Here is a 144,179-nt window from a genome sequence, read left to right on the forward strand (position 1 = left end):
GGCTGAGAACAACAGGGCCAAGGTTCTGTGGGACTTCAGCTTCCAGACTGACAAACAGATCCTGGCTAACCAACCGGACATAGTGGTGGTGGACAAAGAGCAGAAGAGGGTGGTGGTGATAGATGTGGCGATCCCAGCTGACGCCAACATCAGGAAGAAGGAACATGAGAAACTTGAGAAGTATCAAGGGTTGAAAGAGCAGCTGGAACGGATGTGGAAGGTCAAGGGTTGCGTGGTCCCTGTGGTAGTGGGGGCACTTGGGGCAGTAACCCCCAAACTGGGAGAGTGGCTCCAACAAATCCCAGGAACAACATCTGAAGCCTCAGTCCAGAAGAGCGCAGTCCTAGGAACATCGAAGATACTGCGCAGAACCCTCAAACTCCCAGGCCTCTGGTAGAGGACCCGAGCTTGAGGATGACATGGATACCACCCCCGCCGGGGGTGAGAAGGAGATTTTTATATATATATATCTATATATATATATATATATATATATATATATATATATATATATATATCATTAGACAGTAATGCATATATCACACAATTACAGGGAATTATGTGGTTATGATCACCCGAGCTTCATATTCAAAGAGTCTTTCAATCCCATTTTGGTCAGTCATTTCTGTACATAATTGAATGACACAATTTTCTAGAGCTAAAATCAGTTCTGTGCAGAAAACTTAAAGAGGGTTGCTTATTCCAAAATATGAAGCCCTAGTAAACTAAGAATAATTTATTGAAATAGCACAAAATAAAAGTGCAGGCTGGACTTAATGATAAAAGCAATCTTAATATTTATTTATACTCAACAGGAAAATAGAAAATGCTTCATAAAAGTTTTAAAACAGCTATACAAAAAGGATCAAAAATGAAAGAAATGGTCGTATTAAAACACAGCGAAATTGTTAAGTCTTGTTCTGTATTTTCCTTTGCTCCAGTTTTTGACAAATGTTGCATTTTGCACCAATGGTTTTCTTAATCATCTTTTCTTCACTCCCTGGATGAAGTCTCTTAACAAAGTCTAAAAACAGATAAAAGACAAATAGCTTTATAAGCAAGTGTCATACGTTCCTGTTTGTTATTTATTTATTTGTTTGTTTGTTTGTTTGTTTGTTTGTTTGTTTGTTTGTTTGGCCAATTAAATTTTATGATCTAGGCAATTTCTGGGCATACTTTAAATAAATAAGAAAATCTGATTTGTTTACTTATCAGATGTTGTTCAAAAATATTACCTGAACATGCTTTTGAAGCCTGGTTCTTGCTTCTTCCTCCACCACTCTCCTGCTCTGTTTCTTCTTCTTGTTCTAGTAACAGAAAACATTTAGAAAGAATTAGAAATGAATAAAAGCCATGTGTGTCTATAATTGTCATGTATATACATGCATATACTAAACTAATTTTATATTATATATGACACACAGGGCGGCACGGTGGTGTAATGGTTAGCGCTGTCGCCTCACAGCAAGAAGGTCCTGGGTTTGAGCCCCGGGGCCAGCGAGGGCCTTTCTGTGTGGAGTTTGCATGTTCTCCCCGTGTCCGTGTGGGTTTCCTCCGGGTGCTCCGGTTTCCCCCACAGTCCAAAGACATGCAGGTTAGGTTAACTGGTGACTCTAAATTGACCGTAGGTGTGAATGTGAGTGTGAATGGTTGTCTGTGTCTATGTGTCAGCCCTGTGATGACCTGGCGACTTGTCCAGGGTGTACCCCGCCTTTCGCCCGTAGTCAGCTGGGATAGGCTCCAACTTGCCTGCGACCCTGTAGAAGGATAAAGCGGCTAGAGATAATGAGATGAGATGAGAGACACACACACATACATACCATGTGCAGAATAGGTAATCCTGACTGCTAAAGTTTTATATAAGACAATATCAGCGTTTCTCACCTGCTTTGTGTAATAAAGACATAATATCTCTATTTACAAATCTTGGTTTAATTCTTAATCACGCAGCGATGGTATTGCGTTTTCTGAGGACCTTCATCCATGGTTTTCTGACCACAGTAATGCAAGCATTGACGTTATATATAATAAATGAAATAATCTTAAGTATGGTGTAATTAAAACACCAAGCAAGAAAACATAATAAACATTACTCCACCGGTACACTTCACACAAATGTGGGAAACTAAGAAACTGTTAATTGAACAGACCTGTTCACGATTATTTATCTGATCATCTGATGACTCTTCACTGCTACTACTAGACCAAATTCTTTTTGGTTCTCGTGTTCGCTTTCCCCTCCCATATTCGAGATTGCCAGACAAATGAATGTCCTTCCCCTTTTCAGCTGCCTTCAAGAAAGGCAAAAGATTGCCTTCATAATCTGGTAAAAATAAATAAATAAAACAAACAATGTCATATAGTAACATAAAATATTATTAATAAGATTGAACTATAGGTATAGATAGTGCAATTAAAATATACAATTTATTAACTGGTCACATAGGCCTATATATTATCATCCTTAAATGATTTTTTTACCCAGCGCGATCTGGACTTGTTGTTTTTAACGGAGACATGGATCGGTGCTGGCGCTGGTGAGACATCCATCTTTGGTGAGCTTTGCCTCGCAAACTGTTCGAGAAGTTCGACTAGAGGAGGTGGAGTAGCTTTGGTTTTTAAAAACCGATTCAAGGTACAGACAATCTCTGTTGAGGGTTTTTCCTCATTTGAAGTACAGTGTGTAAAAGTGGACTCTGCTACAACTCCATTGGTGTGTGCACTTGTATACAGGCCGCCAAAATCAGATAAAAACTTCATAAATGAGTTCTCAAATTTCCTGTCTCATTATGTCACATTCTATGACCGTCTGTTGGTTTTAGGTGATTTTAATATTCATGTCTGCTGCCTGGGTAAACCCATGGTTAGTGAGTTCTGTTCTTTATTGGATTCTTTTGGCCTTATCCAACACATCAATCAGCCAACCCATGTTCATGGCCACACTTTGGATCTCATTTTATCCTATGGGTTTTCCATTGATTCCATATGCATCGAGGATGCATCTATCTCCGATCATATGCCTACTGTGTTCAGCGTAAAATTATTTCACCACCTGTTTACAACCAGATCTTCTGGTCACTACTCCCGTCATATTCACTGCAAAGAAGTTCTCTCAATGTTATTTAATAAATGACATTACCACCTCTATTTCCACTGTACATCAGCACCTCTCCAGTCCAGAGGAGTTAATGCTCCTTTTCAATACCTCCTGTGTTGCCATCTGTGGCTCCTCTTAAATTCAGACGTCCCAATTTTAAATCCTAACAGCAGCTTGATGAGTCTACCCACCTCCTCAGGCGTAGACCTGAGGACCTCCTCTGTTGTAGAGCCAAGCGGAAATGGGAGAAGGGCCACCTCATGGTGTCCCTAGAAATGTTCCGAACTTCTCTGTCAAATTTCCAGGCTGCTGCTAAGAAAGCTAGAGCTAAGCATTACTCTGACATCATAGAAAAACATTCCCATCGGCCAAAAATTTTATTTAGTTGCATCAACTCAATTATTAACCCCCAAGTGTCCCCAGAGGTCAAGGCATCCACCGACCGCTGTGAGAAATTCCTGAAGTTTTTCATTGAGAAAATTTACCACATTAGGGCACAGTTTTCTCCTGTTGTATCTGACCCCCCCCCATACCTCCTCAGTGCCACAGCTACCTTTGACCACTTTCAGGCAGTTTCATACACTGAGCTGTGGGACACTGTAAAACACATGAAAACTTCAACAGCCCCTCATGACCCTATCCCTTCCCTGATTATTAAAGATGTATTTGATGTTATTGGTCCAAGCATTCAAATCATTCTAAATTCCTGCCTTGCCACCGGTAGTGTTCCCACCTGTTTTAAGCACTCTGCTTAAAAAGCATAACCTTGATCCAAAATGTTTAAAAAATTTCAGGCCCATCTCTAAACTCCCATTCATTTCAAAAATTATGGAAAAGGTTCTCTTGCATGTTCTCCCCGTGTCCACGTGGGTTTCCTCTGGGTGCTCCGGTTTCCCCCACAGTCCAAAGACATGCAGATTAGGCTAACTGGTGAATCTAAATTGACCGTAGGTGTAAATGTGAGTGTGAATGGTTGTCTGTGTCTATTGCCGCTTTTCCACTACCAACGCGGCTGAGTTGGGCTGATCTGTGCCGTGCTGAGTTGAGCTGAGTGGGGTTGTTGGAGTTGCATTTCGACTACAACCGCGCTGAACCATGCTGGCTGGAAGTGGGTGGACACATTGGGTGGAGTTAGCGAAAGTGGGTGGACGTCACGTGATGTCGTTAGGCAGTGCAAACAGTGACATCAGTGACCTTTTAAGCGGTAGTCTCACGACCCGGATAGTAAACAATAAACATGGAGTCGTTAGTGTTGCTGGTCTTGGTGCTGTGGCTTGTTGTCACCAACAATGCCAGCAGATACTGGCAAGAGCGTATAGATGAGGCGAGGCGCATAAGGCTTCAGAAATTCTCGTAATTCGTAATTCTTCTTCTTCCGGGTTTACGGTGTTTACAGATCCCAGCGTGCTCGCGGGGCATGTGTGGGCGTGTGAGGACACTCCTCCTCACCAATCAGTGCACAGGGGAGTGTCTCCTCACGCCCCTAGCCTCACTCGGCTCGGTTTGGCTCGCTTCAGCCCCACTCCAAAACCGTGCGAGTTTTGGGGGCTGAGCAGGGCTGAAGCGAGCTGAGTCGTGCTGCTCTAAGGTAGTCGAAACGAGAGCCGTGTCGGGCTGAAGTGAGCTGACGCGAGCTGAAGTGAGCTGAAAAAGGGTAGTGGAAAAGGTATGTGTGTGTCAGCCCTGTGATGACCTGGTGACTTGTCCAGGGTGTACCCTGCCTTTCGCCCGTAGTCAGCTGGAATAGGCTCCAGCTTGCCTGCGACCCTGTAGAACAGGAAAAAGCGGCTAGAGATAATGAGATGGCACCCATCTGAATCTTTTGGAAGGAAATCTATACATATAGATTTGGAAGCTATCCAATTGTGAAGGGATTTCCATAAGTTCTGAACTGCATCACAAGCATAAAACAGGTGTTGTCGTTTCTATGTTTGTGGTACAAATATAACAATTTTCTACTTCGAATTGAAATCTTTTTTTTTATAAATTCATTGGAGGGATATATATTGTTAATTGTTTTAAAATGTATTTCTTTATATTTGGGGGGATTGGAAATTTTAAGAAATTTGTTCTGATAGTTGAAATTTTAGACACGTAGAAGTTATACGCATTGGAAAGATACAGTACTAAGCATGGCAGATGGAAGATCTTCAAATCAAGTTGGAAAAACTAAACGTCGATACTTAACTGATGCTAACCCGTGCATACCAAAGACATCTAGATGACAGTGGTTGGAGACTGAAGTACTGCCCTTTGATCATCCAGAAGGGTCTACCTCAAATAGTGATCAAAACATTGAAAACACAGCTGTTATAGAATTTTTTCAAACAGCAGCAACAACAATAGCGCTTCCTGCAAGGCCAGCTTGTGACCTAAGTGATGAGTAAGTTGATCAGAATTAATCTTCTCAGCAACAGACTGGACTTGAAGTAAGTAGATGAATTTAATGCTTTATTCTATAGTTGTCCCGTTTGAGTATTTCCATGTAATTGCTTTATTCTTACAATAGTGTGTTTTCACGTGACGTTATCAAACTGGAAGTCGGCCATATTGGAGGCACTGGACACATCAACAGCAAAACAATCTTCATGAATTTTTTTAAAACTAACCAAATAATGGTGAATTACTGCAGAGTTTTCTCATCTCATCTCATTATCTCTAGCCGCTTTATCCTGTTCTACAGGTTTGCAGGCAAGCTGGAGCCTATCCCAGCTGTTCAATTTCCCTCCCTCTGCAGAAACTGACTGGGGGTAGCCTATTTAACAATTTTGATATTTACATATAAGTTAACTAACAATATTCGAGTGATTATACTTAAACTGAATGTCTTTTAGATGTTTTTTTTAAAATACGCAAATTTCTCATTTCTGCCTATAAGACTAGTTCACGTTGCAGCTGCTCAAAACAAAGGAGGGCTGTTCAGTTTCCCTCCCTCTACAGAAACTGACTGGGGGTAACTTAACATGGGCATAAATGGGATAAATTCAGTTTTTTGAGGTTTTCATTGCTATCGCCTATTTAACAATTTTAATATTTACATATAAATTAGCTGACAATATTCGGCTGATTAGACTTAAAAACTGAGAGAATGTGTCTTTTAGATATGTTTTAATAAGCAAATTTCTCATTTCTGCCTGCCTGTGTTCCCCCAGTGCTGAAGGAGTAAGGTTATTGGAACAGCCAGGTTTGCCTTCCTCTATCCAATGCAAGCATTATTGTGGGAGGTGTAAAGCCCTTTATTTGCTGTATGCCATACAGAAGATTATATCGCATATTATATGATGGCAGATCCAGTATTATTTTGGGAAGAAATCTACATGCGGAGCACGGGTGGCAAACCTGTGACCTTTCACATTTTGCAAGATGACGGTCACCGTGTTCAGATTATTAGTAAAATATAAATTAATATGTTGCTGAAAGAAGCATTAATATGCTGCTGAAAGAATAGATCATTAGTTACAACTTTTTTTTTTATTTCAGCTCTCAGTGGAGTCTTATGATGAGAATTACTTTCTGATGAATGATGAAAATGCTGATCAAGATTATCAATCTGCAGACCCTCAGGTACATATCCACATGAAGCATTGACATCTAATGATATTTTAGTAGTTTAGCTTATTAATATCCCATATAAAGTTATTTTAATTAGCATACATGTGTAATTTAATTAGCATACATGTGTATGCTAATTAAAATAACTTTATATGGGATATTAATGTTTATTCACTCATAAAATGTATGATGAGAATTTTTTTCTGTTTGAAACAGTTATCAATCGTCAACAGATCTACAGAATACATCACCACTAATACTTTGTGTATTGTTTTTTTACAGGATGATTCCTCAAGTGGATCTTTGTATAATGAATCTCCTGATTTCACGGATCGTAATTGTTGGGAACCGGACATTCCAGATGCTGACAACTCCCATTTATCAGGGTTCCAGTGTAACCAGAGGACAGGCTATTACAACATTAATAGCATTCATCCTACAGCATCATCTGACCTGATGTTCTCAGTGTGTGTGATTGTATACTGTCCTATTGGAAAGTTCTCAGATTGTGAAAACTTAACCGAGTTAAGTTTATATTTCATGTGCTGAAAGCATAAACCGTGAAAATTGTCTGAAGGATGGCAATTTTTTCTTCTACATCTCAATTGAAAATCAGTTGAAAGACTTACTGAAGCATTTCATCCTTGCTAAAAAAATCAGATGTAATAGGAGAAAATGATCTCACAGTTATATTCAGTGGAAGAATTATGAAAGAACATATCAGTAGACACCACATTACTGATGATATCACACTCATGTGATGGAGCACCAGTTTTCCACTCTTCAAAAAGATCTGTGTGGTCACTTCAAGCATGTGTTAACGAATGTCCAGCTAATTGTAAAGAAAATTGCCTTTTGATTGGCTTGTGGTTTGCTAAGCAAAAACCCTGGTCACAATGTTACTTCAGGCCCTTTGTAGATGAACTTAATAATCTTGGTACTGTATGGATGACCTGGGTTAACAAAAATAATGAATCAACTCACAGTAGAGTGTTTAGTGTGTGTACAAGTTATGATTCTTGTGCTCGGCCAATGTTTAAGAACACCACACAATTCAATGGACGGTATGGCTGCGATTGTTGTTTAGAAGGGGAGGTAATTGAGCGAGGTGATGGCTCCTCACATGTGTATGAATCCAATAACAGATTAACTAAGAGAGATCATGCTAGCTTTATAGACCATGCCATGCATGCTACTGAGAATATCCCAGTTTATGGTGTAAAGGGTTTAGTCCTTTATTGTTTTTGCCAATATTTTATATTGTTAGAGGATTTGTTCCAGATTATTTACATTGTGCGTTACTGGGTATTGTAAGAATATTTACTGGTCTTTGGTTTGATTCAAAATATCACCAGAAGCCTTGGTATCTAGGCCAAAGTTATGCTAATCTCAGTCAAAAAATTTGTTCCATGAGACCACCTCGTGTAGTTTCTAGACTGCCTTGCAGCTTCACTGAAAGAAAATATTGGAAAGGCTCAGAATGCAAATAATTTTTATTGTACTACTCTTTGATTGTCCTCCATGGAACTTTACCCACACAATATTTAAGTCACTGGTTTTTATTGGTATTTTCTGTGAACATACTACTACAGGAAAGGGTTAAAATATCTGAAGTGGAATTAGTTGAAGGAGCTTTGCAAAAATTTGTAAGTAACATTCCATATTTATACAGCAAGGAATTTTGTACTTTTAATGTTCACCAGTTATTACATCTCCCTGATGCTGTCAAGGACTGGGGACCTCTTTGGGCTTTCTCTTGTTTTCGATTTGAAAGTAATATGGGGCAGATTCTGTCTTTGGTGAGAGGTACTAAACGTGTGCCAAAACAAATCTGCAAGACATTTTTGTTACAGTCTATGATTCCAAAATTATATGTCAAGTACCGTAAAATACCAAATAATAGCCGAGTTCCAATTAACCGCCGAGTTCCCTTTAACGGCCGGGTGTACGCGTGTGTTGTGACAAATAAAGGCCGGTTCCGAATACTCGCCGGGGTCTAAAAAAAAAAAAAAAAAAAAGCGTCCGAACGTTCTATCTAGAATCTTGAGGCCCAGCACTTTTCTGGTTTTCTGGTGTTTAAACGATTTTGCATTGCATAGTTTTCTACCGAAACAATATGAATGAATGAAATTATTTCTATAATACTGTTTACAACATTTTGTTACGTGATAATAAACATGCCATTTCAATGTTATAATGTTGGTCTACCGTAATATTTCTTGAGGAATGCAACTCCGTAACTTTTGACAATTGTCTTAGCCACCCCTTTGGGTATACCCAACGAAAGCCAGTGTGTGTGGTGACATTGAGGACTGCGGGTTTCCAAGGTTGGACTGCTGCTTCTGTTAAACGACCTAAATTGCCGAATGCATGCGTCAAAGCACACACTGAGTTTTATTAAAGACCTTATACCATTTCACTTGCCCTTACCCATTCGGATCTGGAAGACGCTTTACAAAAAAGGTGAGAGCGTTCTAACATGCATTTCAGTCTGCTCGCGGCCAATCTAATCCAAGGGGCCTTTTCAACAAGTAATCTGTCGTGCAAGTTGGGCAGAAGCACGCGTCAGGCAGGCAACATGTAGGCCTACAAGTCAGTAACCTATTCAACTAACTTTCATCCGAACTTTAAGTTTTCTACGGGGTCGAGCCACCGTACCAACTCACTCGGGGAATAGGCTCATATCGGCCAAATAGGGAGACGTCTTGGAGAGAAACGTGATGCAAGATGACAGTATGTAGCCACTGCAGGTCACTTATTTTTCAGCATAAGAAAAAACCCTTTGGTTTGACACTTCGCACCCTAATTATGTTGCTTCAACGTCGCGCCCTCCATGCAATTTCAGATTGACAGACATCGCGAAGCGCAAAGGGTGGAGGCTGCATGGGTGAGGGTGATAGCAAGTGACCATAACTTTGCAGAGTAATTAAATCACAGTGCTGCGCACAGACAATGGTGTGGTTTCTTGATTATTTTGTAAAGCATGCGCTTAACTAGTCATTAACAGGAAAAGGTGTGTGATTTATCCTTTATCCACCCCGACTGTGCCATGCGAAGATGCATTCTGCGTCTTCAAAATTCCCCGAAGTCGGCACCGTGCTATCTGTAATCTAACTCTAAACAAACTGTAAGTTATACTGGTTAAAAGTAGGCCTATCTGAGAATGATTTTTTTCCCCGTTTTGAGGTAGATTTTGGGGAAGGTGTTTGTGAAGAAGGAATTAATCGCCTGTTCCAAATAGCCGCCTAGTCTCTAATACGCGCCGGGTCTCTTACGTGATTGAGACAAATAATCGCCCGGGCTATTATTTGGTATTTTACGGTATTTTTCTTTCTGTGATATACAGTTAAGCACTTTATTTGATAGGCTAATGTGTTCAAATGTTTGTCAGACGCAAATCTATTGTTGTAAATAACGTACATCTTTATGGTTCAGCCATTTGTTGAGATCTAGACCTTGCAGAATCACTAGCATTTAGTAGGTTGTACGGTGAAGATCCTAAGAATTTGAAATGTCAGGTTTATGATAGAGTATCACATAACTCCATGTATCTATGTTCATTCAGTTGTAAAACATCAAATCGACACTGCGATGATACTATCCAACTATGAGATAAATCTGTTTGTTATCAAGATGCATTGTTGGAAAATTTATGTGCAACTGTGGTTCTGAATGTAGCAATACCTGTGAAAATGTTTTCTTTCTGGTTAATACTTTGGAGAAATCAGCTGAGAGACCGATAGTATCAGATCAGCAACTTTGTCTGTCCTGCAATACATTTTTAATTCACACAATTCAAAATCCTGCGACTGTTTGTATTAATGTGGAATTTTTTTTGATATCAAAAGAATAACAGTTACTTTGTAATACCTACACCAACAACACAGGAGATGGATAAATGATTAGCTTGTCAATTTTATTAGTTACACTGTTTCTACACTCAGTGACTTTAATTTGAACTCATTGACTAGATATAAAAGTTATTATTATGCCCTGGGATGATAGCCTGGGGCGGCACGGTGGTGTAGTGGTTAGCACTGTTGCCTCACAGCAAGAAGGTCCGGGTTCAAGCCCTGTGGCCGGCGAGGGCCTTTCTGTGCGGAGTTTGCATGTTCTCCCTGTGTCCGATGGGTTTCCTCCGGGTGCTCCGGTTTCCCCCACAATCCAAAGACATGCAGGTTAGGTTAGGCTACATCCACACGACAATGGCAACGAGATGTTATTTAAATTGACCATAGCTGTGAATTGTTGTCTGTGTCTATGTGTCAGCCCTGTGATGACCTGGCGACTTGTCCAGGGTGTACTCCGCCTTTTGCCCGTAGTCAGCTGGGATAGGCTCCAGCTTGCCTGCGACCCTGTAGAACAGGATAAAGCGGCTAGAGATAATGAGATGATAACCCCGGAGACATACTGCTTTCACTTAGTCTGTGTGTGTGTGTGTGTGTGTGTGTGTGTGTGTGTGTGTGTGTGTGTCCGATCTTGGTTAAAATTTGTTTGAACTTTTTCAGGGGTTTCCTTAAACATTTATCAACAAAAGTGACATCTTATGGAATAGGCCCTTAGCTGCAATTCTATGTAAAGTTCATGCAAGTTTTTGCAAATTATAGCTGTTTTGGACTTAGACATATTCAGGCTATTTGCTGATCCAGTAGATGCAGTGGTTTATTTCCACCAAAATGCAGTTACTGCAGGTGGTGTGAAGGTTCAACTAGTACGAAATGTATAAATTTAATAAATGACCATATTTTCCCAAAGAAAATAAACCTACAACTGTAACTAATTTTTAGTTGTGTTTGTTGTTTTGCTTATTTTATCATTTAATGATTTGTGCATCTCTTACATGTAAGCTCCTGTTTGTTAATAAAGCCATATTGTATTTAAAAATAATTCCTACTTCCTCCTCCAAATAATTCTGGTGATCAGGTGAATTAAGTTGAAAAAAGTTGGCTGAGGCACTGAAATTTCATGACATGGTCATGACATTTTAGCCATACTTACAACCTAAAGTTCAAAAAGACAAATCATAGTAAGCTGTATATGGTCTGGGGTCCTTTGGTCTCTCTCCAGTTCTTTTCGTATGGTTTACCCAACAGTGGTGCCACCACCGTCCTATAAAGGAAATATTCTTGAGTAGACACAAAAACACCAAGGCAATAAATAATGTTCAAGTATAGATTTCCTATAGAACTTGAGTTTTAATAGAAATTTTCTGTCCTAAAGAACACACTTGGCAAGTTCTATAAAACGCTGAGAAATGCTTATAGAATAGGGTGACCAGATTTGAGTTTGTGAAAAAGAGGACACCTCAGCGGGGGGGTGTATCACATGTTCAAATACAAATATGTCCACAGACATAGTGACTAGATATGAAAATGAGCTTTATTGGCCCTTAACAACACTAACGTAGAAAAAAAACATTGCCTCAAAATGTGCAAGCACTGTTTCAAATGTGCAAAAACAAAATTAAACATTTCTGTGCCATTCAGTGCTGTGATAATTTATCACAGCACTGAATGGCACAGAAATGTTTAATTTTAAAACCATTATTGTTTTATAGGGACAAACATTGAAAACCTTTACTTTATATTTTATATATTACTTTATCACTGATAAAGTAATATATAAAATATAAAGTAAAGGTTTTCAATGTTTGTCCCTATAACACAATAATGGTAACCTAAAAAAATACAAAATAAAACATAATTTGTTAACATAAACATAATTATTTGTATGGGCACAAAATAAAACATTTCAAAAAAAGTAATAGGCTACACTGGCCTGTGGCTTTTCAGTCCTCCTCACGTGGGGCATATGTCTCAGATGACTGAATCTTTCCCAACAGTTGTCTATTGCCGATTAAATAGGAATGGAAATCTTTGCAGGTCATGTTCTTGAAATTGTACTGTGTGCACAGAATCCCCTTCAGTGAATCAACAGACAAGCGATTCCTCTCCTTGGTCCATTGGGCTTGCATCAGTGAAAAGATTCGCTCAACATTTGCATTGTGAGCAGGTATGGCAAAAAAACCTGTGCCATCTTAAGCAGCTCTGAATGAAAATCGACACTTTTGGATCTTTCAAAGAATTTGGTTCACCTCTGGTGTACTAGTAGATCACTGAAGTCTGCATCACTGTTACTTCTCTCAATGAATTTCTTTAGATTGGTGACCTGATCAAAGCACTTTGAATCATCAATTTCCACCCCTTTCCCAGCTAAATCAAATCAAATCAAATCAAGTTTATTTGTACAGCGCTTTTAACAATAAACATTGTCGCAATGCAGCTTTACAGAATTTGAACGACTTAAAACATGAGCTAATTTTATCCCTAATCTATCCCCAATGAGCAAGCCTGTGGCGACGGTGGCAAGGAAAAACTCCCTCAGACGACATGAGGAAGAAACCTCGAGAGGAACCAGACTCAAAAGGGAACCCATCCTCATTTGGGCAACAACAGACAGCCTGACTATAATATTAACAGTTTTAACAGGTCTAACCCTCAACTGTCCTCATGGGGCCGTCCTTCACAGGAGTGGGGCGATAAAACTCCGACCAGACACAGGGCACCAGGATGGATCAAGCAGGTCCGAGGGGCAGAAGAGGCCAGCATCTCAATCCCAGGATCAACATGTAACTCAGAGGGACAGATGGGGGGGGGGGGGGGAAGAGAGAGAGAGAAAGAAAACACAGGTTGTTAGGTATGCCCTAAAAATGACAAGTATTAAATCTGTGTGGTAGGCTCGCAGAGACGAGAGTCTTTACATCAGGCATAACACACAATGGCATGTTAATATGGTAAAAAATATATCATGACCTGCTCTGGCTGGATGCTTGATTGGATGATGGGAGCACACTCCTCAGCAATGATGAGATGCAGATGGGACCCTTAGGCCTGGCCAAGACAATTCAGTTACATTTCACCAGGTCTGGGACATGCGACAGAATGTCTGACGGCCGATTCCCTGCAGGCTACGATAGCCAGTCGAGGTCCCCACCGTCTCCACCAAAAGATTTCCTGTTGACTCCATGTAACTCAGAGGGACAGATTTAGGGTGGGGGGGGGAGAGAAAGAAAACACAGGTGGTTAGGTATGCCCAATGTCACCTGAATAAGTAGGAACAGTATACATATTGCACAGAGTACAAGCAGGGACTCCGGCAACTAACTATGACAGCATAACTAAAAGGAGAGAGCCAGAAGGTAACACAGGCATGAGGGAGCCCCGGGACATAAAGCAGCCAGCCACTACACCGTCAACAAACTCGAGTGAGCAAGCGAGTGGGGACTGACAGCATCCATACATCGCAGTTTACCAAAACACTCTATGTCTGAGGACCCTCCAGATCTACTCCTTTACCTCATAAACACCATTAACAAAAGGCTTGACTAAACAGATATGTTTTCAGCCTAGACTTAAATGCTGAGACTGTGTCTGATTCCCGAACATTACTTGGAAGGCTGTTCCATAACAGTGGGGCTTTGTAAGAAAAGGCTCTGCCCCCTGATGTAGCCTTCACTATACGAGGTACCAGCAGATAGCCTGCACCTTTTGATCTAAGTAGGCGTGGCGGGTCATAGAGGAGCAGAAGTTCACTCAGGTACTGTGGTGCGAGACCATTTAGTGCTTTAAAGGTCAATAGTAGTATTTTATAATCAATACGAAATTTGATTGGGAGCCAATGCAGTGTGGATAAGACAGGCGTGATGTGGTCATATTTTCTAGTTCTAGTAAGGACTCTTGCTGCGGCATTTTGAACTAACTGGAGCTTGTTTATGCACTTATTGGAACATCCAGACAGTAAGGCATTACAATAATCCAACCTGGAAGTAACGAAAGCATGGACTAGTTTTTCTGCATCATGCAATGACATTAAATTTCTTATCTTTGCAATATTTCTGAGATGAAAGAAAGCTATCCGGGTGATGTTATCAATGTGAGTTTCGAATGAAAGACTGGGGTCAATAATCACTCCGAGGTCTTTTACTGCTGCACGTGAAGAAACAGAAAGGCCATCCAGAGTTACTGTGTAATCAGAAAACTTACTTCTAGCTGTATGTGGTCCTAGCACAAGTACTTCAGTCTTGTCAGAGTTAAGCAGAAGGAAATTTATAAGCATCCAGTGTCTAATGTCCTTAACACATTCCTCAATTTTATTAAGCTGGTGTCTCTCATCAGGTTTTGCAGAGACATACAACTGTGTGTCATCAGCATAACAGTGGAAACTAATACAATGTTTACAAATAATATCGCCCAGAGGTAACATATATAGAGAAAAAAGCAGTGGACCCAAGACAGAACCTTGTGGAACACCAAACTTTACCTCGGTACGTCTAGAAATATCACCATTTATATCAACATACTGATAACGATCAGTTAGATAAGACCTGAGCCAGGAGAGGGCCATTCCCTTAACTCCCACAACATTTTCTAGTCTATCCAGAAGAATGGAATGATCAATGGTATCAAATGCTGCACTAAGGTCAAGCAACACAAGTAGCGAGACACAGCCCTGATCAGACGCCAACAGTAGGTCGTTTACTACTTTAACCAGTGCTGTCTCTGTGCTATGATGAGGTCTAAATCCTGACTGATACATTTCATGGATGTTATTCCTATGTAAATATGAGCATAACTGCTGTGCCACAGCTTTTTCAAGGATCTTGGAGATAAAGGGGAGGTTTGATATTGGCCGATAATTGGACAGCTGACAGGGATCAAGGTCAGGTTTTTTAATCAGGGGTTTGATAACTGCTAGTTTAAAGGATTTGGGTACATAGCCAATCATAAGAGAAGAATTTATTATTTTTAGAAGCGGTTCAATTACTCCAGGCATTATCTGTTTGAATAGATGTGTCGGTAAGGGATCTAGTACGCAAGTTGAGGCTTTTGATGTAGAGATTAATGAAAGTAATTCAGTTTCTTTTAGGGGAGTAAAACATTCTAACTGATGATCTGATACAGTTATATTGTTAACTACAAGGTCACTTTCATTGTCTAACCTCAAATTAGTAGTTTGAATTTTTTGTCGGATATTCTCAATTTTGTCATTAAAAAAATTCATGAAGTCGTTGCTACTACATACTGCAGGTGTGCATGTGTTGATAGTGGACTTATTCCTGGTTAATTTTGCTACAGTATTAAATAGGAATCTAGGATTATTTTTGTTATCTTCTATTAGGGAGGAGAAATATGTTGATCTCGCAGCACTAAGAGCTTTTCTATACTTCAGGAAGCTCTCCTTCCAAGCTAATTTGAACACTACCAATTTTGTTTGACGCCATTTACGTTCCAATTTTCGAGTGGTCTGTTTTAATGTGCGAGTGTCATCATTATACCAGGGTGCTAATTTTTTTGTCTCTGACCATTTTCCTTTTTAGAGGAGCTACATTATCTAAAGTATTGCGGAATGTTGACTCTAAGCATTCAGTTGCCTGATCAAGTTCTGCAGGGGCTGACAGTGACCCAATCAAAGTTGACAGCTCTGGGAGATCATTTATAAAGCTCTGTGCAGTAGTTGACGTGAAAGTACGTTTAATACAGTAGCGTGGTGAGGTGCATATATTATTACTCAGACATATTTTGAATGAGATGAGACAATGATCTGAGATAACTTCAGACTGTGGAAGTATGACTATATTGTCTACATTTAATCTGAATGTTAGTATTAGATCAAGGGTGTGACCACCATTATGGGTCGGTCCTATGACATTCTGCTTAATCCCGACTGAATCTAAGATGGACACAAACGCTGTTTTTAAAGGGTCTTCTGGGTTATCGAAGTGAATATTAAAATCTCCGACAACTAAAGCTTTGTCTAAGGAAATAACCAAATCTGAGATAAAATCTGCAAATTCAGAAAGAAACTCAGAATATGGCCCCGGGGGCCTGTAAATAATAAGCAATGGAATTAACTGGGTAGACTTATTTTTCGAGGCTACATACATTATATGAGTATGAAGAACTTCAAATGTATTAAATTTATAACCAGGTTTGTGTGTTACACCTAGATAATCGCTATAAATAACCGCGACGCCTCCTCCTCTGCCAGTTAGACGAGGCTGGTGTATATAACTGTATCCAGGAGGACTCGCTTCATTTAATGCTATATATTCATTTGGCTTAATCCATGTTTCTGTTAAACACAGTACATTAAACTCCTGATCAGTAATGAGTTCATTAACCATTAGCGCTTTAGATGTAAGAGATCTAATATTTAATAGCCCCACCTTTAGATCAAAGGTGCTGGCAGCAGCTGTACAGTCAGTCTGATCTAATTTTATATTGATTAGGTTACTGGAACAAACTCTCTGAAAATTTCTACCTTTTTGTTGAGCTCGGGGAACAGACACAGTCTCGATGTAGTGGGCCCTGAGTGACGACTCTGTGCAGCTAGCAGACAGTCGGTTTAGCCTGTTCGTCTGCTCCCTGGCCTTGGCTCTGGATTGTCAGAAATTAACTAGGCCTGTTCTGAGACTATGACCTATGCTGCAGGAAATGAGAGCAGCACCTTCCCAAGTGGGATGGATACCGTCCCGCCCTAACAGGCCAGCAGTGCCCTCAAAATTAGCCCAATTATCTATAAAGCCCACACTGTTTTCAGAGCACCACCTGGACAGCCAGCAGTTCAGCGACCATAACCTGCTGTAAGCTAGGTGTAAGCTAACCACCAGCTAGGTGCCTGATGCAGCCCTCTACGTCATTCCAGTCAGGAATTTCACTCAGATCCATCCACATTAAAGTGGAAAATTCCTCCATGGGTGCCATCCATCTCTCTAGATAGTCAGAACATGAACTGTACAGGTCCTGTCCTTGAGCACTGAAATGGTCACACCTTTGTCCATATTCATCCTTCTGCTTTTGTGCCAGCATACTCTTGACTTTAAGAGGCATGAAGTTGTTCATCTTGTGTTCATGAAGCATGCTCTGGACCCTGTTCAGAATCCTCTTTACTTCCACAACTGAATTGCTCTCCCACTCCATCTCTTGGATATGCGACTGAAATACACACGAGTGAATGCATTTGCCAGAGGTAAATCTCACTGAACTCGTCTTCAAAAAACTTCCTGATCTGCATTGGTGGCTTTTCCTGTGACAAAAAGAATGCTTTCAAAGCTGGATACATCTGTAGCAATCTCTCAATCCCTGGGAATAATGACAGCCATCGTGTCTTGCTGTGAGATTGGAGAGTTCTAAATTCAACTTCAGCAAACTCACAGTACTCCTTCAGACTCTCTGTGCACACAGTACACTGTGGAAATGTGGAAATGTTGATACATTTTGAAAATGATGTGCTCAATGTCAACATCCAATGTGTCTGCTCCATGGTGAACACAATTGTTCAGAATATGTGCTGGACAGCCTACACCAATAAGAGCCATGTTCTGCAAGGACTTTTTTAAATTGGCAAACACATTCTTCCCATCCTCATTACGCTGGATTCCTCCAAACATTGTATTGCAGTTGTCACCAGTAAATGCAATGCACTTAGAAAATATCCCATTCTTTTCCAGTGTGTCTTTTATGTACTGTGCAATAGTGTCAGCTAGTTCATTTGGGGTGCTTTAAATTTCAAGTAATTTACTTTGCACACCACCGTTCTTTCAATCAAAATACTGAATGAGCAGAGGGAATATTTTCACTGCTCCGTGATTGCTGCCATCAGTAGACACGCCACAGTAGGGAATATCTTGAAGTGCTTCTAGAGCAAAGTCAACAGAATGTGGGGCTATCACGGCGTTTAAAATTGCTTCTGTCTTTGTTCGAGCACTTGAGAATTTTTTAGCTGTTGGGGAATCTGTGAAAACCTATTTTAACAAGCCAGATGTGCAGTCCATTGACCTGTAGCTTTCGTGGTGCTTAACAGTGTGAAAAGCATAGGCACCCTCTGCTGCAGTGACAGCTGCACTCTCAGATTGACTTACAAAACACTCCGTGAGTTTGGATGATGAGCTCGCCTCTCACCTCTCGCTGCTGTTGTATGCTTGGCTGAACTTATGTGTGCTTGTAAGTCGTTGGCACCTTTATTTGCCACTGACACGTAAGTGCCTGCTTTACACGTCAGACACTCAGCTTCGTATGGATCGTGACCAAGACAAAAGCACGGAAATTTCTTTTTTAGTTCATCCGTGAACTTACATTTACGTCTCGGCAATAGCTGCAGAGATGCCGGGTACATGTGCTCTCTTTGATAAACAAGGAAGCTCGCAGCGCGCTACTGAGGTGCACACTGACCAATTTGTCTGTGAAGATTCTCAGTCATCCAGGTCATGGTAAACTGTGGGTGGTAAAAGAGAGCAAACTGGACTTGCTTGAAGATTCTTGAAGACATTTCACCTCTCATCCGAAAGGCTTCTTCAGTTCTGTCTGACTGGTAGGGAGCATCAGGTATTTATCCTCTCATGGATGAAAAGCTCATCTAAGGTGTCAATCAGTGCGTTTACATGCACATCCAAATCGAGCTACTGTCGGTAATCGAGCTAAGGGTCCCAGCAGGGGTGCCAGAGAAATCCAATCCTACATGCACACAAGGAAATCGAGCTATTGTGTGAGGTACATTGTGTACCCGAGCCACAGGTGGCACTACACGCCCCATCGTGTTGGTACATTTCCGGTTGTTGTCATGAAGAAGAGCTATTCAAGAGTATAAACAAAGTTATCAGTTCCGTGTTCACAAGAAGAGTGTTTGTATGTATGAACAGAAGTGTTCCTAATAAAATGGCCACTAAGTTGAAGTTGATCTGTAATGGTGAACATATTAACTGTTAGCCTGCTAACATGCTAATAACTTACCAACTAATTGGAAATGGGTGAGTACATGCCCAGACACAAGTGTTCCTAATAAAGTGGTGGCTAAGGTGAAGTGTCATGCCGACCGAGGCTGTTGTGTTTCCCGCTTGTGGTCTCGTCACTCGTCACTTCTGGAAGGGGCAGTGCTGAAGTAAGTAGCTCGACTAGGTAGCTCGATAGGGTTTACATGCACTAAGTAGCTCGGCTACAATCGCATAATCTAGGTCGCGTAGCTCGATTACGAGAAATCCAGTTCGGTTCGATTTCAGCCGAGCTAAGGTGTTTCCATGGCATTTAGAACTTCGATTTCAGTCGAGCTACGGCAGAAATTCGATTTTCTCTATGTGCATGTAAACGCACTGACTGAGTCATCCTGTTGGTGTGGGTCACTGGGGGCTGGTTGTGAACGGCCTCGAGAGTCATTAGGATGATCATTGGATTGCCCGTTAGGGTGATCAATGGAATGCTGATTCTCTCTGTCCTCCTGTGAGTCACTGTAAAGATTGGCCAAAATAGGGGATTGACCTCTGCCTGACTACCACTTATTTCTAGTTTAATGAAAGTTTCTACAGACAGAAGCATGGATGCGCCATGGGCTCACCGGTATCCCCTATTGTGGCCAATCTTTACATGGAGGAAGTGGAACATAAAGCTTTGACCACTTTTTCAGGAGTTGCTCCCAGCCACTGGTTCAGATATGTGGATGACACCTGGGTTAAAATCAAAACCCATGAGGTGGAAGCCTTCTCTAAGCACATCAATGCAGTGGATATTAACATCAACTTCACTCGGGAAGACGTCAGTGGGAATAATCTAGCCGTCTTGGATTGTGATGTACACATTAGACAAGACAGAAGCCTGAGCATCGAGGTCTACTGGAAACCCACACACACAGACCAGTACCTACTCTTTGACTCTCACCACCCACTGGAACACAAATTGGGGGTCATTAGGACTTTGCAACACAGGGCTCAGAATATCCCTACAATGATAGAGAGAAAAGAGAAGGAGCAGAATCACATCAAGAAAGCACTTCAGAACTGCGGGTATCCCAACTGGTCTTTCCTCAAGAGCAGAAAAAGGAGCAGAACAGACAAGGAGGATAACAGGAACAAATGCAAGAACATTGTCATTCCCTACATTTCTGGTCTATCTGAGAAACTCAGGAAGATCTTCTACAAACAACATTCCGGTACATTTCAGACCCAGTAACACTCTGAAGCAGAAAATGGTCCACCCTAAGGACAGAATACCCAGACACAAACAGGACAACGTAGTGTATGCCATTCAGTGCAGTGAGGAATGCACGGACTCGTATATTGGGGAAACAAAACAACCGCTTCACAGGCGCATGGCTCAACACAGGAGAGCCAGTTCCTCAGGCCAGGACTCTGCTGTCTACCTTCATCTTAACAACAAAGGACACTCATTTCAGGATTGCAACGTATGCATTTTAGCCAGAGAGGATCATTGGTATGAGCGAGGAGTTAAAGAAGCCATTTTTGTCAACCTGGAACGGCCATCACTGAATAGAGGTGGGGGTCTAAGACATAATTTATCAGCCACCTACAATGCAGTCCTTGGTAGACTTCCCAGACAACTGAATGCACACCAAAACCCAGCTGTTTTCAGTGACTCACAGGAGGACAGAGAGAATCAGCATTCCATTGATCACCCTAATGAGCAATCCAATGATCATCCTAACAACTCTCGAGGCCGTTCATAACCAGCCCCCAGTGACCCACACCAACAGGATGACTCAGTCAGTGCGTTTACATGCACATAGAGAAAATCGAATTTCTGCCGTAGCTCGACTGAAATCAAAGTTCTAAATGGCATGGAAACACCTTAGCTAGGCTGAAATTGAACCGAACTGGATTTCTCGTAATTGAGCTACACGACCTAGATTATGCGATTTTTGCTGAGCTACTTAGTGCATGTATACCCTATCGAGCTACGTAGTCGAGCTACTTACTTCAGTACTGCCCCTTCCGGAAGTGACGAGTGACGAGACCACAAGCAGGAAACACAACAGCCTCGGTCGAAAAAAAAAAAAACAGCCTCAGTCGGCATGACACTTCACCTTAGCCTCCCACTTTATTAGGAACATTTCTGTTCGTACATACAAACTACAAACACTCTTCTTGTGAACACGGAACTGATAACTTTCTTGAATAGCTCTTCTTCATGACGACAGCCGGAAGTGTACCAACACGATGGGGCGTGTAGCACCACCTGTGGCTCGGGTGCACAATGTACCTCACACAATAGCTCGATTTCCTTGTGTGCATGTAGGATTGGATTTCTCTGGCACCCCTGCTGGGACCCTTTGCTCGATTACCGACAGCAGCTCGATTTGGATGTGCATGTAAATGTACTGAATGACACCTTAGATGAGCTTTTCATCGATGAGAGGATAAATACTCCCTACCAGTCAGACAGAACTGAAGAAGCCTTTCGGATGAGAGGTGAAATGTCTTCAAGAATCTTCAAGCAAGTCCAGTTTGCTCTCTTTTACCACCCACAGTTTACACTGACCAATTAAAGGATATGGGACATGAAACATAAATGCACGCTATATCAGTTTCTTTCCATTAAAAATATTAATTAATTGCATCAACAAATACAAAATTATCTATTAAATTCAGCAAAATCGTTATATTCGTGATGATTATATGGCATTTCTGCTCGACTTCCGATATGCATTTTTTGCAACCAGAAGAGCCGCTGTCACGTGATCATACGTCACAAAAACTTTCGGGCACAGCACAAGCGGGTAGATGAATGGAGAAGTGGATGACAAGAAAATTGTTTTTATAGTCTTTAAAGTACATTGGACATCATGGTGTATTGTGCTGCTTATGGTTGCAATAATTCCAATGGGAAATGCCCTGGAGTAAGTTTTTTTGCATTCCCCAAGGACCCGAAGCTGAGGAAAGTGTGGGCTCACCTGCGCATGCGCAGTAGGCTTGGTAGGACAAATCCAAGAGGTAGGATAACTTTACAGAACACCTGTTGAAAAAACTTTGCACCTACTGTTTCCCACAAACTGTGTTCGGACCATTTCACTGAGGATTCTTTCAACATTAATACTCAGGTACTGAGCGATATTAATTCATGAAACATGAAACAGGAAGTATAAGGATGAGAAAAAAAAACAGTTTAAATCGGGAAGCTGCGCACATTTGCGCCAGGCTGCACAAATGTGCGCAGCTTCCTGATTTAAACTGTTTTTTTCTCATCCTTATACTTCATGTTTCATGTTTCATTAATTAATATCGCTATATATATATTTTTTAATTGGATCTGCGCGATTCAGCCGTGAAAAAGGCGGCATCCGCCGAAAGGCGCGCTGTTTGCATCCCTGCACGGAGGCCAGGGGACAGGGCAGGAATATTTTTGTTGATATGAGTGATCCGGTGCGATTTCGCGACCCCCCTGTTGAAGACCTCTGCGCTAAGCGTCTGAAAGCCGAGGTAAGGACTAGTATTATAATTTGGGGTGTATCAATTATTGATTATCATAATTCTGACTCGTTTCGCCATTTTGAATGTTTTCATCTCAGACTCTGGAAGCATTGTATCTCAATCAATCTCCAAAAATATCAGCAAAAAAAAAAAAGCTTGCAACGGACTTTAGCTAGATCTATGATGAACTTTCAATGTATGATACAAAAATAATACTTCTTTCAACAGATCATTAGCCTTTGAGCAGAATTGTTTTTAACTTACCAGGAAGTGTTATCGAGCCGACCACTTTCAGTTTCATGAGGGCTGAATGAACTCTTACTCTCAGAATCATCTGACCTGTCAGAGTAAAGACAAGATCCATGTTCATGTGAATTTCCAGCTATCGGTTTGAATTGATAGGGTCTAACTTCACATCTCTGTGAAACATCGGGAATATCACTGTCGATGGTGTCCATTTCAGTAACCTGTTTACATTAGATACCCAAGCGCTGGCTCCTTGGAAAGTTTTTGTGATGTCACGGGTCACGTGACCACCTAGCTCATTAACGAATCCTTGTTTTACGCTGATGTATAAAAAAAACTTGAATAATGTGATGATTTTCACATTTTTGACGCCCTGCAGTGATTTAGATGGCATTTCTTATGTCCTTTATACATAATTATGCCCAGGTAAAAATCCATGTCCCATATCCTTTAAATGATTCGCCCACAGAAAAGGCTATCGACCAATGACGGTAGCTCTACAGTCAGACCGTACACCCCTCCCCCTACTCACTTCCACTCAAAGCAAAGCAAACAGAACTGAGTAGGGGGAGGGCGTGACTAGTTTGTGAGCGACACAGAGAAACGCAATGGAAATTCCCATGCTTGAGGGCTTTAGAACAAAATCCCGGACGATTTTGAAATTCTGCCCGGACATTTTTTTAGGTCTCAAAAAGAGTACATGTCCAGGCAAAAGAGGAAGTCTGGTCACGAAACTTCTTGTTCTATAGGACACAATTCACAGTCTCCTATAGAACCATGCTGAAATCCTATAGAACACCAGAGTTCTATAAAAAAGTCCTATAGAGTTCCACTGAGTTTCCTCGACAATGTCATGTTCACTGTACAAAGAGGAGAGAAATGACGACAAAACTACAGAGATTAGGACAAGAAGTGTCCAGAACTAAAGATGTGCTGCAGTATGGGGACACGATGGAGGGGAGAAGGTTTTTATTCATTTTACATCTCTGAAATATACAGTATTTATGTATGCATAAATATATTTCAGAGATGTAAAATCAGCTCCCCATTCCAATCCCGCAAGACACCTCATAACATTTATAACTTTCTTGCATTTATTAACAACATATCTGATATGTTCCCTCCATGTTAGTCTCTGATCAAAATAAACTCCCAAAAAACAAAAACTTTTAACTTTCTCCAATTCATTCCCATATAGTTTTAACTTATTTTCCGTGAGTTTCTTTCTTGTAAAGAACATAGTTTTTGTTTTTTTCCACTGAGAATTTAAATCCCCATGCTGTCCCCCATTTCTCAACTAGATTGATTCCATCTTGCATTTTCTAAACAACATGCTCAGTGTTTCTCCCTCTTCTCCACAGTGCGCCATCATCAGCAAACAGTGATCTCCCAATAGCTACTGGAACTCATGCGCCTTTCTTCTTCTTCTTCTTCTTCTTCTTCTTCACTTCTTATTTGGGTTTTTACGGTGGTTAACATCCATTACTCTGCATTACTGCCCCCTTCTGGTTTTATTCATCCATTACACTCTTGTGATTAGCCTGATTGATTTCAGAAACCTTCTCCCCTCCATCATGTCCCTGCACTGCAGCACATCTTTAGTTCTGGACACTTCTTATCCTAATCTCTGTAGTTTTGTAGTCATTTCTCTCCTTCTCTCCTCTTTGTACCTTGAACATGACATTGTCATGGAAGCTCTCAAAACTTAAACTCTCCCAAGCAAAAACAATTCAAAGTCAAAGAGGTTGCAGAAAAGTTTAGACCTTTATTAAATCAATTAACAAAGGCCAAGTTTGGTCTGCAGAGTGAACTGGTTCCAAATCTCAAATCATCCATTTTTATAGTATTCCACCAATGCCAGACTTACTGTACACTATATAAGGATACATTTCTGCCTCATCTCATCTCATTATCTGTAGCCGCTTTATCCTGTTCTACAGGGTCGCAGGCAAGCTGGAGCCTATCCCAGCTGACTACGGGCGAAAGGCGGGGTACACCCTGGACAAGTCACCAGGTCATCACAGGGCTGACACATAGACACAGACAACCATTCACACTCACATTCACACCTACGGTCAATTTAGAGTCACCAGTTAACCTAACCTGCATGTCTTTGGACTGTGGGGGAAACCGGAGCACCCGGAGGAAACCCACGCGGACACGGGGAGAACATGCAAACTCCACACAGAAAGGCCCTCGCCGGCCCCGGGGCTCGAACCCAGGACCTTCTTGCTGTGAGGTGACAGCCATTTCTGCCTCTCTCTTCCAATATCCCCAAAGTGAACTGAACTGCACTGTTTTCAATCCAAGGAGAGACTTCCCTGATTATTCTTAATATTAAAACAAACCACCTGTGCTAAGTGGCAAATATGTATCCAAACAAGGCTTTTAAGGTCATTCCAATATTATACATCTGAATAAGGCTTGGTTCTAGTTTGAGGTTATTTCTAGTTCAACTCATGCTTCAGAGTTCCGTTAACAGTATAAAGCTTTGACCAATCTATTTGTAATAACAACTTCATTAACTCTTTACTGAAAATCAACATGACTGGCTTTGAATCAAAATACAGTCATCATAAACCACATCATCTAGAAGAAGAAGAAGAAGAAGAAAAAAAGATTCACTATGACAACAAGTTCAAGACGACTTGGTCATTGGCTCATGCGTATGAAGACATCAAGGCATGTGTGTGGTTACATTAAGGATATAAAATCACCACAACATCAGGACATGATCCACTGACTCCATTGCTTGACAGCACGCAAGTTGACAGTGACAATTTAGATGTTTCCCCATAATGAAAAGTATGCTATTCCCCCATGATAAAAAGTTGCCGTGCCCAACTCTTAGTCTACTTATGACTAACTGCTCCCCCATACTTGCCAACTCAACCGATTCACGCGGTAGTCTACAGCTTTTGACAGGTGAATACTGCAGACCGCTTTAAGTTCTAAAAAATACCACATTACAAAATAATCAGTGAACACTGTTGGATTTGCTCTTCTGACCTCAGTTCAGCTATTTTCGGCACAGGGGATAGAAGTATATAATGTCAAATAGTCATATTAAGTGAAGCCAAGAGCCAATGGAATGGCATGATAATGATGTTGAATCCAAATTGTATCGCTCTATCGATTGGTTCTCATTATGCTTCTAGCCAATCAGTAATGAGCTCACATGTTACAAAAAATCATGCCAGTATTTGTAAAAACCAAACACACTCTGGTGATTGCGAACAATGAAAACCTAGAAGAAGAAGAAAAAAAGATTCACTATGACAACAAGTTCAAGACGACTTGGTCATTGGCTCATCCGTGCATCACAGCATCGCAGCAAGGTGAGAAGCATGCATTTTGTGATGTATGTCGGTCCAACTTCCCAATCAATTTTCTTCAAAGATGGCACTCAGAATGCAAGAGATTGTACCATTTTAAACCATTATCAAAATTTTCCAGGGGAGAATGCACCCAGATCCCCATAGAAGGGCGCAACTGTGTCAAGTTTATTTGTATAGTGTTTTTAACAATAGACATTGTTGCAAAGCAGCATTACAGAAAATTAAAGACTTTAAATATGAGTTAATTTATCCCCAACGAGTAAGCCTGCGACAACGGTGGCAAGGGAAAAACTCCTTCAGACAACATGAGGAAGAAATCTTGAAAGGAACCAGACTCAAAAGGAAACCTGTCCTCGTTTGGGTGATAACAGATAGCGTGATTATAAATAACTCGCTTCTATAACTGTGTCCTATATAGTCACAAAGTATAACTATGTAACCAGGAAAACAGGGATGAGAATGAAAAATATTTAAAAAGTCTGAAAAAACCAGGGCGGGGCCCATGGCCCATGGGGGCGGGGCCCATAGCCCAAGGGGGCTGGGCCCAGGGGTTCCAGGGGCTAATGATTTTTGACTATTTTTTATTTAATTTTTTTTACCCCAAAACCATTAATTTTATCAGCAAAAAGTTGCAATGTATTTGGAAATAAATTCCCCTTCTTGGTGGACTACCAGGTGAAAATTATTAATATGGTACAAGAGACTTGTTTTTAATCAATTCACATTTGATGATTTCAAAAAATCAATGCACCTTTTAATATAAACGAGCTCTACAGTATTACATTTCTGCATTTTTGCTATTCATGTCTTTGAATAATCCTTTACAATGAAGTGCAAACCAGAAAAAAGTTCTGTCATATAATTCTCTGAAGCTTTCTTCTGATGTTATCATGGTAGCAGGAGGTCCTGCATATTAAGCAGGCAACATTCAACATCACTCATCACTTCCCTTTCAACTGTTGTATGAACTAACTAGGTTTTATCTGGACAGGATGTTGTGTAATGTAATGCATATACCATACGGTCAATTTGAAGATCGAGATGGTGATTTTGAGTTAAAGAACAGGCATGTACAATGGGCATTACAAATTGGAAAAAAATTTTTAAATCAAAAACTATAAGTTCATCTCGGCCTAAAAAAATGTGGGCAGATGCTCCCGCGCGGCACATCCCAGCAATTCCCCCCCATGAAATGAGCAATAAGTAGGAGAGTTATACACGGTATCATACCTAAAATTTTATCAGAAATATAGATATGATACTATGATTCTCCCCAACATGCTACATTAGACAAGCTAACCTCATTTATAAAAAGATACACACTTATATATGACGTGTATTTGATATATATGATGTATATTCATACATTGTTACTTTACGGAAATCTTCAATAAGTTTGGTCTTTTCATGACAGCCTGTTGTAGACCTATAATGCACATGAAATGACACTCCTCACCCAAACATGTCCTTTACAATCATTTAAGCCTCCCGGAAGTTCTGGGAGACTTGGGATGTCTGCGTTATAAAGTAACCACAGATCGTTAATCATACCCCCCCCCCCGAAAATTTCTCAACGGATTTACATCGATCTCAAAAACGATCATTTTGGTCGGAAAAAGTCAGAAATCCGCAGATCGGCGGAAAATTCTCATCCCTGGGAAAATCATTATAGTTTTAACATGAAGTCTGTTTTGTTGAAGTTATGAACTGTTAATTGATGGAAACTTGAGTGCAAAACTGCAGTCCTAAAGTTATCATGTCAGTTGTGGTCCTCAGCCATAGATGCATGACTGTAAGTGTCCAGAGCTGTCTTCCAAGTATGACTTTCAACTGTTCATATGGGGCCGTCCTCCACAGGAGCAATGTGATGAGACTTCAGCCAAACGTAGGGCATCAAGATGGATCAGGCGGGTCCAAGGAGCAAAAGAAGTCAGCACCACTGGTGTCTCAGGATCGACATGTATCTCGACAGAGAAAGACAGACAGAGGGAAGAGACAGGGAGAGAGAGAGAACACAGGTTGTTAGGTATGCCCAGTGTCACCTTCATGAGTAAGAACAGCATACATTTTGCACTAGTGCAAGCAGGGACTCCAGCAAGACTAACTATGACAGCATAACTAAAAGGGAGAGCCAGAAGGTAACACAGACATGAGGCAGCCAGCCACTCCACCGTCAACAAAACCGAGTCAATGTGTGAGAGTGGGGAGGTGACAGCATCCATACATCCCAGTTTACCAAAACACTATGTCTGAGGACCCTCCAGCTCTGCTCATTTATATAATAAAAAGCTATTAATAAAAGGCTTGAGGCGGCACGGTGGTGTAGTGGTTAGCGCTGTCGCCTCACAGCAAGAAGGTCCGGGTTCGAGCCCCGTGGCCGGCGAGGGCCTTTCTGTGTGGAGTTTGCATGTTCTCCCCGTGTCTGCATGGGTTTCCTCCGGGTGCTCCGGTTTCCCCCACAGTCCAAAGACATGCAGGTTAGGTTAACTGGTGACTCTAAATTGACTGTAGGTGTGAATGTGAGTGTGAATGGTTGTCTGTGTCTATGTGTCAGCCCTGTGATGACCTGGCGACTTGTCCAGGGTGTACCCCGCCTTTCGCCCGTAGTCAGCTGGGATAGGCTCCAGCTTGCCTGCGACCCTGTAGAACAGGATAAAGCGGCTAGAGATAATGAGATGAGATAAAAGGCTTGACGAAAAAGATATATGTTTTCAGCCTAGACTTAAAACACTGAGACTATGTCTGAGTCCTGAATACTACTTGGAAGGCTGTTCCATAACTGTGGGGCTTTGTAAAAAAAAAAGGCTCTGCCCTTTCACTATATGAGGTACCAACAGATAGCCTGCATCTTTTGATCTATGTAGGCATGGCGGGTCATAAAGGACCAGATGTTCACTCAGGTACTGTGGTGCAAGACCATTCAGTGCTTTAATGGTCAATAGTAGTATTTTATGATTGTGATGTGCAATCTGATATACTGCTTTTCAGTCTCTGGGGGGTTGGTAAGTATGCCTTATACTGTTTGTCCAGTCCCCCCCCCACACACACACAGACACACACACACCCCACACACATGCACTTTATTCTGAAATTCTGTATAGGTGTCTTCCTTTAGTCCCACTGTCCCAGTATGACTGCCATTAATTATTTCCTTCCAAACAATGACAATAGTTTTGATTTTTAAGGCTAGTGACAGTGGCCTTTTTTTTATCTAGGTCTATGTTCTTACATGGAAGTTCTTACAGAAAGCTCTGTACACTAGTTCATAATAATAATAATAATAATAATAATAATAATAATAATTTTTATTTAAAAGTGCCTGACACCCAAGGTCACTTCACAAATAAAAACATGCAATTCAATTAATAAAGTATTAAATAAACAGTAACCTCGGTTTTACAAAGTAGTCACAGTGAATATGCCAGCTTAAAGAGATGAGTCTTTAGGTGGTGTTTAAAGTCTGCAACCTAAAAACTCATCACTTTAAGCTGGTGTATTCACTGTGACTTGTTCATTGTATTTGAAATGACATGAGCTGTTGGTGTTAAGGAGCCTAACACTTAAAAAAATGTTCCTCATATATTAGGTTAACCAATTCGAAATGAGTTTTGTAAGTAGGCTCATCATCCGTTGTTTTCATTTTCCAACCATAAAGCTAAAAACAAAAACTAGCATTCGCATTCTTCTTGACCACATTCAAACTGTTTTCCAAAGCAATAAAGAGTCTAATAAGGCAAAAACATTTGCTAATTTCTTCTTGTTCTTCTTTTTGTTCTTCTTTTTATTCATTTAAAAAAGCCATTTCAATCCCATACCAGTAGCTGAAGTCTCGAGCTGCTGCACTGTCTACCAGTAGTTGATGTTTTGCTCTTCTGGTGTTCCTACCAATTCCTTTCTGGACCTCGCTCATGTATTGAATTATGTGCCTACTCATCTTATCCACTATGATGCCTGACAGGATACCATGTTGTCCAGGTAGTTGGATGGGACTGCTCCCTTCTGTGGGTCCTTCAGGATCAGGACTGTCCGACCTTCAGTCAGCCATTCTGGGTGAGTCCCATCCACAAGCAGCTGGTTCATCTGTGCTGCCAAGTGCTTATGTAGTGAGGTTAGCCAGTAGGCATGAACCATATCTGGTGCTGTCCAGTTCTTCATTTTTGAGACTCTTACTTGGATGTCTGCCACAGTCTAGGTCTTGTTCAGGGAGATTGCTGTATTTGTCTCTCAGGTCTATTAGCCACTGAGCACTATTATTATGTGATTTTTCCTTCTCCCATATCCCTTTCCAGTATTCTTCAGTCTCCAGTCTCAGTGGATCTGGAACCATGTTGTTATTACCCTGCCACTGGGTGTACACATTTAATGCTTGAGTGGAGAACATCCTATTTATTCTCCTGGCTTCAGCTTTGCCTGTGTAGCCAGAGGCAGTCTCTAGGGCCTCTATGGACAGGTTGCTGTATTTCTTAGGTAGCCCTTTCCTTGTCGTACTTTTCGGGAGTTCTGATAGCTGACTAACTTCTTTCTGGGTCACCTTGATCTTAGCCTCCAACCTTCTCTTCAATGGTGGATATTGTACCTTATGGTTATTTTCCATCTCAGTGATGGTTGTAGTAGGGCTCATCATCAGCTTGCCTCAACAACCTGATGCGGACCTTGTTAGACCGGGCAATGTCCGAGCTTGTATGACTCTTGTTTTTCTGTCTCTCATTGATGAGGTAGGCAGGTAGCATTGAGTGCTTTGCCTACAGGGCCTCACTGGAGTTGCACTGCAAAAATGATATCTTAGCAAGTGAAAATATCTTGAAAATAGTTGAAACAATCTAGCATTTCCTGTTAGAAGAATACAAGACACCAATTCTGAGATTATTAAACCTAGTTCTAGATTGCAACCAACTTATTCTAAGATGTCTTATCAAGTAAAAATATCTGTCTATGCAGCAAGATAATTTTACTTGTAGTAAGTAATTTTCTCCTCAAATTCAGTTTTTTACAGTGTGCCTCAACCAGGGCACAAATCCATAACCCCCTGCACCAGAGTACACTAAGTCAGTGATGTTATCAACTGAGCTATCCAGCAACTTATTGCTTCCTCACTAACCTGGTGAGGCAGGGGGGGCAAGCCCCTGGGCAGGCTCTCGCTTCTGTCTTCCAAGCCCTCCCTGGTGCTTCCCCTGGCTAAACACCAGGGGCACTTCTGTTTGGGGCGGTGACCCATTCTGGGGACTAATTCAGTTACACAAGGTTCTTGTGGGCCTTGTGGAAAGTCGCATTGTCAGATTTGTAGTATTCTTCCTTCACAAACTTCAATCACTAGTACAACTAATTCAGCTACTTTTGCCCTTGTCAGTAGTGGGGCCAACTGCGCCTCTACCAACTATATCTACGTTATCACTTGTATCCTGTGTAAGGCCCAGTATATTGGCCGGACAAAAACATTTAGACTTGGTGTGAATAATCATAAAAGTGCTATTAGAAACACTAGGGTAAATTTGGGTAACGATTGTACACAGTTGTATGAACATTTTACTACGAATGGACATTCTCAATCTAATTTGTCCTTCACCATTGTACAGGTGTGTTCAAAAACTCAGGATCTACTGGAGGCAGAAAGAGATTGGATTTGGAAACTAAAAACAGTGCACCCTTCAGGTCTAAATGTTAATGACGGTTTCTGTAGTCAGTTTAGAGGCCCACGTGCCACTCGTTCTTAACCTTTTTCTGATTGGCCTTCGGCTCGCTGTTCTTTTTTGGTCAGTTTCGCATTGTAAATTTTTTTAGCTATTTTTGATTGGATGAACTTGACTTTCATAATTATTCGTTTAATTAAGGTCATTCGTGCCACTTCACTCATGTTTTGACACTAACGTGTCCGTTATGTGTATATATCCCCCTCATTTCCTGTCTTTTCTCATTCATTCCGTGTACAGTGCCCAAACCCGGTCAAAACCGGGTTCGGATCCCGGTCGGGGCAAAACATCATCCAGTAAGGGTCCTTAGGCAAGACCCCTCATAATATATCAGCCTACCTCAGGAATGAGTGAAGACATAACTGATAGAGTCATACCGGCTCAGACGTCACCCGGGTCAACAAGGTCTGCGTCAGTTGCTAGGGAACCAGGGCAAACTGATGAGAAATGGGCTACTGGAACAAGACCTCGATGGACGAGGACAGAAAATACGGATTTGCTGGAATGCTACTATACAAGCAATCCCAGAGATACATGCAGCGAATGTGGGACCATTGGATACTTCGAAACCCACAATCAAGGCTAACAAAGAAACAGCTATTAGCCCAGTGTTCCAACATCAGTAATCGAAATCTACTATCACAACTAGAGATTAATGAAATACAACAACGATGCTACGGCAAGGGGGAGCCAGGAAGACAGGTCAGCGGGGAGATGTCATCATCCCCACAACCAGAGATTGGGTACCAAGCCTCAACACAAGAGCTGCTGACCTGAGAAGGAAGATCGTGACCCAACTGGAAACCTGGAGCCCCCGACGAATACCGAAGCTGAGTTGCCAAGTACCTTCAGAAGATCTACTAGTAGATGTGAATGCTGCTCTGAAGACAATCTCCACAAGAACCATCACTGAGACCAACAAGCTGATACACAGTACAGCAACAGTAATCATGGAGATGCTTGGACACAAGGTGGGCTCGGGACATAACAAACAGTATCCACCATGGAAGAGACAATTAGAGGCCAAGATAAAGGCAGCATGGAGAGAAGTTAGCCAGCTAGAACTACAGAAAGGGAACATGGTGAATAAAGGGGCACCCAGGAAGTACAACTCACTCTCCATACCAGAGGCACTCGAAACTGCCAAACAGCGACTAACAGCTCTGTCCACCCGGTTGAAGAGATACACCAAGGAGGGAGAGGCCAGGAGAATAAACAAGCTGTTCTCCACTGAACCAGCCAAGGTGTACTCTCAGTGGCAGGGGAACAACAACCGGTCAGACCCACCAAGAGCTGAGGTGGAAAAATACTGGAAAGACATATGGGAAAGAAAGGCATCACACAACACCAATGCCCAATGGTTAGTGGACCTAAGAGCTGACCACAGCAACCTCCCAGAACAAGAACCAGTAACCATCTCAATGGCAGACGTCCAAGAAAGAGTGTCAAAGATGAAGAGCTGGACAGCACCAGGCCCTGATATGATCCATATGTACTGGCTGAAGAAGCTAACTGCACTCTATGAACGCCTAGCAGCACAGATGAACCAGCTGCTGAGGGATGGAACCCACCCAGAATGGCTAACCCAAGGCAGGACAGTCCTAATCATGAAGGACCCCCAGAAGGGACCTATCCCATCCAACTACCGGCCAATTACCTGTCTCTGCACAACCTGTACAACCTGTCAGGCATCACTGTGGCAAAAATGAGTAAGCTCAATACATGAGCGAGGCACAGAAAGGGATTGGCAGTAACACCAGAGGAGCCAAGCACCAGCTACTGGTCGATAGAACAGTTGCCCGAGACTGTAAGAAGAGACAGACCAACCTGTGCACTGCCTGGATTGACTACAAGAAAGCCTATGACTCAATGCCACACACATGGATACTGGAATGTCTGGAACTGTATAAGATCAACAGGAACCTAAGGACCTTCATCCAGAACTCAATGGAAATGTGGAAGACAACCCTAGAGGCCAACTCAAAACCCATTGCCCAAGTCAACATCAAGTGCGGCATATACCAAGGAGATGCGCTATCACCACTGCTGTTCTGCATAGGCCTGAACCCCCTCAGTTGGATCATCACGAAGAGCGGCTACGGGTACCGATTCCGTAGTGGGGCAACAATCAGCCACCTGCTGTACATGGATGACATCAAGCTGTATGCCAGGAACGAGCGAGAAATAGACTCACTGATCCACACCACCCGGATCTACAGCGATGACATAGGGATGTCATTCGGATTGGACAAGTGTGGCCGGATGGTCTCAAAGAGAGGCAAGATGATCCGCACTGAGGGGATTGACCTACCAGAGGGCAACATAGGTGATATCCAAGACAGCTACAAGTACCTTGGCATCCCACAGGCTAATGGAAACCATGAAGAAGCCACAAGGAAGTCAACCACAGCCAAATACCTCCAGAGAGTAAGGCAGGTCCTGAAAAGTCAGCTGAATGGTAAGAACAAGGTCCGAGCCATCAACATGTATGCACTACCAGTCATCAGATACCCCGCTGGTATCATAAACTGGCCAAAGGAGGAGATAGAAGCCACAGATATCAAGACTAGAAAGCTCCTCACAATGCATGGAGGGTTCCACCCCAAGTCCAGCACCCTGAGACTATACACTAAGTGGAAAGAGGGAGGCCAAGGGCTAGTGAGCATCAAGACCACGGTCCAGGATGAAACATCGAAAATCCGAGAATACATCAGAAAGATGGCCCCAAAGGATGAACTGCTAAGTGAATGTCTCAGGCAGCAGAACCCTGATGAGAGTGCAGAGGAGGAGGAGGAGGAGGAGGAACAGATAACCTGGAGAGACAAACCCCTACATGGCATGTACCACTGTCAGATAGAGGAAGTGGCTGATATCAAGAAATCCTACCAGTGGCTGGATAATGCAGGACTGACAGACAGCACAGAGGCACTAATCATGGCAGCACAAGAACAGGCCATAAGCACAAGAGCCATAGAGGCCAGGATCTACCAGAGTAGATCAGACCCAAGATGCAGACTGTGCAAAGAAGCCCCTGAAACAGTCTAGCACATAGTAGCAGGGTGTAAGATGCTAGCTGGATCAGCGTACATGGTGAGGCACAACCAAGTGGCTGGGATAGTATACAGGAACATCTGCAACCAGTATGGAATAGAAGTACCCAAGTCCCAATGGGCCATACCACAGAAGGTGGCTGAGAACAACAGGGCCAAGATTCTGTGGGACTTCAGCTTCCAGACTGACAAACAGATCCTGGCTAACCAACCGGACATAGTGGTGGTGGACAAAGAGCAGAAGAGGGTGGTGGTGATAGATGTGGCGATCCCAGCTGACGCCAACATCAGGAAGAAGGAACATGAGAAACTTGAGAAGTATCAAGGGTTGAAAGAGCAGCTGGAACGGATGTGGAAGGTCAAGGGTTGCGTGGTCCCTGTGGTAGTGGGGGCACTTGGGGCAGTAACCCCCAAACTGGGAGAGTGGCTCCAACAAATCCCAGGAACAACATCTGAAGCCTCAGTCCAGAAGAGCGCAGTCCTAGGAACATCGAAGATACTGCGCAGAACCCTCAAACTCCCAGGCCTCTGGTAGAGGACCCGAGCTTGAGGATGACATGGATACCACCCCCCCGCTCGGGGTGAGAAGGAGATTTTATATTATATGAGTGATTCCACGCTTATGGGTACTGAAATGGGGACATGAACTTATTCACCTAAAACCATTTATTTTTTTACCATCAGGTCACAAAACATGTAATCTTTAATGAATGATATGTTAAAAGATAACTTTAATTTTCTGAGATGTAATAAAAACATATTTATATGCCAAAGTCAAGCCTATGAGTTCCAAAATGATGTCTGTTACATTACTTCTGTTACGATTGTCCATCTCGCGTCTGTTACAAATTAATTACAATCTAGCTATATACCATGTTAAGCTTATTGAAAGAATGTGTATGTTTATTCTACTACACATGTTTATTAATTATATTTGCTAAAACATCACCTTCCTATGTTTCAAAAAGTAATTCTACATTGTTAAAATTGAGAATATATATGTCCACAACACTTCTGTTACGTTCTGACTTTGGCATATAAATATGTTTTTATTACATCTCAGAAAATTAAAGTTATCTTTTAACATATCATTCATTAAAGATTACATGTTTTGTGACCTGATGGTAAAAAAAAGAAATGGTTTTAGGTGAATTTTTAAAAATAAGTTCATGTCCCCATTTCAGTACCCATAAGCGTGGAATCACTCATTTTATATATATATCTTACTCTGCAAAAGTCTTAGGCACCTATTTTTTTCATACAACTTTATAGATATACTTTGTTCTATTTTATGAGTTCTCCATTATCAAGTCAAGTCAACTTTATTGTCAAATATGCTATACATGCTCGATATACAGCACAGATGAAATTTCAGTCCTCTCTGACCCACGGTGCAAACAGGCAATGCAATAAATAAAAATAAAAATAGAATAATTGAAAAAACAAACAATATAAACAGTATAAACACTCTAGATAAGAACTAGACATAGACTAAACACTCAGACAAAACAATATAAACAGTATAAATAAACAGTATAAACACTAGATAAGAACTAGACATAGACTAAACACTCAGACAATATAAAGAGTGTAAACACTAGATAAGAACTAGACAAAGACTAAACACTCAAACAGACAATATAAACAGTATAAAACACTCTAGATAAGAACTAGACATAGACTAAACACTCATATATACATACACACACACACACACACACACACACACACACACACACGTAAATTGGTGCAAATAAATAAACAGTCAAGGGCACTTGAGGTATAGCAGGTAAACATGAAATAAGCAGAGCATTTCCAGATTTGGTCTCCTAGTCAATGCCAAACCAGCTTCACTGGGAGACCAAATTTTAAACCAAGTTATGTTAGATTGATGCTGAAAGGTAAAACTGAAATGGGATTATGGGAGATGCTTGAATTGCTGGTCCAAATTCACAAGACTGTTTTCTTTGGATTGGAATGTTTAAGAAATATTGAAGTTGGGTTGTCAAGACTGTTCCAATTTCCAAATTATAGACTAGATATACAGTTATTTGATACTATGTTTCACATTGAGCAATAAAATTGAAGATTTTCTTATTTCTTATTTTTCACTGTTTCTTAAAATACATAATATTATGAAAGTTGATAAAACAATAACTTAAACTCATAGTGTAATTTTAGTATTTTACCATACTTATGATGAAGTTATGGTAACTTGGCACTGCATTAACTATGTTGATATTATGCTGGCTGAAACGAGGATTCATAATGTGGCAATTTGCATCACAGAATATGCCGCAGCGGTGCAGCTGCATGGACTCTGGGGCAACTGGTATTGCCCAGACCAGTTGGTCTCCTAGTGGAAAAGCCTTAAAAAACGCTCTGATAAGCAGTATAAACAAACTAGCAGCTGTTAAGGTGAGGTAGTGCGGAATAGTGCAAATGAGCGAGGTAAAGTGAGATGTGCGGTCCCTGAGTTCAGTGTGTTAATGAACGATGTATGTACCATATGTATCAAGTCAGTACAGAAACATTTTAGAGTTCCAAACATTTGTTTTCCAGCACAAAATTAAATGTTACAGAATTTTTTTTTTTTGGTATCTGAGCAGCATATTGCATAAGAGACCACTTTTCAGATGGAAAAAGAAAACATAATGATGACTACTAGGTTTTGCTGCAAAATTAAGAAGCAAGTGTGACAAAGTGTCCAGAAGAACTGTGGCTTCCATGCCGAGACGTCTCTGCAGTGGCGTGCACAGATAGACACGAGGTGGTGCTCATAGACATCCTATTATTACGTAGACGGAGCATCCAACGTAAATTCTAAAAGCACTGATGAGACGCGGGGCCGCCATCTTGGAGTGGTGATACGCTGCACTCAGTGTAATGCGCTGGCAGCGCTGGCTCGCATTTTTTTGTCATACATGTAGCTATGATAAAGGATAGTGGTGGGGTTATTATTCATAGTTGGCTTCACGTTAATAGAATATCCTGATATTAAGTGAACAGACGTTGGAGATTGTTGAAGTTGAGGAAACGGTGATTAATATCCTACAAAAAATGTGTGAATACTAAATACATTAGATATAAACAGCTTAACGTTTTTCTATCGGCTACAATCACCAATCTGTTGCAATGGATAGGGTAAATTCAGGTAAAGTGGGACACTTTTTTAAATAAAATGCGGTTTTAACAATCTAAATCCATTATAATGATTCAAATGTGTATGTTTTCTTTAAATAGATTGTTAAGAACATATCAAAGGGGAAATTAATCTAGTCAGTGAATTTATAAGAGATGGCGAAGTGTAATCTTGTAGCATTTCCTCTACTGTTATTTACAGGTTACTTTAACCGACAAACTTTTTTTTTTTGAAACCGAGAAAAATTTGACAGGTTAACGTAGGTTAACAGCCCTACCCCAACACAATCTAGACTGTACATTTATACCCGTTGGCGTTCACAATCATCATAATTTCTTCATCATTTATTTCGACTTTATCATATTTATTTCATTCATGTCTATTATTGTCATACTCTTATGTATTAGACTAGTGCTACCTGATGACGATTTAAGTCTCTTAGCTCCTTCTCAGCTCTGGTAATATACTATTTAAAAAAAACAACAAATAGTATGGTAATGTTAAATCTTACTTGTGAAAAGTAATCCCCCTGCTTCTGTTTGAAATGGTTCGCTCGTTTGAGCAGGAGTACGCTGAGCACCAGCCTGGCATCTTGTCTCTTGTCTTCTTCTTCAGTCGTGTAGTATGGTGCAGTAATAGACGTTACCTTGATATATATGAGTATCTCGCACTTATCTCACCACTCCAAGATGGCGACCGTATTTCTCGCGTCAGAACAGCCAACGCTCCGTCTACGTAATAATAGGATGTCTATGGTGGTGCTCAAGCACCTGCCCCTCTGCCCTCTGTCCAAAAAAGTGCCCTTTTGAATTTTTTTTTTTACAGTTTACTGAGGCCAATGTCGACATGATCTTTTAGAAAAGCAGCGGCATTAAAAGCATGTGTGAAAATAATGTCCCGATGTGTGCCCCCTCCGCACACACACCAGACCTCTGTCTCTCTTGCTCTGTCACGTGAACATGTTAGGGTTTTGCTGGGATTCGAACCTGGTTCGTTGGTGTGATGATCCAGCAAACCCCCACTAGGCCACCAGGGGAATGACTCAAATGCAGAGGCGTGAGGCGGAAGTAGAAAAAGTAACAAAAGGTTTATTTATACTATGTACACTATATACAATCCAAGGCAAAACAAAAAAAAAACAAAAACAAAGTATAATTCAAAAAGAAAAAGGCAAAAATGCAAAAGCTCAGAAGATCCACAAAACACAGTACAAAGGAAACTGGAGATAAACATAACAGCACAAAGACTCCGTGACAAGAGGACTGAACTCAGGGGTATAAATACACAAACTAATTAAGGACACAGGTGAAGATAATTAGGACTAACAGGCAATTAACAAAAAAAAACCCACAAAACACAGGAACAGTGGCGGCCTCTAGAGGCCAAAATAAATATGACACGAAAAGGAAATAACAGCGGCCTCTAGAGGCCAAAACAGTCCAAGTCCTAACAGGACCCCCCCCCTAGGAGCGTCTCCTGACGTTCCCAGGGCGATCCGGATGGGCCGAATGGAGGTCCCGACACAGTTCTTTATCCAGGACATCCCGAGCAGGAACCCAGCAGCGCTCCTCAGGACCATAGCCCTCCCAGTCCACCAGATATTGCAACCCGCCGCGGACCCGGCGGGAGTCAAGCAGGCGATGCACAGTGAACACAGTCTGCCCCTGGAAAATGCGGGGGGGTGGGGGGTTCCTAGGGGCAGGGGCATACGTAGACGTCAGTACAGGCCGCAACAGGGAAACATGGAAAGTGGGGTTGATCCTCAGAGTCCGGGGCAACTGGAGCCGGTAGGAGACAGGGTTCACCCTGCGCACCACCTTGAAGGGGCCAATGTAGCGAGGAGCCAGCTTGCGGTTCTCCACCCGCAGCGGAAGGTCCTTAGTGGACAGCCAAACCCGCTGCCCAGGGCGGAAAGTGTGTGCAGGTCTTCTATGGCGGTTGGCCTGAGTCTGGTTGGTTCTGGAGGTCTGTATGAGGGTCTTCCTGACCTTGCTCCAGGTCTTGCGACACCGTCTCACATATTGGTTGACCGAGGGCACCCCCGCGTCCTCCTCCTGGTCCGGGAACAGAGGTGGCTGGAACCCGAATTGGCACTGGAATGGTGACAGCTTGGTGGCCGATGACTGCAGGGTGTTGTGGGCGTACTCTGCCCATGGCAGCCAGGTGCTCCACGATGTCGGGTTATCCATAGCCAGGCCTCGCAGGGTGGTTTCCAGGTCCTGGTTGAGCCTCTCCGTCTGACCATTGGACTGTGGGTGAAACCCAGAGGAGAGGCTGGCAGTGGCTCCGATGACCTTGCAGAACCCGTGCCACACTCGGGAGGAGAACTGGGGCCCTCGGTCTGAGACGATGTCCTGTGGAAGACCAAAGACTCGGAAGACATGATTAAATATAAGTTTCGCTGTTTCAAGAGCAGAGGGGAGTTTGCACAGAGGTATGAAGCGGCAGGCCTTGGAGAATCTGTCAACAATGACCAAAATGACCATGTTACCTTGTGACTCAGGGAGACCCGTGATGAAGTCGACTGCCACGTGGGACCAGGGATGCCGGGGAATGGTCAGAGGATGCAGGAGACCCTGGGGACGCTGTCATGGGTTCTTGGTTCTGGTGCAAACCTCACAGGACAGGACAAATGACCTTACTTCCTGCTCCATGTTAGGCCACCAGAAGCGTCTTTTCAGGAAGTCCAGGGTCCTCCGAGCTCCCGGGTGGGCGGTGAGAGGGGAAGAGTGACCCCACTGGAGAACCTTGGCCCGGGCTTGATGTGGGACGTACAAGAGGCCCGGTGGCCCCGTCCCAGGACCAGGGTCCTGGCATTGGGCTCGTCGAACAGCCTCCTCAATACCCCAGCGGACAGGGGCCACAATCCGGGACACCGGGATAATAGGCCCGACTTCATTCTCCCTGTTAGTGGCAGAGAACAGCCTGGACAGTGCGTCAGGTTTGGTGTTTTTGGAGCCGGGACGGTACGAGAGGGTGAAGTCAAACCGACTGAAAAACAGGGCCCACCTAGCCTGTCGAGGGTTCAGTCTCTTGGCTTGCTGGAGGTACTCCAGGTTCTTGTGGTCAGTCCAAACCAGGAATGGATGTTGCGCTCCCTCCAGCCAGTGCCTCCACTCCTCAAGGGCCAGTTTGACCGCTAGCAGTTCTCGATCCCCCACATCGTACCGGGACTCTGCAGGACTCAGGCGGTGGGAGAAGTAAGCGCAGGGGTGCAGCTTTCCTTCCGAATGTTGAGAGAGTACCGCGCCGACACCACTGTCCGAGGCGTCCACCTCCACGATGAATGGTTGGGAGGTGTCCGGGAGGACCAGAATGGGTGCCGTGCAGAAGCGGGCCTTGAGGTCTTTGAACGCCTTTTCTGCCTGAGGAGACCAGCCATAAGATCCACCTGTCCCTTTGGTGAGGTCTGACATGGGTGCTGCCACAGAACTGAAGTTCCTGATGATCTTGCGGTAGAAGTTAGCGAATCCTAAGAACCGCTGAACCTCCTTAACGGACTTGGGAGTAGGCCAGTCCCGGACGGCCAGGGTCTTGGCAGGGTCCATTTGGAGTTGGCCTGTCCGTACAATAAATCCCAGAAAGGAGACCTCGGGAACATGAAATTCGCATTTCTGGGCCTTGGCGAACAGATTGTTCTGTAGCAGCCTCTGGAGAACCTGGCGGACATGGTGGCGGTGCTCCTGCATGGTCTTGGAAAAGATAAGGATGTCATCGAGGTAGACAAAGACGTACAGGTTAATCATGTCCCTTAAGACGTCGTTGATTAGGGCCTGAAAAACAGCTGGTGCGTTGGTGAGTCCGAAGGGCATCACCTGGTATTCGTAGTGCCCAGACGGGGTGTTAAAGGCAGTCTTCCACTCGTCTCCCTGTCGGATACGGATGAGGTGGTATGCGTTCCGTAGGTCCAACTTGGTGAAGACGGTGGCGCCTTGGAGCAGGTCGAAAGCAGTGGACATCAGCGGAAGGGGATATCGGTTGCGCACAGTGATCTTGTTCAGGCCCCTGTAGTCAATACATGGTCGAAGCCCCCCATCCTTCTTGCCGACAAAGAAGAAGCCGGCACCAGCAGGTGAGGTGGAGGGTCGAATGAACCCAGAGACCAGGGCGTCTTTGAGGTATTCCTCCATAGCCTTGCGTTCTGGCTGAGAGAGGGAAAACAGTCTGCCACGAGGAGGGGTAGTCCCAGGGAGCAAGTCGATGGCACAGTCGTAGGCCCGGTGCGGAGGAAGAACGGCGGCCCTGCTCTTGCTGAATACCTCCTTGAGATCCCAGTACTCTGTGGGAACTTGAGATAACTCGGTGAGATCAGGGGGCTCGGCAGGAGACACAGGAGAGCTAGAGAGCAGACAAGAGGCATGGCATGCAGGGCCCCATTCCACAACCTGGCTTGTTACCCAGTCTATGCGAGGGTTGTGGCGAGTAAGCCAAGGAAGGCCTAGAATAACTGGGAACTCAGGTGAAGGAATCAGGTGCAGGGATATTTCTTCCTTGTGACCTTGAGACTGGAAGAAGACTGGAGAAGTAACTTGGGTGACTCTTCCATCACCTAACGCTTGGCCATCGAGGGCAGACACAGACAGTGGGACTTCAAGAGGTGCAGTCGGAATATTGATGCTTTGGGCGAAGTGAATATCCATAAAGTTCCCAGCCGCCCCTGAGTCTAACAAAGCTTGACAAGAGTGGACAGACTCACCCCAGGAGATGGAGACCGGGATGTAGATTCCTTGGCCAGGGAGTCCGGGAGAGAGGGTAGGCCCCGTCACAACCCTCCCTCGGCTGGACGGGGCGGTCCTTTTCCCAAGAGTTCGGGACATGATGCTCGGAAGTGACCAGGCTTGCCACAGTAGATGCAGCACTTGTCCCTCCTTCTGCGCTCCCTCTCAGATGCGGAGAGGCGAGTACGACCCACTTGCATGGGTTCTGGACAGTCACTGAAGGAGGTAGACGGTCTCCAGGTAGAGGTAGGGAGGCTGGGGGGGCTCAAGGCTTGGTGGCGTTCTCTCATCCTGTTGTCCAGACGAATAGCATGTGAGATGAGGGTTTCGAGGTCACTTGGGCATCCAATAGAGGCCAGACCGTCCTTGATGGGGTCAGACAGACCATGGTGGAAGGCTGACACCAGGGCAGTCTCGTTCCATCCACTTACTGCTGCGAGTGTTCGGAACGAGATGGCGTAATCTGCGACGCTTCCTCCTTGCCGGATGGACATGAGCTTTCGGGCTGCGTCGGTACTGATGTCTGCCTGATCGAAGACCCGAAGCATCTCTTCAGAAAACAGCTGGAAATCAAAGCACTCAGGTCCCTGTCTTTGCCAGATAGCAGTAGCCCAGGCTCGCGCCTTACCAGCTAATAAGGTGATCACAAAGGCAATCTTGCGGCGATCCGTAGTGTAGGTGGTAGGCTGAAGCTCAAAGGTGAGTTGACACTGGGTAAGGAACTCTCGGCACTCACTGTGCTTGCCGTCATACCTCTGTGGTGCAGGAAGGCTGGGTTCGCGAGGTGAAGAAGGCAGCATGGCAGGAGGCACTGGGGCAGGAGTGGGAGCTGGATCAGGAGCAGGAACTGGATCAGGAGCAGGAGATGCAGGCAGAGATGTCAGCTGTGCCAGGGTTTTCCCAATTTGCTGAAGCAGTTCCTCGTGGCGAGCAAGGGCCTCACGTTGGCTGGTGAGCGTACGTCCATGGGCGTCCATGGTCGCTCCGAAGCGTGTCAAAGCTGCCATAGTTCCCTGAAGGTTGGCCGGGTAGACAGTTGAAGCAGCCTCTGCTGAGTCGGTCATGACGGAGTCTTTCTGTTAGGGTTTTGCTGGGATTCGAACCTGGTTCGTTGGTGTGATGATCCAGCAAACCCCCACTAGGCCACCAGGGGAATGACTCAAATGCAGAGGCGTGAGGCGGAAGTAGAAAAAGTAACAAAAGGTTTATTTATACTATGTACACTATATACAATCCAAGGCAAAACAAAAAAAAAACAAAAACAAAGAGTATAATTCAAAAAGAAAAAGGCAAAAATGCAAAAGCTCAGAAGATCCACAAAACACAGTACAAAGGAAACTGGAGATAAACATAAGGCTGCTGGGCCATAGAAGGTTCACGCTGCACGCTGCATGCTGCACGCTACACGCGTGTAAAGAAAAGTGGACAAACGTAGCATGACTTGCTCTGGGCCATAGAACGGCGTTCACGTTGCACGCTGCACGCTGCACACTTCACGCGTGAAGCATGAAATGAACATGCACACTTTTTTCTAGGCGTGAAGACGGAAATTCCAGTCAATGCATGCGGTCACCGCCGCGCCAGCCAATCAGAACGGGTCTAGGGAGATAACGCTATGCTTTCAGGGGAAAACTTCAGAAAAAATATAATTGAATGGTATAATTGAAAAATAGTTCTTCATCGGGATTGTCAAGCAGATTATAGAATGTTCGGTGAAATTCACCACGGGTTTCTCTCAGAAGGAAGTGTTCTCGGCTCCAAATTCTGTTCCTTTTTCTCTTCCTCTGTCTCAGTAAAAGCAGAATGAGGCAATCGTCGTCATCCGAAGAGTCCATATTGTTGGTTACTCGGTCAAAGTAGAACAGACGCAACACGTGAACATCCAAGCATGAAGTTTAATGGCCCAGGGTCCGGTTCTTCACGTGAACGTGTAGCGTGCAGCGTGCAACATGCAGCGTGCAGCGTGAACCTTCTATGGCCCAGCAGCCTAACAGCACAAAGACTCCGTGACAAGAGGACTGAACTCAGGGGTATAAATACACAAACTAATTAAGGACACAGGTGAAGATAATTAGGACTAACAGGCAATTAACAAAAAAAACCCACAAAACACAGGAACAGTGGCGGCCTCTAGAGGCCAAAATAAATATGACACGAAAAGGAAATAACAGCGGCCTCTAGAGGCCAAAACAGTCCAAGTCCTAACAGAACAAGCATGCAGTGCATTCAATGTGAGGTTGCAGCAGCATAGCGTCCTGGAAGCCACGGCCTTGTCGTAGCGCAGACAACACATCGGGCAGTCAGTCAGCTCTTCCCCTGCCCCACCAGCCAGGTAACACATGAATCAAGTAAAAATGTATTGTTTGCCCTCTAAGCCCAAGCTGTAATTATTTTGTCGTGAAGTAGCCCGTCGCATACAGAAACAACTGCACATAAGTATTATATTTTTTGCTAGACCATTTTCATATTTAGGAAAACAAAAATTTCTTTTTCTATTTTGTTCAACTAGAGATTCCTGGCAAAGTCAAAAAGCCTTGATGTAATAAATTAACATTAAGTGGTTGTTTTACACCTTTAAAAACTAAAACGGGTCAGTGGCGACCCGAACACAAGAGGAGGGTTAAATCTCAGACTTTTATAATAAGGTGTTCCACATGCGGAAAAAAGTGCCCTTTTCCCCCCCAGAGCACTTGCCCCCAAAATGTCTGTGCATGCCACTGCGTCTCTGTCTTGTCTGCAAGATGCTTCGTAAAACCTTATAAAAATTTTCCTTATAAAACTGCACTAATTGTACTTCATCTCAGCTCATCTCATTATCTCTAGCCGCTTTATCCTGTTCTACAGGGTCGCAGGCAAGCTGGAGCCTATCCCAGCTGACTATGGGCGAAAGGCGGGGTACACCCTGGACAAGTCGCCAGGTCATCACAGGGCTACTAATTGTACTTGAGACTACTAATTTTTTAAAAGCAAAGGGTCATCTCACACCAAATATTGACTTTGTTTCATTTATTATGGATTACTGCTGTTTAGAGGGTGTTTTCTTAATGGTGAAACATTTAATTTAATTATTTTTAAGACATTTTGGTTGACAGCATTTCTTTGCGTGTGCCTAAGACTTTTGCACAGAGTACTCTGTGTTATGGGTTGTTTTACAATCAGGGTACAAAGTTTGTGTCACAGGGGTCCAAAATTCAAATTGATTCAAACTGGTTCTTGTACCAGTTTTTAAGTGAAGGACAAGTTAAAGAACAGATAGGCATGTGTAATAGTTTGTATTATAACAAGATTAAGTGTAGCTTTAAGCAGGGCTGGGAGAAACAAATGAAGTGATTCTCGGAGAGGACTTTTTTTTTGACAATTCAGAATCCACTACTTCCATAGTGCTTTTAAATATAAGGCTGTAAGCTTCGTGTTAGTTGTCTCTAATATTTATGTCCCAATATCTTGACTACATTTTAGGATGAAAATAATCATTTTAGATATGTTATTTTATATTGAAAAATTAGCTGTCTCGGAGAGGACATTTTTTGACACAATTACATACTAATTTGATCAAAATAGTCTGAAAACTTACTGGCATTCAACATTAAAACTTAACTATGTTTCCAATGATATGGAACCAAATATTTGTTTTATGGTATAAAGAATGATTTAAGTGCATCCCTTTTTGGAGCTACCTGTGGTCAAAAAAGCACTTTTTCTAAATGACACGAGTAATTTTGCTAAATATGACATATATTGCCATACATTCACCAAAAATAACGTTATCACCATTTTTTTTTTTTTGCATGGTAAATAGAGCTATCACAGGTCTACAATAAACAACCAAGTTTATTTAGTCAAGCCTTTTGATATTGAACATAAGTGTTAAATGTGATTTTTAGCTTGCGTACCCTGATTGTAAAACAACCCTTATACACACAGTACTCAAAATTCATTTCCATACCGAGACGTCTCTGTCTTGCCTGCTCCACAGTCTCTCGTTGTGGTTTAAATCTCGCGGGATTTTGCGGGAAGAAATTACACTGACAGTCGTCGCCATTTTGGATCTGAAAACCAATTGGTTGTTGCTGTTCATCCTCACGTCTTCTGAGCCAACATGGTGACCATTTCTCTTTAGCAGTGTGCCTGACTTAGTTTTTCCCTCCCATCTCCGCTTTAAACGATGGCGTCCGCCAGCACAGGAAGCAGGGTCTCCTGCGGGAGAGATTTAAGTTGTGTTCCCGAGGTGGCGGATACACTCGCTGCAGTCGCAAAACTAGGGTAAGCCATGAAAATGACCGGTGCTGTCACTTGAGCCTAGGAATATCCGTTTTGAATGGATTTTAGGGTGAAATTCGTCTGTCTTGGTAACTGCACGTGATGCTCATATAAACTCTCAAGTCTTCGTCTCAATTCTCACGTTGCAGTGTTAAGCGGCTTATCCAAATAATGCGTCCGAGTACTTGTAGCGTTCTGATGCGGATTTGGGTGTTGATTGACTCTTAAATAGTTATATAATTTTGTTTACATATATTATTAAATTATTTATTGCTGCTAACAAGCCGGTCTGGTAGGCTAGCTAATGCAGTTGCTAGCCATAGCATAGGATATAAGTCGCAAGTTATGAGGAGAAAGCTATCAATAAAAGTGTCTGTTCACGCAAATTTGCGGGTTTTTTAGCTGTACCAAGAAACTCAATAAGACTGCTGCACTTGTAAAAGTTTAATGTCGTTACATAGCCTGCCGGTAGCCTGAGCATTCATTTCAAGGGAAAGTAGCGAACGCATGTGCTAAAAGATGCCCCATGACGTCATGAATCGCTGCATGTTGCCAAGTGACACCACCGATTAATTTGCATATTCATTGTTCGTGATAATTTGCATATCCAAAGGTGTTATGTAAAGAAGGAAGACTTTGTAAAGGTTTAATGTTTTTAAGATAATTATAATTCGTTTCTTATAAACCAAAAATTGGCTTTGTTCACAGCACCACAAATATACATAGTAAGAAATATGTTAATTCCTATCAAGAGTACGGTAGTTGAGAAATGGACATGAAGGAAACTCTCTTATTTTTGAGAAAACACACCTGGGTAATGTTACAAAAATATATCATGATGGCTAAAGGGATCCTCCAGCGGATTTATTCTCAAACTTATTTTAAGTAAAAGTAGTCGCAGGTTTCAAAAATCAAACTTTCATTTTTGATGACCAAAAATGTTTTACAGTCAGGGTACGCAAGCTAAAAATCACATTTAACACTTATGTTCAATATCAAAAGGCTTGACTAAATAAACTTGGTTGTTTATTGTAGCCCTGTGATGGCTCTATTTACCATGCAAAAAAAAAAATTTGGTGATAATGTTATTTTAGCAAAATTACTCGTGTCATTTAGAAAAAGTGCTTTTTTGACCACAGGTAGCTCCAAAAGGGATGCACTTAAATCATTCTTTATACCATAAAGCAAATATTTGGTTCCATATAATTGGAAACATAGTTAAGTTTTAATGTTGAATGCCAGTAAGTTTTCAGACTATTTTGATCAAATTAATATGTAATTGTGTCTAAAAAAAAGTCCTCTCCGAGACAGCTAATTTTTCAATATAAAATAACACATCTAAAATGATTATTTTCATCCTAAAATGTGGTCAAGATATAGGGACTTAAATATTAGAGACAACTAACACAAAGCTTACAGCCTTATATTTAAAAGCACTATGGAAGTAGTGGATTCTGAATTGTCAAAAAAAAAAAATCCTCTCCGAGAATCACTTCATTTGTTTCTCCCATCTTGTAGCAGATTACACAAAAGTACCATACACATAAATTACCTGAAATCTGTTCTTTAACTTGTCCTTCACTTATGAACTGGTACAAGAACCAGTTCGAATCGATTTGAATTTTGGACCCCTGTGACACAAACTTTGTACCCTGATTGTAAAACAACCCCAAATTGTGTTTGAGAAATGAATTTTCTTTTAAATGCCAGATGGGCTTGACATATGCGATGTCAGGTAGTGGTCGTTTGGAGCAACTCAGCTGCTGTTATATTCTCTGTTTACATTGTAGTTTTGCAAGTATTTTACTGAATTCATCAGGTTTTTTTTAATAAGTATGCCTTACTGTGTAGCATATAAATGTCAGTGATGCTAAAAAGAAAGCACAAGCTGGAACTAGACTGTATTTCCACAGAGAAAATGCAAAGTGTGCTTCCTCAGTTGTGACAAGGTGTCATTGACAGAAACTGGATCAGACATGAGACCTCGCACTGCAAAATCTTTTTTACCTGATCTACATGGTACTGGTTCTGGGTAGATTGTGTGCGCGCGCATGCATGCCTGCACGCTTTAAAATCTCGGTTTAAAATGGCTCAACTCGCACTAATAAATCTCCTCCTTATTGTTTTTTACAAGTAGCCATGAGTCCACCAATTCAATTGTCTGTAAACTGCATAACGCAGAGACTTGTAAAATGAAAAATCTTTGTCTTAAAAGAAGATATTGACACTGTTCCAACTCCGATACATCCAGCTCGAACTGGTGTAGTGCGCTTGTATTTGGGTCATTCCATGTCAAATCAACCAAAATTCAGAGGTTTTCCCACCTCAAATTTTTTATTTTGATCATTTTTCTTCCAGTGATGGATACATATACAGTACATGATGACCAAAGCCCAAATATTAGGTCTCTGTGATGATCTATGAGTTCATTTCAGCCCAGTTTGCATGGGGGGGGGTGTCAAAATTACAATTTTCGCCTATAATCTGGAGCAAAATTAGGGCTGTAAAAAAGACATTTATGATGGCCATATCTTCATTATTTTGCTTGTACTGTAAGTTTGGGAGGTATATTTTAGGATTTGGGCATCATTATCATCAACTTTGAACATATGTATGAAGGGCAGCATGTTCAAAATAGGAAAAAAAAATTTACCCAGTCATGATTGTGTTTTCTAGTAAGTTAGTGCTTATTTTGAAAAAAACTACACCACAGCTATCCATATCTTTAACACCGTACTATCCTGGACCAACTTCTTATGCCCTTCATGTATTTGCGTGGCTGTAGATGTTATATATCTTAAAGGAAGAAACATGCAAACTTGACTCAGAATGAAAATGCCAAATTATCCCTTATTTTAGGGCTCAAAATCCAGGGAGGGACACACAGTACATAGCTGGTATTTTATATATTTAAAATAGATTAATAATATCAAATAATAATTAGGCATGTAATATCTTTCCTTAGAAAAATATTGGCATTTATGCACAAAAAAAATGCTAATTTTCTCTTCTGAGCCAACTTTCACCTTGCATAAATTGTTAATTATGAAGATCTGGGATCTAAATTTTTGGTAATTTTATTTTTTAGCTTTGCTGACTTGAGCAGCAAAGCTGTTCAAATAGCTTAGTCCGGCATCCGTCCGTCCGCCCGTTAGCAGGGCACGTTTTGACACTGTAAGAGCTAGGAGGCTCATATATGGCCTGAATATACCTTGGGTGACCACAACCTAGCTCACCAAAAATTAGGTCACTGTGACTTATTTTACTGACTTTATCGGCCAAAGTTCGTTGTTTTGGAGGCAATTTACATGTATTCCCAATGGAGAGGATTTGGGCCTGTATTTCAGTGGCCTTTTTAAGTTACATTTACTTTGTGATATGATTTAATAGACTTTGACAAGACCTTTTGACCCACTTGACCTTATTTTCAAGGTCACAGGAGGGTTTTAAATCTTCAAACAAAGTCTTTATAGTGGCTTCTAGGTTGAAATAAAGCATGTAGTCACGGCAAATCGCCATGCGATGGCATTGGGGGTACTGTAAAAAGGCTTGCTGCTCAGGCAAGCCTCCAAGCTACAACAAGTAACCACATTCTGTCGCTTGTTGCGCTCTATGAATGGGCTGTCAGGGAAATCCAAGGTATCAAGTTCTTGTATGTCTCTAAGGAAGATGTGGCAGAAGCATCATAGGCCCAAGAAGAATGGTGCAAAGAAGGTGCCTGGCATTAGAAGCCATTACAGCTTCATATCTGATGGGGCCTAACCTGAGAATGTACAGGATCTCTGCAGATATTTCCATGACAAGTGAGACACTAGCACATTCTACTGCACATCATGATATCCAAGAATACAAGCCTGGTGCATATGTGGCAGCAGTCTATGACCAGGTCTGATGTATATAGGAAGTGTGCTAGAGATAGACGAAGACAAGGATGATCTACTCATCACTTTCATGAGACAAACACAGAATCCTTGCATGTACAAATGTCCCAGGCAGAAGGACAAGTGCTGGGTTCCTGTGGGCCATGTGCTGTGTTCGCTGCCACTTCCCAGTACAACTACAAGCAAACAGTACAAGTTCCAACAGATGGACACTGACAAAATCCGAGACAGTTTTAAGTTGTTCACAAGTGTGCATGGATGAACTCTTAGAAACACTACAAGTGTACAGATTGGCATTAATAATATATAATGTGACTTGTTTTGAACATAACTTCCAAAAAACTCTAGGTAATCATATTTTGCTGTGATAATTAATACATGTTGATCAATGATCCGGCTTGTACTGAATTTATCTTTGATAGCTAGATATGTCTGACTTGAAGTATGGCTAAACTATAAACATTTTTGTCTTGAACAAAACAATAGTGTTCCCTTTTTCAGAGGATTTCTAGCAGCTGGTTAATGTCAGACCCCGGGTCCAATTGTCTTGTTGTAACTTCAAAAGGGAGAGTATTACATCTTCCATTTTTTCACATATTATTACCAAGGCACATATTTTCAAGCACAAAAAAAACCTGAAATTGCTATAACGTGTCCCTTTTGAGAAGTTTGTATCCAATGACAAAAATAGCACTTCATTCTGGGTCCAACTTCAGGGGTTAATAAGTCAGTGAATATAGCCACTGGGGCCTTGAGCTTGTTTAATATGCTTAAGGAGTTTGCTGACAGTGTACATTAAAAATTTTAGGTCTCTATCATCACTAACCTAAGAGTAATGAAGAAATCAAAATCGTAAAAATACACTAGTGAATTTTCGTTTAGGTGATTTTTGCTTTTTCTATACCACCTGAGGACTAAACTGGACAAAATATGTAGACAGTGGTGGTTAAAATCAGGAGAGGACCAACTTTTCTGATAATAAAATCCATGTCATAGAAGTACTTTTTCTAGATGCACGAAGTTGCTCCAGAATTGAAGCATTCAAGAAGGAAATGACCCCTACTTCAAAAACAAGGCTGAATCTCAACAGTTAGCAATAATTAAGCTTAAATACTTGGCCTTAGTTCTACCAAGGCATGCTACTTGCAGTGTGCAAAGTTTAAGCAAAATCAAAAATTTGAGGTAGGAGGCTCTGGTTGAGTTGACATGGAATGACCCATTTGTTCTCTTTCTTGTGTTTTTTTTTTTTTTTTTTTCTTTTCTTTTTCCCCATAGAGAATGATGGGGCTCATGAATCAAATCGTCCTGCTCGGACACGCTTCATCAGAGACCCACCAAACTTCATGTGATACCTCAGGCCAACTCCCTCGATACACACATGCAATCAGTTCTGACCCACATTCATCTTTTTCCTTTCTTTTTACTCACCCCCCCATTCACTTCCAATCATTTTTCCTCCCTTTCAAATTCATGGTGTTTTGGGTGAAATACTTAGTTTCATGTCATGTTGTGCACTTCATGCTCTAAAATCTGTTTTAAATCATGCCCCACACTGTGAATTTACCCAGTTCCATGTAGATCATGTTTTGTTTTGTTTTTTAAAAAAAGGTTGCATGTGAAGTGTCATGATTTGAGGCATTTTAAATCAAGATTTTAGAGCACGCAGCCATACACACTACCCGCTCTCTCTCTGTTAATCTACCCAGAACCAGTACCATGTAGATCATGTTAAAGATGTTGCAGTGTGAGGTCTCATGTCTGAGCCAGTTTGTCGGTGACACTTTTGCCGCTTTTCCACTACAAACGCGGCTGAGTCGGGCTGAGCCGTGCCGTGCTGAGTCGAGCTGAGCGGGGCTGTTGGAGTTGCATTTCGACTACAACCGTGCTGAACCGTGCTGGCTGGAAGTGGGTGGACACATTGGGTGGAGTTAGCGAAAGTGGGTGGACGTCACGTGATGTCGTTAAGCAGCGCAAACAGTGACATCAGTGAGCTTTTAAGCGGTAGTCTCACAACCCGAATAGTAAACAATAAACATGGAGGACATGGAGTCGTTAGTGTTGCTGGTCTTGGTGCTGTGGCTTGTTGTCACCGACAACGCCAACAGATACTGGCAAGAGTGTATAGATGAGGCGAGGCGCATAAGGCTTCATAATTCTCGTAATTCGTAATTCTCCTTCTTCCGGGTTTACGGTGTTTACAGATCCCTGCGTGCTCGCGGGGCATGTGTGGGCATGTGAGGACACTCCTCCTCACCAATCAGTGCACAGGGGAGTGTCTGCTCACGCCCCCAGCCTCACTCGGCACGGTTTGGCTCGCTTCAGCCCCACTCCAAAACGGTGCGAGTTTTAGGGGCTAAGCAGGGCTGAAGCGAGCTGAGTCGTGCTGTTTTTTGGTAGTCGAAACGCGAGCCGTGTCGGGCTGAAGTGAGCTGAAAAAGGGTAGTGGAAAAGGGCCATAAGGCACAGCTGAGAAAGCACACTTTGCATTTTCTCTTCAGAGATACAGTCTAGTTCCAGCTTGTGCTTTCTTTTTAGCATTATTGTGGCATTTATATGCTACCCAATGAGGCATACTTATTTAAAAACTGAAATTCAGGAAAATACTTGCAAAACTATGATGTAAACAGAGAATATAAACAGCTTAGTTGCTCCAAGTGACTGCTACATGACATCATCGCATATGTCAAGCCCATCTGGCATTTTAAAGAAAATTCATTTTTTTCAAACCCTATTTGGTCTCCGGTAGCACGGTGGTGTAGTGGTTAGCACTGTCGCCTCACAGCAAGAAGGTCCTGGGTTCGAGCCAAGTGGCCGATGGGGGTTCTTTCTATCAGTACGTTTACATGCACATCCAAATCGAGCTACTGTCGGTAATCGAGCAAAGGGTCCCAGCAGGGGTGCCAGAGAAATCCAATCCTACATGCACAAGTGAAATCGGGCTATTGTGCAAGGTGCATTGTGCACCCGAGCCACACGTGGCGCTACACGCCCCATCGTGTTGGTACACTTCCGGTTGTCGTCATGAAGAAGAGCTATACTGTTGCCAGATACTGCTGACGTATTCCAGCCCAAAACATGTTCAAATCCGCCAAAAAGCACTTAAAACCCCCCAATCTGGCAACATTGGCAATTCTGTGTTCAAGCTGTTAGGCTTGCTCTAACAGACTGTATGGCTACAAACTGTCCGGCGCAGACCTCTGTTTTGTAAGACAACTTATTTTTCACAATTGTATATTTTTCTAAAGTCCATTTTTTGCTTACCATTTAACTTATGTCTTAATAAACACACAAAGTTCAATTGTTTTGTTTTTATTGACATTCTTCAGATGTTGGACATCTATACACACACACACACACACACACACACGTTGCTTGTTTTTATTAAATAAAGTTTATTTTTTGGAGCGTATCCAGCAGTGTGCAGACCTATTTTCTTTTATTGTCTAAATTTTAACAGTGCAAACAATGCCACAAAAAGAAAAAGATTCATGCCGTTGTCATGCCGACCGAGGCTGTTGTGTTTCCCGCTTGTGGTCTCATCACTCGTCACTTCCGGAAGGGGCAGTGCTACGTATTCGAGTAAGTAGCTCGAATACGTAGCTCAATAGGGTATACATGCACTAAGTAGCTGGGCAGAAATCGCATAATCTAGGTCGTGTAGCTTGATTCCAAGAAATCAAGTTCGGTTCAATTTCAGCCGAATTAAGGTGTATACATGGCATTTTGAACTTCGATTTCAGTCGAGCAACGGCAGAAATTCGATTTTCTCTATGTGCATGTAAACGCACTGAATCTGGAGTTTGCATGTTGTCCCCATGTCTGCGTGGGTGTCCTCCAGGTGCTCTGGTTTCCCCCCACAGTCCAAAGACATGCAGGTTAGGCTAATTGGTGGTTCTAAATTGACCGTAGGTGTGAGTGTGAATGGTTGTTTGTCTGTGTCAGCCCTGCAATGACCTGCCGGCTTGTCCAGGGTGTACCCCGCCTCTCGCTTGTAGTCAGCTGGGACAGGCTTCAGCTTGCCGGGACAGGCTTCAGCTTGCCGGGACAGGCTCCAGCTTGCCTGCACAGGATAAGCGGTTACGGATAATGGATGGATGGACTGTTTGGTCTCTGAAAATGAAAGTTTGATTTTTGAAATCTGTGACTACTTTTACTTAAAATAAGTTTGAGACTAAATCTGCTGGAGGATTCCTTTAAAGGCATGTTTTGGATACACAGGAAGAGTCATGCTACGTAAGTTTGGTAACCAACTGCAAAAAATATGGAAAAGCTTACGTCCAAAAATAACTGAAAAAAAGACACAAAATATAAAGAAAAATAATTCTCACAGGGCGGCACAGTGGTGTAGTGGTTAGCGCTGTCGCCTCACAGTGAGAAGGTCCGGGTTCGAGCCCCGTGGCCGGCGAGGGCCTTTCTGTGCGGAGTTTGCATGTTCTCCCTGTGTCCGCGTGGGTTTCCTCCGGGTGCTCCGGTTTCCCCCACGGTCCAAAGACGTGCAGGTTAGGTTAACTGGTGACTCTAAATTGACCATAGGTATGAATGTGAGTGTGAATGGTTGTCTGTGTCTATGTGTCAGCCCTGTGATGACCTGGCGACTTGTCAAGGGTGTACCCCGCCTTTCGCCCGTAGTCAGCTGGGATAGGCTCCTGCTTGCCTGCGACCCTGTAGAACAGGATAAAGCGGCTAGAGATAATGCGATGAGATGAGAGAATTCTCACAATTTGAATAAATTCCAAAAAAAAAAAATGCATTTAAAAAGACCAGATGAAAAATTTAAAAATAAAATCAGCTTCTTCAAATCAGTTTATTGCTATTTAAAAAATGTTAGGAAAATCCAAACCATATTAATCCATATTAGAAAAGTATATTTTGACATCGTTTATCATGATATTGATATGATGATGTATTTCCCAGCACTGTTGAGAACATTGGTGATCTATGATTAGTTGTTGGAAAACATGGTGGTCAGTGATCATTCTCCAAAACCAATGTTGATCAGTATTTGAGAACTTTGGTGACTTGTTGAGGACAATGATCGGTGGTGATTGGTCAGTGGGAACAGTGGCAGTGTTCTGTGCCATGCCTCGCCCCCCAGAACTTTCCAAGCGCCCGGCATCACAGACTGAAAGTGTGCCCTAATGAGTATTGTTGACTTGCAATGAAAGTAATGCATGTTGACCAATCACAACACACTATTAGTGCGGGGTCATAGACATGGTCTGTTGAACACAAGATCTGTCACTAGTCTTGCCCCCCCCCCACACCCACACACACCCACACCCGAATCCAGGCATTAAGGGGTTCTAAAAAGGTTGCTAGTCGACCATACTGTTGACAAGTTATCCTATTCCTATTTCTCAATTTGAATAGGGACTTCAGTAATTAGGGTGCAACTTTATTTTAAGTCCTTGAAAGCTTTTGCTTTTCCTAATAAAATAATGGTTTCTTCTTTACAGCTTTGACTTCCTCTGCATGCCCCTCTTCCATCCTCGTTTCCGAAGAGAGTATGAACTGGACCCTGCCAAGGCCAGACCTGGAGCTCAAACCCGCTCTGATCTGCTGCTGTGTGGACGTGGTAAGAAGTTGCTCATTTACCATTTTACATTTTTTGCATATATGGCTAAAATTGTATTGCTCAAAGAAAAACACTGTACAACATAGTTTCGCTTGATACTGTATGTTTTGTAGCGATGGTTTGCCGCTGCAAAATTATTGCACCCACTGCTTCAAAACTTTATGAAATGTCATGAAGTTGTAATTGCACAACTTGGCAGAGGGCTTTTAATTTGAAACGATGGCTACAGGAAGTGGAGACGCCTGGCTGAGATGAGGGCGAGATAGAAGAGATTTAACTAGCTAACTAGTTAAGTTAGATAGATTTTACTGTTTAAATAAATATTAAGTGTATTAATGTTCATGGCATTATTATTATTATTATTATTATTATTATTATTAATAATGCCACCTTTATATTGTGCTTTTCAAGACAGGTGGCACAGTGCCATCATGATGATAAACATTAAGAAACAAAAATAATGTGCAAATTACAAATGGCAATTACATTCAAATAAAAGGAAAAAAAACTAAGATATAAAGATGGGATGTTACAACTGAGAGTAAATGAATGTAAATGTGGAGACCTAAAAAAAAAACCATAGCATTTACAAATGCTGAACGATAAAACATGTGTTTTTAATCAAGTCTTAAAAATAGTTATGGAGTCAGCTGACCTAATGCTTGAAAGTAAGCTGTTCCAAAGTCTAGGAGCCGTCATAGAAGAAGCTTTATCTATCACCTTTTGGTTTTTTTTTTTTGTCTGGACTTTGGAATATGAAGTCAACCTTGGTAGGAATCTCACTGTTTTGATAGGAGACTAATAATTCAGCCTGATACTTTGGATCTAAACCACGTAAAATTAAAAAAATTTTACTGATTACTTTTAATGTCAATTCTGAACTTGACTGGTAGCCAGTAAAGTGAAGCAAAAATTGGGGGTAATATGCTCACGGACCCTTGATCTTGTAAGTTGTCTGCTGCAGCATTTTGTACCAACAGGAGATGAGCAATGGAAGGAGCTGTTCAGTGTAGTAAATAAAGCATTACAATAGTTCAGGCAAGAAGTAATAACATGTTCTGTCTCTTTAATGGATAAAAATGTTCAAACCTTTTGCAACATTTGTTTGTAAAATCTCAATTGATACAAGTGTTGCCAGGCAAAACAAACCTCGCCCAGCAGTCTGGCCTATTCACCTTACAAGGCGAATCCGTGACCTTCAGCTTGACATTTCAAGGTTAACATTCATGGTGCTAAATGAAAGCCCATATGGGACTACCTATATGTTGATAATGGTAATATTTCTCCATCATCAGCTGTCCTATGAAAATCCATGACCTTGAGTTTGACATTTCAAGGTCAAAGGTCATGGTGGCAACTGAAAGCCCATATGGCTTTGGGTGTCAATAATATTAAGTATCTATCTTGAACCGTTTCACAGTTATGAGTCTCTGAAGATCCGTGACCTTGCATATGACCTTTCAAGGTAAAAGGTCATGGTGCCAAATGAAAGCCCATATATGACTTCCTATATGTCGAGAATATTAAGTATCTCTCTATCTTGAACCATTTCCCAGTTATGAGCCTCTGAAAACCTGTGACTTTGACCCCCAACCATGAAGAAAACTGAGAGATACCTCATCATGTAGCATATCAATGCAAGCAGAATTGAAAGATGAACATTTTGGATTTGGTTTGAAGTAAATATGATGAATATGAAGGAAGATATTGCCAAAAAAATGATTTTTACCTTTTTGGTGACCTTGCCGGATGACCCTCAAAATTTTGGAGGCTCTATTTGAGACCAATGCCCAGCTATCCTGAAAGTTTCATGAAGATTGGTCCAGCCATTTTCCCATAATGTTGGTAACAAAGAAACCCCACTGAAAAGAATGCCTTGCCCCCTGGTGGACTTTGTCCTGGGCGAGGTAAAAATCGCAATTGTACCAGTTTATTAACATGAGTTTCAAAGTTTAAGCTGGAGTCAAAGAATTATTAGTCCCCTTAAAGGTAGACTGCCTTTTGGATTTTTCAAGTTTAGAATTTTCCCTGACACCCAATTATTTTTGTTTAGTGGACTGAAAGCTACTGAATTTGAATCACAGACTTCCAGTTTTATTATTATTTTTAAATAGAACAATTAATGAATTTAGGGCCACGTGGCCCTAAATTCTCTATTTTTGCCTGCTTAAATATGACACAATTCAAGATACTATGTCATGCATCACATGGTGGGCTTTCCCCATTCACACAAGGCTTTGTGGGATACAAATTTGAAACAGGAGAGAAAAATGGAGGTTGTGAGTGTGCAAAAGAAGTTATGTTGCGAAGGAAAGGAAACGCAGGACCAAACGAATAAATATCGGTGGTCAGCGAGCATCTTGGTGTGATCAGCTGTTCGTTTAGCGAGAAAATTATGTAACTGTCAGTGCATGCTCAAAGGTAAAGCTGCACATACACACACTGACTTCCTCTGTCTGCTTGACTGTGCAAAGTGAGTGATTTTATGCACATTATTTGGTAGGTAATCCCCTCAAATTAAATAACTTCTCTGCCATAGAATAGCCTGATATTTTGTGAAGGTATCAATGCGCTGTCGAAGCGCGCAGAAGGTGTTAGTACGCCTGTCATTATAGTGCAGACTTTCCATAGCATAGAAAATCGTCACGTTTCAATTTGTGTAACTGAACTTTGTTTCATGTCACTGGTCATATAAACCTATGTAAACAGGAAAAACGTGGAAGAGTTTGGTCGCATCTAACTACAGCCCCCAAAAATACCGTTGGCCTAGCTACATCGCTAACAGGAGTAACAGCGTGTCTGACTGACTGGGAGGTCGCGCAAAGCTCGGAGAGGTACGGATCAGCTCGTCTCAATTCAGAAAAGAACATATTTCATTATGGAAGTACGGTGGACTGTTCCTTTAATATTCTGTTTTGTTGGTGTTAAGCTGAAGAAAGTTTTAGGACTTCCAATTTCAAACATCATTAACACAGGTTAAAAGAATTGATATGTATTGATATGCATATGATATGTAATGATATGCATTATTGGCATCCAGAGACAGGTAGAGCTGTAAATCATTAGGGTAACAGTGGAAGTTAATGTCATATCCCCAGATGACATGTCCAAGAGGGTGCATACACAGGGAGAATAATATCGGACCTAAAATTGGGTCTTGAGGTACCCCACATGTAAGCGTGGAGGAGGAAACCTCCTTACCAAAAGCAACAGCATTGCTATGACTTTCTCTGACACTTTAGATAGAAATGGAAGTTTGGACATGGACCTATAATTATTTGGGTCAGACTGGTAAAGGCTAGGTTTCTTGAGCAAGGGCTGTACCACAGCAGTTTTAAAATAGTCAGGAACCACACCAGTGGCCAAGGAACTATTCAGAATAGATGAGAGAGTTGGGGCTATGCCACTAACTACTTTGAGTAGTGTAATGGGTATGATGTTGACAGGACTAGACACTGGTTTATATGCAATAGTTCAATGAGCTTGTGTTCAGAAATAAGCCTAAATGAACAAAAGACCCTTTCTACACATTGTACCTCATTGTAAGACTGAGAATGCACAATAGAAATCTTGATTTTGTAAACTTCACTACTTAAAATTTTTTTTTTTTAAATCTACAAGCAAGCGCTAGAAGCTGCTGTTTGTTGAACAGATTAATAAGGTCATTAATAGTCTGAAACACATGCTGAGGATTGTGCCTTTTGGCATAAGTTGTGAGAAATAAGCTGCCTTGGGGCAATTCCATGTAAATGTCAACCTCACCATGCAAAAATAAAGCAACATGTAATACATCAAAACCACTCCCAGAGATATCACCTAGGCCTGTATTTTACAGATGTGAATAAGTTGAACCAATTTGTAACCAACCTAATATGTCACTGTCAGTCTTTCTTTCTTATAATGTAAAACCCAAGCTAAAATCAACTTTGATCATGTACAATTCTATATTATTGCCACAAGCCACAGAAATGTATGCTAAAATCCAAAAAACAGCAAAACAATAGCCATCCTAAATATTATTTAAGAACTTTGATAGTTTTAGCTGATATTTAGAGAGTTTTTCAAAGGGTTATGGTGGTTAAATTGCTGATTTTCTAAACATATGCCATGTCTATTTCAGATGCGTCACATCCATAACGGAATTATGTCACATCCATAACGCTGATTTTTTTCTTCCTAGATTCTGCTTGAAATAGAAAATATTTTAAACAAAGGCTTTTTTTATTTTCAGCTAAGACTCCTTTATTAAATGCATGCCTGCATTTGGATATTATGTTTGCAATTTCACAGAGTTTGATGAATATGTGTAGTCACCCTGGAAATGGGGTATTTTTTCCGTCACATCCATAACGCATGTCTTTTTTGGCATTTTCTAGAGTTCTAAATGTACTATGGGAATTCTTTTTTTCCCATGACTTCTCCAATATGAGAGGTCTTAAAAATATACAACAAATTTTAAAATACTGGAAAGGAATAAAAATTAACTAGGTCAGTTGTTGCCATTTTGAGTCCAAATGTCACATCCATAACGCTGGAATTGCTCCTTGGCAGTCTTAACAGCTGTATTGTAAGAAATTAAAAGATCCTTTAAGTGTTCAAAGTGCATGGTCAGTTAAGTAGCTTTCCAAACTCTTTCAGCCCTCCTACATTTTCTCCTCAGCACATGGATCTGTTCACTAATCCAAGGGGATCTCATGCGATCTGTCCCTGACTTGGTTCATAAAGGGGGCAACAGTATCAAAAATCAAAACGTGTAACTTTTTGAATTCATCTGCCAGCGGTGGAGTGTCAGCTGATTCGATAGCTATCAGGCTAGAGTGAGATGTAGAAAAGGCAGAAGAAAATTTTTCGGCAGTGTCTGCATTTACAATATGTAAACAACGTTTAAGTTATGATGCTCTGATCAAATATAACCTTAGTATTGATATCTGTAAACTAGATGTAAACACTAGATCCAAGGTGTGGCCACAATTGTGTGTTGGGGCCCTTTACATGCTGCATCAAGTTAAAGAACTGAGTAATATTTACAAATTCTATGACCGTAGGATCAGTTAAAACATTGGTATGTACATTAAAATCCCCAGTAGTAATGATTTTATTACAATGTAAGACAATGTCAGAGAGTAAGTTGGCGAATTCAGACAAAAAGAGACTGACCTTAGAACTGGGAAGCCGATAGATTAAAGGAGAACTGAAGTCATTTTTAAACTTGCTTTATTACTTAACGTGTTATTCAACTACGTTTTCGGTTTTAGTAACCTTATATCGTGATTCGTATTGGCAACTAATTGCAATTAAATATTATATTTATCGGCCTATTCGGGTTTTAGCCATGTTGAATTTAGTTCATTTGGTCCATGGCAGGCGTCGCTTATCCGCGCAATTTTCACGAGACTTGTGCGAGACTTTGAAACACGAAGTGTCAGCCAGGTGTCCGTGCCGCCATTTTGAAAACTGGTTTCCAAACAAAATATTACACAAAAACGATTTTAAATGACGATTACTGCCTACTTTTTTTTTTTCAAACTTTCCTGATTGCTATCAAAACAAACAAAACTTCTGGCTTGATTACATCAGCATTCGAAAGCGTGCGTCTTTTGACGATGTTGGCAGATGTGGGTCACTTTGATTTCCGCTGTATGTTTTACTTCTGTCCTACGATGTCTCGCACAGGTCTCAATGAATCTCGTTTGCGGCCATTGCTTTGACACACGGACTGATGTATTACAGAGCATATTTCAAACACTCATAACTTGCTATAGCAGTGACAAAATAGCTATCAAAATGCATTCCTATATTTAATAAAATGAGAAATAGAATTTTGATGATCGGCTAAAATTTGCTTTGGGTACCAATTTGGTGGTCAGTTTTACAAGAAAATGAAAGTCAACTTAGATGCATCAAACTATGTTTAAAATATTGTTTAATGTTCTCCAAAATATAGACAATAAATTTTAAGACCACATGAGCTCAACATTTCGAAAAATGTCAATGATTTTAGCACATATGATCTATATTTTGTTGGTGGATGGATGTGACAAAATGGAGATATACTTAAATGGAATTAGTATACATTGCAATATGCATGTGAAAGATGTATAGCAATGTGCGAAATAGCTAGAACATTTACACTGTAATACGATCATATCTGTAGAAAGACTTTATTCAATAAATTCATCAAAGAAATCAGCACACAAACACACAGTTCAAAAAGACTGCAACGAAAAACTTTGTACATTTTGTATTAAGGTGCTTACAGTACTTTTAGAATGAAATTGAGCTCTGTGCTAGGTATCATTGGATAATAACAAGAAACTATATTTAGGGAAGCCATCTACATTGTTTTGAATACTTTTTTTTTTTAATATGATTTTTGAAAGATTTTTTTCACATTCATTTAGTTGTTTCTATGCTTTTGTTACTGCATTCTGTCTGTTTCTCTCCGTTGCTCTAACTGTGATTTCGTAAGTTGCTTTTGACATTCTTTTTGTTTCCTTGCTCTTGTCTTTTCTTTTAATACTTTGATATTGTTGGCAGTTATTTTCATTCTCTACCTTGCTTTCTTTTTAGCCGCTTTACGTCGTTTCTCCTCTATTTTTCCCATAATTTAGACTTTAGTCACATTCTGTAATAAAAATCTTTTCGAGATAAGAAATAAGTATACCAGTGTTCTTCTAATTATCAATGACTGACATTTTTCCTTACACAGATATTTTAATTGGCTTAAAATTGGTGGACGCACCTGACAGATTAATTGACTAAACCATCAGATAGTAAAAGTACCACATATTCTCTCTTTCATGCATGAAAATTGTAAAAGATACTAGATGTATCATTTATAATTTACCATTAACACACAATTCCTTTAGGTATTAATTTCTATTGAATTTTTACCTACAATAACGCCATCACTATAAACTGGCAGAAAGCAAATTCAATATTCTATTTGCATAATACAGTACATGTAATCAATAGTTTGAGAATATTGTTGACATTTTTTATGAACAGGCACTGTATTTGACTAATTATTTGAAAATCTTCAACTGAACTATAAAGGACATTGAAAGAAATTATAAAAATTGGTGGACGGAAGTGACAATGGATGATTATTCTATTACACGTCAAATACGTTATAACCACCATTACAATATTAGTAATAACTAAATACAGTAGGTATAAGTTTGTCCTTAAGTACAAATATTAATGCAGTAAATCCAAAATTTAAAAAAAATTTATAGGTATCAAATTATTTAAAATGACATTCCTGTTCCCACTAGCTTCGGTCTAACATGTGAAACTCAACAGGGAAAAGGATGCTGAGTAGAGAGAGCAGCAGAGGAAAGTTGTGTATTAAATCTATGGGGTCGCTGACACATCTACCTCCTAGGACAGAAGAGGGAGCTGCAACACCAGGGGCTAATGTAATGTAACCGGGGTGACCGCTGGCATTCTGTGCATGTGCACCACCTAGGTAAAACAAAACCCTTTACCCCTGCTGCTGAAAAGGAGGAAACACAATATGACTGCTCAACATGTATGATGGAAACCCATCCATCCTCTCCTGCGGTTGCCTATTTAAAAAAATTATCGAGAGAAAATCAAGTCTTAAAGCAATTTGAGGATACACCACAGATCATCACTGAAATGCTCAACAACTTTCGTTGAGGGCATAAGTTTTGAAATGAATTTTTTTTCTTTTTTTGGTCCACCTGCCACTGTAGCTGGTGGATTCCGCAATCTACATCCTTTTATTTTATTTCGTTATTTTTATGCTTCCGCCACCGTAAGGTGCAGGAGGCATTGTTATCGGGTTGTCCGTCCGTCCGTGCGTCCGTCCCGAAACCTTGTGAACGCGATATCTCAAAGGCTAATGAAAGGAATTTCACCAAACTTTCACCATTTGTGCGCTTTGGGACAAACGTGAACTGATTAGATTTTGAGATCAAAAGGTCGAAGGTCAAGGTCACTGTGAGGTCAAATGTCTGTCCGAAAACCTTGTGAACACAATGTCTCCAAGGCTGATACAAGTAATTTCACCAGGTCAAGATTACTGTGAGGTCAAATGTCCATCCCCAAATCAACAACTTAATAAGGCGTGTAGTCTACCGGGCGGAGGCATCCCCATCGACGCCGTTGGCGTCGAGTTCTATCTAGTTTATTTATTTATTTATTTTAACCAGCCACTTTGTTTTAACTACAGTTGTGTAACTGCATATGAAAAATAATACAGTAAGATCTGCAATATTCAAGCATGATGATTGAGGTTAATAGGGTTTTTTATTTCATAAGGTATAAACTCTGAAGGACTGACTCTCTGTCTCATGCACACACAACTGTGAATTGATGCAAGTTATATTTAAGGAGTTAGGCAGATTAAACAAACAAAAACCTATCTAACCATTCATGAGACTCTCCATTTTTGGCTTTTCTCCACTTCTGATTTAAAAAAGAAAAAAAAAAAAAAAGTTTTTTGACCTCTTTGGCCTGTGTCTCCTGAGGGTTTTCTCTGCTGACCCCTAATGGTTTTGTTTCTCTGCAGACCCCTCATGTTTTTGTTTGTTTGCTGCAACATTAGCGTAGGCTGCTTGACCTGAGGTAATTCTTTTTAACTGTCGGTCAAGGTAGTGCTTTATGCTCAAGTTGCCACATTGAATCTCCTTGTTAAATTGTCTGAGTGAAACAAGCAGTCTGCAATGTGAAATATTTCAAATTGATCTGTTACAATTGTATTATTTGTTTGTATGTACTACTTTTATTTACCTGCCATCATGGCTGGTAGGGTAGGTTGAGCAAATTCACTGGCCACTACACACAATCATCCCCATTTGGTGGGTGCTTAATTTCCTCAAGGGCATACTACAATAATCATAGACTGTATTAATGCATTTAACTAACTAGCTAGCTAGCATTTTTATCATTTGGTCATAAACATTGCTGTATTATCATTATTAAGCTGTGTGTGTGTACATGTAAAACTAGACTGGAACACTCTTATTGTGGGGAAGCTCTCACCATGGATAGATGCCGACTCCGAACTGACTACAGAGCGCAGGAACTCCGAGGCAGTAAGTTAGGATGTGTTCAGGCTGTCAGTTCAAATCCGAATTATGTGCGTATCCAATAGGCATCCGATCATATGTAGCAAGTCTGAAAAGCTAAAAATCACAAGATCAGATTTTAATTCGTATGTGGTTTGAATTACATTTTTTGCAAATCTGTTTAGGTCTGACTGCTCTGATCAGACTTCAGTTAGGACACCCCCACCCCCCCACCCCGGTCTGTGATTTTTGATGCCATGTAAAGCTTACATTACACCTTCTGGAAACATGCTAGTTTGGTGGTGTACAAAATAAAGCAGGGCAGGAAAGCCTCCTCCATCTTTGTCTCCTGTTATTTTTATAAAAAATACACATTGGCATTGTGGTAAATAAGCAAGCCCATTTCATTACTCTCCATTGTGGCTTGTCTGTCCACTACTTTGACACTTGGGTGCAGTGTCATTACTGTAGCAACCAATGTAAAGAAGACTGAAACTGAGGCTTGCCAAATGAACACACAGACCAGGTCTGATCACTTGTAGTATATAATGTGGACAATCGATCAGGCAGATTGGATTCAGATTGGATATGCAAAAAAAAAATTTGATTTGGACTGACAGGATGAACATGGCCTTAGAACTCATCTTTGTTTCTGCAACAGCTGGTGATTGAACAACAAACTAATCTAATGCTTTAGATTAAAAGATCATCATATGCTGCAGTTGACATGGGCTAAAAAATAAAGCTTAATGTGCTTATTTTGTAGAGAAGCTTTTTGGACTCAGAATTCAAATAGAAATACAGGTTTTAATTGGCAATTTGGTTATGTAATTTGAATGTTTTTTGCAATTGACAGTTTAATATGCAAAGTGGCAATGCAATTATCACCTCAGTTTGAATTATTTTGAATGAAAATTTAATGAATCACTGTGGATTTTTGACCTCTTTTCTAATGGTAATAGATCAATAGTGAGACAGCTCCGGAGTCTATCACATTGCATGTCACCACACTCTTTTGGTGTTAAAATTCAATTGAGAATACAAATGTGGCCATCCTCTTATCAAGGCAGGCTTTCAGTTAAAACGTCACTTCCTCATTCAGTGACCTTGATCAAAATGAATTCATTCCATCCAGTTCATCCAAGTGTCGTGAAATCGGCAGCGCAACTTCTCTGAGAGGCTGCAGAGGCTCTTGAGGAACAGAATAGATTAGGGACAAAAGGCTGAAATTTACTTTGACGGACACAGCTACACACGCCACTGATGTGTGCTGTGGAAGTATACTTTGGGCCTTGCTTGTGTCGGATGCTGGGACATCGGCTCATGGAGCAAGTAGGACGTGTGTGTGTGTGTGTGGGGGGGGGGGGGGTTAAGATTGTTTCAGGTAGCCTATAGCTATGCTGCCTGAAGAATAGCGCACACCCCAATAATTGAGGTTCAGAAATTTGCACATTCATTGTACCAAAATCTGTTTATATAAGATATTAAAGTCTGTTGAAGTGAAGTGCTGCCAGTGAACAAATCCATGAACAAGGAAGTGAGGTCCAAGCTGAAGACCCATCTTGAGAGGACTGTCAGATTACATTCTCAATAGAATTTTGACACAAAAAGAATGTGGTGACATGCAATAGACTAGGGCACTATTTCGCTGATTATGCATTGTCATTAGAATGAAGAGGCCAAAAAAACCGCAATTTGCTTTAATTTTTAATCAAAATAATTCAAACTGAATTGATGATTGAATTGCCAATTGCAAAATTTTTCAATTTATATGACCAAATTGCACATTGAATTGCCCATTACAACATGCCTTTTCATTTGAATAACGAGTCCAAAGAACTTCCATACTTTTTGTAACTAATTTTTAATGATTGAGAGTTCATGGAGAACAGTTTTAGGAATTCTGCTTAAGCTGAAAGTAGCATGGGTGCTTTTTGTCAGTTTGTTTGAATCTACTCACCATTCACATTTAATTCTCCATCCTTGCAGGCACTGGTACAGGAGCTGAATTTCTGTGCTTACCTGGGTTTACCTGCCTTCATGATTCCACTGAGGGGTGCACAGTGTGCCAACTTGGCACGCGTCCTGCTAAACCACTTACATACTGGACACCATTCTTCCATGGTGAACATGCAACTATTTAGTATCAAAATTATCGTTCTTTAAACCTACAGGTTAATTTAATAGGTGTACAGCACAACAGGATGTGGTGTTCAAGAAAATGATTAACGCTGAGGTGGTGTGATGCAGCCCAGCATGAAAGCTGTGTTGCTGTTACCACTACAAAGTTGATTGTTTTCTTTAACCCTGTGTCGTGAAGTGACCAGGCAAACTTCACATCCTTTATGGCATTTCTCATCAACAGTAAGGTGGCACGGTTAGCAAAACTGATAGAATTTTCAGACACTTGGATACCCTTAAAGAGGAAATGAAGTCATTTTTAAACTTGCTTTATTTCTTAATTAACGTGTTATTACTTTTTTTGGTTTTAGTAACCTTATCATGACTCGTATTGGCAACTAATTGCAATTAAGTATTATACTTATCGGCCTATTCGGTTTTTAGCCATGTTGAATGTAGTTGGTTTGGTCCACGGCAGGCGTCACTTATCCGCGCGATCTTCACGAGACTTGTGCGAGACTTTGAAATGTGAAGTGTCAGTGCTTACATTTTGAAAACTGTTTTCCAAACAAAATATTGCACAAAACGGAGTTTAAATGACAATTACTGCCTACTTTTTTCAAACTTTCCTAATTGCTATCAAAACAAACAAAACTTCTGGCTTGATTACATCAGCATTCGAAAGGGGGCACGCGCGTCTTTTGACTACCCGTGTCCGAAATCGCTCCCTACTCACTATATAGGGCACTATATGGTGGGGATGCCATTTTGTAGTGCTGTCCAAAACCTTAATGAGAATTATTTACACCCTATATAGTACACTCAAAGTATCCCAAAATGCATCACGAAAAGTAGTGTCCAATGATGGTCACTAGCCAAAGCAATATATCCCATCATGCATTGCAGTCGCACTGAAAGAAATCAAATTAAAAGTCTCAAATTTGATTTAATAAAAGGCAGTGGCAAAGAAGAAAGTATTCAGCCTTGATTTAAAAAAAACTGAAAGATGCAGGTACTTTGTATTGATTAATGTGGGAAATATGCTCAGTATAATATGGATTTATCACAAAAATACATGCATGTATTTATTATTTTGAAAACCCACCAGCCGACTGATCTAACATGTTTTAATTGTGCGACAGTAATGACGTAAATACCAGCGTGACGGACTAGTGTCCGAAAGCATTTTTTCATTTTACCAGTGAGCTCACTATATAGTTCTCTGTATAGTAATTCCCTATGTAGAGCGTAGTGAATGAGTGAGTGATTTTGGAAACAGGGAACGTTGGCAGATGTTGGTCACTGTACGTTTTACTTCCGTCCTACGATGTCTCGCACAGGTCTCAACGAATCTCGTTTACGGCTATTGATTTGACCTGTGGACTGATGTAGCATGTTTCAAACACTCATAACTTGCTATAGCAGTGACAAAATAGCTATCAAAAATGCATATTTAATAAAATGAGTAATAGAATTTTGATAAATTTGCCTTCAGTTCTCCTTTAAAATATGGTTAGCATTTATTTAATGGTGCCATGTGTGCTATTGTGGTATTTTCAGTTAACATTTGTAAAATTACAGATATAATACCCATTTGTATTGCTTTTATCCACAATGCTGTTTTTCATGGTGTTTCAGTTTTGGATCCGAGTTCCCCTGTTAGCACCTGAAGACACTCGTGAAGACCTCATTGAAAATGAGCCAAGTAAACAAATAGATGATGCTGATAATGAAGAGAGAACCTGGGGCTGGTGAGAAAATGTTATATGGTAGCATTTCAAATAGGGATGAACAGTTCAGTTGTATTGAGTAGTGACATTTTTTTAAGTTATTGATATTTAAACTGGAATTTCAGTCATTTAACACTTCTTCTTTTTTTTTTTTTTTAGCACATTTAGAGTATGTGGTGCATTAAATGTTTTGAAATATGGCTCAGTAAAGGTACTCTGTAAATAAAAATTTAAAACATAAAAAAATTAACCAGAATCATCAGTAGAATATGAAGAAATGGCAGCTTTGACATTGTCAGACATCTATGTATTGTGCTGCAGAGATATTTCCTGAAGTTAGCATGCCCCAGGACAAGACACCATCAATCTCATTATATGACTTTGTACCTCAAGGGGGGGGGGGGAATTGAGTCACTGTATTGTGCAGTCTGTGAGAAGTTGCACGTGATGTGAACACACTTCTCGAGAAGTGAAAAACTTCTGAATCGCAGTGCCAAGTAATGTTACTGTGCAGTTTGTACAAATACCAGTTAAAGTGGATTACAGACCCTGATCTTGTTTTTGGACAGTGTGTGTACACTTGAGTTTAAAAGTTACAAATCGTGTAACTCTTCAGTAGTTTTGCAGTGGCTGTGTGGAAGATCCACCAGTGCTAATTCACAAGCCAACTTTGCAAAAATATGCGTAACTAAAACGAAATTGAATTGCAGGTAAAATCAGCTTGATCTTTTGTTTTTTCACCCTTGAGACAATAATATGGACAGTGTGTCCATACAGCATATTTTTCTGGCAGAAAAGTCTCGATAGGGTGCTGAAGAGCGCTTCATCAAAAAAGGTGCTCCCATACTGTATCTTGGTTTTGTTTCTGTGACAGGAATATTTTGAAACTTGTCAGTACACTAACCACTATATTGATTGGTTGCCTGAAAAGGAGCAGCTCAAAGAGCGTTTTCTCTCGGTGACCACCTGTCACAGCGTACGTTGTGTTCTCACTGGGAACAGGTGTGTGTGTGTGTGTGGACACTGGAACTCGGAACAAAATGCGATTTAAAAACGAGTAAGGATTCAAGTTCAAAATATATTTTTGGGCCATTTACAATATTTTGGCATTTGGGTGTGCTCATTTTCATATAGTGTACTGAAAGGGTTATTTGTGTAATGTTTTTACATGGTTACCATTATAATGACTTGTATATTGAAGGGTGTAGAATAGGTTTATTTAAAGGATTAGATGGGGGGGATTGATTTCTGTAAAATGTGTGCAATGTTTTTATAGCTTGCCGAATTTTTAATAGCTAACCAGAAACTAAGTTTACCAGATGAATTTATGCATGAACAAGCAGCATGTTGGGCAAGACCATTCCCCTGTATTCATCTAGCTCAAAAACATATTTAAATATGTTCTTATCTATGATAATTCTTAAGGTCATGACAGGTATGACAACTTGCACAAGCCACCAAGATGACAAGCAAGCATGATTTATTTACATTTATTTTAAATTGAGCAATACTTGGTGACATTTAAACGTACATATAAAGCTTATATTTGTAAAGAACAGATAGAAAAATGATAAAACACATTGACAGATCAGGTTATCCAATCTCATTTAATTGAGAACACGGATTTCTTTTATGTTGTCTGTAAACTTGGGGGGGGGGGTCATGCTTACCAAACATTGATGGTCCTATCTGACAGAGTGATCACAAATTCTCCATCACATATTTTCATTTTTGGTAACCACTATCTGTGTTTAAACACTTATTTTCATAATGCAATCTACGACAAGGATCAGCAAACCAATATGGTGTCTAATTGTGCCAGAAGTAAACAGCTTGTTTTTATCTATGGCTGTGCAATACCTGAAAAACTAAAACCAAGATGAAAACGAAATAAAAATAAACTAAAGCTAGTGAATTCCTCAGAATAAAACTACTTGTGCACTTGTAAAACTAACCAATGAACCAACTGAAATAAAAAAAAAAAAAGCAAATTGAATAGAATAAAAACTAATGAAAATTTAAAAGCTATAATAACTCTGATGTGAAGATAAGACAGCAATGTTCTCTTGACCAGCCGGTCAAGAGAACATTGCTATCTTGTCTTCACATCAGCAGTTTTGTCTTTTTTTTTTTTTTTTTTTTTTTTGTATTCTTGCCCTGCTGTTAGTATTCTGGTGCCCCCATTTGTTTGAAATGTGGAGTATGAATTCGCCAGGTGGCCAAATTCTTACATATAGCACCTTCTAATTAAAACTATGCCAGACAAGGGCATACATTAAAACTCTAGGCTTGATATCATTTACTTAATTGTATGAAAATCAGATATGTAGATCTTAGAATAAGACCAGTACAAGAACCAGTATCCTCCATATGTATAAAATTTTCTACTTTAAATATTATTAACTTCATTTCCAGAGAAGTTGGGATATTTTGCAAAATGTAGTCAAAACAAAAATGTGTGCTTTGCAGGGTTCCCACGTGTCCTGGAAAACCTGAAAAGTAGTTGACCAATTTTTCAGTCATGGAAAATGAGGGGGGAAAAAATAAAATGTCCTGGAAGGTTTTGTGTTGTCTTGGAAAGTTATTTCCGCAAACCGATAACATTGCCATTTGAAAGGCCTAAGGTCATATTAATGGTTGAATGTAGTGATGGTCCATCTGAAGCTGGAAAAAATTTCCTTTTTTCACATGCTCAGGATGGAACACTGATGTGAACCAAACAAATTGACGCCTCGTCAGTCACTGATCACATGGTTTTATGCTAAACGATGCATGTCTCAAAGTGGGGCTTTGCCTGTCACGCTCCATTATACTGGTGATGTGCTTCAGAGCCTCATTTGGCCATCATGAGTCGAATGGTAGTTTATGAATGAGAGTATTTTGATTAAGCTAGTCTGTTATGTTGCGGCAGTGCTCGTGAACACAACACCAAATCATTTCACGTCAGCACATGCGGCCTGGATGCATTACAATGTGATTGCCCGAAACTCTGATTAATGTAAGTTACATTATCCTTCGAATGTAGATATTACATTACAGGCATTTAGCAGAGACTCTTATCCAGAGCCTGGGGAGGAGTTGGAGGTTAGGTTCCTTGTTCAAGGGCACTTCATTCTCTGTTGGTCTAGGGAATCAAACCAGCAACCTTTTGGTCCCAAAGCTGCTTCTTTTGGCCATTAATCACTGCTGGCCGGTAACTGCGGTAATTCTTATTAAAGGGGAACAGAGGGCAATATATAGAGTAAATATAACAAAACGCACATTAACGAACCTTATTCAAGACTTACAAAAGTTTTTTGTTCTAAGGTTGGAAAGTTATAGTGTTTTGAAAGTAGCTCGAGCAAACTATTTCCGCAGTTTGAACAGCCCGCCATGATATTAATTTTATCCAATCAGAATGCACGTTCATTTTCTCTGCGTAACACTCATGACGTATGCATGTGCCCAGTTGTGTTGGTTCATTGAGGTTGGGAATAGCACGTGTGAAATACCTGTTTCTGCCTCTTGCGATGATTTCGCAAGTCCACGGATGGCGCCTATCTCATTGCAGCAAATAAATTCTGCTGGACTCGTGAGCAGCTCCACGTTACATTTTCCGCACGAGCACCACACCGTGTCACCTGCACGCAGACGCTCTGCCCCACGCTCGCCATGCCCATGGTCAGCATCAGTCTCATCCTCGCCGTCATCCGAGCTTTCTTCTCTTATTTCATCACCAGAGTCGAGAGTACCTCTCCCAGCTATTTTAAGTTCGTTTCTTAAGACAAGGATTTTTTAAGATGTTACCTTGTTGACAGTTTCGGCGAGAATCTTCCGCCTTCTTCAAAACAGTCACCAGATGTGTCCTGGGGGAGCGACCTGACAGCAGGAGGCGTGAACTACCTGTCAAATTGGGTGGGACGTTCACGCCTCCGTAGCGTAACATCAGCTGATAAGGCATGTCACCACTCGACATCTGGTGACTGTTTTGAAGAAGGCGGAAGATTCTTGCCGAAACTGTGAACAAGGTAACATCTTAAAAAATCCTTGTCTTAAGAAACGAACTTAAAATAGCTTTAATAGTTAGACATAATGAACTTCCACTACATAGTACCTCTCCTAGGTTCAAACTGGTACCCTTCTAAGCCATAGCCTGCTTGCAGTGTGTCTTGTGGGATCTCTTCGTATGATTCGACAGAGCTGTCGCTTTCACTTGATGCGCCCAACGCCATGATTACACGCTTATCTCCTCTATTTCGGAGAGTTCCGCTAGTGCAGTGGGTAGCGCTGACGTCATGGTCTTTTAAAAATGGCGACTCTTGTGCGGTTTAGCGTATAATGTATTATATTTACAATTATCAAGATATTTCGTTGTTTTCTAGTGTATATAAATTTGATAGAATACTTAAGAATACGTTACTTTGTCACATCAGCAACTGTATATATTATATTTGGTACCCCTTTAAGCGTGTAGATTGACGTTTCTTTCCAACTTGTTTTAAATGGTTGAATAAAGTTAGCATGTGTGGTTCAGTTGCTGAAGTTGATGTACTTGCTAGCTTGTTTTGCCTGCAGAGGTTCATGATTCAACTCTAAGAGCAAAGGTTTCAAATATGTGTTGTTGAGAGAGTTTGATAATAAGAGGAAGTCAAGGTCAAAACAGTGAATGGGGGCCCAAAATAATGACCGAATACTATAGAAATAAAAAATACAAGAACAGTATAAAAACAAGGCAAGAAATAAAGAGGAAAAAAATCAGTAAGAGGAGATAGTTGTAAAAGTAGTGACATAACATCTAAAGATCATGCCTCTGTATACTGAAATGTTTCTATTACACTTGTCCTGTAACTACAGAAGTGAGTGACAATGTCAAGAAGACAGTGCAAATTCAAAGAGGACCCTCAGTTCAGGAACTGGTTAGGGGAAGTATCAGGAGATGTGCACAGGGCATATTGCAAGTTTTGCAACAAGTCTTTTGATGTTGGGCATCTCGGCACTCGAGTCATGCATGCCCATGTAAAAGTTACTTCGCAATTAAAAAGTGAGAGAAGAATAAAACCCTTCATGAGTGTGATGCCTTTAAAAGACCTAGGAGAGGAAAGTAGCTGTCCAACAAACCAAGAGCCACAAACCGCCACTGTACATAAGGAAAGTGGCAGTTATGAAAGCACAGTATTAGAAGTGAACAGTACAAGTAAACGGAGAAAAGCTCAGGAGCACAAGGCAGCTTAGCATTTATTTATTTACTTACTTACTTACTCCAAGCCAGGTTGTGCTTGAAGCAGAGATTCACTGGGTAATCAAGATGGTCATGTTGCACTCCTTCAACTCCAGCTCTGATATGTAGGTCGTTTTTGGCCAGATGTTCCCAGACAGTGAAATTGGCGAAAGAATTTTATGTGGTGCAACAAAATCGGCTTACCTTATGTTTTGGCTTGTCCATATTTCAAAAAGCAACTCGTCAAAGATATAAGAAAAGTGCAGTGCTATGTAGTGTTATTTGATAAATGCCTCAAAGTAACGCACAAATAAGGGTGAACGTAAAGGGCAGGTAGCTGTGCCTTACTTTGGTTGAGTTTACGGCTCATGCTCAAGCACAGAAGCTTTTGGAAAGAACCATGGGTTTTCAAGGGAAGCCCATCATACCTTGATTCTAAAAAGCTCTTGCAGGTCTCAGTGGCTGGCCCAATAGTCAACTGGAAGTACCTGAGGATGTTCCAAGAGGACAAGTAGACCCAGATGTACCAAAGATAAGCAATCTAGGAAGTTGTGGTTTGCATGTTGTGCATGGAAACTTTCAAACTGGAGAGAAAAAAAATGGTTGGAAGGTGGGAGATGTACTGGGCGCTCTCTGGTGGTTGTTTCATGACTCCCCAGCAAGGCGAGATGACCTCATTGAGGTAACCAAAACACAATTTCCTCTGAAGTTCTGTGTTCACCAATGGGTGGAAGACTTGGCAGTTACAGAGCGGGCAATAGAAGTGTGGCCAGCAGTGCAGGAGTACACCAGCAGCCACAAGAGACTTCGAGAAAGTAAAGTTCCATCATCTGCATCCTACGGTACAGAGAGAGTCCACTGATGACCCCATTTTTCAGGCTAAGCTCCAGGTTTTTTTCATTTGTTGCTCAACAGCTGACCCCCCCCCCTTTCTTTTTTTTTAAAAGGCATTCCAAACAGGTTCCTCTGGTGCCTTTTTTAGCAAGAAAGAATGTGTCTGCTTGCTTGCAAGAAAATCATAGAAGCCCTGTTATGTACCCAGTAGGTGAGGCACATGAGCTCCCTTGACCCTGTGATCATGGTAACAGAAACTGAAAATGCAATAGCAATGTTTGAGCTACTCCTACAGGTTCTTCTCAACACAAGATGGCTCACTGCCTCAGGGTATGACAAAGTTCTTGTACAGTATAAAGCATTCTCATTGCAAATTGGTGCAAACCATAAAAAAAAGAGAGTTCCAAGATTGTTTTTACAACTTCAGACTGGATGAATTTCTTGAAAGATTTGTCAGTGGCAGAGTATGCAGCACTATGGGACCAAACAAAATGTCTCCTCACACTGCCTCATGGACAAGCTGCAGTAAAGAGGCTACTCAGTCAACCAAGGATATGTTTGTAGAAAACCTGAAGGAGAGGACTCTGTGCCTTAAGATTGGTCCAGAATGCAATGGCTGGGCATGATGTAGATGAAGCCCTGCCAAAGGATCTCCTAAAACATTGCAAAGGAGCAAGAATGAGGTATCTGGAGGATGGTGGTGGTGGAGGGAAGACCAAATCGCTAAAGACAACATAAGAAAGGACCTCTACAATGAGAGAAAGTGTAAAAGCAAAATGGCAAAAAATAATCTGAAGGATTCAGACAATGCAGAAAGAGGCTGATGAAATGTCAATCAGGGCAGAAAAACAACAGGACTTTACATTGCTCTCAAATCAAATGCCTTTCGAAAAAGTATTGCAGACAAAAGGAAAGTGCTGGCAGCTGTAGCAAAATCTTTGGAAAACCTGCATTAGAGTCCCAAGAGACGACACTAAAATCAATGAGGAATGTTTTTATTTCCCATGGCCTAAAGGTTAGAGAAGCAGCTTTGGGACCAAAAGGTTGCTGGTTCGAATTCCCTGGATCAGCGAGAATGGCTGAAGTGCCTTTTGAGCAAGGCACCTAACCCCCAACTGTTCCCCAGGCTGCTCTGGGTATGTTGTATGTCACTCTGGACAAGAGCGTCTGCTAAATGGCACTAATGTAATGTGATGCAAAGCAATGTTACATTCATTACTTTATAGGTGCAGTATATTTTGAACTACTTAAACCTTTTATGGCCACAGACATTTGGCTGTTTAGTTCAATTTCGTCAAGTTTATGTGAGGCTTTTCTCTGATCTGATCTGATCTGATCTTCCTGATTACTTGAGTAAGGCAGGTGCCAAGTACCTCTTTTTTTTGGGGGGGGTTTAAATATTTGGCCTGATATTTTTTTTGACAGAAGAGACAGGAAAGTAAGAGCCAAAAAAAAAAAAAAAAAACCTGAGGTGAGCGTTTGCCTAAACATCATTGTAACTTGGTTATACTAATAAAGTGAAGGGCTGTACATGTGCAGGATTGTTTGCATGCTATGATCAGTTTGTCATGTTTTTTTAGATGAATTCATAGACTGCTCGTCTTTTTAAATCTGACTTCCATAGAGCGAAACATGTATGTCGCATTCCCTGTCAGTAACTGAAAATGTCCCAGAAAAGTCGTGGAAAATGATACCAAGAAAAGAGTGGGGAACCCTGATTTGTTAATTCCCGTGAACATTTATTTAACTGACAAAAGTACAAAGGAAATGTTTTCGGTAGTTTTACTGACCAACTTAAATGTACAGGGTGTTTCAGAAAATTTGATTATATTTAAAATGTAAATATCCCAGAATGATATCAAATGTTTTGAAACACCATGTATTTTGTAAATGTAAACAAAGTTAGAATTTGATGCCTTGCAACACACACAAAAAAAAAAAAACCTGGGACAGAAGCATTATTACCATTGTAATCATTACCATACCATATTACATCACTTTCCTTTTAATAACACTTTGTGTGGGATCTGAGGATACTAATTGTTGTAGTTTTGCAATTGGAATTTTTGTTCGTTCTTATCTGATGTACAAGCTTTCAGCTGCTCCACAGTCTATGGTCACTGTTGTCTGATTCTCCTCTTCATAATGCACCATACATTCTCAACAGGAGACAGTGTGTTGCAGGCATCAAATTCTAACTTCATTTATATTTACAAAATACAATTAAGTTGAGTAAAACTTCTGAATTTTTTTTCTTTGTACTTTTGTCAGTTAAATAAAGGTTCATTAACAGAGCACTTTATTACATTTTGAAAAATATTCCAACTTTTCTGTAAATGGGGTTGGTAGTTTTCCATCTTTCCTTTGATTCTCTTAGGTGGCATTCATTCAGAACTCTTTGTGACTACAACAAAAGGATTTGCCTTGGTGAGTGTCACAGGTTTAAGGTTTTAAATAACATTTTTAAAAGAAAATGCGCTTTGTATCTTATTACACCCTAATTCTATCTTGCATTTGTCCAAAGCCATTGAGATTGGCGCAGACATTCCCTCTGACACTGTGATTGACAAGTGGCTTGGGGAACCAATCAAAGCTGCCATTCTTCCCACCAGCATATTTCTGACCAATAAGAAAGGATTTCCAGTGCTCTCAAAAGCCCATCAGCGGATTATATTCCGCCTCTTCAAGGTGAGCGACATTTTGCCTGTTCTTTGTTTTTAAAATTTACCATCTTTTCATTCACCTCTTTTTTTTTTTTTTTTTGGGTCACTGTTGTAGCTTGAGTCTCAGTTTATATTTACTGGGACGAGTCGCCACAGTGAAAAGGACTTCCGCACCTATCTGCAGTACCTAGAATACCTCAATCAGAACCGGCCAGCACCCAACGCTTATGAGTTGTTTGCCAAGGGATACGAGGACTACCTGCAGTCACCATTACAGGTGTGTGTGTGTGTGTGTCTGTGTTCATGTATACACATGAACAAACAGGACTTCTCAGCCAATCAACTATAATTTTATCTTACAAATACATTTCTTTTTAGCCACTGATGGACAATTTGGAGTCACAGACATATGAGGTTTTTGAAAAAGATCCCATTAAGTATTCACAATACCAGCAGGTGAGCAGACAGCACAGTGGTTCAGTTGTTTCATTTGTATACCTTATGGTACTAATCTGGTTAATTTATACACTTCCTCAGGCAGTGTATAAATGTCTGCTAGACAGAGTTCCAGAAGAGCAAAAAGAAACCAGCATACAGTGAGTATGAAATATTTGGGATTTTATTTATTTATTTATTTATTTTTCCACCAGAAAGGTTTTTTTTTTCCATTTTATTTATTTATTTGACAACACACACACAATTCAAATTTGATGCAAAACTGTACATTTCTGATACAGCAGCCTTAGGCTTCCATTTTCAATTGAAACAAAAGTTGTGCATTAGAATGTGACAAAATGCTCTGGTTTTCATAGTCACTTACTGGTGTGAGACTGGAGGAGGTGTGGCTAGTATACTGGCTCCTGAAAAACAGCATGCTTAGAAAAATTGTGTGTAGAACTTGGTGTGTGTGTGTGTGGAGGAAGACTTGGAGGTGGAATTTCAGCTGAGTTCCAGACTCCTATTTTTTTCCGCCATGCTTTTCTGCGCACTTTCAAAAATTTGACCACAAACAAACCAACTGAAAAGGAGCAATCACTAGCATGCAGTTTTTCCTCTGTTCAAGTTCACAGTTCACGCTCCTTGAATGTGTTGCAACTCCACCAGCTACACCACTCTCCGGTTTCTCTCTCAGGTTACAGTGGTTACTGATGGCGCAAAGAAGCACACACAAGTAGAGGAAGCAGCCTTTGTCACATACCGGTATACTGCTGGTCTGGGGAATCGTACTGGCGACTGTTTGGTCTGAAAGCTGCTTCTGTACCCTTTAGGCCAGCATTTCTCAACCTTTTTTCAGTCACGGCACCCTTCAGAAGTATGCAAATTCTCAAGGCACCCCCATATAAAATATATGCAGTCACGCTGAACATACGCTGACCCCGGCAGTGACATTGTGACATGGGAAAGGGGGCAGTGAGACAAATTTTGATGATGCATGAGGTGGCGATGATCTGCATTAGTGTAACTATCGTTTTTTGGAATTTTAATTCATTTTATTTATTTCAGTGTTTTAGAATATATAATTTTTTTTGATGGCACCCCTAACGCCAGACGGCACCCCGGTTGAGAGAGGCTGCTTTAGGCTATGGCTGCCCTGCTATGTGTAGACTGACGGTAATAAAACAAAGGTGATGATCATCATGCATTACCTCCCAGTTCAGCCGCTGTTTGCTGATGCTTGACCACACTGCTCTGCCACATACCCTCACCGTCCGACTCAGGCTGGGGAGCCATCTGGCTTTAAGCTGATTGTCTCCACAAAACGCTTTGGCGGGAGAGGTAATTGGCCACTACCGTCTGTGGACCATCTTGAACTTAAATTGCTGAAGTGACAGATACTATCAAGTGATCTGTGTGTTGGCATCCTTCACACAGTGGAGCTGCTGGAAAAGGGTGTGACCGGAACAGTAAAGGGGTGCCCCAGTAGGTAGTACTGGAGATAGCCAGGAGTGATGCTTGGGTAGACCCAAAACCTGCAGTTTGGGCAGGTTCGTGTAAGCTTACTGTAAAATATCATGGGTTGTAGTAACTTGGGTCAAATACTGACAAAGAAGCATTCCAACTAAGTTATAATTAACTTACAGAAACATTGTATGCTCCTGTAGCCTATAGTGGCTTGTGCAAAAACAGGTACTAAATCAGAAAACATTATCTCTTACTCTGTTATATGGATGCTATTGCTATATAGGCTGAAGTTGGCAGTTTGCGGCTCAGGTGGCTGAGGAACACGTTTTTGCATGTTGGACGATATGGATTAGTTCTTATAATTGTGTGTGTGTGTGTGTGATGTACTTGCTCTCACTTGCCAAGAGTTCCTGGCTGATGTACAGTGCCCAAGCCTTCTGTCTGATGTGTGTGTCTGCAGAACAAAAGGGAGAGAAAAGTCAGGAGAATGCAACAGCAGGCCCCCACACAAAACACTTGGCAAAAAAGCCCACTCACATGGCTCCATCCAATGGACTGGATCTGGCATTCCTTTTTTATCCCCCCGGCATATAATGTTTTTTTTCTGGGGATATAGCTATCGCTCTGTCCGTGTGTCTGTCCATCTGTAAACATATTTTAGTTTCTGGAGCATAACTCCAAACTATTAGGAATTTTTTTTCATGAAACTTGACAGTTCTGTTGAGTTGTGCCTTTTGGGATTTCTGTGGATTTTTTTTTTTCTCCCAATATTTCCATGGCAAACAATTCGACTTAGGAAAATTTGGAGTGCGGTTTCATGTGGGGGCTGAGGAGATGTGTCCTCTCCTGTTGACTCTTGTTAGTGAGGTCAGTGTGCTGGTGAAGTCTGAAAAATTGGGTACAAATCTCTGAGTGAGCCAGACCCAGGAACTGCTTCACTCCCTTTTTGGTCTTGGGCCTCAGGCAGGCTGTAATCATGGCTCTTTGGGGACATACATGCCCATGGCCCCAATGGAAGTGCAAGTACTGTACTTATCTAATTGCACACTTTAGGTTTGCTGTAAATCCCGACTGTCTCAAGGATCTCATGACAGGCCTCATATGTTGTAAATGCTGCTGCTTGTTATTACTATAAATGACCTCTAAATAAGCAATTCCATATGCATTGTGTGGACAGAGCATTTTGTCCATAAGACGTTGAAACATTGCGAGAGTTTGGAAAACCAAGCACAACAGAAGGATGATGAGAAATTGGTTGGAAAAGGCTGCATTCCCTCTTCAGGATATATTGGAGTCAAGGGAATCTTGGTTAAATCCAGTGTCAAATAAAAGCAAGCAGCTCCTTACTGATTGAGCAGTTGCGTGGCATTGGGTATATGTCTGTCAGATTTAGAGACCACTTGGGCATTTCTAAAAGCTACACAAAAAAACAGACCAACCTGTCGGCCTTAAGTACCAAGACCACGGGGATGCTTGAATCACTGTGGAACTTCTTGATTATTCCCATGTTCAGCATAGCCTTAAAGCATATACGCAGAGCCATGGCCTCACTTTCGTTTATAAATGCCTTGAGACCTCAAGAATGGCACAAGAATAGTTTTAAACATTAACAATAAATCTAATATAGTAATTTTTACGATTAAAGTGATTTTATATAAGTAGCGGTCTGAGTGAATGACCTTGACATCCGTAACGTCACAGCAGGAAGTCTATCGGCCTCGTCGCCATTTCCGCTATGCTAAAACACAGAGCTGACTGCAACTCTGATCCTCCATTTTCGAGCTAATTTATCACCATGCCACGTAGATGTGTTTTTGGCAGCAACACAACAGAAGGTGGATTTACATTGCATTCATGGACCAAGAATGTTCAAACTGCAAAGATTTGGACATGTTTTGGAAGAAATTCACGGACACATTGGGCGGCTACGAAGTGATCTCTCCTCTACTCTGCACATTTTACTGAGGACTTGTACGAGACTCCTGATCTGTTGAGGAACGTTGGCTATAAGCCCGTATTGAAAGAGGGTGCAGTCCCAACAATTAAAGGAAAATAAAACAAGAAAAGGAAAGGGTTTTTTTGTTTGTTTGTTTGTTTTTTTTAAAGCGAGTTCAGTTGCACCAGTCCTCCTGGAGCATGACCTGAGGGTTGTTGGTAAAACCCGGGACGGAATGGGAAGGGACATATCGCTCGGGGAGTGACCTCCCTGCAGTTGTTGCTAAAACTGGTGATGTCCCGGGTTTTAGTAATTGCCTGAGCTGAGCAGTAATGGAGGAATACACAGTATGGAGAGAATGAGTGGAGCAGCAGTCTTATTTCTAAACTGGATATTACTGCCATCTCGCCCTTACGTGGAAGAAGCGAATGAATGGAGAACTGAACGGAGAACTGAAAGTCAGATTGTTTGTTTCAAAACAATCGCCCACAAGATCGGCCTTCAAGAAGCGAGAACACAGACGGGTAAGCGCCAACTCTCATTTGGATTTAAAAAAAAAAAAAACACGTTGTTTACCTGCATTTAGATTAATACATGTAACTTGTATTGTGTGTTTAAGTTACCGATATAAGATTTATTTAATTTGCTTCAGAATGTGATTGTCTCAGTTCATCTGATTATTTAATTAGCCTTTTACGTTTTATGCGTACATGTACAACCCCGATTCCAAAAAAGTTGGGACAAAGTACAAATTGTAAATAAAAACAGAATGCAATGATGTGGAAGTTTCAAAATTCCATATTTTATTCAGAATAGAACATAGATGACATTTATCAAATGTTTAAATTGAGAAAATGTATCATTTAAAGAGAAAAATTAGGTGATTTTTAAATTTCATGACAACACATCTCAAAAAAGTTGGGACAAGGCCATGTTTACCACTGTGAGACATCCCCTTTTCTCTTTACAACAGTCTGTAAATGTCTGGGGACTCAGGAGACAAGTTGCTCAAGTTTAGGGATAGGAATGTTAACCCATTCTTGTCTAATGTAGGATTCTAGTTGCTCAACTGTCTTGGGTCTTTTTTGTCGTATCTTCCGTTTTATGATGCGCCAAATGTTTTCTATGGGTGAAAGATCTGGACTGCAGGCTGGCCAGTTCAGTACCCGGACCCTTCTTCTACGCAGTCATGATGCTGTAATTGATGCAGTATGTGGTTTGGCATTGTCATGTTGGAAAATGCAAGGTCTTCCCTGACAGGGACGTCATCTGGATGGGAGCATATGTTGCTCTAGAACCTGGATATACCTTTCAGCATTGATGGTGTCTTTCCAGATGTGTAAGCTGCCCATGCCACACTCACTAATGCAACCCCATACCATCAGAGATGCAGGCTTCTGAACTGAGTGCTGACAACAACTTGGGTCGTCCTTCTCCTCTTTAGTCCGAATGACATGGCGTCCCTGATTTCCATAAAGAACTTCTAATTTTGATTCGTCTGACCACAGAACAGTTTTCCACTTTGCCACAGTCCATTTTAAATGAGCCTTGGCCCAGAGAAGATGTCTGCGCTTCTGGATCATGTTTAGATATGGCTTCTTCTTTGAACTATAGAGTTTTAGCTGGCAACGGCGGATGGCACGGTGAATTGTGTTCACAGATAATGTTCTCTGGAAATATTCCTGAGCCCATTTTGTGATTTCCAATACAGAAGCATGCCTGTATGTGATGCAGTGCCGTCTAAGGGCCCGAAGATCACGGGCACCCAGTATGATTTTCCAGCCTTGACCCTTACACACAGAGATTCTTCCAGATTCTCTGAATCTTTTGATGATATTATGCACTGTAGATATGTTCAAACTCTTTGCAATTTTACACTTTCTAACTCCTTTCTGATATTGCTTCTCTATTTGTCAGCGCAGAATTAGGGGGATTGGTGATCCTTTTCACATCTTTACTTCTGAGAGCCGCTGCCACTCCAAGATGCTCTTTTTATACCCAGTCATGTTAATGACCTATTGCCAATTGACCTAATGAGTTGCAGTTTGGTCCTCCAGCTGTTCCTTTTTTGTACCTTTAACTTTTCCAGCCTCTTATTGCCCCTATCCCAACTTTTTTGAGATGTGTTGCTGTCATGAAATTTCAAATGAACCAATATTTGGCATGAAATTTCAAAATGTCTCACTTTCGACATTTGATATGTTGTCTGTTCTATTGTGAATACAGTATCAGTTTTTGAGATGTAAATTATTGCATTCCGTTTTTATTTACAATTTGTACTTTGTCCCAACTTTTTTGGAATCGGGGTTGTATGTTGTACAAGTTATAACACCTATCCTGTTTTAATGAGAGTCAACCCACAATCACTAAAGTCAAATCAGTCTTAGTTAAGCAGGTTGGTAACGGTACTTCTTACTTTCACCATAAATTTTTATTTATGACTTTGGTCTATAGCTGTTTTTACAGCTATAGACCAAAGTCATAAATAAAATAATTGGCCTTAAAACCGATTACCGCAGTGACGTCATGGATTCTGGCATGGCTAGCTCAGCAGGGCAGCTCAAATGCCAACTTTGTGGTCGATTTAAACTCTCTTTATTCCCGTTTATGCAGCATAGAAGAGTCAAGGATGGAGATACTATCCACTCAGAAATTTATTTAAAAATAAAGGTTCTGCGTATCTGCTTTAAGTTCCTCCTGTCTCAATTTTATAAATTTTGGGTTTTTTGTTTTTTTATTTTTCAAATCCACACACACAATATTGTACACTACCGTTCAAAAGTTTGGGGTCACTTTGAAATTTCCTTATTTTTGAAAGAAAAGCACTGTTCTTTTCAATGAAGATCACTTTAAACTAATCAGAAATACACTCTATACATTGCTAATGTGGTAAATGACTATTCTAGCTGCAAATGTCTGGTTTTTGGTGCAATATCTACATAGGTGTATAGAGGCCCATTTCCAGCAACTATCACTCCAGTGTTCTAATGGTACAATGTGTTTTGCTCATTGCCTCAGAAGGCTAATGGATGATTAGAAAACCCTTGTACAATCATGTTGGCACAGCTGAAAACAGTTTAGCTCTTTAGAGAAGCTATAAAACTGACCTTCCTTTGAGCAGATTGAGCCCATGTTTACATTAGACCGTATCAGCGGATCATCAGATTAATGTTTTTAAAACGATTAGTGTGCACACAGCAACACCAATACACGATTTGCGTGCACACAGCAATACCAATACACGGATGCGCTCGGCTCCGCAGGCATCCTGCGCTCCAAATCACTCCGCCCTGAACAGCGAGTGCCCTCTGGAATTCGGGACTGAGCCGCTGTGTGTGTGATCCCAGCGCACATCACTTACCACTTGCAAGTGGAAGGATGGCAAGCCTAAAGACAATCATAACTACACAATGGGCAGTATTTGCATCAGTATTTGCAGTATTTTCATACTTTTATACTCTTTAATGAAAGGTGATACAAGGCGGAAGTCCGCGCCGTTTTTCAGCAGTCGCGTCACATGACCAACGCCAGCGAATCAGGAAGGTGGATGTCACAGTGACGTTGTCCAATGAGACGCCAGCTAGAGCTCAGCACAGCGTATCCGCGTATTCTGAATGTTTACACAGCACCGGAGCTGACACGATCTGGATTGAATACGTGGACGCTGGCGGATTCCCGTTTCCCAGCGTTTCCAGGCGGTTTAATGTAAACGGACAGTGCATCCGCGAAGAAAACGAGACAGATACGGTCTAATGTAAACGTAGCCTGAGTTTCTGGAGCATCACATTTGTGGGGTCGATTAAATGCTCAAAATGGCCAGAAAAATGTCTTGACTATATTTTCTATTAATTTTACAACTTATGGTGGTAAATAAAAGTGTGACTTTTCATGGAAAACACAAAATTGTCTGGGTGACCCCAAACTTTTGAACTGTAGTGTGTTTATCAGAAGTTTACATACAGTGGCATCATCTTGGATATGAATGTCATTGCAATATTTGGGCTTTCAATGATTTCTCTGAACTGTTCTTTTTCTGTGGCAGAATGATTGTACAGCGTATCTCTCAACCAGCCCATCCATTTATGGATGGAAAACACTCCTCAAAATCAATAATAATTTGTTCTGTTTGCGAAGGGTACGTGACACGTGCCTTGGTCAGTCAGGATCTCTTTTGGGATCCCGATTGGGGAGATAACTCGGTGTCTCCACAACACTATGTGTCTGTTGCTTAGTCACACCCCACTGCCATATAGTGGTTTAAAAAATAAATCAAGAGGCTCATATACAATATGCCATATTACAAAATACCTCTGGTTTTTTTAGTTTGCCACAAACATTGGTTTATGAATACGGTTTCAACTTGACTCCATTTCATTTGTAGATATAAGTAATGGGTAAAACAATATTTACTCCATAGATATTTTTATCAGATTTGTTTTTGTTTTTCTCAAATTCTGTTTCTCTTAATGAGTGAGCTCTGAAATTCAGACTCTGACTTCAAAGAAAAGTCATTAAATAATGAACCTCATTTGGGGAAAAAAAAATCTTTCAGGTAATTTTCTAAAATACAAATTGCTTTTGGCTTCATATTGGCTTGAAATATATCATTTTATAGCCTTTGGGTTAAATTTCTTGAGTTTAAATTGCGAGGATGATGAGTTATTTTAGTTGATCATGCACAGATAATGAACAGCACACTGAGCAAGAATATGCTATTTTTGTGGTTTTACTCTCTTCCTAGGGTGCTGATGGTCCTGGGTGCTGGACGCGGCCCTCTAGTGAATGCCTCGCTACGTGCCGCCAAGCAGGCAGACAGAAAGCTGCGTGTATATGCTGTTGAAAAGAACCCCAATGCTGTTGTCACGTATGTACACTTGACATTTGTTTTATTTATAGGCATATGATTTTTTTTTTTTTTTTTTTTGCTAAAGGTAATGTTGCAAAGAAAGCAGTAAAGTTGTGTGTGGGGTTTTTTTTGTTGTTGTTTTTTTGTTTAATTTTGTTCTCTGCAGACTGGAGAACTGGAAGTTTGAAGAATGGGGAGATCAAGTGACTGTTATATCATGTGACATGCGAGAATGGACAGCTCCAGAGAAAGCTGACATCATTGTCAGTGAGCTTTTAGGCTCTTTTGGTGACAATGAGCTTTCACCTGAGTGCCTTGATGGAGCACAGCACTTTCTCAAAGGTTTGTTGTGACTGTTTCACAGTTGGACACAGTGCACAACCATAGCATTTGACTTAAAGATTAGGATACAAATCTGTCCATTTCTGAATACCCATCTACTTATTTATTTACCCACCCAATCAAATTTCTGACTCTGATGCTCTTTGTTTATAGCATAATTGCTGACCATAGAAGCTAGTGCTATTGTCAAAAGTATCTTTCTAAGAAACATCAGTGAGGGTTTTTTTTTTTTTTTGGAACGGATACTAGGATGTGCAAAAACAATTTTGTACAAATTTGTTTATAATTGTTTCCCCTGCTGGCTTGTGTGTGGGTTTTTATTTACAGGTAGTCGTCGACTTACGACTGTGTTTGGTTACGACTGACCAGTCGTAAACCGATCTGGTCGTAAGTCGGCCTATGTTAAATGAACGCAAGTATATTGTGCTGTGTAATGATATTGTAATCATCTTCAAGTCTTATTTTATCAACATTTTCTTATTTCATTACCTTGGCTCATTATTTGGTTTAAGTCAAACACTGCATACTCGGGGTGAAAGTAACTTTTATTTCTTGCATTATTTTGAGCCATAGTGCGCGTGCACAGCGAGCGCCGAAAAATACACCTAATTATTTATTATTGTCTACTTATCAAGCATTCACTAGGACTACTTATCACTCAGTAGTACTAGTATAGTACTTTTTTATCACGCTATCACTCTTTCATCCACCTGTATCCGTTTTTGATTATAAATAAATTGCAAACACATCATTTCAACAACACAATCGTTTTAATTACTTTTTTTTTTAGCTCAACAGTTGAAAACTTAACTTTTCATTTTGGACATTGGACACAGAACAGTGTAACAAAACAGAAAAGTGAAAGTTACTTTGATTACCAGCTGCGCACGTTATAGCACAAGATCTGGTTAAGCCGTATGCGCGCTGTAGCTCGCTCGTTGTTTGTCCAGCGAAATACTGCACACAATAGAAGAGGCTGGATGCAGTGTTGCTAGATTGGGTGTTTTTAAGTGCATTTTGGCAGGTTTTGAATATATTTTGGGCTGGAAACCGTCAGCAGTGTCTGGCAACACTGGCTGGCTGCTGCCGGGAGCTGGGGCGGAAACTGTCGTATGCTCAGCTGGGAAACACTTGCCAGTCATAACCAGACGGTCGTAAAGTCGATCAGTCGTAAGTCGCATAGGTCTTAAGTCGACGACTACCTGTATTTAGTTTATTTATTTTATATATATAATGTGTATGTTAGTTCTTAACAAGAAAAATTAGTTTCAAAAATGACAGGCTTTCCTTAACTGAATTTTGTTTACACATTACTCAATCACAAGTAATGTTTTAGCTTTGTAAAATCTTATCCCCAGTGGAGCAAATGGAGAAAGCTGCAATTACAGGTTCCATTCCATTTCCATGAAGGACACCATGCCTAGATCTAATTTGCTGCCAATTACTGTTTTGCAGAAGATGGAGTGAGTATTCCCTGCTCTTACACGTCATTTTTGGCACCCCTGTCATCGTCAAAGCTGTATAATGAAGTGCGAAGCTGTCGGGAGCGGGATAAGGACCCTGAGTGTCATTTTGAGACCCCATATGTAGTGAGGCTCCACAACTTCCACCAGCTTGCTGACCCCAAACCCTGCTTTACCTTTGTACACCCAACCACGGGTAAGGGGCCCAGATGTGGAGGTACAGCTCCTGGCAAAAATGGTGGATTTACCAGAATTAGGATGTTCACCCAGTCTTTTTTACATTGGAGCAAATAAACAATTCTCAGACATGATGACAATTTTTGTTTAATAGCTGAATATTCTGGTTTTGTGAATCTTGCCTCAAACAAATTAATCCTTTTATTTTATTTTTTCCAGGATGTAGAAGTTTTGCCCTCTACGTCTTGGCAAAAAATATGAAATCATGTGGAGTCACTAAAGGCTGAGGCTAAGGACACCACCGCTGTTTCCCTAAAATAAATATCTTGCTTGCAGGCACCGCCGCTGTTTCCCTAAAATAATGTTCTTACTTGCGGGTACCGGGCACACTTTCTCCTCAAAAAAATGGTTAATTAGGAAACTACAGCTCGTTGTAAAATATGTTGGTATATAGCGCATAGATTAAAAAAAATTATTACAGTACATATTACATATATAGAACATCTGCAGGACACCAATACGTGTCAAGTTGTGCTGTGGCACTAAATTTCTGCATACATGTGTTTATGTATTTTATTCAAGTATGACTGTCTATTTGTGTATGCACATTCATGTAAATGAAAAGTCCTTCCATGTCCATACTTGAAGAGAGCCATAATTTTAACACGTATATATTTATTCATATACTGATCTTGCATTAATATCAATAAAAAATGGGCCAAGGGCCCTGTATGTTACCGGCCTTAGTGTACATCAACTAAGTAAAGGTCATCAAAGGTGTTTGCACTCAGAGCGCACGTAGGAGTATGTAAACTTGGCATCGTACAGTGGCTGTCCAGGCCTGATGTTCTTATTAGCTTTTTCAACGGTTCTGGAATTCTTCACAGTAAAAAGGTGACCATTTTGTTTTGCACCACATACTAAAAACCCCTTTGAAGTGCTCCCAACTTTCAAATGGTGTGTCGAGCGTCTCTGACACACACACACACACACACACACACACACCAATCTTCAACAGTTCAAATGCCTGCCAGATTTGACCGGAAGAAAGAGATTGTTGTTTTGTTCTTTCTGATTGGTTGAGAGTAGCGGTGTCCATGATTGGAATTTCCTGCGTTTGGGAAACAGCAGCAGTGGACCTAGACACTAAAGGTCACTAAATGTTGAGGAAAAAATGATGGAATCGCTGATGTTTTAAAGAGCAGGGAGTGTTATGAAAGCGAATTTGCATTTGCAGAACAAATATCAGTACAGGTAGTCGTCGACTTATGACTGCGTTTGGTTACGACTGACCAGTCGTAAATCGATCTGGTCGTAGGTCGGCCTATATTAAATGAACGTAAGTATATTGTGATGTGTAATGATATTGTAATCATAAAGTCTTATTTTATCAACATTTTCTTATTTCATTACCTTGGCTCATTATTTGGTTTAAGTCAGACACTGCATACTACACCGTGTACAGTACAATTCATTTAATATGTGCAGAACAAAAAATACGAAATACAGGTGTGAAAAATAGAAAACATTTTAGTTTGAAACATGCCAAAATACAAATGTAAAACATAGCAAAATACAAAACAGTGACCACTGGCATCACTGGTGCTTGGCTGTGGGTCGTCTACGTCATCATCAGCTGTTGCAGCGCTCGGGCTGGCGGGAGGATTTGCTCGTTTCATAAACCAGGAGCTGGGGCGGAAACTGTCGTACGCTCAGCTGGGAAACACTTGCCAGTCATAACCAGATGGTCGTAAAGTCGATCGGTAGTAAGTTGCATAGGTCGTAAGTCGACGACTACCTGTACAAGTCTAAAAATGCAAATTAGTCTGCAGTTAAGAGTGCTTATACAGACCTTATTGAGCTTGGTTATTACAGACTTGGTTAATTGAAAGGAAACATGGACCCAACAAGAGTTGTCACTTGAAACAATGGGAAGGATCTTTCAAAAAGGAAATCCAATACGGACTGTGGCAAAAGATGTTAGGTGTTCAGATGTGTCCTAAACTTGTGAGTATAAATAAAATGGGAGGTTTATAAAAGCAAAATATATGGGTAGACCAAGGAAGATGTCAAAGCATCGGGATAGAAAACTCATCGCGCTAAGTTTTAAATGCCTTAAATAGAAAATGAGCGGACATAGGAATCCTAGGACAAAACAAAAATGGGTGGACATGGTGCTGTCACCCAGTTCTGTGAACTTTTGTGACAGAACTGTAAGATTGGCTGAATGAAATGGGATTTACATATAGAAAAGCCAAACAAAAACCAGCACTAAGACAAAGAGAAGCATTTATTAAGTGTGGATGATTGGATGAAAGTAATCTTCAGTGAGTACTGTGCATTGGCCAAGGAGATGATGCTAGAACTTTTTGTCTGGTGCCATTCTATTAAAACACAAAAATGACTGCCTGAAGAAAACAATTACATTTTCCCACTCATTTAGAATTGCATGACTAGTAAAGGATCAGGAGAGATGGCAATCATTACCTCAACGGTCAAGGCACAGAAGTGCATTGAAATTTTGGATACTTTTCTGATTCCATCAGTAGAAAATGGGTTTAGTGGTGAAGTCATTTTTCAGGATGATAATGCATCTTGCCACGGAGCAAAGTGTTAAAGCTTTTCTTCAGGAAAGATGTATCAACTCTGTGTCATGAGTCTCAATCTGATGGAAAATTTATAGTGGAAATCTTAAATGGTCCATGACAAGGTTCCATCCTGCAAAGCTGATCTGTCAACTGCTAAATGAGAGAGTGAGAACTACATTGATGAATATTTTCTTTAGTAAAGTTAATGCCTTAAAGAATTCAGGTAGTCATAAAAGCATGAGGATGAGCAATAAAGTACTAATTGCGGTGGTGGTGATTTTTAAAAATTATTTATTCATTCGTGATTCCATAATCGTTTCCCCAACATTGAGTTTTTGGTGGGGGGGTTTTTTCCCCCATATTTTTTTTTTTTTAATTCAACTTCAAATGGGAAAAATATGCCATTAATTAAAATAAGTTAATTTGAGATGTTTTACAAATGTAAGATGCTGAAGGTTTTTTTTTTTTTAAATATCACATCTGTGATTTGTTTATTTGCTACAAAGTGTAAAAAAAAAAAAAGCTGGGTGAACACGTCTTGTAAGTGTGGGGTTTCTTTTGCCAGGGCTTGTATGCCTTGTACAAAAGAGAGAGGCTCATCACCATTGTTTAGTCTTGAAGTCTCCTAACAGCCACCTTTTTCTCTTAGATATGAACAACAACAGATACCAGTGTCTGCATTTCAAAGTGTCCTGTAACTCTGTGCTTCATGGTTTTGCTGGATATTTTGAAACCACGCTGTACAAAGATGTTATGCTTAGTAAGTATCACTTTTTAGTTGCAAATATACTTCATTTTCACCATCCATGTGATTTCACACAACTGCTATGTGAGCTGTATTGTTCAGACTTGCTTACATATATGTATATCTGGAGAATTAAATGCAGCATTCATTAGATGGCATGTCTGAGCCAAAACATCCTGTCCAAGTTGAATTGTAAAGTTTAGCAATTTCATGCACAATGATATTTCATGCAGCACTGATGAGCTCCGTTACTCTTTAAACTGATGTGTTTCAAATAATAAACTCTCACTATACATTCAAAATCTAATGGCCCTTTTCCGCTGTATGGTACCAACTTGACACGCTTTGCTTTTGGCATCAGCAGTTTTTCTCCTTCAGCTGGTTGTCATAGTGACACGGCATAACACTGCAGTGATGTTATCTTCAATGCAACACACACCTTTTATTCTTATTATTATTATTATTGTGTTAATACACAATAATAATAATAATACTCATGCACATGTTTGTGTGCATGTGAAATGGTATGTCAAACTGAAGTTGCCATAATTCATGTTTCTAACACATTTTGTTAAGCCATGGCCTAATGGTTAGAGAAGCAGCTCAGGGACCACAAGGTCACTGGTTTGATTCTCTGGATCAGCAGGAATGGCTGAAGCTTGAGCAAGGCACCTAACCCCCAGTTGCTCCCCAGGCTGCTCTGGATAAGAGCTTCTGCTAAATGCCTGTAATGTAATGTTAAACAAAAAAGGCATAAAGATGTGTCCAAATTGTCAGGGTGTAATGGTAACTGCATAAAAAGTGCAATCAATTTACAAGCGGCAAAAAAAGCCACGGTGTAAAGGCACAGGGCTTTCACTCCGAGAACCTGGGTTCACATCCCCTTTTGGAATATATTATTTGGGGAAAGTTTTGCTGCATGTGACTCATTTTAAAATTCGTCAGCCTGTATTAATATTTTGCCTAACCCAATGTGTACGTGCACTCTGCTTTTGATCTCTGTACTTATGCATATTAAAGTAAGCAATGGAAGGCTTGCCTTCATAAGAAACCATTCGAAACCCTAATGTTTAATAAGAGAGACGGAATTCTGCTTCAGTCCAAGTAATACCATGATTGAGTTATTACAAAACCTCTGTCAACAAAGTGACATATTTTTTTCCTTCTTTTTTTCTTTTTTAACCAACAGAGTGTTAGGCTACAGGGTGGATTGGCTAATTTTAAACGAGTTACCTATAGCAAAACTTGGCCTAACTTAGCCAGAGATGCCAACATACACGATTTGGATGTAGCAGCTACAGATTTGAAGCATAATTGCAGTGCTACGTGTATACCTGAAAATAAGATGTTTTTCAACCGGTTTTGCCCGTACATCGATCAAATCAACGTTTTCACCGTTCGGACTGTTCCACGTGCCATTGTTTACACTGATTCAGATCATTCTGGAAATTTTCATATCCTTATGTTGGATGCACTGTGATTGGATGACCTGATTCATGCTCTCGGTCCATCAACAGCGTGTGTTAAATGCAGTGCTCAGAAATGCGCAGTAGTGATGCATAGTCTTCTTCCTGGAAGCAAACTGTGGCTGTGTCCGAAATCACTCGCTCATTCCCACGTTTAATAAATACAAAGTACTTTGTGTCTGTTGCATCTTTCAGTTCTTTTAAATCACGGCTGAATACTTTCTTCTTTGCCACTGCCTTTTATTAAATCAAATTCGAGGCTTTTGATTAATTCTTCGCTTTGCACTTTTATTCTTGTATTTTATGTCCTATTTTAGCTTATTTTCTATTCTCTTTTTTAATTGTACTTGCACACATGCAAACTCCTCACCTTTCGGCGAAATTCGCCGTTTTGGTCCCAAAATAGGTCACTTGTGTGAATCGTGTAGATCCGAAGAGTTTTTTTGGGGGGGGGGTAGGCAGGCTACAACGCTGAAATGTTTGGCAACAATACTTACAAGGTTACAGCCAGTCAAGATAAACAGTTACTAACACACTTCTTTTCCACTGGAGTTCTGATCAGCTGGTGCACAACCCACTGCTGGTTGCCAGTCCTCGCTTACGAATATTCCACAGATTCAAACCGCAAAGTCACCTTTTTATAGAGAGATCTGGCAACCTCATCTCGCGACTGAATCTGAATACCAATGGAACAGTTTCCAGCGTGCTCGGGGGTGAATAACCATGGGCGGATCTACCGGGGTGGCATATGCCACTCTAAAAGAAAGCCTTGCCACCCCTGCTGCTACCCCAGTTGGCAGCGACGAATTCAAAGAAAAATTACGGCCAATTTGACATTTACGTGCGCGAATTTCCAATGTCTGACTGCGGGGAATGCAGCACGAGATAACGCCAGAGATTGGTTGTTTTGGAAAATTGAGAGGCGCGAAGCGAGGGAGCCAGGAGTCGCGAGGAAAGGAGACACGGGAGGAAAGGGGTAAAAGCTGATTAACTATCTATCAAAAAATGAAATTATAATGAATGAACAGTGCTAGTATAGTTGCGATGCTGATTTTGAGAGGATAAAAATCAGGTTGGAGAAGGTTATTTAGCTAACTATACATGTAAGGCAAAAAAAAAAGTGTGTTTCCGGTAACCCGACCGATCGAGAATTTCATCGTCGAAATTGCCGACCGTAAAGTTTTTATTACAAATTTCCCTCGATATTTTAGTGTAAGTGGCGTTAGTTTGTCATAATTTTTTGTTTCAACGCATTCAAGTTGTGAAAGAAACGATAAAAAGTAAAATGTTTTGCCACTTCTATCAGCCCTCCTGGCTGTAATGCAAATTGCTTCCTCTTCAGTATACAAGTGCACTTCCATGGCAGGGAAAAACACTACATTTTGCCGCCTATGTAGTCCCCTATTTATACAAATAGGAGTCATTCAGGATTCAGCCATGTTTTTGCTCCGTGTTTTTGCTCGACCCAAGTTCTACAGTAGGCTAGGCGAGGCCGTCTGCTTTTAATGGAAGTAGTCTAGCCTAGGACGTTAAACCATATTTTCACGTTATTTCTTGATAAGGTGTTTTCACATTATTACATGAAAAATCATGAAATTACGTGATATGTTATTACATGATAAATATATTGTAAAAACGTGATAACTCTGTTAACAATATCTTTTCACGTAATTACTTGAGTCTAAGCCAATTTTTTTTTTTTTTTTTGAGTGTGGCAGCAATACGCTTCCGCAGATCATAACTCGAACTCTTGCGATATTTTTTTTATTCGTTTAAAGATTTAAAACACTTATTTTATTATGATGTGTGGTATAAAGGATTCTGTGCCAAAATACTATTTTGTAAGATGTTTACTTGTGTTAATTTTTTCGAACAAAATAAAACAAATTAAGAAAAAAAAATTTCCTACCTACCGACCTTATTTTAGTATTTCATGTTACCTGAAACACACTTTTTTTTTTTTGGCCTAATGTTAGCTAGGTCTGACATTAGTTTTGTGTAAAGTCGGCCACAAAAGTTAATATTGATTCACCGTCTGTCAAGGAGAACATTGCTATTGGCTGAAGCTTATGATTCAAATATTGAGGATCTTAAACATGAGTTACATCAGACGAGGAGAGTACTAGACAGAAAAAAGGGGGAACAGGAGAGTCCTACCACTCTCATGGAGTTCACTGTTTTTGGACCCATACCAAGATGTTGTTGTTTTTTTTTTTGAGTTGTTCAGGTTGTGTAAAATAGCGGTTGTCTTGCCTGTGAGCATCCTGTGAATGAAGTTTTTCATCTCTCAGGCTCATAAAGACTTATTTGCGGTCGACTAAGTCTCTTTTCTGTCAATCAAGTTTGGCTGTACTCAGCATTGAATCAAAGCGCACAAAAGCATTAGATCTTGATAAATTTGTGAAGCGTTTTGCTGAGCAACATGGAAATAGCCGCATTCAGCTGTTGTAGGCATGACAAGTTCATGTTATGCTCACTGGTGAGCCTTTACAAAGCGTGAGGAAAAAAAACTATAAAATGTGACACTGGTGTAAATGGTTTAAATCATGCTGAACTTGAAGCAGTGTTGTTATTGTTGTTTTTTAGTGTCTGTTCTTTTGCATATACAGTATAAAACTGTCCAGAAACGGTATAGACCTCATCTGAGAATGTGTGTTCTTCGTGAACAATAAAGGCATGAGATTAAGTTTCTGTATGAGTTTGTAAATGGCAGTCTGTGCCCTTTTGTAGTGTGTACATACTATTTGTCGTCAAACTGTGATTAAATTCAGTATATATACATGTCTGTAATACGTATTTTTGTAACGTAGACTACGAAATGTACTTTTGCGCGCGTGCCGTGTCCCCGTGCATCCTTCTCACCTTTTTCACCCCTGACCAGTTTGCATGCCTGTACTTGAATTATAGTGTTTATAGTGGGTTTTTTTTTTTTTTTTTTGTTCTTCCTCCGTCCATTCATCCCCAACACCCGTCCACCCACCTACCCCCTTTCAGCGCAACTGCAATGCAGTGACCATCGGTTGTACACTACTTTTCACGGTGCATTGTGGGATGCTATGAGTCCACTATACAGGGTGTAATAATTCTCACTATACATTTGGACAGCACTACAAAATGGTGAACTCACTATATAGTCCACTATATAATGAGTGATTTCGGGCACAGGGTGTCCTCATCGGTCATGTTTCAGAACTGAAACTTTCACTTTCTCTCACAAATTAGTGTCAGGTGTGAAGTCATACAACAGAAGTACACTGGAGAAAGCAAAGTCAGCTACATGCAACAAATTATCTAAGTAAATTCAGCATATTCTGTTTTAAGTAAATATTGTATGGATGGGCATCTTTCAGTATTAGACTGGTGCACAGTTCAGGAAGTAAATACAGTAATTTTGTTCTTGAAAAACCTATACATAAATCTTTTACTCTGGCTTTTGTTGATCACGATGAAACTACTGAAGCACTGTACTACAGTAAAAGCTCACCTTTTATCTGAGCATCCTCTTAGTTAGCCAAACTTTTTTCCCCCCCACAGTGTTTGGATAATTGAGCTGATACTGTACAGTAAACCCTGCATTTATTTTCCCCAAAAAGTAGCTCAAAATTGCCTAGATTGCATCTCTGAGCTTCCCTGAAATTTGGTTTCTGGGGGCCTTGATGGCCCCCAGATCCATGGCCTAATAGGAAGCCTCGCTACACTCGGAGATGCTGCTCTTTTTCGTTTGTCAGTGTTGGCATCTGAAACATGTAAACAGCCATGAATGTGGGATCTCGGAGTGAACTTTTTATGCAATTTTTTTTTGTTTGTTTTAACAAAAATGGATTAGAAATGTGAGTTGTGGCAGTGAATCTTGACATAACATTGCATGAGTGGTGAGGGGGAAAAAAAGAAAACATGTAATTAGTGAAGTATAAAATTCAGTCACTGTTACTGTATTAGGAAACAATTATTGTTAGATCATAAGCAGAGGTGGGTAGAGTAGCCAAAAATTGTACTCAAGTAAGAGTATTGTTACTTTAGAATAATATTACTCAAGTAAAAGTAAAAAGTAGTCATCCAATTAATTACTTAAGAGTAAAAAGTACTAAGTGAAAAAACTACTCAAGTACTGCTGACTGACTAACTGCTGAGTAACTTTTGTTTATTGATCAGGATGTCATAACAGACAGAGATTTCATATATATTTCACACATAAACTGTGTGTGTGTAGTTTTGTGTATTAACAATAACAAGAAGCTCAAGGCAGTCTGCACATAAACCATAACACTGTGTGCGCGCGCGCGCGTGTGCGTACATGTTCACTCCATGAAGTGACTGTTCAGCTTTAACAGCAGCTGGCTCTCAATATTGCACTGTGAAGCTGCGACCTTTTAGCCGTGAACAGGTGAAAACAATAATAAATTAAATATTAATTAATTAAATCTTTACAAAGTAACATAATAAAACAATGGGTAGAGGTTACAAAGAAAAAGAAGAAAAAGGCAGTCTGCACATAAACCATAACACTGTGTGTGCGCGCGCGCTCATCTTCACTCCATGAAGTGACTGTTCAGCTTTAACAGCAGCTGAACATCACACGTAATATCTCCTCGTACGAAAAAGACTGGAAATAATCCTGTAAGATGCGAACAATGATGTTAATCCTTTCATCTCCCAAAAAGTTGTTTACTGGATCCATCTCGCAGAGGAGTTAGCAAGTGGAAGTAACAAGCAAAAAGGTTGCTAACTAGCTGCCAGTGCCCAGCTTGGCTGGGTGGTGGTGGGGATTGCTAGCAAGCGGTCAAGTTAACAAGCTAATGCCCTTCCTTTTGTGAACAAGCACTTGTAGACAAATAATAAAACAAATCTCACAGGGGAAAAAAAACACCTAAAGTCTTCACAAATCTCTCTAATCCACAACAAATACAGTAGCTTGAAAAATGGACATTTCACAAACGATATGTTACGCGTTTTGTTATTCAGTAAGTTTTCACCAGTCTTCCATTCCCTGTTTTTGACCAGAGCAGTGTACAACTGTAATGCTATTAAGGAGCTGACATTAGGCGAGCAACCTTATTTTCATGAGCTTTTTTTTGGTTTCACATCAATAAAAAGTGATTGTTAGGAAGATTTTTTGTAGTTTTATTTCTTGGTTCTCGTGTGTGTGTGGGTTATCTTGCCGTCTGAGGCCGCAGTGCGTCAATACATTTCCACAAAACAATGTATTTTAGTTATTTATGATGTTACAACAGGGCTAACGTCTGCCTACGAAGACAGCCAAAAACACACAGCCTACTTACCGCAATGTGTTTCCTCAAATTCGACGTTGAGTTTTTATAAGCTGAAATGTCCACTGGTTTGGGGAGACACATGTGACACCGCATAACATGACTATTTTTTGTTGTTTGGAGAGTGAACATGGTTTGTATGTGTGGCCAGGGGTGTGCCTCTTCAGCTTGATGAGAAACACTGGCCGCTGTCAAAGGTAACTTTATTGTCCCCAAGGGGCAATTATTTGTGCAGCCAGCAGACAAGACAAGACACACAACAATACAGCAAAAACATAATATACCCACAATACTAAAACACAGTAATAAGACTAAAAAATATACTTTTAAAATAATTCAGACAAGTTGTTTAAAATGGAGATGGAAGATGGGATAAAAGAATTCCTGAGTCTATTTGACTCAGGAATCTGGGCATGGAGTACCTGCGGCCTGAGGGGAGTAGCTTGAACTGGCAAGACAAGGGGTGACTAGGATCAGCTGCAATAGATTGGGCCTTCTTTGCCACTCTGTTTGAATAGATGTGGGAGAGAGTGGGAAAGTTAATGCCGGCAATCTTGCTACATGTCTTGACAATGCTCTCTAGTCGGTTTTTGTTTCTCATGGACAAACAACCAAACCAGCAGATAAAACAGAAGGTTAAAACAGACTCAATAAAACAGGAATAAAACATTCTCATAAAAGTGGGATTAAGGTTAAAGTTTCTCAATTTGCGATAAAAGTACATGCGCTGATGGGCTTTGGCACATACAACCTCAGAGTGTGATTCAAAACATAACTTGCTGTCAATTATTGTGCCAAGGTACTTGTACTCTTGTACTATCTCAACAAGTTGGTATTTATGGTAGTGGGCGTGAGAGGGGGGCACTTTTTCCTAAAATCAATGACTAATTCTTTGGTCTTGGAGACATTTATGTTTAAAAAGGAGCGCTTGCACCAATCGTTGAAATCCTTCACTACTGGTCCATGTTCAATCACACTTTCATCCAGAAGAGAGACAATAACAGAATCATCCACAAATTTAAAAATCTGACTTCCATCATATTGGGAACGGCATTCATTTGTATATAAAACAAAGAGGAGAGGGGAAAGGACACATCCTTGGGGGGAGCCAGTAGAGGATAAGAGATTGCCAGATAGGACACCATTTACTTTAACCCTTTGGGATCTGGAGGTTAAAAAGTCAACTAGCCAGGCTATAAGCCCTGGGTTAATGTTGTGTGTCTTTAAAAGTCTGTCTGCTAAAATGTGAGGTTGAATGCAATTAAAAGCTGATGAAAAATCAATAAACAGTAAACATGCAAATTTCTTTGCACCTTCCAGGTGGTTAAGAACTGTATTGAGCAGACTACCTGTAGCGTCCTCGACACCCGCCCTACCTGCCATTTTTCTTCTGCTTCCATGCTCTTTTCCACCTGGACTGGTCTTGCCGCGGGAATTTTGTGTGCGGGCACGCGCGGCAGCTTGGCTCTGTTTGATTGGCGAAACGGAGTTGAACCATAGCTCCTCCCACTATGGCTCTGGCTGCTACATTTGATCGGTGAGATGCAGTCCCGTGACAGAGCCTCTGCTGGAAGTCTCGACAAAACATAAACAGACCACGCATCGCACGGATCAATAAAAATAAAGTAGCGAGTAATGAGCAGAATATAGCCCAATGTAATGGAGTAAAACTACCGCTTCTTCACAAATGTACTCAAGTAAAAAGTATGCTGCATTAAAACTACTCTTACAAGTACAATTCATCCAAAAAGTTACTCAAGTAAATGTAACGGAGTAAATGTAGCGCGTTACTACCCACCTCTGATCATAAGTATGTGATTTGAGATGCATTAGTTTGTTGATTCAGTTGGGGACACAGTGTCACATGGTGCTATACTGCCTCCACTATTTACATTGGTATAGAACCATGCAGATGTATTGGACAGAGGTATTGATTATTGCTGTGGTACAGATGATGTAAAACCTTGTTTTCCATTTCAGGTATTAGACCAGAGACCCACTCACCTGGAATGTTTTCTTGGTTCCCAATTCTCTTTCCTCTCAAAGTAAGCACTTCTGACTTGTTTTTATTAGTTATCCATATTGACAGGTCAAGCTGATTTACTCTGCTTTTTGGCTTCTCTGTTTCCCCTCCCATTAGCAACCCATTTCCCTGTCTGGTGGCGATGACATGAGTGTGAAATTCTGGAGGTGTAACAATGGGAAGAAGGTGTGGTACGAGTGGGCTGTCACTGAGCCCATTTGCTCAGCCATTCACAACCCTGCGGGACGGTCTTACACTATTGGCTTGTAGAGGGAGACCTGTACTATGTTTTGGTCTCGAGTAAAAACGTACAGTGGGGCGCTTGGTGATTTTTAGCTTTGGTCAGTTTTGAGCATGAGAATTTTTTTTGTACATGGTTACAGTTTTGGAAACGTTAGACTATCTGGGCTTACTGTCACTACACCCACTGAAAGTTTTCTAATCTTGGTTCTGTGCAACGAACTGCCAAGTTTGTAGGATCTCCAAACAGTCCCAAAGTTAGCAGTTAAAAAAAGTTATAAAGTTAGTGAGTTTGTTTTGGGTTTTTTTGTTTTTTTCTTAACTCCCTTTTCATACTGTTTTTATGTTCTTCCTGATGACACTTGTATGACATGAATAAAAAAAAACATTGTGATGGTTTTCTTTTTCATTGAAATATTAAGCTAAGTATTTTTGGAAAAAAACTACTTGGGCACTTTCTTCGAACAGGTCATAGAGAGCAGGCAGAGTACGGGATATATTCATGATTATGTTCTCAGGCATATTTTGGACTAAGTTTCTCAGGCAGCCAACCTGTTTGCATTGGAAAGATACTGTATAATTATCTTTCACACTCTTCCCACTTGGACTTGAGGTGAATCTTCTCATTTTAGTGAAGTGCAAGAAATACCTTTCATTATTCCATGAAAAAATGTTTGAATAAAAGCCAAGTTTATTTATTTTTATAATATATATATTTTCCAAATTATAGCCTATTTTCTATAAGGCCAAGAAGAATACAAGCTATTGGCCAAAAGTTTATAGACACTCGTACTGTATGTGCTTGAACAAGTTAATGAACCAGATTTTGTACCTTGTTTGCTTTTATAATCGCATCTAGTCTTGTGGAATGGCTTTCCACTAGGTTTTGGAATGTGGCTATGGAGATTTTACCCATTCAGCCACAAGAACATTAGGGAGGTTGGATACTGGGGTGCAGTTGGCATTCCAGTTCATTTCACCCAGATGAACAGATAAGGGATCTGTGCAGGATACTTGAGTTCTTCCAGTCTTAACAAGCCATGTCTTCATGGGCCTTACATATACCTCTTGTTTGTACAGAGGCATTGTCATGCTTTCATAGATTTGGGCTCCTTCATTCCAGTGAAGGGAAATCTTAATGCCACAACATACACAATAATTTAGAACGTCTTTGTATAGTTTGAACAAGGCCCACATATGGATGTGATGGTCAGGTGTCCACAAACTTGTGGTCATATGTGTAAAGCTAGTACACAGGAACCAAGCTTGCATTTGGGATAGGTTTCACATAGTTGTCTGTAAATGTTTTTTATGCCTCTGCCACCTTAAGGTGCAGAAGGCATTATGTTTTCGGGTTGTCCGTCCGTGCGTGCATCCGTCCCGAAACCTTGTGAACACGATATCTCAAAGACTAATCATTAATGAAAGGAATTTCACCAAACTTTCACCATTTGTGCATTTGGGGACAAACATTAACTGATTAGATTTTGAGGTTCAAAGGTCACAGGTTAAGATTACTGTGAGGTCAAATGTCCATCCCCAAATCCCAACTTAAGGTGTGTAGTCTACCAGGTGGAGGCATCCCCATCGACGCCGTTGGCGTCGAGTTCTATCTAGTTCATGTCAATTTTATGTTTCTGCTTATCAGAAAGACGTGCTGCGTTGATGCAGCATCCTTGGTAATTTCCTGGTCCAGGTGATTTTAAATTAAGTTTGTTTCTACCTTGTTGAAATAGAACCAAATAAATTCATTAGAAAATTTTTCTGGGAGTATTGCCCCCACCCCAAATTTTTCTCTGCAGTTTGGCCATCTGGATGAATTTGGATGCAGTTCAATTGCTTCTTTTGAGATGCTTGAAGTCAGTCAACTACATCTTTTCAATCTGTTGCTCATGCTGCATCACAGGGTGGTGTAACACACTTGGATGTGCTATGTACTGCATACCTTTTCCGTATAACTTAGCTCGCTTTTCGCTGGTATCATTCTGATTGATGGGGGTATGAGTTCTGCCTTTTTGCCTTCCACCCAGAAAGCACGGCCAATTTTGCACCCTTGACTCCCAGCTAAGGATCGCTGTGGCAACAGGTAGGCTTGATGCTTAATTTTAAAAATCCAGAGAGATATTTGGAGCACTAGAAATATACAGTTTCAGTATTGCTTTATGCAAATATATGTGGTCAGGTCAGGAAGGATAAGGCTGGACACAGCAAAACTTTAGAATTTTGAGGGTTTAGCACAATTCAGTGTGAACAAAACATAGTTTCCTCTAGTTCTGTACTTACAGCCTTGGTGCAATAAACAAACTGCAACGTGGACTCTGGACAACAGTACTGGCTATCTTTAAAATAAAAATTAAAAAAAACCAATAAGCTGTTTGTTAAGCAGCACAGCTAATAAAGATGTTTTCCAGTAAAATGCAATACCTCACTGGTAAAGATACAGCACATTTCATGAGCAAAAATTACATCTATAAACACTTACATAACTCTCAATTTCTCAGAATAAAACAAACTCACTCCAGTGTGCAGCCTGCACGTTCGCTCTTTTACTCTCACACACATGCACCTGGACCTTCACATGTTTTCTGCCCCCCAGACCATCAAAAGCATATAAAAAATTCACACGTATGCAGTCAGAATGCAACAATATAAGTTAACTCTGGACATAAGTGCACTTTAACCACTGATCTCTACCTAAACTATCTGGATAGCTCATTGGCCAGTCAGAGTGAAGTCATCTGGCCACCATATTACCATGCACATTGGATCAGTACTGGTCATATCTCTGCCTAGGAAGCTATACAAAATTGAACGTTATTCATTTAATTGTTGAGAAGAAAAAAAAAATGTACATGTTATTTGTACGTGTGTGCATTTGTGTGTGTACAGTCTCTTGCAAAAGTATTCATCCCTCTTGGTGTTTGTCCTGTTTTGTCACATTAAAATGGAATGGATTAAAATGGATTTTGGGGGGATTAACACCATTTGATTTACACAACATGCCTATCACTTTAAAGGTGCAAATTGTTGTTGGTGGGTTTTAGGTTTGTTTTTGTTTGGTTTTTTTGACACAAACAATAAGATGGGGGGAAAAAACAGAAATCTGGAGTGTGCATCAGTATTCACCCCCAAAGTCAATACTTTGTAGAGCCAATTTTTGCTGCAATTACAGCTGCAAGTCTCTTGGGGTATGTCTCTCTTAGCTTAAGTACATCTAGTCACTGGGATCGTTGCCCATTCCTCAAGGCAAAACTGCTCCAACTCCAAGTTAGATGGATTGCGTTGCTGTACAGTCTTCAAGTAATGCCACATATTCTCGATTGGATTGAGGTCTGAGCTTTGATTAGGCCATTAGTGTGGCTTTAGCAGTATGCTTAGGGTCATTGTCCTGTTGGAATGTGAACCTTCGTCCCAGTCTCAAACCTCTGGCTGACTCAAACAGGTTTTCCTCCAGAATTGCCCTGTATGAGGGTAAGTCAAAAAGTTCTAAGACAGATATTATAATTTCAAAAGATGTAAAAGACATCCCCCAGAATTCTACAAAGAAGGAATTCTCCAAGGCGGCACGGTGGTGTAGTGGTTAGCGCTGTCGCCTCACAGCAAGAAGGTCCTGGGTTCGAGCCCCGGGGCCGGCGAGGGCCTTTCTGTGTGGAGTTTGCATGTTCTCCCCGTGTCCGCGTGGGTTTCCTCCGGGTGCTCCGGTTTCCCCCACAGTCCAAAGACATGCAGGTTAGGTTGACTGGTGACTCTAAATTGACCGTAGGTGTGAATGTGAGTGTGAATGGTTGTCTCTGTCTATGTGTCAGCCCTGTGATGACCTGGCGACTTGTCCAGGGTGTACCCCGCCTTTCGCCCGTAGTCAGCTGGGATAGGCTCCAGCTTGCCTGCGACCCTGTAGAAGGATAAAGCGGCTAGAGATAATGAGATGAGATGAGGAATTCTCCAATGGAAACACCGCTTGCAGAAGTGTTTAGACTTAAATGGAGGATATGTAGAGAAATAGCTTTATTTTCATAAATAAAGATTTTTTTTCAATTTGTCTTAGAACTTTTTGACTTACCCTCGTATTTAGTGCCATCCATCTTTCCTTCAGTCCTGACCAGCTTTCCTGTCCCTTCTCAGGGTGATGGAAGTGTTGGGTTCGCACCACACATTGCATTTCCCATGATTACCAAACAGTTCAATTTTAGTCTCATCTGACCAGAGAACCTTCTTCCATGTGGCAGACTCCCCAAACGTGTTGCCGAGCAAACTCCAAATGTGTTTTCTTGTTTGTTTTTTTCTTTAACTAATGGCTTTTTTTCTGGCCACTCTTCCATAAAGCCCCACTCTGTGGAGTGTATGGCTTGAAGTGGTCCTATGGACAGAGACTCCAATTTCCGCTGTGGAACAGCTCCTTCAGTGTTATCTTTGGTGTCTTTGTTGCATCTCTGATTAAAGCCCTCCTTGCCTGGTCTGTGAGATCACCCCACCTTGATCTACACTTCTCCACAATGTTGTCTCTGACCTGTTTGGAGTGCTCCTTGGTTTTCATGTTGCTTGTTTAGTAGTGTTGCAGAGTCAGGGTCCTTCCAGAAAAGGCTGATTTTTATACAAACATCATGGGACAATTTGATTGCACACAGGCAGATCTTAACTAATTATGACTTATGAAGTTAATTGGTTGAACCTGCTCTTATTTAGGGGTTTCATATGAAAGAGGGTGAACACTTATGCACATGGTCAGAACAAAGAGTGAGCACTGCCCATTTTCTCACGTGCTGTACTTTTGACTCTTGCATGGAGAGCTTGTGGCTAATGTACAGCACTAGACGCTCCTCCCCCTCCACCACCTGAAACAAAACGGCCCCCAGCCCTCTGTCCAACATGTTGGTCTGTAAAACAAAAGGGGGAAAAAGTCAGGAGAACACAACAGCAGACTCTCACACAAAACCGCCTTTACCTGAGCAAAAGCCAGTTCACATGGCTCCATCCACTGGACCAGATCTGATGCCCCCTTTTTAGTTAGGTCAGTCAGCAGGCTGGTGACATCCGAAAAGTTCAGTACGAACCACCTGTAATAGCCAGCCAGCCCCAGGTACTGCCTCACCCCCTTTTTGATCTTAGGTCTCGGGCAGGCCTGAGATCAAAACCGATGGCGCTGCTCTGCTTGCGACCCGGGCTTGCCGTCACTGCAGCCAGCTCTTGTTTCAGTCTGTTTTTGTACGTTTGCGTTTGTTTTTATGTGCGCGATTGTTGAGTGTGTAACACTGCAGAACGTGAAACAACATGGCAAAGCTAATTTACTATTTATACCTTGTACTAATTATCGCCGGACTTTGGATTCCCTGCCAAGCTCACTTCGGGGTCAAGGAGGCTCAAACACCTATCTCCTACACCAGAGACGCCCTGCTGGCGCTGCGATCAGCTGGAGTCACCCCCGTTTTGGACCTACCGGAATGCGTGAGAATGCAGCCAATGCGAACGCGGCCCAGAAAACGGGGCCGGCGAGGCGGAGTGCGGCAGCATCTGTTGAGGAGAGGCAATCGGCCTCCCCTGCCATCTATGATTCTCTGCAACGCGAGGTCACTCCGGGCCAAGATTGATGAGCGTCAGATTAACACCAAGGCATGCTTTGAGTACCACACCGTGAGCCTGTTGGCTATCACAGAGACATGGCCCCATCAAGATATCCAAAACTCTTTAGTCGACATCGAAGGATTTTCGCTTATCCGCGCTGACAGGACTGAGCAATCGGGGAAAAGCAGAGGAGGTGGCATGGCGGTGTATGTGAGTAACAACTGGTGCAAACAACACACAGTTAGGGAAACGTTTTGTTCTCCTGACGTGGAGCTCTTGCACCTGCACTTCAGACCGTTTTATCTACCAAGGGAGTTTGGTAGTGTATCCGTGTGCATTGTCTACGTACCCCCAAGTGGGAATGCAGCTCAAGCTGCAACTCGCATTGCGGACCGTGTACACAATGAACTACAGCGTTCGCCAGGCGCACCGGTGTTTATTATGGGGGACTTCAATCTTTGCAAATTAGAGCTTGCGCTCCCTGGGTTCGAGCAATACGTCAAGTGTAGCACACGCGACAAAAGAACTCTTAAGTGCTATGGTAACATCAACAATGCATACGTCGCCAAACCCAAACCTCCCCTGGCCAACTCAGACCATAATGTCATTCACTTAATTCCAAAATATAAAACTATGTTGAAACACAGCAAACCCCAAGTGAAAATTGTAACTATGTGGACAGAGGAGGGGATAGAATCCCTCAAAGGCTGCTTCCTGTGTACAGACTGGGACATTTTTCATGATGCCAAAATTGATGTGGCCACAGACACAATCACTGATTATATTAACTATTGTGTGGACAGTGTGCTGGACAAAAAACAAATTGTGGTCTACCCAAACAACAAACCCTATATAACCAAGGACATTAAGGACTGTATAAATAGAAAAAAGGCAGCTTTCAGAAACAATGACACAGTGAGTCTGAAAATTGTACAAAAAGAACTCAATAAGTTATTGAGGGAAGCCAGGAATCATCAAAGGGACATAATTGAGACTGAATTCTCAAACATGAACTCCAAAAAACTATGGGACTCAGTGAAAGACATTGCAAATATGCGCCCAAGCAAAGTAGACATAAGCACTTCCGACGACCACCAGAAGGCAAATGAATTAAATGACTTTTTTCTCAGATTCCAAACTCAGGATTTTAATAATGAGTGTATGTTGGTTTTAGATTCACTCAGTGATGAGACGAATGTCCATGAGGTAGACTGCTTCAAAATACAGACTCTATTCCAGCAGGTTTGCACAAAAAAGGCCATGGGGCCAGATGGGATCTCTGCCCGCCTTCTAAAAACCTGTGCAGAGGAACTCATCCCAGCCTTGTGTCCAATAACTAGACTCTCACACTATGGAAAAAGGCAGCCATAACACCAGTCCCAAAAAAGCTTTGTCCCTTTAAAAACAATGACTTTAGACCTATAGCTTTAACATCCATAGTCATGAAATGTTTTGAAAAATATATGGTGTCTCTTTTAAAAACTGAGGTAAACCCAAATCTAGACCCATGGCAGTTTGCCTACAAATGCCACAGAAGCACAAATGATGCTATAAGTAGTATCACCCACCTAGTTTTAAAGCACCTTGAGGACCCAAAGGCTTATGCACGTTTACTTTTTATTGATTTTAGCTCTGCTTTTAACACAATTCAGCCCATTTTACTACTAGATACACTGAAGAACATGGGTGTCAGCACTTTTATCATTAAATGGTATTATTCATTTTTAACAAACAGGATGCAGTATGTAAGAGTCCATAAAGCAACCTCACAATCTAAATCCATAAGTACAGGGGCTCTTCAAGGTTGTGTGAGTTCCCCTGTACTCTTCACTATCTATAGAGGATTTCGGCCTACGTCATTGTTTCCATAGCGACAATATTTATGCCGCCATTTTGACGGTCACAAATATGGCGACTACCGGTAGCGATACACTGTTGATCATGACGAAGTCTCATTGTCGAGTATTTTATCCGGCCTAGATGACGTGAGTAAGAAGCTATATCACCAGAAAATCAATGATGCTGGTGTACGTGATCCGTACACGTTACCAGGCTATCTTTTTCTGGCTTTGCAGCGCTGCAGCGCGGGTGATCTTCCTGACCTGCAGTCAGGCGTGTGGGAAATACCAGGGAAAAAACATAAAAGAAAAAGGAGCGAGATGCAGAAAACACCTTCACTATCCAGCGACGTAGGGCATTTACAGGGCGAGCAGAGGGAGAGGTATTTGCAAAAATTGAGGTTAGCAGGCTTAGAGAACGACGTTTACCTGCTTCCACCAGGATTGTTCACTGATGTACGGAAGTACACAAAGCCCTCATCTTTACCTGACTTCGGCCCACATGATCTGTATACCTATGTCGTTAAAAACCAGGCTGGGTAACATGCCTACATCAGCGGGTCGTCCCTGGAGCCGGTGGTCGCCATCTTATTACAGCTAAGGTTTGTTCACATTTTCATTTACTTTTGGTCCTCAGGATAAACAAAATGTTATTAAATGTCATTGAAATAACTTCTTAGTCTGTTGAGACATGGCCCGTTATAAATTTGCTGTTACCAGGCAATGACCAAGAACTGTATTATTAGGGTCGGTGTAGTTGTAGCAGTGCACTAGCAGCTAGCTGTTAGCACTAGCTAATGTCAACAACATCATAGCTGGTATGTTACTGTAGCAATGTTTACGTTCAGTCATTTGGATGACTGTTAAAACCTTTCAGTCTCAAGTTTTTCCTTTACTGTATTTACTAGTTTACTGAGCTAGCGCGCTCAGGCAGGCTGAGAGCGAGCGCGCTAGCTCCCAGCCTGCCCAAGCTAGCGCGCTCGCTCCCAGCCTGCCCGAGCTAGCGCGCTCGCCTCCAGCCTGCCCGAGCTAGCGCGCTCGCCTCCAGCCTGCCCGAGCTAGCGTGCTCGCTCCCAGCCTGCCCAAGCGCGCTAGCTCAGTAAACTAGTAAATACAGTAAAGGAAAAACTTGAGACTGAAAGGTTTTAACAGTCATCCAAATGACTGAACGTAAACATTGCTACAGTAACATACCAGCTACTATGTTGTTGACATTAGCTAACTTGACCTTCAAAATGGCGGACACCGGGGCGTCACGTGACCTGTGACGTCACGTCGAAATCCTCTATACGAATGAGTGTGTGAGTAAACACTCACACAACTACATTGTTAAATTTTCTGATGACACTGCCATTTTGGGACTTTTGCATAAAGACCAGGATGCAGCACCATACCACCTAAAAATTAAGCAGTTTGTAGACTGGTGTGATGCCCATCACCTGGTTGTCAATGTAAAGAAAACGGAAGAAATGATATTTGACCCCAGAGCAGTTTCTGATTCAAGACCAGTATGCATCCACAACGCCCCCATCAGTCAGGTCTGCTCCTATAAATACCTGGGTGTACTTATGGACAGCTCACTTACATGGCATGTTCACATTGACAGTCTATGCACTAAACTCCAGCAGAGGATGTATTTTTTAAGACGACTAAGACTGTATGGTGTTAGTAGCAGGCTTCTGTTTTTATTTTTCAAATGGTTTTAGAAAGTGTGATACAGTATGGTATGGAAACCTAGTATGGGAATCTGACTGTTCAGTTGAAAGCAAAGTTGGGGCGTCTGGTCAAAACTGCACTTAAAATTGTTGGTCATACAGATCAAGGTTATATGCAATCTCTCTATGAAAAGTCAGTGCTCAGGGAGGCACTGAAGATTTTAGATGACCCCACCCATATATTGTACCAGGAATTTACTCTGCTACCCTCAGGGAGACGTTTTGGAACACCACATTCCAGACCGAACAAATATAAAAACTTTTCTACCAACTGCCATCAAAATGCTCAATGACAGATAGCAGCCATGCTATGCAGTACACAGTTTTTTTATGTATAGTTTTATGTTTTTTATGTATAGGTCTATGTTTTTATGTATTCCATGTATTGTCTTAATGTACCGTATGAATGTTGTATGTGTTGCAGTGACTGTTTAAGCCTAACACAAATTTACCCCCTGGGGACAATAAAGTACACTCTACACTCTACAGGCCACAATCATTGCAGTCTTGTCAATTTGGGGACACACCTGCCCATGACTGGGTTGCTCCAGTCGCTATGGGATCCCCATCAATTACCACCATCATAAGCATAACCTCGAGTTAGTCCTGAACCACATTTTTCTTGTGCTCGGGGAGCTGATACAGGTGGCTGCGCTCCACTACCCCTGGGAGAGTCTCAATGTGGTGTTCTATGAGGTCCGTGTGACCATTCTGCGATGTGGCAAGAACACATTGCAGAATTCCTCCTGCAACCTAATCACCTGTGCTCTCTGGGACGGTGAAAGGTGGTCTCTACAGGGGAAATTGAGCCACACTTTTTAGACTTGCCTCCAGTCCCAGCACTGGAGGCAACTACCGTTGCCAGAACCACAGGAACCTCTTCTCTCCACGGTTTCAGGTGATTGGGGTGGTAAATTTGACGTGTTGCCCTTATATGGCTTTTTGATCTCATAGTAGACCTCCCCAATTCACCATGTGACCACAAAGGGCCACTTGGAAAGTAATTTTGAAGTTCAGGTGGGCAGTAAAATGAGGACTTTATCTCCTGGTGCAAATTCCCTTAGCCGTGCCCCTCTGTTGTACAGGTGAGCTTGATGTTCTTGAGCCCATAGCAAATTCTCCTGGGTTATGTCACGTGCCTCAGTGCGTGGAGTTTTGCTCTCGGGTCAAGAACGTATTGGATTTCATTTTTGCTTTGAGAAGGCCCCTCCTCACAATTTTCTCTAATGATGTCTAAGACACCACGGGGCTTGTGCTCATACAGCAATAGCCCCCAAGCATAACTATATCATCATTTGTTTATCGCAATGCATTATGAGGGATAGCCAGGTTGGTAGTTGTGCAATATAGCAGATGTTAGATTAATTTTACGTGAGTGCGATGTGAGAGGAGCAAATTTGCCGTGCTCTGTCGTGGAAGACAATGAAACTGGTGATTTAAAGAGGTGGATAACATGTCGAGGGTTTACAGCGGGAAAATCTGAATCCAAATCAAGCTTGGTGAGAAGGTAAGGCATAAGTGACAAGAAATCGTACAACCTAGAGATTGACAGAGTCTACCACACTGTACAACAACATCAAATCTCAATGCCTTATCAAAACATTTATGAATGAGTGATTAGTTAAATAAAACTTGATATCAGGAAACATTACCAAAAAAAATCTTTGGAAACCCGCTGATCTGCCATGTCCTGTTCAGTATAAATGCGTTTACTTCAATAAATGCTTATAGTGAGGTACACTGAACATTATACATACCTGAAAGAGAACCCTTCATGGTTTGGGAGTTTTATTGATCCGACAGGCTTATTCGGCTGCTGAGTGCTTCAGTACATTGAAAGGCAAAGGCTGAGGAATGCTTCTTTGTTTTACAGGCTTTGGAATATTGCTAGTTTCAGACGATGAACAGTGTTGATTGTTATCATCTATAACCGAAGGTCATTCCGCAGACCATGGAAATAATGCTGGGTCACAGTTTAAGTACATCTTTTTTGCACCAGAGAAATTTAAGCTACAAACACTTGTCCATTTCGATTCAGTTTGAAGGTTTTCATTGTGGATTAAACTTATCCATTTCTTTCTTCTCTTCTCCTCGACTGGCAGCTGATAAAAGCTCAAATTAGGTGTTCTCTTTGTTGTGAAGACACAGGCACACAGCAATTCACTTTAGGCATGGTTAAAACCAGTTAGACAGAACAATGCAGTGTTTAACAAAGACAAAAGTAAACAATATAGTGGAGCTATATAATGCATTGCGGTAAATAAGCGATGACATAGTCATGGGTTAGGTTATTCAAATGGGGAAACCCAGTGGAGGCTTGTGGGACCTCATGCACTGCAAACAAAAGGCTTCTGTGGGGCTGGGGTGGGTGAGGAGAGAGGGGGAGAAGGCAAAAGTGAGAGAGCGGAGGAGAAGTTGTAACAGTATCTGCTCCTGGAAACTCCATCAGGTGGTCCTCGTCCAGCTGGACCGCCACCTCCAGCACCGCAGCTCGGTGACACCAGATCCACGCTGACATCTTGCTCGGCAGCTGGGTGACCTCGAGACCATCCTCCAATGTCAGTCGAGGATGGTCTCAACATCAACATTGCCGGCCAGCAGCTACTGTTGGCAGGTATCCTGGAGCTGTTGCATGAACGCAAATGGCCAGCTCACTTCGCCATATGTCAGTGAGCAGAAGTGCTGGTGCTGCTCTTCTGGGCCATGGCTGACCTGGTGTAGGATGGCTCGCTTCAAGTTGGGGTACTCCAGTATGCAGGTGGCCGCAAGCTGGGCCTTCCCCATCAGGAGCGGCAATAAGCGAACCGCCCACTGTGAGGTTGACCACGAGCTAGAGGTCTGCGCAGGACAGAATTTTCAGTCCCGCTCCCGCCCACTCCCGCATTGTGCAGTCCCACTCCCGCCCTCTCCTGCAAAGAATTATGATTTTTCAGTCCCGCTCCCACCCGCGCCTGCCATATTTTGTCCCGCTCCCACCCGCAAATCCCGCATGATGCAGATGTTTGCGTTATTTCTCACGAAAGTTTTTGTCATTGGCTTGGGGAATTAAACATACTGAGCTTAGCTGAGCTCTCCACTGACTGATCCTTCACCTAGCGCACGTAGCGAGGGTGCGCGTTGCCAGGCGGCATGCGCAGCTGAGGCTTTACAGAGATACCCAACACACCTACCAAAATCTACAGTGGATATTAAGAATATTGTACATTGCACATAGCTTATATGTCACTGTAGGTATCATGCCGCCATCTTGGTATAAGAACTACAACTACCAGGCAACTTCCGCATTGACTACATCACGCCTGGGTGGGATCATGGACATCACATTCCTCAGGTTTCACATAAGAGACTTGGAAAACTTCATTTTTCTTTGTCTCTAAGTTCTGATCCCGAACGGAACGGACCTAAGAAGAGACACTCACTATCAGACGTCTGAACCGCGCGTTTCCTCCTTTATCTAACTTTGATTAAGTTAGATTTCAGAAACACGCGATCATCAACTCAAGCGAGTTATTAACCGGTTTGCAAGTATTACTTGTCTTTTAACGCGTACGCGGCTGCGAGCAAAAGGCAGTTTTCTAAAGAGCTCTTCTCTTTTCTTTCTTTTAAATCCATGCACGGTGTTGAACAAAGACTTTTCGTCTTATCAACTGCGAAGCTTCTCCAAAGAACCTCTCCAGGCTCCAGTGAACATCTGATTCGTCAGAGACTCTCTCTCACCGAAGCGTAATCTTCCGCCTCGAATTTCTGCAGACAAAGGCGAGACTTTTTGCAGTAAGAAAAGGCACTGGGAAATAATATTAGTCTTAGTAATTAATTCACTAAGTGTGAAGTTAGTCAGGAATAAGTGTGCACACTGTATTATTGTTGATTTTCTATTATTTGGTACTATTGATTTTAATTTGGTTAATCAATAAGTCTTGCATTCTCTCTCTCTCTCTCTCTCTCTCTCTCTCTCTCTCCTAACATTCTGATTTCAATTAACTCACTCATATTGTGACCTCATCAAGATTTCAGAATGTTTTGCCTCTAAAAAGGGCCTTTGCATGCTTAGGAAGAGCCCCTCCTCCTTCCCCTTTGTTCCAAGAGGTCCTGTATCTCATCTTTGAATTAAATATCATAAGTTCTAAGTTTAATTCGACCTTGATAGCAATTCTCCTGTTTACATTTAAAGCCTATAAACTACAGATGACTGTTTGAATGTATTTTAACCATTAATCTCTGGTTTTTGACACACATAGTTTACTAGGCCTGAAGAAAGCACATGGTGTAGCTAGCCTTTCTTTGTCTAGTCAGCATACCTAGCTAATCACTGGGCTATAGACCCTTTTCAGTCACGTGACCTTCGTAAACGCGACCGCCATTTTGGACATGTAGTGGACTTCGGCTCGAATTGGTTTGAATGCGAGGAAGGCGACAAACATAAAAGAAAAAGGAGCTAGATGCAGAAAACTGTATTTACTAGTTTACTGTAATTATGATCTGGCAGCTACTTACACTGGATCCAGTGTAAATAGCTGCCGGAGCCGCTGGCCGCGAGCTGGCTGCTGGAGCCGCCGGCCGCGAGCTAGCGCGCGCTATCCCTCCCTCCTCGGCCGGCCGCGAGCTAGCGCGCGCTCTCCCTCCCTCCCCGGCCGGCCGCGAGCTAGCGCGCACTCTCCCTCCCTCCCCGGCCGGCCGCGAGCTAGCGCACGCTCTCCCTCCCTCCCCGGCCGGCCGCGGATGTCCCGGATGTCATTTGCATGAAACATACGAGTGGCATTTTTCCCAGTAAAACACTTGTCAGCATCATCTTTCAGCTGCTCTATCGCCACAGTGGATCTGTTCCACATATTTGATTTGGCATAGGTTTTTACACTGGATGCCCTTCCTGATGCAACCCTCCCCATTCTATCTGGGATTGGGACCAGTGGCTGGGTATTTTACCAAATTTGCATGTCTTTGAACTGTGGGGGAAACCGGAGCACCCAGAGGAAACCCACATTGACACAGGGAGAACATGCAGACTCCCCCGTCAGCAGTGAGGTTCAAACCTGGAACCTTCGTGCTGTGAGGCAACAGTGCTAACCACAACACCACCGTGCCAGCACCCACTCATGTCATTTTCTCTGTCTCTCTCACATACACACACATGTATGTATGAGAAAGAGAGAGCAATCAAGTCCACCTCAGAGGCTGCGGAGAGAGCCTAGCAAGCTACAGATCAGCCCACAGAGAAATACCCCCGGGGATGAACACCCCAGTAGGACGGAACTAATGATGATGACCTTGGATAATGAATCATTGACTATGGCAAGTAGATGCATCTGTGGTAAGGTCTGTAAGAATGAACGGGGCCTAAAATTCCATCAGGCTCAGGTGAAATGCTTGTACAGGAGAGTGTAGCCCAGCACACAGGACCAATGCCTGGTGAGACACAGGAGAAGCCCGGCCCGGAGACAACCCACAGAACCCAGAACCTCCAAGTGCCCAACACTCCAACCCCACTCAGAATAATCTCACGACATCTGATCAAGTGGCCTCCCTCAAACCAGCAGAGGATTTGGCAACAGTTTGACGAGGATGCATCCAGAATCATCAGTACAATGGCAAAGGGTGATGCAGAACGCCGCCTCTGGAAGCTTTGGTGTTGAGGAGCCCACCTACACCAAAAAATATAGGGCCCACAAGATCCAGCAACTATGGAAAGAGCTGTGAATGCTGACAAAGCAGTTCAAGGCAGCAGCTGAGGAGGAGAAGCCACCACTTGCTGAGCTCCATTATACCATCTGGAGGAAGCTTATGACCCTGTGTAGAGCTGAATGGCACAGGAGGCATAGGATTGAGAGAGCCAGGAAGCAAGCTTCCTTTTTAGCCAACCCCTTTGGCTTCGCAAAGCAGCTGCTAGGGCAAAAGTGCAGTGGGTGTCTCGATTGCTCTAAGGAAGAGGTAGATCTATTCCTGCAGAACACCCTGAGCGATCCAGACCGACAGAAGGAACTAGGACTGCAAACAGCCCTCCTGGAGGTACCAGCCCCTCTAGCAGAATTCAACACCTTAGAGCCTGCCTGGAAAGAAGTTCAGGAGGTAGTAACAGCAGCCAGAGTCAGCTCTGCTCCAGGGCCCCAGTCAAGTACCCTACAAGGTGTACAAACACTGCCCAGGGCTCCTCCAAATCCTATGGAAGGTGCTGCAAGTGATTTGGAGAAGAGGAACTGTAGCAGAACAGTGGAAGCAGGCAGAAGGTGTTTGGATCCCAAAGGAGGAGAATTCAACCAAGCTGGAGCAATTCTGGATGATTTCACTTCTCAGTGTGGAGAGAAAGATCTTTTTCAGTGTCCTAGCCAGAAGGATGACTGACTTCCTCTATAAGAACAAGCATATTGACATGTCAGTACAGAAGGGTGGCACCTCTGGAGTGCCAGGGTTGCTTAGAAAGCATGGGAGTGGTCACTCAACTGATCAGGGAGGTGCGGGAGGGTAGTGGAGACTTAGCAGTGCTTTGGTTGGAGCTTGCTAATGCATATGGGTCGATCCCCCACAAGCTGATAGAGGCCACCCTTGACTGACACCACATTCCTCATAAGATCAAAGACCTCATCCTGAATTACTATGACAATTTCAGGCTGAGAGTTACATCAGGGAGCATAACATCTGGATGGCATCAGCTTGAAAGAGAGATCATACCTGGGTGCACAATCTCCGTGATCCTCTTTGCCTTCACCATGAATATATTGGCCAGGTTAAGGCTGTGTAAACAGTGCAGAGGCCCTCTGTCCAAATCTGAAACCCAGCAGCCCTCCATCATAACCTTTACGGACGACCTGATGGTTACCACCACATTAGTTCCTGGATGTAGGTGGATTCTCCAGGGCTTGGTCAAGCTCATTTCTTGGGCTAGAATGAGCTTTAAACCGGCAAAATCCAGGTCCATGGTCCTAAAGAAGGGAAAAGTGGTGGACAAGTTTCACTTCTCCATGGATGGTGCACCAATACCATCCGTCACTGAGAAGCCAGTCACCAGCCTAGGCAAGGTTTTTGACTGCAGCTTCTTGATATCAAACAGCTGTTTTGATAACTTTCAATCAGGATTTCGTGCCAATCATAGCACTGAAACAGCGCTGATTAAAGTTATAAATGACATACGTCTTAATACTGATGCAGGCAAAACATCGGTCCTGGTATTACTGGACCTCAGTGCAGCTTTTGATACTGTTGATCACAACATACTGCTATATCGACTTGAACATTGGGTTGGGTTGACTGGTAAAGTTATCAAATGGTTAAAATCATACTTAAAAGATAGAAGCTTCTTTGTTACCATGGGAAATTGTCCCCCAGGGGTCGATTCTTGGACCATTACTATTCAACCTTTATATGCTCCCACTTGGGCAAATTATCAAGAACAATTCAATTTTATATCACTGCTATGCAGATGATACCCAAATTTATCTTGCTCTATCACCTAATGATTATGCCCCCCTTGAATGTCTCTACCAGTGTATCGATCAAATCAACAACTGGATGTCACAAAATTTTCTTCAGCTGAACACAGATAAAACAGAAGTAATTCTATTTGGAAAAAAAGATGAAAGACTCAGGATTACCACTATTCTTGACACAAAGGGGATTAAAACAAAAGAAATGGTTAAAAATCTTGGTGTTTTCATTGACAGCGAGCTAAACTTTGACAGGCACATGAAAGCAATCACTAAAACGGCATTTTATCACCTAAAAAACATTTCCAAACTAAGAGGACTTATGTCAAAAAATGATCTGGAAAAACTTATACATGCCTTCATCTCTAGTAGGGTTGATTACTGCAATGGCCTTTTCACAGGCCTGCCAAAAAAAACCGTCAAACAACTTCAGCTGGTTCAAAATGCAGCAGCTAGGGTTCTCACACAAACAAAAAGAACAGAACACATTACTCCAATTCTAAGGTCCCTTCACTGGCTTCCAGTAAGCTACAGAATTGACTTTAAAGCATTGCTGCTGGTGTACAAATCTCTAAATGGTACAGGGCCTCTCTGATATGTTGCAGCGGCCTAACCCAATCAGATCTACCAGATCGCAGCAGAAAAATTTACTGTTAAAACCTGTTGTTAAAACAAAGTGTGGTGAAGCAGCTTTTAGCTACTATGCAGTACAGCTATGGAACCAACTGCCAGAGGACATCAAAAATGCTCCTGCTGTTGGCAGCTTCAAATCTAGACTAAAGACCAAGCTGTTTTCAGATGCTTTCTGCTAAATTATTAATATTGCCTTCTCTACATGTTTTAAACTCTTTACTTTTACAGTCTCTCCATGTTTTAAATTTTACTTAACTTTTATTCTATTTTATTCTGCTGTTTTTTTTTTTGGTTTGGTTTTTTGGGTTATTTTTATTGAACTTTTATCTCATTTTATTATTTTATTTCTACTATTGTTTAATTCTTATTAATTTTCTTCCCCATTTATTTTATGTAATTTTATTTTCTATTGTTTACTGTTTTGCTTTTACTTCTGTAAAGCACATTGAACTGCCACTGTGTATGAAATGTGCTATATAAATAAACTTGCCTTGCCTTGCCTTGCAGCCTCAAAGACACAGCGTCAGTCCAGACTACCATCAAGAAGCTTGAAACCTGGTTGTCTACAGTAGACAAGTCTGGTCTACCTGGTAGGTTCAAGGTATGGCTGTACCAGCATGGCATTTTGCCCTGCATCCTCTGGCCTCTGTTAGTGTATGAGGTGACAATGTCTACAGTTGAAACTTTGGAGAGAAAGATCAGCTGCTACCTTCAAAGATGGCTGGGTCTGCCTCGTAGTCTCACCAGCAGAGAGCTCTACAGCAGGAGCAACAAGCTTCAGCTTGCCATCAGCAGCCTGGAGGAGGAGTTTAGAGTCTCTCAAACAAGGGAGGCTCTAGCCTATCACAACTCCGGGGACCCCAGAGTGGCATCGGCAGGCATTGTAGTGCGGACAGGCAGGAAATAGAGAGCGCAGGAGGGGCTGGAGGAAGTGGAGTTCAGGCTGAGATACAGGGCACTGCTGGGCACAGTGGCAACCAGGCAAGCAGGACTGGGAGCCATCCCACAACCACGATATGACGAGGCTTGTGGCAAAGTCAGACATCACCTGGTTCTGGAGGAGGTCCGAGCAGGTGTGGAAGAAGTGAGGATGAGCAGGATGGTGAGCATGTGGCAGCAGGGGCCATGGATGAGGTGGGAAGGAGCACTGGAGAAGAAATTTAACTGGAATGACATCTGGAAGGCAGAACCAAAGGGCATCAAGTTCATGATCCAAGCTGCCTATGATGTGCTCCCCAGCCCAGCCAACCTGCACACCTGGGGCAAGAGTAACATTCCAACTTGTCCACTCTGTCCAGGAAGGGGGATCTTGGAGCATATCCTGAGCAGCTGCCCAGAAGTCCTTGGGGAGGGCCGATATCTCTAGCAGCACGACCAGGTCTTGAGGACAGTGGCAGAGGCCATCTCTAGGGCAGTGGCCACCAACAAACACATTTGTAGCCAGAGGAAGATTGCCTTCATAAAGGCTGGAGAGAAGCCACAGCCAAAGCCCTCACCATCAGCCAGTCTGCTCTCAATGGCATCAGACTGGGAACTCTGGGTTGACTTGGGCAGACAGCTCAAGTTCCCAGAATTCATAACACCACATCTCAGGGATGTTGATGCTAACATCTGCATCTTCCAAGCAGGTCCTCTTACTGGAGCTGACAGTCCCTTGGGAGGACTGCATGAAAGAGGCCAATAAGCGCAAGCAGCTCGAGTATCAGGAGCTCATTGAGGAGTGCCAGAGGAGGGGCTGGAAAGCTCGCTGTGAGCCAGTCGAGGTGGGGTGCAGAGGCTTTGCTGCCTGCTTCCTGTGCAAGATCTACACCCTGCTCTGCATCACAGGAGCAGTAAAAAGGAGAGCTATCAAGTCCACCTCAGAGGCTGTGGAGAGAGCCTCGAGGTGAATTTGGATCAAAAGGTTCAAGAAGTGGGCCAATAATGCTGGGACACAAGTTGGGGCCCGATTAAACCCAACTGGGTCACCTGAGGGAGGGTGTCTGATGATGTGAGACCCAAAAACACCTGATGATCTCAGGAACCATCACTGGTGATGTGTCCCAGTGCATCTACAGATTTATCTATCTAAAAATCTCAAATGTATGTGTATGTATGTGTATACACACACATATCTCATCTCATCTCATTATCTCTAGCCGCTTTATCCTGTTCTACAGGGTCGCAGGCAAGTTGGAGCCTATCCCAGCTGACTACGGTCGAAAGGCGGGATACACCCTGGACAAGTTGCCAGGTCATTGCAGGGCTGACACATAGACACAGACAACCATTCACACCTACAGTCAATTTAGAGTCACCAGTTAACCTAACCTGCATCTCTTTGGACTGCGGGGGAAACCGGAGCACCCGGAGGAAACCCACGTGGACATGGGGAGAACATGCAAACTCCGCACAGAAAGGCCCTCGTTGGCCACAGGGCTCGAACACGGACCTTCTTGCTGTGAGGCAACAGCGCTAACCACTACACCACCGTGCCGCCCATATATATATATATATATATATATATATATATATATATATATGCGCTTAAGATAACAGTAATATTGTTTTAAAACCATACTGTAGAAGTCAGAGCAGGTGGGTGGAGCACAGAAGTATGGCAGGCCAGAACTGAGTTCCAAAAACTATTTTATTTTGCACTTTTCAGTAGCAATGTATATTCTCCCAGCCACATGCATACACACACACACAAGTCATCTGGTGCGGGAGAGAGCTCACTTCCTCTGCTCTCTCTCTCCTTATATAGGGTGTGGTTGCTGGGAAGACACACAAACACAGGTTAATTGCTCTCAGGTGAAGTGATTCTGCCACTTACCTTCCCTGACTCCACCCTCCTGTCACAGACCGGCACTTGACCACGCCCCCGCTGCCACATACCCCCACCGCCCGACTCAGGCCGGGCGCCTGTCCGGCCTGCAACCGACTCCCCCCCCCCCTTGACGGGAGAGGAAGTCCGTCACGACCATCTGCGCCCCCGGCCTGTGGACCACCTTGAAGTTGAAGGGTTGGAGTGCCAGATACCAACGGGTGATCCGCGCGTTGGCATCTTTCATGCGGTGGAGCCACTGGAGGGGCGCGTGGTCCGAACAGAGGGTGAAAGGGCGCCCCAGCAGGTAGTAACGGAGGGCGAGGACCGCCCACTTGATTGCCAGGCACTCCTTCTCAATCGTGCTGTAGCGCCCCTCACGCACTGACAGCTTCCGACTGATGTAAAGGACCGGGCGGTCCTCCCCCTCCACCTGCTGGGACAAAACGGCCCCCAGCCCTCTGTCCGACGCATCCGTCTGTAATGTAAAAGGGAGAGAGAAGTCAGGGGAGTGTAAAAGTGGCCCCCCACACAGTGCAGCCTTTACCTCAGAGAAAGCCCGCTGACACTGCTCCGTCCACTGGACCGGATCTGGCGCCCCCTTTTTAGTGAGGTCAGTCAGCGGGCTGGTGACGTCCGAATAATTAGGTATAAACCTACGATAGTAGCCAGCCAGCCCCAGGAACTGTCTCACCCCCTTTTTGGTCTTGGGCCTCGGGCAGGCCGCAATCGCTGCTGTCTTATTAATTTGGGGACGCACCTGCCCGTTGCCCAAGTGGAAGCCCAGATACCGTACTTCCACCCGCCCAATCGCACACTTCTTTGGGTTGGCAGTGAGTCCCGCCCGCCTCAGCGACCTAAGGACAGCCCTCAGGTGTTGCAGGTGCCGCTGCCAGTCGTTACTATAAATGATAATATCATCTAAATACGCGGCCGCATAGGTGGCGTGGGGCCGGAGGACCCTGTCCATCAGCCGCTGAAATATAGCGGGCGCCCCAAACAGCCCAAACGGAAGTGTGACGAACTGGTGTAAGCCGAACGGTGTGGAAAAGGCCGTTTTCTCCCGGGATAATGGAGTCAAGGGGATCTGCCAATATCCCTTTGTCAAATCCAATGTCGAGTAAAAGCGAGCCGTGCCAAGTTGATCGAGCAGCTCATCAATACGAGGCATTGGGTACGCGTCGAATTTAGACACCGCGTTGACTTTTCTATAGTCCACACAGAACCGGACCGAGCCGTCGGCCTTGGGAACCAAGACCATCGGGCTGCTCCAGTCACTGTGGGACTCCTCAACGATGCCCATTTCGAGCATGGCCTGAAGTTCTTCCCGAACCACCTTTTTTTTGTGTTCAGGTAGCCTGTAAGGGCGGCTACGCACTACCACCTCCGGGGGCGTCTCTATGTGGTGTTCTATGAGGTTAGTGCGACTGGGCAGGGGCGAGAACACATCCGAAAACTCGGCCTGCAACTGGGCGACCTCCGTGAGTTGGGTCGGGGAGAGGTGGTCTCCACAGGGGACCGGAGAGGTACGTGATGCCAATATCCCTTTTTGAACCTCCGGCCCCAGCTCCGCCTTCTCCGGAACTACCGACACCAATGCCACGGGGACCTCCTCGTTCCAGAGTTTCAGCAGATTGAGGTGGTAGATCTGTAGCGCCCCACCCCTGTCTGTTCGCCTCACCTCATAGTCGACGTCCCCGACTCGCCGTGTGACCTCAAAGGGCCCTTGCCACTTGGCGATCAATTTGGAGCTCGACGTGGGCAACAGTACGAGTACTTTATCTCCCGGTGTGAACTCTCTAAGGCGCGTACCCTTGTTGTACAGGCGGGCTTGCCATTCCTGGGCCTGCCGCAAATTCTCCTGAGTTAGGTGGGTGAGCATGTGGAGTTTTGCGCGCAGGTCCATAACGTACTGAATTTCGTTCTTACTTTGTGAAGGTCCCTCCTCCCAATTTTCCCGCAGCACGTCCAGGATGCCGCGCGGCTTACGGCAATATAATAATTCGAACGGGGAGAACCCTGTGGAGGCTTGGGGGACCTCTCGCACTGAGAACAGCAAGGGTTCGAGCCACTTATCCCAATTACGTGCGTCCTCACTTACGAATTTCTTAATAATATTTTTGAGGGTGCAGTTGAACCGTTCCACTAAACCGTCCGTTTGTGGGTGATATACGCTAGTGCGGATCGGCTTAATCCCCAATAACCCATACAGTTCGCGCAGTGTTCGTGACATAAACGTAGTGCCTTGGTCAGTCAGAATCTCTTTCGGGATTCCAACTTGGGAGATGACACGGAAGAGTGCCTCTGCAATACTGCGTGCTGAGATATTGCGCAGAGGCACTGCTTCCGGGTATCGTGTTGCATAGTCCACCAGAACTAATATAAAGCGGTACCCTCGTGCTGACCGATCTAATGGCCCGACGAGATCCATCCCAATTCTCTCAAACGGGGTCTCGATTAACGGTAGAGGGCGCAAAGGCGCTTTTGGAATGGCCGCTGGATTTACTAACTGGCATTCGCGGCATGCTGTACACCACCAAAGGACATCGCCGCGAATCCCCGGCCAATAGAATCGGGCCATTATTCGGGCTAGTGTTTTATCCTCCCCTAAGTGTCCGGCCATGGGATTAAAGTGAGCCGCCTGGAATACCAATTCCCGGCGGCTCTTTGGAATCAAAAGCTGCATGACTCGCTCTTTAGTTTGAGTGTCCTGCGTCACTCGGTATAATCTATCCTTCATAATCGCGAAGTAGGGGAAGGACGGGGTGGCGTTCGGCGGGAGCGTTTGACCATCGATTACTCTCACTTGGTCAAACGTATGCCGCAGAGTCTCGTCTCGCGACTGCTCTAATGGGAAATCCGCGAGGGATTCCCCAATAGAGAGAGGAGGAGCCGGCGGCTCCTCACTCTGACGCGGAGATGACGTAGACAGCTCTGTGACAGCTGCTCCCGCCAAAGCGACACCGGGACCTCCCCCTGTCAACTGGCAGGACCCACTCTCTACTAGGCGCGTCATTAAACCCCGAAATCCCGGCCAATCAGTCCCCAAAATTAAAGAGTGGGTAAGGCGAGGATTAACCGCCGCCTTCACTATAAATTTTTCCCCTCTGAAAATAATGTGGACCGACACCAAAGGGTAGCGGTGAACATCCCTGTGCACACACAACACCCTCACCCCTTGTGCTCCCCCCAATGCCTCGTTTTGAACCAGGCTTTGGCAAATTGAGGTCTGATTACAACCAGAATCCACCAATGCCTGATATGTAGCCCCTTGGATACTCACCGGTATGCGATACGCTCCAGCCCGATCGAGGGCGGCCTCTGGCGCGTCGGGGATCCAAACCACCGCGCCCACTTCCATTGTCGTGCACTGCTGTTGAAGGTGGCCTGGCTCCCCGCAGCGCCAGCCAACCGGCCCAGGCTTTCCCTCTGCACCGGTGATCTGGGGTTCACTCACCTGAGGTGGGGGAGAGACAGACACAGAAGGGAGAAACGGGAGGGCACCGTGGGTGCGGTGGGCCAGCTGGGGTGGGGCCGGCCCCCGCCTCCGCGGTGGGGGAATGGGGCGAGGACGGGACACAGGAGGAGGGGGAGAGAGAGAGAAGAGGAGAGAAGAGAAGATGCCATCTGCCGTCCTGCCGCCGGGACAGCCGCCAAATGGTCCTCCACCAGCTCGACTGCCTGATCCAGCGACGCCGGGTGGTGGCACCGGACCTACTCCGCAGCTCCTGCTGGCAAGCGAGCGACGAACTGTTCCAGCGCCACCTGGTCGAGGATTCCTTCGGCGTCACGGTTGTTGGCCCTCAGCCACCGCCAGCAGGCGTCCCGGAGCTGCTGGCCAAACGCGAACGGCTGGCCGACTTCCTCCAAGCGCAGCGCGCGGAAGCGCTGGCGCTGCTGTTCTGGAGTGCGCCCCACGCGCTGGAGGATGGCCCGGCGGAGGTCCGCGTAGGCCAGCCGGCGGTCGGCATGGAGCTGTAGCGCGGCCAGCTGTGCTTCTCCCGTGAGCAGGGGGAGGAGGCGCGCCGCATGCTGCTCCATCGGCCATCCCCAGGCTTCGGCGACTTGCTCAAAGAGCGTGATGAACGCCTCGGGGTCATCCTGCGGGCCCATCTTGTTGACAGTGAGGGGAGACGGGCCCGCGGTAGGAGCGCTGGCGGACCCCGCCGATGCGAGGAGGTGCCGGAACGCCTGTCGATCTTCTTGTTGGGCCAGCACCAGGGCCTCGAACCGCTCTTCTTGCTCTTTTCGGAGGGTGAGTAGCGCCTGGTGCTGGCTTTGCTGGGCCATGGCAAGGGCGTGGACCAGTTCAGCAAATGGGGAGGACTCCATGGGGCTGTGAGGCTGCTGTGCTCCAGATCCCGGGTTTCGGCACCACTGTAGAAGTCAGAGCAGGTGGGTGGAGCACAGAAGTACGGCAGGCCAGAACTGAGTTCCAAAAACTATTTTATTTTGCACTTTTCAGTAGCAATGTATACTCTCCCAGCCACATGCATACACACACACAAGTCATCTGGTGTGGGAGAGAGCTCACTTCCTCTGCTCTCTCTCTCCTTATATAGGGCGTGGTTGCTGGGAAGACACACAAACACAGGTTAATTGCTCTCAGGTGAAGTGATTCTGCCACTTACCTTCCCTAACTCCGCCCTCCTGTCACAGACCAGCGCTTGACCACGCCCCCGCTGCCACACATACCAAGCACCAAAATGTAAATGTGGGCCAACTGAGCAAGAGGCTGCATAGGTTATGTGTCTGAGAGAGGCTGTGCTCAATCGGTCATAAATTTCCATGTTAATTTGTACATTTCCTTACGTCCTACACTGCAAAAAATTGAAAACTGAATTTGAGGAGAAAATTACTTAATACTAGTGAAATTATCTTGCTGCATTGGCAGATATTTTTACTTAATAAGACATCTTAGAATATGTTGGTTGCAATCTAGAACTAAGTTTAATCTCAGAATTGGTGTCTTGTATTCTTCTAATAGGAAATGTTAGATAGTTTCAACTATTTTCAAGATATTTTCACTTGCTAAGATATCATTTTTTGCAGTGTACAAGCATTGACAGTATATAGCCTACAACTCATGATGATGTTCATTGACTGGCTGCATTTACATCCCTGTTTCCAGGGTGAAAATATAATGCACCCAAACCAATGGCTGTATATTGGTCCAGACAGTATTTTAATAACATTCTGAATTGTTACAAGTCACTCAACATTTACAATATTCACCTGGCTCTGTCAGTTGTTAGGCTAACAATCCAACACTGCTAGGTTGCTGTTATTGGGACAGCAACACGTCTTACCACCATAATAACATTGCTAAACATGTTAATGGTATGTTTTGCAGGAAGCATGTCAGTTCCGCAATTCATCTGGTACACCATAGGGAGTAAAAAAATAAACAAGGATCATATCACAGGTTTTACTGTAACTACAACCCCGATTCCAAAAAAGTTGGGACAAAGTACAAATTGTAAATAAAAACGGAATGCAATAATTTACAAATCTCAAAAACTGACATTGTATTCACAATAGAACATAGACAACATATCAAATATCAAAAGTGAGACATTTTGAAATTTCATGCCAACTATCGGCTCATTTGAAATTTCATGACAGCAACACATCTCAAAAAAGTTGGGATAGGGGCAATAAGAGGCTGGAAAAGTTAAAGGTACAAAAAAGGAACAGCTGGAGGACCAATTTGCAACTCATTAGGTCAACTGGCAATAGGTCATTAACATGACTGGGTATAAAAAGAGCATCTTGGAGTGGCAGGGGCTCTCAGAAGTAAAGATGGGAAGAGGATCACCAATCCCCCTAATTCTGCACCAACAAATCAAATCAAATCAAGTTTATTTGTATAGCGCTTTGTATTTGTATAACAAATAGTGGAGCAATATCAGAAAGGAGTTCGACAGTGTAAAATTGCAAAGAGTTTGAACATATCATCATCTACAGTGCATAATATCAAAAGATTCAAAGAATCTGGAAGAATCTCTGTGCATAAGGGTCAAGGCCGGAAAACCATACTGGGTGCCCATGATCTTCAGGCCCTTAGACGGCACTGCATCACATACAGGCATGCTTCTGTATTGGAAATCACAAAATGGGCTCAGGAATATTTCCAGAGAACATTATCTGTGAACACAATTCACCGTGCCATCCACCGTTGCCAGCTAAAACTCTATAGTTCAAAGAAGAAGCCATATCTAAACATGATCCAGAAGCACAGACGTCTTCTCTGGGCCAAGGCTCATTTAAAATGGACTGTGGCAAAGTGGAAAACTGTTCTGTGGTCAGACGAATCAAAATTTGAAGATCTTTATAGAAATCAGGGACGCCATGTCATTCGGACTAAAGAGGAGAAGGACGACCCAAGTTGTTATCAGCACTCAGTTCAGAAGCCTGCATCTCTGATGGTATGGGGTTGCATTAGTGCGTGTGGCATGGGCAGCTTACACATCTGGAAAGACACCATTAATGCTGAAAGGTATATCCAGGTTCTAGAGCAATATATGCTCCCATCCAGACGACGTCTCTTTCAGGGAAGACCTTGCATTTTCCAAAATGACAATGCCAAACTACATACTGCATCAATTACAGCATCATGGCTGCGTAGAAGAAGGGTCCGGGTACTGAACTGGCCAGCCTGCAGTCCAGATCTTTCACCCATAGAAAACATTTGGCGCATCATAACACGGAAGATACAACAAAAAAGACCTAAGACAGTTGAGCAACTAGAATCCTGCATTAGACAAGAATGGGTTAACATTCCTATCTCTAAACTTGAGCAACTTGTCTCCTCAGTCCCCAGACATTTACAGACTGTTGTAAAGAGAAAAGGGGATGTCTCACAATGGTAAACATAGCCTTGTTCCAACTTTTTTGAGATGTGGTGTTGTCATGAAATTTAAAATCACCTAATTTTTCTCTTTAAATGATACATTTTCTCAGTTTAAACATTTGATATGTTATCTATGTTCTATTCTGAATAAAATATGGAATTTTGAAACTTCCACATCATTGCATTCTGTTTTTATTTACAATTTGCACTTTGTCCCAACTTTTTTGGAATTGGGGTTGTAGAACACATACAATAATCAGCCTTATCAGAATACTTGTGAACTTGTAAATCTATCCCTTTTGGAGGTGAAGTTGAATATATCAAACATACTTTATTTTAAAGACTGATGTTTAATATTTCGTCTCCTAGCAGTAGGCAAGACAGGTGTCAGGTCCTCAAAAACTGGATGTTTGTATGTCAGTGTTGCTGTGTTAAGGCTTTTATGGTAAGTTAACTTTGGAGTTTCACAACAGCAAGTAGTCTACTCTATCACTGTAGATGCAGTTACAGTTACAGTGGAGAAGGCTTGCAGATCCATCTTCCAAACTGCATTTGATATCAGGAGACTCCAGTAGAGGGAGGCAGATGAAGAGGAATTGAAATGTTTTGGGAGAGTCCAGTTAAAAAAAAAAGCCCACACATTTTGAAGGGGTCAGGAAATGAACAGTGCCATGGCTACCATTGTGATTATTTTAAATCTAATATCAACCCAAAGGGATATCAAGCATCACATACAGTTTAACATGCCTAAGTTGATATCACCAATTGGCTTCTGTCGAGCAGTAATCCTGTTTCACCCCTACGGGAATAAAACCCTCAGACATTCTGAAAAAATGCTATTGCCCAAAGAGACACTGTTCCTAAGGAACAGCTCAAGTGTGGAAAAGTGTATGTCAGGGTGATGCACAATAACCCCGTTCATACCCAAGACAAAGGTAGCCATTTCACTGTTCACCCACTTACAAAAATGCTTGATTCTCCTCAGATGTACAGAACCCCAGCAGCATCTCTGGGTGATGGCTGAATACACAATTAACACAATTAATTAATTAATTGGGGGAAATACTGATGGAGATCAATGGTAGGTCCCGCTTCATCGCTGTGACAAGATACAGAGACTTGGCTTCCTCGAGTCAGTCCCGCTGCAGTGAATGAGTAGGACATCCGTGGTTAAATGGTCACATGAATGTACATTGGTAGCTGCTCCCCAAAATAAGAACTCTGGGGACATCTGGCAGAAGATTTTTTTTTTTAAAGTAAACCACACACTCAAGAACATAGCATGCTACACATAACATGGTTGCAATTATTAGGACGAACCTGTACCATATTATACAACTTTTCTCTGATTCCACCAATTGACTGTATAGATATGATCCTGTTAGATAGCTGTTTTAAAAACTGTGCTCACTGAAGATTGGCTACCCTTCGCAAATTAGCACAGCAACAGATGTAGGTAGTGTAGGTATTCCGGTCAATGATTGGTTGTCTTCTCTGAGAGAAGCAATGTAGCAATTATTCATCTCACTGTCATTTTGGTTGGCACCCAATTTGCTGACGACACTCTTAGCATTTCTGGTGATTAAAACAACTTTTCACAGATCATTTAACTACATACCACCAGACTCCAACAGCTAATGCAGAATATTCTCAACAATTTGGAAAACAAGGTAGGTTGTGTTATCTTGTTTGCATTATGTGATGTTATATCCCTCATCAAAAAATTCCTGTGCAGGGATTGGCCAAGGATGGCTCACGTGACATAGTTCCACCATTGATTAAGTAATGTATCTTGTGACACACACAAAAAAAAATGCATATGGTGTGAATCAGTCATGTTTTTCTTGGATATACAATGAACTAATGTCACGATTTCAAGTTATATGGCTGACTTGAGTCACAGCTATGGCTCCATGAGTATTTCTGAGTCATGATCATGCCTAGCAAGGCAGGCGATAGCATGGTACATTGCACGTGCAGAGATCAAAGGTCGCGCCAACGTAAACAACAAACATGGTTGCCTCCAGTGAGTTTATGCGGAGATTCAATCTTAACACTTTTAGTTTTGAATTTTTTGATGAGGGATATAAATCAATATATACCATGCACTTAGAGGCACCCGGAATTATGGATTCTCTTCTGTGACTGGCCTAGTACTATTTTCTGCGGGGCTGCGCCCCACAGCAAATAGTACTAGGCCAGTCACCTCAGAGAATTCATAATTTCAACAGGAGCCTCTCAGTGCATGGTATATTTGATTTTATATATGACAATATTCAATTATTTCAGTGTCTAAACTGTTTACATGACTGTTGTTAGTGGGGCGGCACAGTGGTGTAGTGGTTAGCGCTGTCGCCTCACAGCAAGAAGGTCCGGGTTCGAGCCCCGTGGCCGGCAAGGGCCTTTCTGTGTGGAGTTTGCATGTTATCCCCGTGTCCGCGTGGGTTTCCTCTGGGTGCTCTGGTTTCCCCCACAGTCCAAAGACATGCAAGTGAGGGTAACTGGTGACTCTAAATTGACTGTAGGTGTGAATGTGAATGGTTGTCTGTGCCTATGTGTCAGCCCTGTGATGACCTGGTGACTTGTCCAGGGTGTACCCTGCCTTTCGCCTGTAGTCAGCTGGGATAGGCTCCAGCTTGCCTGTGACCCTGTAGAACAGGATAAAGCGGCTCAAGATAATGAGATGAGACTGTTGTTAGTTGTGTTATGTTTGGCTAGTGTTACAAATTAAATCGCTAAATACTCAGTGCTGGGAAAACTAATAAGTTATATTACAACAGCTCATTTTTGCCCAAAGTAACGTGATGTTAACTGATGAGCTAGATAACCTGTGTTGTCAGTCTTATAACTCTATAACTTATGACAGAACCATAGACATGCGCAGGGCAGGGCTAAAGTTGCCTGAGCAAGCCCATTTGCCCCCTTTGACTGAGCTGCCCCTCTGGAGGCGAAAAAAAAGGTTATTTTGACTGCATAAATACCAGTAACCCATAATTGTTGAAGTTGGGCCAAATTAAATCACCTCATCATCCAAACTATTATTACTTACAGACCCGTTGCAACAAGGTAGGCAGACTTGGCAATTGCCTAGGGCCCCAGCCCTCGAAGGGCACCCGCTGCCGAACGACTGGTTATGTATTCAATAGCAATGACAACTTTTTGAGCGCGGCAGCGCAGCGCCTAATGACACTTGTTGAAATACCCTAGTTCCAAGGGGGGGGGCCCTAATGCACAACAGCGCCTCCCTACATGCTTTGGCTGAAAATTGCAATGACAGTCTGTTGTCAACCCCTCAATGCCCATCTCTGTCCAGTCAAGTGGTTGCAGAGCTCTGCAGCAAAAAAACAAAAACAAAATCAAATATGAAGCGAAATTACCCCTCAGGGAGCCAGAAGAGAAAGAAGAAAAGGGAAGAGGAAGACAGAAAAAAACAAGACACTGGTAAGTGAGAATGTACACACTCAAAACCAAGCGGATCGACAAGCAAATTTGGTAGCTAGCTTACGTTAATGGTAGTTATCTTGTAGACAGTGTTTATAACAGTGATGTAAACATTGTCATGCACAACAGGCTTACAAACTTGCAAGGACTGGCTAAAAATTCTAATATGTGCCACACAAATAGGTGAAAGACTGTCACCTTCTCCCAGATTAACTTATTGTGTTTATCAAAATGTCATAGTCAGAGTTACCGTAGTTTCAGCGAGCTGCATGGCTTTCATCAGAAGTAGCTAGTGTGTCGTGAGCATGAATGGAGTAGGACAGGGGATGGCTCACAAGAAAGCTCTTTTTTACATAAATAGCCTATTTATGTAAAAAAGTGGCACTGATGTCAATTGAATGTGATGTCCGCAGGTCTTTGGACATGGAGGGTATTGTGGCTGCCTTTGCTGAAGCCAAAGCCCGCAAGCAGCAGTTTTAGACATTTTGCTCATGATTCTAGTTGTGTATTCTTAATTTTTTATGTGTTTTTCTATACCTTTTGCACGTTTGTGTGCTGGTTCTTATTAAGATTCTTGTTCATGTTTGTAATCATTTAATCACCATTTGAAGTTATTTCTACTTGTGTATATACTGTAAATATTTAGTGTTGTGTTATTTGCACATTTTATATTACTTTGTCTTATTTTCATATTTGATTTATATATATATATATATATATATATATATATATATATATATATATATATATATATGTGTGTGTGTGTGTGTGTGTGTGTGTGTGTGTGTGTGTATTTTGTCTATTCTTGTGTTTAATTGGGTTTGATAATTATTTATAATAATGTAAAGAGTTCATTTAAGTCAAGTCAAGTTTATTTGTATAGCGCTTTTAACAATAAACATTGTCGCAAAGCAGCTTTACAGAGTTTGAACGACTTAAAACATGAGCTAATTTATCCCTAATCTATCCCCAATGAGCAAGCCTGTGGCGACGGTGGCAAGGAAAAACTCCCTCAGACGACATGAGGAAGAAACCTCGAAAGGAACCAGACTCAAAAGGGAACCCATCCTCATTTGGGCAACAACAGACAGCCTGACTATAATATTAACAGTTTTAACATGAGGACAGTTTCGTTGATGTTATAACTCTTCATTGATGGAAACTTGAGTGCAAAACTGTTCATGATAACTGCAGTCCTAAAGTTAGCAAGACAACTGTAGTCCTAAGCCATAAAAGCATTACTGTAAGAGTCCAGAGCATCCTCCAGGTATAACCCTCAACTGTCCTCATGGGGCCGTCCTTCACAGGAGAGGTGCAATAAAACTCCGACCAGACACAGGGCACCAGGATGGATCAAGCAGGTCCGAGGGGCAGAAGAGGCCAGCATCTCAATGCCAGGACCAACATGTAACTCAGAGGGACAGATTGGGGGGGGAGAGAGAAAGAAAACACATGTTGTTAGGTATGCCCTAAAAATGACAAGTATTAAATCTGTGTGGTAGGCTCACAGAGATGAGTGTCTTTATATCAGGCATAACGCACAACAATGGCATGTTAATATGGTAAAAAATATATCATGACCTGCTCTGGCTGGATGCTTGATTGGGTGATGGGAGCACACTCCTCAGCAATGATGAGATGCAGATGGGACCCTTAGGGCTGGCCAAGACAATTCAGTGACATTTCACCGGGTCTGGGACATGCGACAGAAAGTCTGACGGCCGATTCCCTGCAGGCTATGATAGCCAGTCAAGGTCTCCACCCTCTCCACCAAAAGATTTCCTGTTGACGCCATGTAACTCAGAGGGACAGATTTGGGGTGGGGGAGGGGAGGGAAAGAAAACACAGGTTGTTAGGTATGCCCAATGTCACCTGAATAAGTAGGAGCAGTATACATATTGCACCGAGTACAAGCAGGGACTCCGGCAACTAACTATGACAGCATAACTAAAAGGAGAGAGCCAGAAGGTAACACAGGCATGAGGGAGCCCCGGGACATAAAGCAGCCAGCCACTACACCGTCAACAAACTCGAGTGAGCAAGCAAGTTGGGACTGACAGCATCCATACATCCCAGTTTACCAAAACACTCTATGTCTGAGGACCCTCGAGATCTACACCTTTACCTCATAAACACCATTAACAAAAGGCTTGACTAAACAGATATGTTGTCAGCCTAGACTTAAATGTTGAGACTGTGTCTGATTCTCGAACATTACTTGGAAGGCTGTTCCATAACTGTGGGGCTTTGTAAGAAAAGGCTCTGCCCCCTGATGTAGCTTTCACTATACGAGGTACCAGCAGATAGCCTGCACCTTTTGATCTAAGTAGGCGTGGCGGGTCATAGAGGAGCAGAAGTTCACTCAGGTACTGTGGTGCGAGACCATTTAGTGCTTTAAAGGTCAATAGTAGTATTTTATAATCAATACGAAATTTGATTGGGAGCCAATGCAGTGTGGATAAGACAGGCGTGATGTGGTCATATTTTCTAGTTCTAGTAAGGACTCTTGCTGCTGCATTTTGAACTAACTGGAGCTTATTTATGCACTTATTGGAACATCCAGACAGTAAGGCATTACAGTAATCCAACCTGGAGGTAACGAAAGCATGGACTAGTTTTTCTGCGTCACGCAATGACATTAAATTTCTTATCTTTGCAATATTTCTGAGATGAAAGAAAGCTATCTGGGTGATGTTATCAGTGTGAGTTTTGAATGAAAGACTGGGGTCAATAATCACTCCGAGGTCTTTTACTGCTGCACGTGAAGAAACAGAAAGGCCATCCAAAGTCACTGTGTAATCAGAAAACTTACTTCTAGCTGTATGTGGTCCTAGTACAAGTACTTCAGTCTTGTCAGAGTTAAGCAGAAGGAAATTAATAAGCATCCAGTGTCTAATGTCCTTAACACATTCCTCAGTTCTATTAAGCTGGTGTCTCTCATCAGGTTTTGCAGAGACATACAACTGTGTGTCATCAGCATAACAGTGGAAACTAATACAATGTTTACAAATAATATCACCCAGAGGTAACATATATAGGGAAAAAAGCAGTGGACCCAAGACAGAACCTTGTGGAACACCAAACTTTACCTCAGTACGTCTAGAAATATCACCATTTATATCAACATACTGATAACGATCAGTTAGATAAGACCTGAGCCAGGAGAGGGCCATTCCCTTAACTCCCACAACATTTTCTAGTCTATCCAGAAGAATGGAATGATCAATGGTATCAAATGCTGCACTAAGGTCAAGCAACACAAGTAGCGAGACACAGCCCTGATCAGACGCCAACAGTAAGTCGTTTACTACTTTAACCAGTGCTGTCTCTGTGCTATGATGAGGTCTAAATCCTGACTGATACATTTCATGGATGTTATTCCTATGTAAATATGAGCATAACTGCTGTGCCACAGCTTTTTCAAGGATCTTGGAGATAAAGGGGAGGTTTGATATTGGCCGATAATTGGACAGCTGACAGGGATCAAGGTCAGGTTTTTTAATCAGGGGTTTGATAACTGCTAGTTTAAAGGATTTTGGTACATAGCCAATCGTAAGAGAAGAATTTATTATTTTTAGAAGCAGTTCAATTACTCCAGGCATTATCTGTTTGAATAGATGTGTAGGTAAGGGATCTAGTACGCAAGTTGAGGCTTTTGATGTAGAGATTAATGAAAGTAATTCAGTTTCTTTAAGGGGAGTAAAACATTCTAACTGATGATCTGATACAGTTATATAGTTAACTACAAGGTCACTTTCATTGTCTGACCTTAAATTAGTAGTTTGAATTTTTTGTCGGATATTCTCAATTTTGTCATTAAAAAAATTCATGAAGTCGTTGCTACTACATACTGCAGGTGTGCATGTGTCGATAGTGGACTTATTCCTGGTTAATTTTGCTACAGTATTAAATAGGAATCTAGGATTATTATTGTTATCTTCTATTAGGGAGGAGAAATATGTTGATTTGCTTTTCTATACTTGTTGAAGAGCTTTTCTATACTTCAGGAAGCTCTCCTTCCAAGCTAATTTGAACACTACCAATTTTGTTTGACGCCATTTACATTCCAATTTTCGAGTGGTCTGTTTTAATGTGCGAGTGTCATCATTATACCAGGGTGCTAATTTTTTGTCTCTGACCATTTTCCTTTTTAGAGGAGCTACATTATCTAAAGTATGGTGGAATGTTGACTCTAAGCATTCAGTTGCCTGATCAAGTTCTGCAGGGGCTGACAGTGACCCAATCAAAGTTGACAACTTTGGGAGATCATTTATAAAGCTGTGTAGTAGTTGACGTGAAAGTACGTTTAATACAGTAGCATGGTGAGGTGCATATATTATTACTCAGACATAGTTTGAATGAGATGAGATAATGATCTGAAATAACTTCAGACTGTGGAAGTATGACTATACTGTCTACGTTTAATCTGAATGTTAGTATTAGATCAAGGGTGTGACCACCATTATGGGTCGGTCCTATGACATTCTGCTTAATCCCGACTGAATCTAAGATGGACACAAACGCTGTTTTTAAAGGGTCTTCTGGGTTATCGAAGTGAATATTAAAATCTCCAAAAACTAAAGCTTTGTCTAAGGAAATAACCAGATCTGAGATAAAATCTGCAAATTCAGAAAGAAACTCAGAATATGGCCCCGGGGGCCTGTAAATAATAAGCAATGGAATTAACTGGGTAGACTTATTTTTCGAGGCTACATACATTATATGAGTATGAAGAACTTCAAATGTATTAAATTTATAACCAGGTTTTTGTGTTACACCTAGATAATCGTTATAAATAACCGCAACGCCTCCTCCTCTGCCAGTTAGACGAGGCTGGTGTATATAACTGTATCCAGGAGGACTCGCTTCATTTAATGCTATATATTCATTTGGCTTAATCCATGTTTCAGTTAAACAAAGTACATTAAACTCCTGATCAGTAATGAGTTCATTAACCATTAGCGCTTTAGATGTAAGAGATCTAATATTTAATAGCCCCACCTTTAGATCAAAGGTGCTGGCAGCAGCTGTACAGTCAGTATGATCTAATTTTATATTGATTAGGTTACTGGAACAAACTCTCTGATTTATTAAGTAAAAATCATAAGAATGATTACAATATGTGTGATGTTTATTTATTAAGTCTTCAGTGGGTAGGCGGCCATAAGGCCTTTCGTCAAGGGGGGGATAATTATGGGCCCCAGATCCCCCTTTGCCTAGGGCCCCCAAATAGCTTGAAACGGGCCTGATTACTTTTTGCCTGTCAAAAAAAAGTTATGTGACACGAAGCCATGCCCCACTCTCCTATTAACTCTCTATGTCCATCACCACTGTAGCCAGTAGTCTAACCACAGCTTTTCCGCTGTAGCAGCATTGTCATTTAAGGGTTATGGGTGAGTTTTTGATGTTCTGTAAATTATTAAATGGTGAATTCCATAACCAGTGTGATTCTCTGCGAATAAAATCTCACCTTTGCATCATGTTGAGCTGCCTGCATTATGCTAAGCCAATCATCATCACAATTATCATCACATGAACCAATCTTAACTAGCTGGCTAACATCAGCTACTGTATCACAAGTTAACTTGGACAATAATCTCTTTTCACCTGGGGTTAACTTTTGTTTATTCATGTGGTGAGGATTGGTTAATATAAGGTGTATGAATAGCTTGAATTTATAGAAGGAAAGGTTAAGGAAAGTGTAACTGCAAAATATATGACGCTAAGTGTAGCCTACGAATTAAGCTGTTATATCAGAATTCTACTATTAACCAAATAGACATACTGGCATTTCCCAGATATCAACGTAAAAATAGGCCCAGCAAAAAAAAGATACTTAAGAGATATACTACATAAAATAAAAACAGACCACTCTCAAGCAAACTGCAGGTAAAAGGATGTGCAATGCAGCAAGATAAAGTTCATAGGCCTGATGTGATGGTGCCATCTTCTGGTGAGAAGTAGGAAATGCCTTTCTTAGTTAAGCGCAAAGACAGATATGACCATCTGTTTCTTCTTTTTCCCATAGCCAGCAAGGGCCGTAGGGGCACCACTGATGGCATTAACAGTCCCTCATTGGTGTGTCTAGAGCATTTAAATGGAGCCCATCCCTCTCCAAGCTTGATTAATGGACAATTTAGAGTAGCCAGTTTAGCCTAACTGTATGTCTTTGGACTGTGAGGGAAACTGGAGCCTCTGGAGGAAACCCATGCAGACACCTGGAGAACAAATGATAGAAGGGTCTTAGTTGGTATTGAGTAGTCCTGATTTAAAAAATGATACAAACCAAATTGTTGTTATCATATACTGACGTGCATGGGCGCCAGGGAGGGAAAGGTTAGAACAATTCTAGGGGCCCAGCACTGCCATGGGGCCCTTTAAGGGGCTGATAATATGCTTTTAATGATTTTAATAAGACTTTTGAAATAACAACAATGCAATATTCCATCTGGTAAAATGAGCTAATTGAACAAGGTTGTCTATTTCTTGAGTTCTTCAACATATTGTCATTTAACCCTCCCCCTTTTGCGAAATGGTACGGTCCAGTTCTGGTAGAAGCATGATGTGTTAAATCTGTGTGCTGATCAGTGCAACGCTACTTGCTGCTGTGTCGCGGTGCAGCAGCCAGCCAGCTAGCAGTGGAGTGCGTACAGTCTATGATCGCTAAATATAAAGAGTGGCTGTCAAAAACATAAAGAAAGGCAGCTGAAAGCTGAGAGGGACCGGAGAGGCAGGCAACTAGTCACTCAGTTTTTCCCAAAGAAAGGTAGCTATCGCTCACATGTGTGTTCAAAATATTAGCGAATGGTAAATGAACAGTATGAACGTGGTTGGATTAGCCTATCAAGAGAACACTTTTACAGTTTGTACAGTGACATTTTTTCCATTTTAATAACTGAACTGACTTGTGTGATAAACAAGATGAAATATTACATTATGCTGGTGCTAATAACTAGTGCTAATAACCAGTTTCATAACTAATGGGGTGCCCTAAATATGCACAGATTCAGCCTCAGGGGGACCTCCGCCCTACCAAACCATTGAAACCCCCTTTGGAGAAGGAGGTAAGCAGCAATACCAATTAATAAAATTGGTATTGCAATAAAATTAATCAAGGCAGGAAATTGTGATTACTGATGTTTTCTGGAACTCTCTGGCACTGAAGTAGCCTATAAAGAATGTATATCTTATAAATCCATACAGATACAATGATGCATGCAAGCTGTGTCAACACATGAACGAATTAACTCCATACTCAGTAGCCCAATTTTGCACACTTGAATGAAGAAGAGTTCAAAGCAGTGTGTTAAATAATGTTGGTTATGTTTATTTACAGTCAACTCAATAATAACTGCTGCATCATTCACCATTTTATTTCCTTTTTTCTTTTTATGTATGGGCTTATATTGGCCTGAATTATGTCTGGGCTTATACTGCCATCTACTGGTCAAACAATATAAAAGTGTAAATTAGAAAACAAGGTCAAAAACTCCTGGTCCATGGAGGGGCAACCAATAGTCTAACTCTGCTTACGCTCAAATTTCTGTCTAGACACACTTTGCTTTGAACATATTCCCTTTTTGCAGAACAGTATACACAGCTTTCTACCTAACACATAACAATCCATGGGATTTCCATAGGTATTTTGATGCTGGGTAGAAAACTTTTTCTATGATTTATTAGCAGTCACATCACACATTTCACTACCAATTGTCCTAGCACAAGAAGGCATGTGGCAAAATCTTGAATTTTCATTTGTGATTGTAAATGCGGGCGGCACGGTGGTGTAGTGGTTAGCACTGTCGCCTCACAGCAAGAAGGTCCTGGGTTCGAGCCCCGGGGCCGGCGAGGGCCTTTCTGTGTGGAGTTTGCATGTTCTCCCCGTGTCCGCGTGGGTTTCCTCCGGGTGCTCCGGTTTCCCCCACAGTCCAAAGACATGCAGGTTAGGTTAACTGGTGACTCTAAATTGACCGTAGGTGTGAATGTGAGTGTGAATGGTTGTCTGTGTCTATGTGTCAGCCCTGTGATGACCTGGCGACTTGTCCAGGGTGTACCCCGCCTTTCGCCCGTAGTCAGCTGGGATAGGCTCCAGCTTGCCTGCGACCCTGTAGAACAGGATAAAGTGGCTAGAGATAATGAGATGAGATGAGATGAGATTGTAAATGCACCAGAATTAGTCACTGACCAGTTTTCATCTAGTCCCTGGTGAGTTAATACATAAAATGTAATAAAGTCACAAACTCAAGGTCCATGGGCTATCAAAAGTCAAATAATGACAATAGTGCAATTGTGCACTATTAGTGCACGAGGGTGGGCAAAGTTGGGGGGCCCAAAATTCTAATCTTTCAGGGGGCCCAAAATTTCTGGCGGTGCCCCTGCTGACGTGCAGCAACATAATTGTACTCATCACATAAGCCTATGAATTTAACTTGTGGTTGTTGGGGGGGGTCTGAACCAACTCAAAAGAGATTTCTTTCGAGCTGCAGTTGAATCTATTATAATGTCCACCACTTGGACTATCTCAGCATCACTAGAGAAAACTTTAAATGGCACCTACACATGTGCAGCACTCAACATCTCATGGAAGCAACACATCACCAACAAAGACAACCTGCTGCCCCTCAGTGAAACAATACGCCAGCAGAGATTGTTTCGCTGGTCACAGCTGACATAGCAAGCATGAACTAGCAAGTGATGCTCTCCTTTGGCAAATGAAGAAGAGGAAAACCACTAAAAACATAGCTGACTGTTGTTACAAAGACTTGTCAAATGCCATGAACAATTGGGACAACTGGAGGAGACGTGTCGTGAAATGCTGAGCAAGATTGACCCAGTAAGTAAGTAAGCAGTAAGAAGTAATTTGTTGTTCTGTCTTTCACAGATTGAAAACTGGTATTGTGGAATCCACATTGGTGAGTGCTAACCTTACTGCAAATTAATTTATATGCATTTTGTACCTCTTTATAGCCAGGTACAAAATAAGATTTCTGATTAAAAGGCAAGGATATTTGTAAGTTCTATCTCTATTTGATTTTATTTGATGTGTTTATTTCAAACATGTAAAAAGAAAACAAAACAAAAAAAAGGAAATGGACATTCAACCGCAGACATACATAAAAAGCACATAAAAAAGGAAAGCAAGACAATGATTTACTTTACATATTCAAAAAGGAGTGGGAAGAAGTATAAACTTATTTAATCCCACCCCCTAGCCATTAATCAATATTAGTTATGTATTATATATTTAGCTTTCTGATTTACTAATCAACTAATAGACTTGGTGATACTATTTAACAATTCTATAACAAAGTATGTCATTTTTACATAATTTTCTAATTCAAAATGTGAAATCTAAAATAAATATAAACAAGGTATATATGAATATACATACATATACAGTGGTGCTTGAAAGTTTGTGAACCCTTTAGAATTTTCTATATTTCTGCATAAATATGACCTAAAACATCAGATTTTCACACAAGTCCTAAAAGTAGATAAAGAGAACCCAGTTAAACAAATGAGACAAAAATATTATACTTGGTCATTTATTTATTGAGGAAAATGATCCAATATTATATATCTGTGAGTGGAAAAAGTATGTGAACTTTTGCTTTCAGTATCTGAAAGCAGTCGGTGTGCAGGACTGATCAACAGTTACCGGAAATGTTTAGTTGCAGTTATTGCTGCACAAGGGGGTCCCCTTGTGCAGCAATAACTGCAACTAAACATTTCCGGTAACTGTTGATCAGTCCTGCACACAGACTTGGAGGAATTTTAGCCCATTCCTCCATACAGAACAGCTTCAACACTGGGATGTTGGTGGGTTTCCTCATGTGAACTGCTCGCTTCAGGTCCTTCCACAATATTTCAATTGGATTAAGGTCAGGACTTTGACCTGGCCATTCCAAAACATTAACTTTATTCTTCTTTAACCATTCTTTGGTAGAATGACTTGTGTGCTTAGGGTTGTTGTCTTGCTGCATGACCCACCTTCTCTTGAGATTCAGTTCACGGACAGATGTCTTGACATTTTCCTTTAGAATTCGCTGGTATAATTCAGAATTCATTGTTCCATCAATGATGGCAAGCCATCCTGGCCCAGATGCAGCAAAACAGGTCCAAACCATGATACTATCACCACAATGTTTCACAGATGGGATAAGGTTCTTATGCTGGAATGCAGTGTTTTCCTTTCTCCAAACATAACACTTCTCATTTAAACCAAAAGTTCTATTTTGGTCTCATCCGTCCACAAAACATTTTTCCAATAGCCTCCTGGCTTGTCCATATGATCTTTAGCAAACTGCAGATGAGCAGCACTGTTCTTTTTGGAGAGCAGTGGCTTTCTCCTTGCAACCCTGCCATGCACACAAATGTTGTTCAGTGTTCTCCTGATGGTGGAATCATGAACATTAACATTAGCCAATGTGAGAGAGGCCTTCAGTTGCTTAGAAGTTACCCTGGGGTCCTTTGTGACCACACAGACTATAGATAGTTTTCACATGACATCACAGAGTCGGGGATTCCCTAGTGGCGGCCATCTTGCGGGTCAAGCTTACCGTACGGGTGACTGAGCACACATTGTAACGCGCGAGTACAAAGTCTTCAAAAGAACCCAAGCAGGCTATTTAAAGCTAGCAATGGTGCACACCTGTTGTATTCACGGCTGTCATAATAGGTCAAATGATGAAGTCAAGCAGAGCTTTTATGGAATTCCCACTGTACGGGAGCACGAAGGCGAGCAAACAAAAAAACTCATCATACAAAGGAGAAATCTATGGCTTGCGAGAATCAACCGCAAGGATTATCAGCCTTCCAAACACAGCAAAGTCTGCTCCGATCATTTTATAAGTGGTAAGTTGTTTAAATAAACAATCAATTGTGTTTAAGTTTGTTTTTGGAAACCAAAACATCATGTGAACAATCTCTGGAGAATGCCTAACTGGAACCGCTGAGTGTACGTTTACATTGTAATATACACTTAATATCGCTCGTTTGTCACATTTCTATTTGAAACTCATCACTTCACTCACGCAAGGGTCATTTTTGAAAAACATTTTAGGTCTATTCTGTATGATTTGATTTGTGTTTGGGATGCAAACAGTGCGCCTTTTGGCGGATGCCGCCTGAATCGCGCAGATCCGATTTTTTTTTTAGGGGGGGGCGTTGGAGTGTCTGATTATAATTTCAAAGTAAATTCTGTATTAAAATTACTAAATAAGCAAATCCGTTACAGTCCATGAAACAGGAAGTATAAGGATGAGAAAAAAACAGTTTAAATCGGAAAGCTGCGCACATTTGCGCAGCCCGAGCGGTGTGCAGGACTGCGCAAATGTGCGCAGTTTTGCGATTTAAACTGTTTTTTTCTCATCCTTATACTTCTTGTTTCATGGACTGTAACAGATTTTCTTATTTAGTAATTTTAATACAGAATTTACTTTGAAATTATAATCAGACACTCCAACGCCCCCCCCCCCCCCCCCCCCCCAAAAAAAAAAAATCGGATCTGCGCGATTCAGGCAGCATCCGCCAAAAGGCGCGCTGTGAATATATAAAGTTGTATATATCAGACAGCCTTTAAAGTTTAATGAAGTCAGTTTCAGGCTTTGGAGCAGGCTTTGGCAGTTTCAGGCTTTGGCAGCCCTGCATAGTCACTTGAAAATGCATCTTTGTCCACTTCGTAGGGGTCAATTCCCCCAATCAAGGCCAGTTTGGCTGCATACTGTTGTCGTGAGATGTTGTCTAATGTATCTATATACTTCTGTTTGCTTGATTTTGCCGACATTGATCTTTATTTTAGAAAACTGACTATATAACTTCATAAATTCGTCCGAGATAACATAGCCGGTAATAGCGATGGTCCGTTTTGTTTGCCCCACAAGATGGCGGCTGGAGGGCATTCCCCGGAATGCCGTGACGTCAGTGAAAACTATCTATTACACGCCTTGCTCTTGGAGTGATCATTGTTGGTCGACCACTCTTGGGGAGGGTAACAATGGACTTGAATTTCCTCCATTTGTACACAATCTGTCAGACTGTGAATTGGTGGAGTCCAAACTCTTTAGAGATGGTTTTGTAACCTTTTCCAGCCTGATGAGCATCAACAACACTTTTTTTGAGGTCCTCAGAAATCTCCTTTGTTTGTGCCATGATACACAAACATGTGTTGTGAAGATCAGACTTTGATAGATCCCTGTTCTTTAAATAAAACAAGGTGCCCACTCATACCTGATTGTTATCCCATTGATTGAAAACACCTGACTCTAATTTCACCTTCAAATTAACTGCTAATCCTAGAGGTTCACATACTTTTGCCACTTACAGATATGTAATATTGGATCCTTTTCCTCAATAAATAAATGACCAAATATAATATTTTTGTCTCATTTTGTTTAACTGGGTTCTCTTTATCTACTTTGAGGGCTTGTGTGAAAATCTGATGATGTTTTAGGTTATATTTATGCAGAAATATAGAAAATTCTAAAGGGTTCACAAACTTTCAAGCACCACTGTAATTTCATAAGTTCATAATTAAGGAAAAAC

The 144,179-nt window shown here is 41.8% G+C and overlaps 1 protein-coding gene across 2 annotated transcripts; it reads left to right on the top strand.

Annotated features, from left to right (window-relative positions):
* The first annotated feature begins 47,168 nt into the window (after positions 1–47,168).
* On the top strand, positions 47,169–101,770 carry prmt5 (protein arginine methyltransferase 5). Of its 2 annotated transcripts, XM_060921865.1 has the most exons (16): positions 47,171–47,345; positions 56,680–56,798; positions 65,778–65,863; positions 67,826–67,960; positions 69,596–69,708; positions 78,096–78,145; positions 78,243–78,406; positions 78,497–78,658; positions 78,760–78,837; positions 78,919–78,977; positions 86,961–87,083; positions 87,232–87,407; positions 88,863–89,066; positions 92,285–92,395; positions 101,094–101,158; positions 101,254–101,770. In XM_060921865.1, the coding sequence occupies exons 1-16, from the start codon at positions 47,248–47,250 to the stop codon at positions 101,404–101,406; spliced, it is 1,896 nt and encodes a 631-aa protein (XP_060777848.1). In that variant the 5' UTR covers positions 47,171–47,247; the 3' UTR covers positions 101,407–101,770. The 2 variants fall into 2 exon arrangements, with proteins under 2 accessions (XP_060777858.1, XP_060777848.1); XM_060921875.1 differs by lacking the exon at positions 88,863–89,066 and having other exon boundaries at positions 47,169–47,345.
* The last annotated feature ends 42,409 nt before the right edge of the window (positions 101,771–144,179 follow it).

Source organism: Neoarius graeffei, chromosome 1, assembly GCF_027579695.1.
Source record: "Neoarius graeffei isolate fNeoGra1 chromosome 1, fNeoGra1.pri, whole genome shotgun sequence".
Taxonomy (NCBI): domain Eukaryota; kingdom Metazoa; phylum Chordata; class Actinopteri; order Siluriformes; family Ariidae; genus Neoarius; species Neoarius graeffei.

Coding starts and splice junctions, on each gene's coding strand:
- prmt5 (XM_060921865.1), top strand. CDS start 47,248: ATGGCGTCCGCCAGCACAGGAAGCAGGGTCTCCTGCGGGAGAGATTTA. Junction 56,799..65,777: donor TCTGCTGCTGTGTGGACGTG/GTAAGAAGTTGC, acceptor ATGTAAAACTAG/ACTGGAACACTCTTATTGTG. Junction 78,146..78,242: donor CAACAAAAGGATTTGCCTTG/GTGAGTGTCACA, acceptor ATTTGTCCAAAG/CCATTGAGATTGGCGCAGAC.